This window comes from Gymnoscopelus microlampas (assembly GCF_963454915.1).
Source record: "Gymnoscopelus microlampas genome assembly, chromosome: 11".
In the NCBI taxonomy this organism is placed as follows: Eukaryota; Metazoa; Chordata; class Actinopteri; order Myctophiformes; family Myctophidae; genus Gymnoscopelus; species Gymnoscopelus microlampas.
In genome coordinates, this window is record NC_139948.1 from 26,374,840 (window position 1) to 26,518,600 (window position 143,761).

General features: G+C 41.4%; 11 protein-coding genes across 12 annotated transcripts in view; 6 read left to right on the forward strand and 5 right to left on the reverse strand.

Moving 5' to 3' along the window:
- Positions 1-4,253: 4,253 nt before the first annotated feature.
- Positions 4,254-15,321, reverse strand: tmem150b (transmembrane protein 150B; the record flags this gene model as incomplete). Its single annotated transcript, XM_084070688.1, has 7 exons — positions 4,254-4,528; positions 11,251-11,418; positions 11,778-11,955; positions 12,412-12,539; positions 13,151-13,218; positions 14,408-14,467; positions 15,257-15,321. The coding sequence occupies 7 exons, from the start codon at positions 15,319-15,321 to the stop codon at positions 4,254-4,256; spliced, it is 942 nt and encodes a 313-aa protein (XP_083926814.1).
- Positions 15,322-17,681: 2,360 nt separating this feature from the next.
- Positions 17,682-31,070, reverse strand: adsl (adenylosuccinate lyase). The gene is made up of 12 exons (XM_084071576.1): positions 30,680-31,070; positions 26,166-26,369; positions 25,727-25,771; positions 24,938-25,017; positions 23,998-24,169; positions 23,208-23,254; positions 22,963-23,053; positions 22,532-22,601; positions 21,871-22,018; positions 20,669-20,849; positions 19,084-19,260; positions 17,682-17,870 (listed from the first exon to the last, which is right to left on the reverse strand). Exons 1-12 carry the CDS (start codon positions 30,824-30,826, stop codon positions 17,784-17,786), a joined length of 1,449 nt encoding a protein of 482 aa, XP_083927702.1. The 5' UTR covers positions 30,827-31,070; the 3' UTR covers positions 17,682-17,783.
- A 2,095-nt stretch (positions 31,071-33,165) lies between these two features.
- Positions 33,166-41,963, forward strand: LOC311056241 (GTPase IMAP family member 8). Its single transcript, XM_084072712.1, has 6 exons — positions 33,166-33,502; positions 34,515-35,061; positions 36,251-36,354; positions 37,733-37,864; positions 38,354-38,956; positions 39,259-41,963. The coding sequence occupies exons 1-6, from the start codon at positions 33,475-33,477 to the stop codon at positions 39,330-39,332; spliced, it is 1,488 nt and encodes a 495-aa protein (XP_083928838.1). The 5' UTR covers positions 33,166-33,474; the 3' UTR covers positions 39,333-41,963.
- A 2,514-nt stretch (positions 41,964-44,477) lies between these two features.
- atf4b (activating transcription factor 4b) lies at positions 44,478-47,747 on the reverse strand. Its single transcript, XM_084072714.1, has 3 exons — positions 47,559-47,747; positions 46,258-46,728; positions 44,478-46,033 (listed from the first exon to the last, which is right to left on the reverse strand). The coding sequence occupies exons 2-3, from the start codon at positions 46,622-46,624 to the stop codon at positions 44,988-44,990; spliced, it is 1,413 nt and encodes a 470-aa protein (XP_083928840.1). The 5' UTR covers positions 46,625-46,728; positions 47,559-47,747; the 3' UTR covers positions 44,478-44,987.
- Positions 47,748-48,391: 644 nt separating this feature from the next.
- On the reverse strand, positions 48,392-62,205 carry LOC311055178 (uncharacterized protein). The gene is made up of 9 exons (XM_084071272.1): positions 62,082-62,205; positions 58,767-58,880; positions 58,354-58,548; positions 57,898-58,008; positions 53,703-53,897; positions 52,717-52,839; positions 52,390-52,429; positions 52,183-52,237; positions 48,392-49,292 (listed from the first exon to the last, which is right to left on the reverse strand). The coding sequence occupies exons 1-9, from the start codon at positions 62,085-62,087 to the stop codon at positions 48,569-48,571; spliced, it is 1,563 nt and encodes a 520-aa protein (XP_083927398.1). The 5' UTR covers positions 62,088-62,205; the 3' UTR covers positions 48,392-48,568.
- Positions 62,206-64,520: 2,315 nt separating this feature from the next.
- Positions 64,521-72,734, forward strand: napsa (napsin A aspartic peptidase). Its single transcript, XM_084071281.1, has 9 exons — positions 64,521-64,704; positions 65,554-65,737; positions 66,303-66,426; positions 67,224-67,342; positions 67,934-68,133; positions 70,285-70,407; positions 70,554-70,698; positions 70,850-70,948; positions 71,624-72,734. Exons 1-9 carry the CDS (start codon positions 64,637-64,639, stop codon positions 71,783-71,785), a joined length of 1,224 nt encoding a protein of 407 aa, XP_083927407.1. The 5' UTR covers positions 64,521-64,636; the 3' UTR covers positions 71,786-72,734.
- Positions 72,361-79,855, reverse strand: mief1 (mitochondrial elongation factor 1). The gene is made up of 5 exons (XM_084071280.1): positions 79,719-79,855; positions 79,306-79,474; positions 79,028-79,208; positions 77,574-77,845; positions 72,361-77,161 (listed from the first exon to the last, which is right to left on the reverse strand). The coding sequence occupies exons 2-5, from the start codon at positions 79,450-79,452 to the stop codon at positions 76,322-76,324; spliced, it is 1,440 nt and encodes a 479-aa protein (XP_083927406.1). The 5' UTR covers positions 79,453-79,474; positions 79,719-79,855; the 3' UTR covers positions 72,361-76,321.
- Positions 79,856-95,424: 15,569 nt separating this feature from the next.
- Positions 95,425-97,611, forward strand: mpst (mercaptopyruvate sulfurtransferase). Its single transcript, XM_084073037.1, has 2 exons — positions 95,425-96,250; positions 96,665-97,611. The coding sequence occupies exons 1-2, from the start codon at positions 95,662-95,664 to the stop codon at positions 96,961-96,963; spliced, it is 888 nt and encodes a 295-aa protein (XP_083929163.1). The 5' UTR covers positions 95,425-95,661; the 3' UTR covers positions 96,964-97,611.
- Positions 97,612-99,263: 1,652 nt separating this feature from the next.
- On the forward strand, positions 99,264-108,911 carry LOC311055689 (SUMO-conjugating enzyme UBC9-like). The gene is made up of 7 exons (XM_084071956.1): positions 99,264-99,621; positions 100,007-100,091; positions 100,268-100,351; positions 102,098-102,170; positions 102,826-102,935; positions 105,824-105,903; positions 106,123-108,911. The coding sequence occupies exons 2-7, from the start codon at positions 100,026-100,028 to the stop codon at positions 106,184-106,186; spliced, it is 477 nt and encodes a 158-aa protein (XP_083928082.1). The 5' UTR covers positions 99,264-99,621; positions 100,007-100,025; the 3' UTR covers positions 106,187-108,911.
- Positions 108,912-120,097: 11,186 nt separating this feature from the next.
- Positions 120,098-128,337, forward strand: il2rb (interleukin 2 receptor, beta). Of its 2 annotated transcripts, none has more exons than XM_084071603.1 (10): positions 120,098-120,112; positions 122,009-122,106; positions 122,706-122,838; positions 123,049-123,139; positions 123,613-123,706; positions 124,117-124,262; positions 124,520-124,700; positions 125,268-125,373; positions 125,659-125,728; positions 126,633-128,337. In XM_084071603.1, exons 2-10 carry the CDS (start codon positions 122,013-122,015, stop codon positions 127,512-127,514), a joined length of 1,797 nt encoding a protein of 598 aa, XP_083927729.1. In that variant the 5' UTR covers positions 120,098-120,112; positions 122,009-122,012; the 3' UTR covers positions 127,515-128,337. The 2 variants fall into 2 exon arrangements, with proteins under 2 accessions (XP_083927729.1, XP_083927728.1); XM_084071602.1 differs by lacking the exon at positions 120,098-120,112 and adding an exon at positions 120,168-120,397.
- A 10,148-nt stretch (positions 128,338-138,485) lies between these two features.
- LOC311056144 (complement C1q tumor necrosis factor-related protein 1-like) overlaps positions 138,486-143,761 on the forward strand; it is a 12,253-nt gene continuing 6,977 nt past the window's right edge. Inside the window, exons 1-2 of the mRNA XM_084072561.1 lie at positions 138,486-138,542; positions 143,441-143,659. Coding sequence (XP_083928687.1) covers positions 138,500-138,542; positions 143,441-143,659 — 262 coding nt within the window. The 5' untranslated portion in view covers positions 138,486-138,499. The remainder of the gene's footprint in view (positions 138,543-143,440; positions 143,660-143,761) is intronic.

The following is a 143,761-nucleotide window of genomic DNA, read 5'->3' on the forward strand; positions in this document are numbered from 1 at the left end:
ATTTCAAAAATGTGACCTCGGGAATTTCTACTCTGACAAGGATTTTCCAAAGCACCAAAGCATAGCAAGCCTCCGGGGATTGACAAAAGCACAAGACATAGTTGCCAACTTCTAAAAACAGAATTATTAAAACCAGGGAAACATCAGCAATGACAGCCATTTCTACAGAGACACTGGGTTCTCACCATCTCCACATTTCTACAGCCCTATATATAGTTCTGTAACAGCAGGGTACATGAGAATGCATTCTGCACAGTACAATCCCATTGTTAATTTTAAAATAATTAAAAACCTGAAACTCTATACTTTGATAGAATCATTACTTCAGATCGTTTGTTCAGTAACAAGGGTCTCCCTTTCAGTTTTGTAGTGTTCTAGTTCCAATTTTGTCTGCAATTTCACTTGTTTAATGCATGAGTTCTCTGTCTTGATTGGATAAAATGTGTATACTGAGCTGGAGAGACCGGTGAGACCCCTGTTACTGAACAAACAATCTATAGCATGACTACTATCGGATATAGAGCTATTTAACACTGATTCTAACGGATAATATCACTTACACCCCTTAACATTAACACTGGGGCTTTTGATGCCATTGATGCAAATGATGCGGTCGTTTTTACTACAGTTCTTCTGTGTTGTGAGGGAATCTGTTTCCCTTGTGTTCAAACAGAGTAATCCTATCTGGGAGACACATGATGACTGGAGCCTGTTTGGCGCAAATGACTGTTTGCTAAATGTTTTAAGAAAACAGTGGCAAATTGCGATGGAATGAACATGAGATCTAGCGAGATAAAGAAGAGACTTTTTGGCCGTTTCATCAGCTCTTTCTGTCATTAGATATAATGTGTGTGTGCGTGTGTGTGTGTGTGTGTGTGTGTGTGTGTGTGTGTGTGTGTGTGTGTGTGTGTGTGTGTGTGTGTGTGTGAGTGTGTGTGTGTGTGTGTGTGTGTGTGTGTGTGTGTGTGTGTGTGTGTGTGTGTGTGTGTGTGTGTGTGTGTGTGTGTGTGTGTGTGTGTGTGTGTGTGTGTACACAGTAGATGTTACAGTCTTAGCCAGGATGAAGTGTGGAATTCAGCTTCTGTTTGGATGCTTGTCACAACAAAGCCTCACTGACGAGTGAAGAAAGAGGAATTCATGAGAAAGGGAAGAGGGGAGAGAGAGAGAGAGAGAGAGAGAGAGAGAGAGAGAGAGTGTGTGTGTGTGTGTGTGTGTGTGTGTGTGTGTGTGTGTGTGTGTGTGTGTGTGTGTGTGTGTGTGTGTGTGTGTGTGTGTGTGTGTGTGTGTGTGTGTGTGTGTGTGTGTGTGTGTGTGTGTGTGTGTGTGTGTGTGTAGGGAGATAGAGAGCGAAAGAGAGAGCGGGAGAGAAAGGGATAGTGTCAAAGATGAATCAATGCATTTTTTATGGAGAATTTGTAACTGGTTTTCTCACAGAGGGGTCTTACTGACCACGCATGCCATTTATAACATTTAACAGTTTTCCATCACAGTAAAAAAATGTTAAATGTTATAAAGGCTAGAGTGTGAAAATGGAGCCATGTTTACACTCTCTCAGAGTTAAATTGATAGATTTGTCTGTGCGTAATAGATTAATAATAGATTAGTGATACAATAGTTCAGATGGGGTTTGTCAGCAGATATTTACACTGGAATTCTTTACATATTTTCCTGCAATTGTTTAAACATTGTGGCACACATTTTGTTGTCCCCTATGGTAAACTCCACCCATCTGCCTCTCCATGTAGGCCGCAACAAATGCCACAAATCAATTGTAAATCATTTTTATCCTGGTGTGTGAGAAGAGGAGAGTAAATCCTGATTTATTCTGAGCCGATAGTGCCAAAAACAGCCGATCTATGAGCTCACACGTTGTGACACGACCACATGTTGTGATCTTGTAGATCTGCTATTTTTGACATGGGACACCATTGTAAGACAGAGCATCAATTAAGCATAATTCGCTGCTGTCGGGAAGAAACCAGCCAACTCCATTTTGACGCTTTTTCATTTTTTTCCATAAATCGGTGCTATTGAACACCCTTTATATCTGTGTGTTGGTAAAAAAAAATATTGAACCAATGAAAAGTATACTCCATTGGATCCTTAAACTTTCTGCTAAACCAGCTAACTCCACCAAAGGGTGGAGGAGTTAGCTGGTTTTGCTGACTCCAGGCTCCACCCCCTTTTGACCTCCAACCTCATTGTGAGCTTGGAGGTCCATTCAGCTGTTCTTATCAGTGATGAACAAAACCTCCTAACTCCACTTTTTGTTTAGTTTTTTTAATTTCCTGAAAATTGTACATTTTGGAGTTAGCTGGTTTCTGCCCGACAGCAGAGATATTAAGACCTGTGCTAAAGGCAGCATCAGGTCAACAAGATATTGGATTTATTGAAGCAGACGAACATTGGTGATGGAGGAGGAAATATACCGGAAAAGCCAGAGTGTTAATTTCACTCAGAGAGTGTAAAGGTTTACCCTTATGGGTTGACTTTACACTCTCAGCGTTGAATTAACACTCAGGATTTCGCTGAGTATAATCACCCTTTGTCTCCTTGACACTTTCCACTCATATGCCTTGTGCGTCAGTGTGTGTGTGTGTGTGTGTGTGTGTGTGTGTGTGTGTGTGTGTGTGTGTGTGTGTGTGTGTGTGTGTGTGTGTGTGTGTGTGTGTGTGTGTGTGTGTGTGTGTGCGTTTATGTGTTTCTGTCTTTGTGGGCATACAGTATCTGTATCTGTGTCTGTGTCATTGACCGTATTTCTGCACATGCACACAAGTAGGACGAGGAGCCATTTCACTGTCCATGTGATATTCACTCGCTACCAGCTAATTTCTCCTCCACCCTCAGCACCCCCCCCCCCTGCCTTGTGTGATTCAACAATAGTCTATTCTGTGGCGTCCCGTGCGAGAGGAGACACACCCAAAGCCAAGGCCATGGTGCTATGGGAGATTGTTGGTTGGAGGCCAAGTCAGAGGGACAGTGCCTCGATTCTCGTCTGGGAGTGCGGATCGGACTTTGACAAGAGGGCAGAGGTGGTCCTATCTGTCATGTAGTCATTCAATGTATATGACTGCGTGCACAATACATTTCCAAGTGTTAATACCTCTGACAGTGTAAAAATGAACTGACCATGCATGCCCTTTAACATTTAGCAGTTTTACATCACAGTACAATCTGGACCCTTTTTACACACACTAAATTATCACTGAAGATTTTACTGTGTTTGCATGCTTGTATCTGTGAATGGGCGCCATATCTCTGTGGGGTCATACAGTATCTACCCATGTATCTATAGCATGATAGCATGGGGCATATTTGTCTTCACTGCATCTAATTGCGTTGTATGTCTGGCTTTTCTGGTGCCATGTCATTATGTCCCGTTGGTCCGACTGGCCCCATTATAACTAACCCTATCCCTAACCCTAACCGCACTAACCTAATTGGTCGGAATAATGGGATGTCAGAATTATGAACGGACCTCATTGGGTCTGTCTGTTGATCACAGATCATAGATTCCTTTAAGACACTGTCTTCTTCACCTCAGATTGAGCCGTCCGGGCCATCCAAAAAGTCCCCACCTTACACACACACACACACACACACACACACACACACACACACACACACACACACACACACACACACACACACACACACACACACACACACACACACACACACACACACACACACACACACACACACACACACACACACAGTGACAATACAAGCCCTGATCGAGGCTTGGCCATAAACAGAGGGTCACTCTATCGGGCCCTTATTCTCCAACGTGACAGTCTGTTCCTGGGTGCCGCAGCTGCACCCCCCACACACACACTCCTCAGATCAAGTCCTGTCTCTCTTCATTGTCTGATAACACAAACACGACACACCATCTGAGGGGTCCGCGTCTGCACCAGCCAGACTAATTATATCATTATTCCTTGTCTGATTGTGCCCCGTGCAGCTGAACGAGGGAGGCACGCCTTTGTGTGGCGGTGGAATGTGGTGCGCTTGGCATTTTTCATCGAAAGGGCAGCTTTCTGGAGCTGCCAAGGAGAAGAGAGAGGGGGGTGAGATCATGGCTGGCGTTGCCCACTCTTTCCCCCCTCATGTCTCTACTGTATCTGCCACTCTATTTATCTCTCTTTCTCTCATTGTCTGTCTGTCTGCAGGTCTCTCTCCGTCCCTGTCTCAGTAATACATGCTCTCTCTTCTGTCTGCTTCTGTCGTTCTCTATCTCCATTTCCATCTCATGCTCTCTCTTTCCCTCCATCTCTCGTCACTCCCCTCTTCCCCCTATTCTGCTGCTGCGCTTTCTCAGCGCTCAAGTCCCCAGTCCTCTGTCTACCAAGAAGTCGTAAGGTTTGCCCCTTCACTTTCTCTTGCAGATAATGTGGCCTTTTCGACAGGGACTTGGACAGGATTTTGGGTGACTTAAGATAAGAGTCGCACGGCTGCGGCGCGGCTGCAGGACCGAGGGGCAGAAGGTTGGCACTCTGCTCCCTGATAGTGGACCCTGGGGCGACTGCTCAACAGTGTGATAGGGAAGCAAGTCTATTGTTCCCCGTCAAGAGCTGTTTGGGGATAAGAGAGGCTGGAGCACAGGCAGGTGTTTAGAGAGATTACAGCGAGCCTAGAAAGCACGTCTGCTATGGCCTCTTTTTGAATCAAAGTCAAGAGCAACAAGGCAGCCACTACATACACCTCGTTCTCCTGTGCCACAATAGTAGAGCAGTAGAATTTTTTTTGTGAAGCTGACTGTGACTAATTGCTAAACTCCCTTGTGCCAGTGCTGCACAACTGCCGTTCGTGGCAACAACACTCGACCGCTGAAGTTTTTCATGCAAATTTTTAGAGCCAAGTCGCCAAGGAAAGCTTGAAAAGAACTAAAGAACACACAGAAGTCCTGTAGTAAGCCCAGGCCCCCCACCACCACCACCACCACCACCACCTTTTTGAGGTCCATATTCAAGAGGGAGAGCTTTTACTAGAGGGTATTGTGGTCTCAGTTCTGTGTATTTGGCACTCTGATCTGAAGAATTCAAGCCCCCCAAGGTGAATGTGATTATTTTTCAGACATTGTCCAGAGACAGTGTCGTACTATACTGTCTTGTCACAAAATGTCATTGTGGGGGGATCCGGGAGACATGAGGTAAAATACTGAAGCACACCCGGGTTCAATTTGTGGTGCCTCCAGCTTAGCTGGGTGCTCCTACACACACAATTGATATTGTTTTCCTGTGTACATGTACTGTAGTAGGGTGAAGGTCTGCACCTGATTTCAACAAAAGTGCTTCATGCTCATGGCCGGAGGTTTCGTGACGTTTGAGGGGACATACATACATACAAACCCTGTTCTAGGCCGTAATTATACTGTTGTCAAAGGTTACTTACTGTGGAAAGAAAATAAATATTGTGTCATGAATATTTATATACACGTACACACACACAAGTAATATATATATATATATATATATACTGTAGGCTATATATATATACACATACATACAATCCCATAGACACGCGCACGCACGCACGCACGCACGCACGCACGCACACACACACACAAGACAAGTTCTTCAGCCATGATCCCGACAAGTTAAATATGAATATTTCAGTTAATTGCAATATTATATCATCAAAGAAACGTCATTCAATACTATGCGGTCAATAGATTAAATAAAAATGTCATACTTTGTGCTCAGATGACACAGTGCATAGCCTACCTACCACCACGGAGGGTTCGATTCCAGCGCGGTGCATATGGCTTTGTCGAGCATCTATACAAACACAATTGGCCCGTGTTCGGGGAAGGAGGCCAGGCGGGGAGGGTGATATTTGAATACTATATTATGCTCATTTAAATAAATTAAACTAAATTCACAACTTGTGCTACTTCAAGATTTACAACCCTGATAGTATTCTTCAGCATATCATATTTCCATTTCACATTCCTAATTTTCTTTGTGTGCTGTTCAAAATAAATAATAAAACATCGACATGATCTTATACTGCATTGCAAGTGCTAAAGTCATTTCTGCCATTTCTATGTAGACTTGCTATGGGTTGCTGCCGGCGCCTGGCATCTGCCTCAAGCTTCGATTGAGTGTCCTAGTAGCTGGCAGGAATGGTAGTCAAGCTGCACCGGCACAAAATCCCAGCTTTCCTTCCAGACCTTCAGGGGCCTCCCAGCCTTTGCACATTGCTATTGGCAGTTATATGAGTTTTATTACTTTATCAGGAGGCTTTTATTCTCCCCTAATGAAAACAGCGGGGGCCCAGGGGTCTTTTGGCGCCAAAGAGTTCCTTCCACATTCCTCTATAACAGAGTTTGTGTAATTTGAGAGTATTGTGCTATTTCATCGGACTTACTCAACATTTTGCGTCAAAATGATTTCATTGATTTCAAATGTTGTAAACCACTTGAGGTGTTCTTGATCTGGCACGCCAGACACGCTAATTGGCTGAAAGCCGTGTTATAAATCCATCACATGGTAACCTACACCATGCAGGTCTGCGCTGTAGCCTATCCTCAATTACCATATCAAGAGACATCAAGTTCATGTCACTGCGCTGATGCTGTTTTAAGGGGCCCTAAGACACAACTTTGTCTATCCAACCACACATACTAGACAATATGTTGGCTGTCTGCAACACAGCACTAGTAGCAAACAGCACTTGAGAAAATTCCCATAGAATTCCAAGCTGTCCGTTTGATCCCTGTGCCCCCCCCCCAACACACACACTGCTGATCACCCAGCGTGGAGTATGTGAAAGAATGCTGTTAGTAGGACTGAGGGGGACAAGGAGGGCCCCAGTTCTCCCTTCACAATCCCCATGTGGGTACTGTTTATGGATACCAGAGATTTTTATTAACATCAATAAAAGATATACACAATTAGGAAACAAAAAAACTGTAAAAACAAATGGGTATCACTGATGCCCACAAACACAGACTTTACATGAGAATATATAGGCTATAAATGTTGGTGCCAAGAGTTGGACCACTCCCATTGTTAACATTGGTATAAGGGCCCCATTATTTAGCCACCTCTCAAAGTACCCCCGCCAAATTGTCCTGAATGCAGATTATCTGTCTCTAAACTAAGAGCATCTTCCAAAAACTCCCCTGGCAAGGGTATCAGACAGTGCTACATTTTCCCATCGGTATGGCAATTATCAGCTCATGTTGCTCAATATCTCCCCTGCTGGTCATATCAGTAAGCGTGGCTATAAGGGAATTATTAGATTCGTGCTTCTAAGGCACATTTTTGCACAATGGCCATCAAGACTTTTTGAAAAACATACTGCGAAATAATTTTATGTAACAGTAGGCTACGCTATTATATTATTGAAATGATGGGAATTTTTGCTCCTACTGACGCAGCCAACCAGTTCTCCATCCTCCCTTCCTCTCCATTGTATTTGCCAGCTGACAGGTGGAGAGAGACAGAGACAAAGAGCAGACTTTTCCTAGTATTCGCTCACTATGTGCTAATCATGGGCTCACTTCACACTAGTGAGGATATCCCACGTACACATATTGAGTAGTCTAATGTATGTAAATATACATCAAGACAGTACATTCAAGACAGTATGACTGGAATATGTGTTGCCTTGAAAACAAGTAGCCTACTGTACAAAAAGTGGTAAAACAATGTTTTTGAAAGGGAGGTGTTCTACATGATAGTACAGTGGAAAGCAAGGAAGCATAAGGTACAGAGAGGAGACAGATCATATAATACAGGACATTTGAGCACATGACAGTAGTTTTTTGCTAATGTGGTATACTTGCACTAGCCATCAGCATAGGCTTTACAAATGAACACTATACCAAAACCATACAGATATATTCTATGAATAGATCATGTCCAATTCATATTATATTACAATGTACTGTACATTATATATAACTTGATCAAAACCAACCATGGAACATCTCTGTGGATGTATTGCTAGTTAAATTGTGCCACCATGTGTTAGTATCAGGTAATGCAGGCAGTGCACATTGTAAACATTGGCCTTTATAGATGCCCTTACACCCATGACAGGGTTGCAGCAGCTTTACATACATACATTACTAAGTTTGTGTGTAGAGTCCTTAATAAGTTCTTGGTCATTATTAGTTATCGTCGTTTCAAACGAGCAATTTATTAAATTGCGTTGCTCCCCACAAACGTAAAGAATGTCTAAGCTAGTGAAGCTTCAGAAATAAGTAAATATTTCATAACAAGCATCTGTATAGCTGTGTCCAATAATAAAACAGTGTAAACTCAGAAGTCAAAGTAGCATCATCAGCTATAAGGAACCTCCAACCAAAAATAACAGTTTCAACACACCACAGTGGCGTATTGAACTTAGCTGCCCCTTCACTGTTCATTTGTTTTGTATATGCATGTACATATACTGTAAATGTATGTGTGCAGATAATTGAATTCATTATTAATTTATATAAGTTATGAACGTTTAACTAGATAGTCATATTCAGAGCTGAAGTATAAGTAGAATGTGCAGAGATAAAGCATCGTTCAAAATAGCACCAAATTTATCTATATCAGGTCATGGTTCAGTATTTTGCTAATAATAACATTTGTGAGAATAAAATATAATGAATGCAAGTGTCATCATTCTTTGTGAAGGTGAGGGGATTTGTGAGGGCTGGAAATTGGAATCAGTGTTGCCATGTCCGCTTATTATAAGCGGCTTGTTTTTCTGTAAAGTTGCTTGTAAATATTGGTAGAGTTGCGGGTTGCGTTTTTTGGGGGCTTGTAGTTGCTTATTTGGGCTTGCTTCCTAAATGTTGTTTAAAACCAGTGTTTCGGAACCCCCCCAAATTGATATATATTTGTCCGCGGCACCCCCATCTGAAAATATTTTGTGCCAGGGACCCCCGTACCAGATTTGTGTTTTGAAAATAGCATATCTACAAGCTCGCATCACGACGTTTTGTGAGCTTGTAGATCGGCTATTTTCAAATAGCCAATGTACAGGTTTAAAGTGCGGCCTAGTGACCTTGTTTGGGCTTGTTTTCATAGACCTGGTTGCTTATTTCTCTCGGAAACTCTGGCAGCACTGGCTGAAATGCAAGTGGCACTGCAAAATGTGACAAATGAGCACAACCACACAGAAATGCTAACTATCCTAATTCGTGCCCCACACGGTCCAGAATTGTGGTGGTCTTCACATGGGACTGCAGTCACGTCATAAAAACAAAAAAAAACGAATTGTTTGTAGTAAAGTGTTTGAGCAAGAAATAATGTATGTGGACATATAGAGACTTAAGACTTAAATCAGGTCTTGTGACTTGACTTTTGAATGACTTGAGTGCTGAGTTAGACCTGTAATGATCGAAGGACTTGAAAACATATCCGGTCCAATTATGCCACCTAACACTCTTTACTGTGGTCAGTTAACATAGCTGTGTGTGTATACTGTCTTTTTGTTAGCTAGCTAGTTCAATGATAGTGAAGCTTTTCCCACAAAAGAACTTCTTCTTCTTCTTTTACCAGCATAAAATGTCCACTTTAAGATATTAGTTGAATATGTTTATTAGTGTTGACAAGGAGTAGAGACTGCACACTCCACAAAGTACTATTATCAAACAACATTTTGATCCAAGTTGCGATGATCCCCAACATCTAGTACTGTATGTCAGTGGGTGTAAATATATAGTAGCAACTTACTAAGCTCTACATACTGCAACTAGTTGTTTTTTTATGTTCGATGCAGAAATCTCAAGAATATGGTTACGTTAGAACTAGGCTTACTTGCAATTTATGCATGACTGGTGCACCTGACACCCGTAAAAAGCTAGAGCTGCTGTGACCATTACGGGGACAGATAAAGAATGTGAGATGTTCTTAATATCCTGGAGGGTCCTATGTCCGTTGTCATTTCACATACAGTGTGTCTTTTGACAGATGACATTATTTCCAACATTGTTCCTCAGACATATCAATAAATGAGACTCGCTCCCCGTACAGGTGTGCTCTGCGGATAGTCTCCATTTTCTGAAGAGAAATGACAAGCCATTAATGTCTATTGTACATATTCATTTAATTGTTCACATAGTAGTCAGACCTAAGTTAAATTTCAACATTCAAACTTGAGTAATCATGTCAGTATCTCTAAAGGGGATGTAGTTGCATCAAGGTATAATTCATAGAATACCGATGACATCGTTTGCCATATACTGGAGGTGCTATTGCTACTTTGACTGGAACAGGGACAGCTAGGCACAAGAACACTGCTACTGCATGTTACTGTATTATAGGTCTGTGTGGTTCTCTAAATAAAGGGGAAATGGTACATCATATTATTTTCCAGTTAGTTATGGCTTTCATAAGCACTAAAGCATTAGTCAAACTTGCACATAGTCAGTGTAATCTTGCTGACACCTACATGAAAAACTCCAGACTACCCCACTGATGGGGTATTTCCACCAATAAAGCCTCAAGACAGACAGTAAGGGCCTCTGGTTTAAGGACAGTAAACTACCACATTTGGCCTATAGCTCTGTGTTTTCTCTGAGTTATGTAGGCGCTAACAAAATCTCCCGTCAGTGTCCCAAGTTTGATTGACAGCCAAATCTAACTACCGTACAATTATGTCCTCTTCCCCTTTATTTGGAGAACCACAAAGGACACACAGACCAATAAAAAAATGGTGAAATACATTGTAATAAAAGCCAGTGTTCTGTGGTGGGTTTTCCTTTTCATTAGGCCACCAAACAGCGTCTGTACCATACCGCTGCTAACAATTGTGCTGTTGACAAACTAGAGGCCAAGATGTTTAGCACCCAATGTAAAGTAATGTTACTGGGCATCTCTCATGTGTTAATGAAAATATGTTCTGCACACATTTACACACAAGCTCAGCAAAAGGTGAAAAGTACAAACACCAATAAATAATTTAAAAAGTTTCAAAAATTACTAATTCATCTTTTTGGAAATGTTCAGTCATGGAAAACGTAACATTGTGTGTGTGTGTCTGTGTCTGTGTCTGTGTGTGTGTGTGTGTGTGTGTGTGTGTGTGTGTGTGTGTGTGTGTGTGTGTGTGTGTGTGTGTGTGTGTGTGTGCGTGCGTGCACATACCAATGCACATGCCGTTGGTATGTTCATGAATCTGTGTTTGGATGTATACAGTATGTTGTATATACTGTATGTGCAGTTGTGTGAGCATGTGTATAATATATGCATACATGTGTTCAGCTCCATGCAGAAATCTAACCATTCATTTCCACTGTACGCTGGCCTGGTGTTCTGCTGAGGGCGTCTTTCTGCACTGTGAGGTGGTGACAGTCGATGTGTCTGAACTCAGCAGCAAACAGGCCAAACAGAAAGAAGAACAGCATGACCAGGGCCCACTCACACACTGCAGCCCCGCTCTTGTAGCCTGTGTTGTGAAGAACAGCCACTGAAGGAAAGGGCAGTCAAGGACCACAATGTAAAGGAGTATTTACTGTATATCGTCCCTCTAGTGAAGAAAAGTAGTACGTATCTCTAAAAGCGAGAGCAAGAATAACACTTCTAACGCTATTAGCATCCTGCATACAGGTAAGCCACGAAAGGCTTAAAAAACACAAATAAAGCAAGCTAATAACTGTGGAAGCTACCTTTTTAGAAGTTACTAAATAAAAAAATATACTAAACGTTTTTCACACTGATAAAATGTAGGAGGTGGTATATCCACTATAAACTAAATAAATGCGGCTCCTTCTTAGAACTGGATGATGATGATGCTGCTATGATAAAAAAGCAGTGTAGGAAGGATACTGATGATGACCAGAATGGTACATAGGGTGCAGCAGATGGCCCTGAGAGGCCCCACCCAGCGTTTGTCCTTTGATGCCTCGGTCCGGTAGGTCAGCCACAGCTGCACCCAGAAGTAGGCCAGGCCTACGAAGAAGGCCAGGGTCGCTCCTAAAAGGTGGGCTCCCATTACGACTGATTGCTGCAGGGAAAGAGATTGGATGGGTGGAAGAACAGAGCAGGAATGTGAAATGAAAGTAGCTCATTTGAATGTGCTGAAGCAAAGAGAGAATGGCGGTAAATGAACGAGATGTAGAATGGAGAAAGTGAGATGAATGCACGAAACAAGAGCACCGCATACGGGTACATAATACACCCATCAATGATGGGAGAAACGACCCCTGACCTTGGGTTCAGAATGGTGAAACAGACTTGTGCAGGTACCAAACCAATGTGAAGTTTTATTGCATTTGTACAGCAAATGAAAGCAATAGAGAGATAAGAATAGTTACAAGGACCTTGACTTTTGACATTGACACTGGGCTGTGTTTAATACACATTGGTTACAGGAGACAGGTGGAAAAGGTGAATGAGGAAACGGAGAAGGCAGTGTGAGACGGGAGGATGAAAGGCTAGAGTATAGTCAATGAGGAGTTACCTGAAAGTTTCCAATGATGGAGATTCCTAAGGCGGAGATGAAGCCCAGAACGATGCTGGTGATGTTGGCTTTCCCATGGCAACCATAGTCTCTGACCTGTTGGAACCTGATCACCACAATCCACAAAGCTGAAGGAGAGAGAGACAGAGAGCAAAAGAGAGGCTCTTGAAAGGAAGAATCATTTCAGTACAATTGTAGTATAATAGTGCTGTAATATGAATGTAAAAACGGTTTACGCTGTTTTCCAAAGTTCCATCTTGAACTTTTGTTTTGTCAAACTAAGTTCTGAAACGTAGTTTTTTGTTTTGTTAAGTTACTCTTCAAATAGGGTATGCATAATAAGCCCCAGCTTCAGCATACACCTTTTCGGTGCCACCACTGTATTTGTAAACTGAACTGTAGTATCTGTTAATGTTATGGTAAAGCACCAAAATAAACTATTCATTCATTCATTCAAGAAGGCATGAACACCAAAACATCATACAGTCAAATACTTTGGGAGCTACTTTGCAATGTGCAGGCATTATTTTCCTTTTCAATTATATTTATTTTGTCCTGGACCTGCCCTAGATTTTTATGTGTTCTACTTGTTTTGTTACATTCTTTTCCAAGCTCATATCACCTCACTGAGACAGACCACTTGTTGAGGAAAAGCTTTATGAAAGAAGACATAAAATATACAGCATAAGCATGATAGAAAAAGCATAAAAATATATTAAAGTGTGTCCTCTGCCATTACCTAAAGCAGCACAGATGTTGCAGATCTGGGAAAAGAGACAGCTCTGTGGGTTGAAAGTACCACATTGGCTAGAGGGAGAAAGAAATGTCATGATTAATAATGTTGAATAACAAACCTGCTTAACCCATTAAAACTGGGAAAGCATCTGTGTCATTTTAGATTTATTGGGCTATTCAAAAATAGCAGATATACTAGCTCATAGCACGTCACTTCATCACTTTCAATCTACAAGCTGTGAGCTTACGTACGATCCGTCTCACAACTGAATGCTGATACCTGTATACCTGTTTCAAAAATCCCCAAATCACTTAATATAATATAATATAATATAAAACTGTGTTAAAGAGAGAGAGGGCAGTCTGTCAGGGAGGTATTTCTGCATCGTTCATGACAGTTATGTTTGATACAGTCATTCTCACCCTCTTTGGATGAATTAGTACATTTCCAGCATTTTATTTTTATTTTTTGAACAGTTCTTTATAGTAACCACTTAAACTCTCAACACTTAGTACTCTTGACCGTTGGCTCTGTACATGGTCTGCTCTTTTTTTCCCTCTACACCATACCTCTTCACCAAAAATTGCTGATCTACAAGCTCACAACGCTTTACAGTGTGGTGCGTTGTGAGCTTGTAGATCGGCTATTTTCGGCAAATGTTTCTCTCAGAACAGGGATGCTAGGGTTCAAGTGAACTGATTATATATAGATATTTTTATCAAATGGTATTTTTGAATGTCTTCATGACCCAGGGGGCATGGCTTTTCGGCGTGGCTTTGACGTGATGATTTTGGTACTCTGTGAGGCTTAAAGGGATAGTTCACCCCCAAAATGAGTGTTTTTTCTATTGATTACACACCCCATGTAGACTTGAATTCATGGAGATTATTTTGTTTTTGTTGCATTCCTAAGCCAATAATTTGATGATCGGCGGCGGCTCCGGTAGGAGACTCAAAGTGTCAACTTTGAGTCTCCTATTGGAAACATTAGCATCTTTCCGCCGGTCATCAAATTATTGGCTTAGGAATGCGACAAAAACAAATGTAATTGTGTGTAATTGATAGAAAAGAAGTCTTTTTTGGGTGAACTATCCCTTTAAGGTGAGCAGATGGGTCAAATCAGGTCATCTGAAGTGTTGCATGCTGTCAGTTCTCCATTTGCTCTTCTGCATTGGCTAGCATGTGCGTTTCAGTGGTTTAGTGTGTAATTTCTCAGGACAGCATTAAGCTCTTGTACATGTCACAAGGAACTGACACCAACCTGATATAAGGGAACCCTTCTGTTAGATTCACTGAACCATTCGACACAGCTATTCCATATCTAAAAGGAAGAAATAATAATGGTTAATATCATAGTTGAAGTGAAACAGTAAATGACTTGTCATTGTTGCCTTCCTATTTATATTCATCATGTGAACTACTCTGTTGCCCTTGAGTTCATTTAGCCTACATCATGACAATAAAGGTTCCATCATAATATCAAGTAGGGAGAGAATCTTGAATCTTTATAAGGAGGTAATGACTGTGTGGGATACCACAGTGTATCCTTAATCTTGACATATATCCTATTACAAATATCTAACCGCATGGGATTTGTAATTGGGTGACTTTCATTTTCACTATACACTGGACCCCAATTCAATTCAATTGACACTGTGTGATGGCTCTACGTGTATAGTATCCGTGTCTTCGCTGTCTAACTTGGCTGATTGGCTGTCAGTCTTGAAAAGCCAGCCAATCAGCTGTAAAGCCTGGGTACCGAGGCTACACCACACCTGGAAATTGAAACGGATTGGATAATGTGATTTATTTTAAGAGCATGGCCAGCAAGCAACGTTTTGGTTTGTTTTCTGTATCATTTCTGGAGATAACTACACCATTTTGCTTTATTCCGATACAAGACTTTAGACAGACAGGAAGCTGAGGGTAGAGAGAGGGAATGACACACAGGTTTTGACGCCCTATCCGATAAGCTAACGGCACGCCCCTTGCATGAGAAATATAATCATGAGAATATTTCACATCAGCTCTGCACAAATTATATGACATAGCAAATATTTACATTATAACATTATATGATTACAAGATAGCCAGGAAGCCAGGTACTCACACAGTCCATATACCCACTGTCCCAAAGACAGCAAAGCAGATGGGAAGCAACACCCACAGCCACATTGCCTAGTTCAGCTCCTGGCTCGTAAACCTGGGGGGAGACGGACACTAAACCCACTACTCAACAGCGATGGAACGATTTCACCTGCAGAACCACACACACTGCATGTCCAACTAGACATACTATAAATTATGTTTTCTGTCAACTCTCAATAAAATATATACAGCTCTTAACGATCAAATAAGGTAGATATACAAAATAGAGAGATGGAATGAGAGGAAATTGGGTTTTGTGAATGAACTACTAAGTTACTTGTGACATAACATGTGACAACAACACAGTACATTCTATAATAAACTCCAGGGAGAGCGAGAATTCAGACTTAACGGCAAAGACAGAGATTGTGATTTTAAAAATAATAATAAATCAAAAATGAGGCAGAGACTGAGATGGTGATACAGAGGCAGATAGAGAGAGTAAAAAGAGGAATAGAGTAAGACAATTTACTCACCGAGTTCTGAGGTGTGTGTGCTACAGGTAGTAGGGTGAGAGAATCAAGTTTGCTTCAAGCTGACAAGCCTCTTCTCTCTTAACCTTCCTTCTCACTGGTGAACATTACCACAATGACACTAGTAGAAGAGCATAATTTGGCAGCAGAGAACATTGCACTTTGACCTTATGCTGCATGGTAGGTTTGAAAGGAGCAACAGCTTACTGACTGTAAACAAAAACCAAGAGCTCAGAATCTCAATTCAGTCACTGTTTTGAGGGGGTTTTCTAGGTCCATTGGTAAACCATTGTTACGGTAATGTCACATAGCTTTTTTTTTGGCGGGATAGACCTTGAGCTGGGTTTTTGTTTTTTTAACAACCTCTTGCACAAGTTCCTACCAATCAAGGACAAACACTGGGTTTCCTCTCCACTACACGTACCATTGTGTTTACCATTACACTCTCAACTACAACAATAACAATCTAAACTGTGTCTCACGATATAATTTTAGATGTGAATCCCCATTTAGAAAAAGGGACTTGTGATGGCCACACCAGCAGTCACACAAAGTCGGTAAAACATGGTGGACAATTGTCTTTTTTGGTTTATTAATTTAGTTTAAATATTTTTTCTGCACTACATATTACAAACATAAAGGACTACACACAACCCGTTAAATGACATACTGTTTATTGCAAGTTTGATGTGAAAGGTACTGACTGGAGGTTAAGTTATCTTTTGTTAGGGTCAAGTTGTTTAATGAGGAGTTATTTAATTTGTATTTGGGTTTTGTTTGGATGAGTGCTGGAGTTTAGATGGCTGGCCAAAGAATAGACCAAGTGCTTCACATATGATTTTAAGTAGTTGATTGAGTAATTGGACTGCACCATGTCCCCAGTGCATATGGGGATTATAATTGTTTTTGAAGAAATGTATTTTGATATTTCGCTTTCATTGCACTGTAATTCAGTTAATATGAGTTAGCGCTGTAGTGGATTATGTTGAAGTTATTTGTAGTCTGTTTAAATGTTTAAATTCTTCTTCTACTCTGTTCCAAGAGTGGACTGATCACCCACTATTTATGTTCCCTTCATGTCTTCATGCCTAGAATTAATGTCCATCATATTTTTATAGGAACAATAAGACATTTTAAAGAAACTACATAAGTCTCCTGGTGTCTCTCTTGCCGACCAACTCGGTCCCTGACAGGACAATATAATTCAAATTTAAGTGGCAGTCTGGCTCACTCTTTCTTTGCTGTGTGTCCACAGATGACGGTTGGATTAATCATAAATGCAAAGCCATAAATGATTGGTTTAATGATTCTTTTACACCTTTCATTATCAGCTTTATACAATGACATATCTGTCATGTCATAAAAACTGCCAGAGCCATAATGACCTTTGCACAGGGCTAAACAATAGAGACATTGAGATCGGCATTATTAATTAGCATAGAAGTCTTTTTTTTACCCCCTTGTTCTCCCCAATTTAGTCGTTATGCCAATTCATTCCTCCCCACACACATTTCTATGTTGTACCCTACTGACTCACCTGCTAGTGAGGAGCCCCCACCGGGGGAACGTAGGGCCTTCGTCCTACTCCTCCCGCCCCAACACTCCCTGCTGAAAGGTGCCACCTCAGCCCGTAGGAATACATGCTATGACAAATAGCATGTATTTGGCTCACACAATTGGCCCACACAATTGGCCCCGAACACAGGCCAATTGTGTTCGCATAGACGCCAGACAATGCCCGATGCACCACGGTGGATTCGAACCCACAACCTTGATGGTGGTGGGCAGGCACTTTACCACTGCACCACCCGAGCACCTTGAGAATGATCTTTTTCATTACTTATTTAATCCATTTTTGTAGGTATTCATGTTCAAATTCCTGCAGATACAAAAATACAGACATGGATAGTAAAATCAAATTCATGACAGCAGTTGTTCTTTATTGAGGTACAGTGCAGCATTCACCATGGCCACACACCAGGGTGAAGTCTCTTAGCTTGTGTGAATGAGTGTGTTTTAGAGCTCCAGCACAATCTTGACATCCATCTTAGCCTTGTAGGGTTCCAGCAGGGGGCGCACTTCCTCAGACAGGAATCTGGAAACCTGGAGGTGGAGAGTAGGCATTAGGGATGGAGAGGGGGAACCAGACCAGAAGTACAGTAGTAGTAGCAGTAGTAGTAGCAGTAGTAGTAGAAGCAGTAATATACAGTACCTATAGAAAATCATCATAACCCTTTGAAATAGTTATCTTTGTCGTTCAGCCTGAAATCAAAACTTTTTCCAGCTTTTTTCTTTTTTTCAAACATTAAACATCAACATCAAACTAATGAGATAAAAGTCATCTGTGATTATTATTTGTATTATTATTTTTATTTAACCTTCTGTGTTGTTTTCAAGTTGTGTATGTGTTTGTATCTTGTTTTTGTTGAAAATGTATTAATTTAAACAATTATATTTGTTAAAGAGGTATCCTCTGTACGGGCACCTCCTAAATATCCATACATGGATGATAAACGAAACAGCTATGCTCTAGGGTCGTCCTTATATGGCGAACGTGTAGGATGACAGTGACACCTACCAGCTTATAAGGTTGAGTTGAGGCAGGAAAGATCAGATCAGATATATTCCGGTTCAGTAACTAATAAGTATAACTAACTAAGAAAGAGTGAAGGCCTTACAAACCATTTACTCTCCTACCTGATCTCATCTTACCGGCCTGAATCACTAGGGCCCCCACGAGAGGTATCGTTCTAATCGACGACGCTCAGGGCAACCTGCTACCAGCAATCTAACTACAAGAACTATCCTTATAATTAGTTCATCTTAACAATATTGCTCATATGATAATAAAAACAATTGATAACAAAAAAAAAGACATCTGTGATTTAATACTTTGTAGAGACACATTTCGATATAATTACAGCCATCTATCTGTTTGGATATGTCTCTAGCTTTGCACATTTGGGATTGGGAAATATTTGCCCATTCTTCCTTGAAGAATTGTTCCGAGTTCAGTCAAATTCCGTGGTGAGTGGCGATGGACTGCTCTCTTCAAGTACAGTACAACATATCGGCAACTCAAGGACATTCACCTTCCTATCCTTAAGCCACTGTGTTGTTCTTTTGGCGGTATGTTAGGATCGTTATTGTGATGGAAGGTGAATGACCTGGCCAGCTGTCTAGCAGAGGGACACAAATTAGGTTGAAGAGAAACATCCCCACAACATAATGTTGCCGCCACCCTGCTCTGGCCTGGTTACGACCCTGACTCCCACCATGAGGACATGACGTGTAGTGTGTATGTTCTATGGTATACCTGCTGGGGGGCACGGCCCACAAAGGTTTTGGGGTCCAGAACGGTATCCAGCTGTCCCAGGATGGGGGTGAAGTAGGGGTCCGCTTGGACCCTGGCCAGTAGGTCATTATCCCCTCCTTCCTGTTTAACCACAGCTGCTGCCTGCTGAGACAGTACCCTGATCTTCTCATGACAATCCTGATGGAGAGAGATAGAGAGAGAGAGAGGTAGAGAGATAGGTGAATGTGTGAAGAAACCATAATCACTCACTCAAGCCTGATTTATACTTAGTCAGTCAGCGCATGAAATAGCCAATGTACAAGCTCACAACGCATCGCATTATGACGTTGCTCGGCGGTGCCTCTCGTGGCTCAAGTCACCTTCAGTCGACGCGCCTCCGTCGGTGAAACCGAATACACCTTTTTCAATCTACCTGGTTTTCCAATCATACTGTGACGTATATATCTCCCTGCTCTTAAAAATGTTTGTCTTCTATTGTGCCGAGCAGGGAGTAATGTATAGCAGAACCTGAACGCCAAGATCAAATATAATATTCACTCTTGTATTTACATCTTATGAATATTTATTCGTGAGTTGTCTGACTGAAATTGCATTTACATTTGCTAGCTTGCTGTGCTGCTGTTTAGAACAGTATACTTAAAGGCAATTGCAGTAAGGATTTTTCTTTTTCTACACCCATGTCAGGGGTAAACAAAGGAATGTGGATAAGACCATTCAAACAGCCTGTAGTCTTTTCTATTGGACTAAAACGATTTTACAATTTGGTCATCCTTAGCCTTGATCCAGCACTTAGGCTTAGGCTTATATAGTATAGTCACAAAAAACTATACCTAAGCTCTGATCAGACTGGTAACATCGTTTTCACCTTCCTAAATTCTGTGATTTTGGTATTGTGTAGATCAACGTATATCTGTGATTATTATGTATTGCAAGTCCCTGCAGGAGTCATAGTTATTTGGAAAATACTTGCGAACTACCTCACAAATTGCCTCACAAATCTTTTAGTTATGTATCGACTGTTCAAATGTACTGAAGCGCAGCTAACCCGAACAAAAATGAGGGTCAGGTCTCCTCGCGTGTGCTCCAGTGGTTACTTTGACATCTTAGCAATGCATGGTTTATCAAATCAAACGAGTCGTAGCAGCAGCCAGCCTGACCGTGGGTTGCGTAGTGGAAGTTGTCGCCTGAAAAATAATTCATTTTGAGGTATTATAAGGTAACAGGTAAACATTGGCATTAAATGTGAAAATTTCGTCACGGACATTGTAATGTCTGGGCAGGGCTCTTGTCCTAGACCATGGGTCTTCCAACAGCTGGTCCGGGACCCCTAGTGAGTCCTCAGAGTTACTACTAACTGTGTAGTAACTCTAACTGTAACTTTTTTTCCACAAAAAAACATTTTAATGTCTCAAAATACCCATGAACATGAATCCAACATATTATGAAATGTTTAATAAACAAAATTGCTGCTTTGTCTCTGCTTTGTCTCTCTCTCTCTCTCTCTCTCTCTCTCTCTCTCTCTCTGCTAAGGGGTCCTTGACCTCACCTTAAAAAACTTTGAAGACCCCTGTCCTAGCGAGTTTACCTGTCGGTTTCCTCCAGCCTTCACCATGGCCATGATGATGTTCTCAGTGGCCATGAAGGGCAGCTCATGGCGGATGTGTCTCTCGATCACCTTGGGATAGACCACCAGCCCCTCTGTGATGTTCTGCAGCGTGCTGAGGATGATGTCCGCTGTCAGGAAGGACTCAGGCAGGGAAATCCTCCTATTGGTGGAAGGAAAGACAGAGGATCCAACATGAGAACATTTGTACTGAAAGGGAAAGTGTGAAGTGAATAGAATAGAATTTAAGTCAATTTAAGTGCATTTAAGTGCACTGAATTGAATGAGGCAGCGAACATTCAGGGACATATACTGTACTATAAATGGTAAAACATGGTAAATGGTGCATTTATATAGCAAAGGGAACGGAAGAGGCAACCATGCAAGGCAAGGTCCAGCAATAACATAAAAGCAGTATAACACATTTATAAATGAGTCATACAGGTAAAAGGTAAAGCATAAACTGATAAGCCAAGTCTCAATGCCTGAAATGTGGGAATATAGTGCAGTTACTAGGCTTGGGTTTGTCTAGCCTGGTAAACCCTCCCTCCGGAAATCTAATTTCTAAATCAAATGGAAATGAGATTTCCGGAGGGAGGGTTTACCAGGCTAGGGTTTGTCAGCAGAGTAGGCAAATTATCCTGATTTGATAAGCTTGTTCTATCAAATATTTTTTCTCCAAATCAGAAGTGTCTTCCACATGTTTTAATTTTGAAACTGAACACATTTCTGTTGGTATTGTGCACAGAGAAACAATTTTTTTTTTACCAACCCTAGCAGTTCAGCTGATTCAGCTGATGCTGAATCAACAACGGTTAGGAAGAAAATTACTATTGACTGAGCATGACTCAGAGAGACAAAACTCAAACTCTCAAAATTAAACTCTGACCATAAGCTCACTGAGTCAGAAAACTTCAACCTGACATTTCTCTGGGAGAATAGGATAAGGTTTCTGGCACATAGCAGTGAGTGGACACTTGGTGGAGTATGTATCCTAGTAATAATCAGAATACACCATTCCTCAGTTTGCTAAATAGATGTCAGATTATGGCTATAAATAATGCACAAATCATAATTTGTGTGTGTGTGTGTGTGTGTGTGTGTGTGTGTGTGTGTGTGTGTGTGTGTGTGTGTGTGTGTGTGTGTGTGTGTGTGTGTGTGTGTGTGTGTGTGTGTGTGGTGACCTGTTGGCGCTGTCATCCAGCGTTCTCTCCAACCACTGGACTGAGGCCGTCTGCAATGGGTCAGCCAACAGTGCCACCAGGTGGCGAGCCAAACTACAGCAGCGTTCTGCACGCATAGGGTTCCTCTTGTAGGGCATGGCACTGGATCCTGTAGCAAATAATGATGATTCATTTTAACAGTACACTGTCTAGCTTTGGGAAGGGGCTGTTCCCTTTTGAGGAAGGTACAATTAAATTCCCTTGATCCAGTGGTGTGTTCTACCGTGTTACGCAGTATACCGTGCAGATTTTTTGGGGAAAAAGCGTATACAGTCTACTAACCATTTCATCCTTTGAAAACGCACTAGCGTATACCCACGACCACTCGCATTTCGTGCAGGGAATGATTATCGTATACCTCCGAAAAAAAACCTAGACCACACCACTGCCTTGATCATCATACGAAGATGTGCACATTTTTTAACTGAGTGACCCTTTTGCGAAGGTACTCCACACCAATAAACTTGGTAGTTTACTTCTTTATTTCATATGATCACAAAGCTGAACGTTCAAACCCTTGGCCATCATTATAAATAAGTCTAGACAAATTTTCCAAGGCAATTGAATGTGGGGAGACCATTTGCTCAGATGTGTTAGAGGAGAGAGTGAATGATGAACATACCAATCTGCTCTTTCTCGAAGGGCTCCTCAATTTCTTTCAAGTTTGCCAGCAAGCGGATGTCAGTACAGATCTAAGGCAGAGAAAGAGATGAAAGAGAATAAGTTAAGAGACGCAATGAAACAATTCAATCCACCAAACCAGTAATGTTCAGTTGCTGTTCAGTGTTCACTAAATACAGATGATCTCAGTTAGACTATATCTAACCGAGATATACACATATAAATTACACACAAATATAGCATATCATCCAATCTAAATATCAAAGTCCAAAACAAATTTATCAAACAGAACTTGCATATATACAGTATATTCATTTTATCATTATTATTATTGTAGTTATTATTTTTCATTATATTTTTTGCCATTGCCGTTTGCTAAATGACCACTAGGTTGCAGTGTTTGCCCACTGATGTCCAGGTTCCGTAGCTCACCTTATGGACAGTAGCTCCCAAGCTGGCCAGAGTGGACAGAGAATCAACGTCCACCTTGCGACTGTACGTCTGTCCTGTCACCAGGTACGATCTGAGACGGACCGGATCAGAATCATTAGTTTTATGTGCATGTGTGTCTCATGTCACAGGGCCTATTGTATTATCTGTTGTTTTTGAAGTTTTTCTTTTAAATTGAAATAAACAATGGATTGTAAGATCTCGCTCTTCTCTTTGTGAAAACTCACTTTTTGAAGCCGGCCATCTCTGTCACCAATCTGTCAAGTTCTTCAACCTGAACAGAACATTGATGGAAAGTGAGGATGAGAGGATGTACATACTGCAGGGTTCTTCAACAGGGGGTCCTCAGAGTTACTATAGGGGGGCCATCAAATCTTGGTGTGATAGGATTCTTTTTTACATTAATCACCTGAACCCTAGCATCCCTATTCTGAGGGGAACATTAGCCGAGAGGAGTTAGAGGAGTTGTGAGCTTGTAGATCGGCTATTTTCAGCAATGTTTTTTATTGGGGGGGGGGGGGGGGGGGGGGGGGGGGGGGAGGTGGTTAACCGTCAAGTCAAACAAGTCTATGAAGCTATATGAAAAGGTTTAATCTGCAGCACAATTTTATACAATTTGTGGTGGTCCCTGCTTCATCTCTCCCTCAGCTAAGGGGTCCTTGGCCTGAAAAACGTTGAAGATCCCTGACATACTGTATGACACCTACAGTAGCAAAAGCATTGTTGGCACAAAATTACTGCACATTTTGAATAACAGCTGCAAACCAGTGTTGCCTGGCTGGTCTCTCTATCTAAATAACACAAACATGTCAGGGCAGGTTGTTGACAGGATATTGCATCAACCACACATTTATGTGCGTTGATTGTGGCCGGAAACCTGTGTGACATCTTTCCCCTTCTCTGACCTCAATTTCCTTTCTCTCTACACTCTACTGACTAAATGAACATAACATCTAAACAGAATGCCTCAAAATGTTCATCATCATCATCATCTTCGCTGTAGTCTTGAGTGCTCACCTTGTCATGGTCCCCCTGGAAGAGCTGCAGGAAGCTGGCTTGTGTGCCAGTGGTGCCCTTGACCCCCCGGAAACGCAGGTCATCGCGGGCCCTTTGAAGGTTCCTCATGTCCATGGCCAGGTCCTGTAGCCAAAGGCAGGCTCGCTTCCCCACAGTGGTCAACTGAGCTGGCCTGGCGGGAGAGAAAGAGGGAAGTATTGCAATACCTGATTTCTACTTGGTTGCGCCTTGTGTCTTCCCCCAATATAGCTGATCTACAAACTCACTATTTTGGTTGCGTGTCACAGCATAAATCAGACATAAGGAAGAGGATAGGAAGAATAGAACTGAAGCACAAGATGAGGAGTAAGCTAGACAGCTAGACAGACCAAAGGAGACAGAGCTGAGATGAAAGGATTACCGGCACGTGAGAAGGGCAACAAGACATACTGCATGTTAAATGAATTATCAGGAAACTCACTGACTGAGTATTAGAGAAAATGCAACTATGTTGGCCAAAGCTGGCCAATGCTGGGCAATGCTCCACGCGTCCTAGACTCTTCTCCCTCCTGGCTCCCTAGCTGGGGAATGACCTACCCCTGCAGACTCACTCCTTATTTTCCGCCGCAGTCTGAAAACTCACCTTTTCAGACTCTACCTCACCACTCTAGTACTCCTTATTCATTGTATCACTTCTGTCGCCTATTTATTTATTTATTTATAGACGGTAGTTATACTATCCAGATGTATAGAATGTTGGTTACTTATTCAAACACTGCATGTTATGTTATTTAGACATATACCGTTTGCTTGACCACAAATGATAAAAGTGTGATTGATGACATTGTTTGTTATATAGGGTTCATGCCATTTACAACAACTGTGCCAGTCACTGTGCCAGTCACTCTGGATAAGAGTGTCTGCTAAATGCCTACATTGTAAATGATATGTTCAAACTCACTGGTAGTGGGTGAATCCAAGGGTCGGGAGATCTGCATATTTCTCTGCAAAGTTTGCCAGTCTATCAATCACTCTGGCCAGCTATGGGAATAAAAAAAATTCATATGTCGTCTTGAAGAGTCTGACAATCATGTTATCAAGATTTTAATTAATCCTATCATGAGCTCCACTAGGTTCTCGTCCATGATATGGAAACATTGGCGAAACAGCCTCTACAGACTGTGAGCAGCTGTAGAAGGACTGTCTTATTGTTTTATATGTTTTATGTTTTGTTTTGTTTTATATCGTTGCTTTTATCTGAGTTTTAGCAATGAGCAACTGTCTTATGTATTGTTTTATGGACTCTGAGTCTGAAATAAAGATTGAATTGAATTGAATTGAATAAGAAAGCATCATTATAGTATTATTGTAGGTCAGAAGCTAAAATAATACCATCACAAGGGATCTGTTGGCTATTTATATTCTTCAGCCCCAGGAATCTGCTCTGATGCTGCTTGCATGCAGGTATGCTAGACATCAGATTTGTAAAAACCTTTCTAAATAGATTTCACTTAATTATATCCACTCTGTAGCCAGAGAACAGCTGAGGACTGTTGGCTGGGAGGAAGTAAAAAAAAAAGGCCATTATGTTTCAATTTCCAGTGATATTTACATCCAGTGTGTGTGTGTGTGTGTGTGTGTGTGTGTGTGTGTGTGTGTGTGTGTGTGTGTGTGTGTGTGTGTGTGTGTGTGTGTGTGTGTGTGTGTGTGTGTGTGTGTGTGTGTGTGTGTTGAGCCAGCTGAGCCTCACCTTAGGCAACAGAATGTCAAATCCGTCACGCAGCATAATCAGATCCTGAAGAAAAATTGTAAAGACATTTAGAACTGTATATGACAATACATGAAAAGTTAATCACTTGAACCCTCGCATCCCTAGTCAGGGTGAGTAGACGCATCCCTAGTCAGGGTGAGTAGCCGAAAATAGCCGATCTACAAGCTCTCAATATGAGACGTTGTGAGCTTGTAGATCTGCTTTTTCGGTGAAAATAATTTGTGGAGGGAACAAACAAAAAAGTACAAAGCAGACTCCAGTCAAGTTTACTAAGTATAGAGGGTTTAAGCAAAAATAATAAGCAAAATCAAGATGAGGATATGAAAGTAAAGGACCATACCAGCATCAAATATATATCATCGGTAATAATATTAGTAATAAACCCTACTCTAGAATGCACATAATTAATCATCATTACAGTGTTGTCTCCAACGTAGCAGGAGGTGGCTCCCAGGTGGATGATAGGAGCTGCAGTGGGGCAGCAGTGAGCGAAGGTGTGCACGTGGGCCATGACGTCATGCCTCAGCTTCCGTTCCTCCTCGGCCGCCATGGCAAAGTCAATGTCTTCTGCATGGCTCTCCATCTCCACTATCTGATCATCGCTGATGGGCAGACCCAGAGCCTGGGGGGAGTAGGAAAACGAGGAAAGGCTAAAGTGAATATAGACTTTTTTCATTGAAATGTATCTATTTGAATAGAAATGATTAACTTTCAATGCATTATTATATATCACTTGAGCCCTAGCATCCCTATTCTGGGCATGTCATAATAGGTGAACATTTGGTGACAATAGCAGATCTACAAGCTCACGATGCATTGTGAGCTTGTAGATTGGCTATAAATGGACAGGGCTAAGTACAGACCCCTGAGGGACCCCGGTCAACAAAGTATATAGGTTTAAGTGGTTAAAGTCGTCGCAACTGTTGGTGGAGTTTGCACAGAAATGCATGCAAGTTTGTTGGTGGCCAAATTCTATGGAGACTCCATACAGCTCAGTGAAACACAAATAAGCTGCTGAATCAGGATACACAGGAAAGGTACAACAGCAAAGTAATACAATATTCACAGGCTAAATAACTTATGAGACTAAATATTTTTAAGAGAACGAATGCTAATCAATAATTTGCTTTGCCAACACGTATCTGGCGCACTTCACTGCCACACAGACAGAAGGCAAAACTCCCCTAACCTGATGATGACATTCCATCATTTACAATCATCTGAGTCTCGTGACGACCACATTGTGATATCATAGTGCTCATAGAGCATAGTGCTCTCTATTTGGACAGTGCATTCATGTGACTGACTGGCTTGTACAATTAGTTAGTTGAGGAATTTGGTGCAGACTCTCCCTCTTTCTCTTTGTGTGACAAGGCCACACGGTTCAAGGCCCAGTGCCTTTGACCGCTACTATGTTATAGGTCAGGAGATCGGCTAGCCTGTGCCAGAGCTGTTGAGATAGAAAGAGTTGCATCAGTGAGGGGTCAGAAACACTACAGGTCATGTGCTTCATGTATCATGCGTGCTTCATCAACACCAATTATGAGGATTCAAGTTTGGAAATAGAATTATACAGTACATACATACAGTGGTATACACTGATTGGAACAATTAGTTGCCTGAAGGCAAGCATTACGTCCGCATTCTTCTAGTTCTTGTTGTTGTCTCTGATTACACCTAAACAAATTTCCAATCAACTGTCAGTTGGTTTTGGCATTGGCAATAAGTCATTGAATACTGAATATTATATGAATATTCTTTGTTGACATGACCCGTGATTTAAGTAAAATAATTAGCCCAATGGAGTGAACAGAGATGATGCAACTCTATCTCGATGGCTCTGGCGTGTGAAAAACAAATAATGCCCTCAATTCAAGAAACGCTGACATGGAAACCATGGTTTGTTTGTGTTTTTTTGCATACACAATTCCCTAATACATTTTATATGGCCATGGCTAGATATATTTGTAGTATAACTGTACATGTGTGTTTGTACATTAACACACCGCTCGGTCGATGAACCCCAAAAGCTGTGCATTACCCCGATAACGTGCTACACTTAGAACATACATACTGTACGAGCAAGGCAGCTGAGCAGACAGGGTGTGTGTAAAGTAAAATATGGATTCTCTGGAGGTCAGTTTCCTATTACTGTGACATTCTCTTCATGCTATTTTAAACACACAAACCCTCCCCTAGTGGTAGCAGTATGATATTATAGCTCAGCTAACTCCCTAAAGCAGGGGTATTCAACAGGGGGTCCTCAGAGTTATTACAGGGGGGCCACCAAATCTTTGTGTGATTGGAACTTTGTTTTTACATTAAACAATTGAACCCTAGCATCCCTATTCTGAGGGGAACATTAGCCGAAATGAGCAGATCTACAAGCTCACCATGCCTCGTTGTGAGCTTGTAGATCAGCTATTTTCGGGAAAGAGGGGGGAAAAGAGCAGACCAAGTACAGAGCCAAAGGCCAGTATTGAGGGTTTAAGTGGTTAAATGTCTGAAAATACATATTAACATGAATCCAACACTGATGATAGTGCTGTCAAACAAGTCTATGAAGCTATCTACACTGCTCAAAATAATTAAGGGAACACTTTGATCCCTTAATTCTTTTGAGCAGTTTTTGTTAGCAGTACACAGTTCATGAAAACTCAAAATAATTAAGGGATAAAAGTGTTCCCTACATTTCTTTGAGCAGTATATTTTATACAATATGTAGTGGGGGTCCCTGCTTCATCTCTCTCAGCTAAGGGGTCCTTGGCCTGAGAAAAGTTGAATACCCCTGCCTTAAAGAACATCTGGAGGTACCAGAACAGTTATTTTCAGTGCACGGAGGGACTCTTTGTTCTGATCTCAGCAGATTAGATTACTAAAGTGCTGACTGTGAGATGAATAAAGGGAGATGAGAAGTTAAAGATATCAGTCCTGCCAAGTAGCAATGCTGTAGTAGTATCCATCCGGAGTATAAGGCCTGTGTGTGTGTGTGTGTGTGTGTGTGTGTGTGTGTGTGTGTGTGTGTGTGTGTGTGTGTGTGTGTGTGTGTGTGTGTGTGTGTGTGTGTGTGTGTGTGTGTGTGTATGTGTGCGTGCGTGCGTGTGCGTGCGCGTGCGCGTGTGCGTGTGCGTGTGCGTGTCAAGTCATATGAGGTGATGCATGTGAGAAAGGGTCTGATGTTAATTAGCCACAACCTTCTGCCCTCTCTTAATGTGAGGGGTGTGGAGATTGCTTGTCACTTGGTCAAATGCAGGACTATTTATGCTTGCCAAAGTATGAGCGGAACATACAGAATTAATGTAGGCTACGACAGTTGAAACGTGGACATGGATGGTCAACAACCTAAACCTCATAAACAAACAAAAAAACGTTGATATTGTTTGCCGGTCCAAATTTAGTTTTGTGGACGGCCATTGTGTGACTCAAGCTTAGGCCTGATTCATTTCACTGTACAATTTGTATCTTGAGATAAAAACTAAAATCTATCAATCTTCCCCAAAGCTGACTTGCAGGCTGGGTTATGATGGAGCAATACGTTATCTTTTCTGAACTCTGGGTATATGGGACACTGAACATAAATGACAGTTTCTAGTAAGCATTGTCAAATAGAAGCTATTCTTCTCAATTTTAGTTTTCTATCTGTTGATAACAACTGGAAAATCAATGTCCAGCCAAAACTACCTTAAATTGATATCAATATAATATGTAACACTTGAATTCAACAGGGGGGTAACAATAGCCTTTATTTCAAGTTCTCCCAGAGTAGGCCCTATTGCTTAAATTGATATGTAGGCTACTGCAGTGGTTCTCAAACTTTTTCATGTCAAGGACCCCCAAATTGACACTTATTAGTCGGCGGACCCCCATTTCAAAAGATATGCCATTGACCCCCATAGAGAATATTCTTTACGGCTCTAGCAGTGATTCTCAACCATTTTAATTTCAAGGACCCCCAGTTTGACATGCATTAGGCTACGGACCCCCATTTAAAGACATTTCTATCTCTGGGACCTCAATTCATATTGTAAAATCAATGTTAATTTAACTCTGAGAGTGTACAAATGGAAACAAATGGACCCGTTAGGGTCCATTTGGTTCCATTTGTACACTCTCAGAGTTACAGACCCATAAGGGTCCATTTGGTTCCTATAAATCATTTAGCTGGGGACCCCCTGGTATCCCCTCAAGTACCCCTGGGGATCCCCGGACCCCACTTTGAGAACCAATGGGCTACTGTATGTCACCACCAGGACTGTACAAATTGAAGGGAGCATGATGTGATGCTACTATGACTGTGATTGATCAATATTCCCAGCCTGGAATTCCCTCCCTGGGCACTGGGCACAGCAGCCTTGCTTTGATCTGGTATTTCTCAGGGCACTGATTGAACAGAGTATTCTGGTAGTCTTCTATTAGAAAGCATTCAAGGACTATATTTTTCACGAGGTCCCTCTTTTAAAACTATATTTAGTTCGGGGAACTTGATATCAGGGCTCTCTCTCAAGGTCACATATTTTAACTAATGTCTTGACTAACACATGACAAAACGTGCGCGTCGTAATAAAAACAATGATTCAAATAATTGTAGTGGAGTAAAAAAGTACAATATTTGTCTCTGAGATGTAGTGGAGTAAAAGTAAAAGTACTGAAATTTGGAAATACTCCAGTAAAGTAAAAATCAGGCATGCAAATACCCCCTAGGTGAAAAAGGTGACAACATGTTGTTGTTTTTTCGGGTCAGGTGCATAGACTGTGTCACACAATTGGCCTATTTGGATTTAAAACGGCTATTGTAGCTGAAAAGCTACAAGTTTGCATGTCTGAAAAATACAGTACAGTACTAGAGTAAATGTACTTAGTTACTTTCCACCACTGCAACTGATCAAATTAGTATCCATGGCTGCATGTGCTGCAGACAGTAGTGAGTCAAACCTTCTCAGCTTTGGCCAGATAGATCCACAGCTTCCTCCAGGCTGTGAACTTCTTCTTGTCACTGAAGTTGTAGGCCATCTCCTTACTGGCATATCTGGACACCAGTGGGGAGCGGTACTTCATGAATTCATCATCGGACCCCTCCATGGTTTATGGTGGTCGGGAGAACAGAAGATTCTGCCACACACTGCTCTGATCTGACTGCTACAGGTCGATCACAACCACTAGCCTTAGCCTGTCCAGTACATGGGGTCCAGTAGCCGTGCAATTTCACACGGGACTTCCTATTTCTTTGGTGTTTCGCATAGGTGGGCGTGGTTACGTGCCTATCCCTAACCCTAATCCTAACCTTAAACTCAGTAAAACTATGCCTAAATCTAACCCTAACCCTAAACGTTACCTCTCAAACACTAGGTCTAACCCTAACCTTAACCTCACAGGAACTATGCCTAAACCTAACCTTAAAACCACGCCCACCTGGTCGAAACACCGGGAAAAGAGAGAGTCCGTATTTTCACATGGACCTACACTAGCTATTTACGACACTTCTGGTCGGTGTACGGCATGAGCAGCGTTGCCATGTCCGCTCTTTATAAGCGACTTTGGGCTTATTTTTCTGTAAAGTTGCTTGTAAATATTTGTAGTTGTGGGTTGCGTTTTTTTGGGCTTCCTGTCTAATGTTGCTCTCATGTCAAGGACCTCAAAATGTATGTGTATTTTTTCGCGGCCCCTTATCTGAAAATATTTTGTGCTACAGCCGAGAGACTCCCATATAAGATTTGTGTAAATGTTCCAAGATATTTCACCTTTTTTCTCCAAGATCTTTTTGAAAATAGCCGATCTACAAGCTCGCAACGCGTCGCTGTCGGCTATTTTCAAATGCTTATTTCCCTCACAAAATCTGGCAACGCTGGGCATGAGGTATTGCGTTGCTTTGTACTGTCATACGGCAGAAGGTCAATATATGACATAAATCTGCTGGTAAAGGGTTATTAATTATACCGCCCTCTAATTTTTATCGATTCCAACTGGCCACGTTTGTAATTTCTACTCGCTCGGGATAGCAGATTATGCATGCATGCAGATTATGCATGCATGCTTAGTTTATGGGAATTATTTTGCATTTTCACTCGTAGCTCTGATTCATAAGGATAATGAATCAGAGCTAAGTAAATAGTTGTAAATCTATAGACTTGATCGTCCCCAGGCAGCAACAGACAGTGGTGGAAAAAGTACTTACATTTTGTACTTAAAAAAAAAAAGTATCAATACCACTCTGTTACAAGTAAAAGTCCTGTATTCAAAATGTACTTGTGTAGTTAGTTAGTAGTAGTTAGTACTAAAGTATGGCCGAAATGTATATAGGGCTGAAGTGGGTATTGTATGTTTTGTAATAATAATAATCAAAATCTACAAAGTAACTAGTAACTAATTGTTTTCAAATAATTGTAGTGAATAAAAGTACAATATTTGAATCTGAGATGTAGTGGAGTAGAAGTAAAAGTATTGAAAATTGTACATACTCCAGTAAAGTAAAAAATACCTCAAAATTGTACCTAAGTACAGTACTTGAGTAAAAGTACTTAGTTACTTTCCACCATGCACTGGCAGCAGATGCACGATGACCACCAGATCTATGAATGTACCTTGCATTATGGCATGCACCATTAAACCGCCAGTGAGACATTTATGATCTGTGGTACCGAGAGTGGGGTGGATCCGGATCGTTTGTTTGTGTGCGAGCCACAATACGACCAAAGATGCATCATGCAGAGAAATGATTCATCTGAAGGTGACAGTGCGTTGAATTTAGGACAGTTCTGTAATTAGAACCTCCCCCTCTGCTTTTCTATTTCGTGGCATCTCGTGTGTCTTATGTAACAACGCAGACAATTGCTGCCTCTGTCTGTGTTATTTCATTATTTATAAATATTCATTCAATATACATGTAGCATCATCCCCTCCCTCCTCCTTGCGTGCCTGAAGGGCATCATATAAATAGGAATGTGTGTCTGTGAGCATGCAGCAGCATCTAGGGAAGAGTTGCAGCTGTAAACACCGTACTCCATCCCTCTCTCTCATTCCCCCTCGCGCTCTCTCTCTCTCCCCTCCCTCTGTCTCCCCCTCTCCATCTCTCTGTCTCCCTCTGTCTCACTGTCTCCGTCTCTCTGTCTGTCTTTCTTTCTCTCTCTGTGGATTTGTCCATCTCTCTGTCCTGTGACGGCGGTGTGCTTTCTACAGGGCTGTATGGTATGTATGCACATGTGTGTGTGCGTGTATGTGTGTGTGTGTGAGTGAGTGAGAGTGTGTGGGAGGACTTGCCTCCTCCCGTTTTCCCTCAAAATGACGAGACACCTTTCCAGAGAATCTGCAGGGGTGGTATTGACTTCCCGTCTCCTGCATTGCACAATCTCTCCTCTCTGCATGGACTGACAAAATAAGGAAGACATTCAAAAACGGGGGGTATTGCTGGACGGGAGGGGCAGAAGACAGAGAGGGAAGAACAGAGAGAGAGACACACACAGCGTGTGTGACTGTGTGGTGTTGGTGGTGGTGTGGGAGGGGTAGATATTAGGATGGAGAGGGGGAGAGGTTGAGTGGCATAGGAGGTACACAGTGTAGGAGAGACACAGGGAGAGAGAGGGAGCCAGCCTTTCACACACCGCTCGGGAGTCACTGCCTCCTGGCAGCCCATTCTCTGAACAAGGAAACACGAAAAAGAAAGCACTGTGGATCCCAGAAGGAGACGGAGGAGGGGGGCTGAGGAGGGGGAGACCAGAGGTTCTACACACAAGATGGCTGCTTTGTCCTCTGCTGAGTCTGGTAAGTGTTTAAAAAAAAAAAAAAATTACCCTTTTTTGTATGCCTCAACACAGGTCCTCAACCCTCCTCATCCTATCCTATGTAACATCTGGCATTAAGCACTTTGGAGCCATTTAACTTTTCATCAAACATCCACAGTCCATGGAACTGTTGCTTGAGTCCACTTCCTGTGTTTAGCAGCTCACATGGATGGTCACAACTGCACAGAGTCTCTGACACAAAAGCTTTCAACCTGTATTTTATATTCTTGTTTGCCAGCCTCTCACTCCTGTTTTCAAATGACATGTTCCGTCTTAGTTCCATCCAAAATGTGTGTTCTGTTCTTTTGACATCCACTTACAGCACATCATATTCTGTCACCATGCTATCCTCTGGCGGGGGACCAAGGTTCCTCCTCTCTCTCACCTGTTTTTTTATAAAGCACAAAAAGGATGAAAGGACAGGTTGGGCAGAAGGTAAAGGGCAGAGGAGGCAAGCCAAATTGATATGGTGGAGGTGATGAAAGGAAGCGCACAAGACGACAGAAAGAGTAGAGAGTAGAAAGATATGATTGATATCTCTAAATCACTATGAATTATCATGTCTCAGAGTCCAAGATTATCCTTAGATGAAGAACATTTAGAACATTTTGAGATTTATAAACATTTAACTTTTGTTTTTGAACTTAAAGGTGAGGTTGCATCATGGCCAACAGACATATATTGCCATGTCAATTTACACAGGAACATTGAAGCTTGTCTTATTTGTAAATATGAACACATATCATCGCTTCCTTTATGAAAAAAGGTTTCCGGCTGCACTGCACCACTGAAGCAGTTTTGGGATTCAATGCCTTTGCTGGCTTTGGCATTGTTGTTGTTTGGAACCATAGATTATGTAATCACTTCTGATCACTAGCTCACAGGCACATAATATCCAACCCTCCTGTCAGTGCAGTAGATTAGTACAACAAACCACCAAACTAAAGCATAACAATAAGGAGCATTCAACCACTCACATTGTTTTCCAACAGGGGAACTTGGGGTCCGTCACCCGCCCGAGCGCAGACTTCTGCTGCTTGGGGGGCCACGCGCCGGGAAGACCTCCACAGCTAACACCATCCTGGGGGACGAAGTCTTTGAGCCGGGAACGGAGACCACTCACAGCAACGTGGGCCAGACAGAGATATATGGCAGACGGGTGACTGTGGTCGATACGCCACCTTGGACTATCCCCAGTGACCCAGAGAATGATTGCAACACGGATGAGAACGATAACGCTGCAGCTGACCCCCCGCAGCCGCCGCCAAGCTTTGATAGCGAGGGGCCTTGTATGGGAGCCATCCTTTGCCCTCCTGGACCCCATGCCCTCCTGTTGGTGGTGTCGGTTACCCAGCCCTTCACAGAGATACAGAAAAAGGCGGCGGAGGACCAGCTGGCGGCCCTGGGCGGAGGCACCTGGAGATACTCCATGGTGCTCTTCACTGGAGTTGACAAGCTGCCCCAGGGGACCTTTATCGAGGAGCACATATCGAACACAGGGGAGGCCCTGCAGTGGTTGGTGGAGAGGTGTGGAAGCAGGTATGCAGGGATGTTATTAGAACCTTTTTATGGGTGCTCAAGCACTACATTTCATGTTAGCACATCTTAAAATAAAACCAAAAGTAATGCATTTAATATTTTAAAATATTATATAATAAAAACAAAGTCCCCCACTTATGTATGACAGTATAAGATAAGATGTGTATTGTCACTGTATGGAACATACAACAAAACTTTGTTTAGTGCATTCTCTTAAAACAAATAGCAGCATCAATAAAGAAATACAGATAGAGCAACATTATGCCATAAACTGTTAGTCTGTCATAGTCAAGTCATCATAGTCAGTCAAATAAAAACATCCATAGTTCATGCAATAAATCTTAAGAAAAAAACAGAGACCACGGAGAACCATCCACTAGGTACAATATTGCACTTGCCCAATAGCGTGTGTGTGTGTGTGTGTGTGTGTGTGTGTGTGTGTGTGTGTGTGTGTGTGTGTGTGTGTGTGTGCGTGTGTGTGTGTGTGTGTGTGTGTGTGTGTGTGTGTGTGTGTGTGTGTGTGTGTACATGTATGTGTACATGTATGTGTATTTGGAGGAGAATGAGGTTATGAGTCCATCCATGCTGTTGGTTCTGGGAAGAAGCTGTTGATTTCCAGTCACTTAGTCCTGACGAATATATATGAAGAGAATGGGATTTCCGGAATGAATCATTTCCCATCAGTGCAGTTGTGTTTTGAGACACTTTCATTTTCTAACTCTCCTTAATAGGGCATCGGGGCCCAAGGGCTCAGGAGGTATTACATTTATTAATGTACAGTATGTTATAATAATATAATGTATCAATTGTTATCCAGTGGCTTTGGGGCAGTGACCCCATAAAGTTCTGATCCTAGAATCGCCCCGGTGCTGGTTATATTGACTTTATCTCTCTGTCATACTGTCATACTGTTCAGAATAACTTAAGCACAACAAATGTAATAGTATCCTACAGGCAGATCCACCTCACCTCCACACTGCATGTAGTATGCCTAAGAAATTTGTGTTTTGAGTACCAGTAGGCAGTATTAAACCGTGGAATCTGGTTCACTCAGGGCAAAATAACGGCCTCTTCATTCCTGTGCAAATCCAGCCAATGTTGGCACTAACACTGCTGAGATGAATAATGTGTGTGCTCCAATTAGCCTGAGTCTACCTTTCATCACTATCTTTCTATCCCATATGTCCAGGTACCATGCCTTTGATAACACAAGCAAAGAAAAGAATGAGGAGGACAACATGCAGGTGCCAGAACTTATGGAGAAGGTGGAGGAGTTGATAACTGACAACCAAGGTTTGCTAATGATGATAATATTAATCCTAATCCTACTTACAGTATTCTTAATATGTTTGTAGAATCTTTATACCTTACATACAGTGTGTATATACACACATATGTACATAACAGGAAAACTTCTGTACGTACACGTGTTAGGTTGCTAGGTTGTTCCAAACATCTCTGAGAACTTGCTACAGTTCTTCTTCTTCTGTCTATTCAATTCAATTTTATTATAGTGCCAAATCACAAGCTTCTGTCTCATGATCCTATCATCCTATCCTACTTCCTGCTACTATAATTGACAAGGCCTCCAAAGTAGGTTCGGGGTTGGTCAGCACAGGATCAGTCCACTTGCCTCCAAACTTGCCACAGACTATTGATCAGAACTCTGGCTAATACTTAGGCTTCTTTCCCCACCTTGATCAGTGATCAGACTCTCAGCTTGACTACATTTGCAGAAACACTGCCCCAAACCCACAATGAAACTCCACAATGCTTCAACGTTGCCTGCAGACACTCATCCTTGTACTGCGCTCCAGCACTTCAGTGAATAAACTGCCAAATATTTCAAATAGAGCAGAGCATCTGCTGCCACTTGAGTTTTCTTGCATAGGTGAGTTGCTTGGCTTTGTTTCCACATCAGAGGCATTGCATTTGGCTACAAGTCTACCTCTGACCAGACCTCCCTGGACTGTAAATGAGTGTAGTGTCCCACTGTTCTCTGCCAGTTCTGAGCTGATGGTGCTGCTGGACAGTGAAGGGAAGTCATGATGTGTCTTTCGACTACTGCACTCAGTTTCCTTGGCCGACCACTGTGTTTCCAGTCCTCAACCCTCCCTGTTTCTTTGTGCTTCTGCAGAAGAGCACACCTGTAAACACCTGTCTGCCTCGAAATGTCTGCCTGTGAGAGACCTTGCTGATGCAGAGTGACCTTGTGTCTTGTATGATTCCCCCTGCACAGCTCTTTCTGTTTCAGTTAATGCTTTTGTTTCAATCTATATTATGTTGTTGATCATTAGTAGCCTGGTAAACCCTCCCTCCGGAAATCTCATTTCCATTTGATTTCAAATCAAATGGAAATGAGATTTCCGGAGGGAGGGTTTACCAGGCTAGATCATTAGTACCTTTGGTATAATTGTTTAATCATGCACTGGGCTATTATGTCTACAAAACCTTACATTAGTTTATCTGCAATTTGGCCTGTTACTTTGTTACTCTCTTTCCTCAAGAACTTAAAGTACATATCTCATTGGAATATTTCATTATTTGTAAGATAAATGCAACCCGTGGTAATCTTATTACCAAAAGTATATATTTTCATGTACACCAAATTAAGTAAATTGCATAACCATCTCATCAATAATGATATGATAAATAACATGCTGTGTCTTAGGGTGGTACTTTGAGGTGAACGAGCTGATTCTGCTGGAGGAGGAGCAGGCCAGGAAGGCTCTTGAGGAGGAACGGATGAGGATGGAGGAGCACGTTAGACAAAGGGAGCAGATGATTGGAGGACCTCCGAGAGGTGAGGAGCAGTACTGTCTGTGTGCGTGCATCTGCATATGCATGTGGTGCATAGCTGGCCTATTCTGCTCATGGGAAAATGAGACATATAGAGAGATAAGCCCTGCTGTCTGTCTCACCTATGCATCTCCCTTTCTGTCCGTCTCTCACATCTTCCCCTTTCTCTCCTTTTTCTGTTATTTCTTTCCGCCTCATTCCTTCCATCACCCACACCACTCCACCTGTCTCTCCTGTGTGTGTGTGTGTGTGTGTGTGTGTGTGTGTGTGTGTGTGTGTGTGTGTGTGTGTGTGTGTGTGTGTGTGTGTGTGTGTGTGTGTGTGTGTGTGTGTGTGTGTGTGTGTGTGTGCGTGCGTGCGTGCGTGCGTGCGTGCGTGCGTGCGTGTTTGTGTGCGTGCGTGCGTGTTTGTGTGTGTGTGTCTGTCTCTCTCTCTCTCTCTCTCTCTCTCTCTCTCTCTCTCTCTCTCTCTCTCTCTCTCTCTCTCCCCCCAGAGCTCAGGGTGTTGCTGCTTGGCTGGAAGGGCGTAGGTAAGAGCTCAGTGGGGAACTCCATCCTGGGTAATCGTGTCTTCGAGGCAGGCCAGGAGACAGAGCTGTGTCTGAGGAGGCAGGCCCTGGTGTCGGGGCGCAGGGTCACCATCGTCGACACCCCGGGCTGGGACTGGTTCTCTGTCCGGCGGACCCCGAAGCGCATCCGCCATGAGACACAGCGCGGCGCAGCCCTTCTACGCCCGGGGCCACACACCCTCCTGCTGGTCCTCCCTGTGGTCTCGTCGCTCACCACCAGGAAGCGACGCACCCTGCAGGCTCACTTGGAGGCGCTGTTTGGTGAGAAGTCGTGCCAACACACCATGGTGCTGTTCAGCTGCGGCGATTGGCTGGGCCACACGCCCATCGAGGAGCACATTCAGAGAGGGGGGCGGGAGCTGCACAGACTGCTGGCGTACTGCGGGAACTATTACCATGTGCTGGACAGTAAGGTGCCCGGGAAGGACAGCAGGGGCATCTCAGACCTGCTGGACAAGATCGAGGAGATGATCAGGGAGAACGTAGAGAATGGGGACGAGGCCATCCTCCCCATACAGGACGAATGGCGTAAGTCTCACCGCTCGTTAGTTACAGTTAAGATGTGCTGTGCTTTACACTTTCCCTGTGAGTAGCCTTTAGAGCTAAAATGCTTGCATTTTTCTTTTTTATTATTGGAGGAAGTACAAGAGCTAGTACATATGCTACAACAGATCCACTTTATATTTTGCTTTACTTAACTAATAATGCCATCTAAATGCATAGTAAGGATTACCATTTAGATTATAGTGTATAATATGGTGTCATTTACATATAATGACATACACTGTGGCTAGTGCACCTGGTTTAATGTAATTGTGTGTGTTCGACAGTGACTGATGAGAGCTCTCAGTCCTCTGACAACACTGAACCAGAGGATGACTGTAGAGGATGCCAGCTCCAGTGATCCGACGGCTATGAAGGGAAAAGCGGAATTCTGCATTTGCACCCTGCCTTGAGACTTCACCAGACCCAAAACATTACCTCATATAATGAAACCTCATCTAGATCCTCTCCTCAACTCAACGTCCGAAGGATTTTAAGGGAAACTGAGACTAAATCAGCAACAGGGGTTTTGGAACTGTGGTCCTGTGATGATGTGATGATGGCTCTGCCTTAGATTTTGAAAGAAAGTCCCAAATCTCACATCACAAAGACAGCTTGGATTCAGATTATCCTCTGATGTTATGTGGTTTGTGCTTGGATTGAGAGCGCACTCTGATGTGATGACTGGTGTGTGTTGTGAGGGCAAACGCTGCCCACATACCATGAGTTCCATTTCAGATATTTGGGTTCTGCTTTCACAGGGTCTAGGTGACAATATCATTCTGTCTGTGTCACAGGCAATGACTGCTACTAAAGACACCCCACTTCAACGCCTCAGAATAAGAGAGTGGATTCATTCAGAGTCATTGTAATTCTACGTTCTGAGAGGACTATTACGCTGGTGTTCTTTTTTGTGTGTGTATGTGTGCGCAATGAGCGTGACGCTGCTGTAATGTTGTCTGCTGGGGAATGATGCGATGCATCGCTTTTGTTTTCACTTTGTATTACAATCTACTGATGAGGTAGATGAGGGAGAAGACAACTTCATCACAGGCAGTCAGCAGTGGGGGTATGAGTCATATCCACAGACCAGTCTGTGACATTAAGTAAGAGAGACTGCACGAGTCAGAGCTCCTTCTAACCCAGGTTACATGTTGACACTGTAGTGCTTTTTAAGGTGGCCATTTTGTGTTGTTCCCAGCTAAATGTTCCTCATTCAAATGGGGGGTGGGGTGATAAACATGCTCAAGCAAAAGCAACATATTGAGAAATAACAGCTCACATACTGTAAACCCATCCAACAGAAACAAAATATCTGCAATATATAGAAACCCAGTAATCTGGATTTGAGGTGAGTAAGTGAACCTTGGGTCCTTTGTGCACACCAGCGTTATTAACGTTTGCCATGTGAAAAGAATATAATTCTTGAATCAGAAGACATTCAGCATCTGGTAATAATATTATGATCTCTCCTCCTGTTGTATATTCTCTGTGGGTGATATTAAGCAAAAGTGTATGAAGCCGAAATGAAGATTTCTTTTCATCATCATTTCAATAGTCCTGCTCTGGGAATTGGGATGAAATCCAACTCTTTGGGGCTGATTCTGGCATATTTACTGAAATACTCATTAGTGCAAACTGCAGACATGAGTCACTTATTAACAGAAACCTTTTCAACTACCTCTAGGGTTTGCTTTGGTCTGCTTTGACTGCAAGATGGTCAATGTTTGTTCTTCTGGGGTATTCCATGGACTCTGGCGTGCCACATCAGATCAATCTCTCCTAAGTGATTTAACGGAATCATTTTGAAATAGTAAATATTTAATCATTTTGATCCATGTCTGGCACGCTGTGAATAACAGCATTTATTTGGGACGGATGCTTTGCACACAGTAAAGTCCTCAGTATTCATTTCACTCTGAGAGTGTACAAATGGAACCAAACAGACCTGTAAAATGAACACTCAGGATTTTACAGTGCAGTCTCACATCCCTCTCTCCATATTCTGTCACAACCAGCTCAGTCTGGTTCTGCATCGCTCTGCTTTCTGGTCATGCACCCGTGTTTGTTAGTCAATAGGGAAGATTCAGCAACATGACTCAGCATAAGAGAGAAGGAACTGGGGGTAAGGCCTCATGACTGTGTAGCATCCTTTACATCAAGTGGTCCCGTGCTACTGAAACAGTAGATACATACTTACAAACGTACTTAATTACCTGCTTACCGTAAACATTTTTCTACACCATTGACACATCTGCTCCTGACATCGGTAGAGGAAAAAAAAGAGAGAGGGAGAGAGAGCGAGAAATAACCTCAGCTCCCAGAGGCCTGTTTAGACTGAGAGTGCATGTGCCTAAACGAGTGCCTAATAAAGCTTTTGGTAACATCACTCCCTGTTTAGAACCTTGCCGAAGCAAGCCACCGTGAGTTCCTGGTGTGGCATTATTATATCACCTCTACCTTTACAACTGTGCTATAAAAAACTACCGGTAATCATAAAAGAAAAAGAAAAGTAGTGTGGATAAAGAAAAGCCATGTACTGTTATAAAGGTTGGTATTATAGTATAGAAATGAATGTACTATGTGACCAGTAGCACTGCCATGTGTTAAAGGAGAGAAAAACACACATTTTCTACAAAAAGAGGCAAAAAAGAGGCATATAAAAGAAACCACTGCTTCCTCAATGCTTTCCTGCCACAATGCTTCATCTAGTGATGTAGTCTACCACAGCACTTAGTATAGAAAGCATGCCTTCAGAGTGTGGTGTGAGGATATATTTCAAATATTTATTTGGAGTCTTGAGTTAAACTTAAAGTTCCGCTCCACTTGTGAATACATTGTATAAAGCGATGGATATTTACAGTGTAGGATATGTTACATTGTACCATCAAAACAATTTGCACTGTGTAACATCCACCAGTTTACTTTAGCCAAAGTGAAGTGACTTACTGTATGTGATCCTATGTGGTGCGCGCATCATTAGTGCAACAACTTTGTTTCATTCAGACAATAAAATATATGGATATATCGTTGTCTATTTTTGTTGTTTATTGTTTTGTTTCTTTGTTTTGTTTTTTTCGTTTGGTTGTACCAATTGAGAGAGACTTCAATATGACCTCAGAGAACAGTGGTCTTCAACAGGAGGTCCTCAGAGTTACTACAGGGGATCTGCCAAATCTTTGTGTGATGGGGAACATTAGCGGAAAATAGCCGATCTACAAGCTTACAACGCCTCGCGCTGCCAGGCGTTGGGAGCTTGTGGCTCAGCTATTTTTGGAGAGTTGGTGTATGGAAAAAGAGCAGACCAAGTACGGAGCCAACGATCATGTTGAGTAAATATAGAGGGTTTAAAAGGTTAACTGTCTGAAAATACACATTAACGTGAATCCAACATATTAATATAAAAGATAATGCATGTCAAACAAGTCTATGAAGCTATCTATGAAATCTCTGAAAATGTTTAACCTGCAGCACAATTTTATTCAATATGTTGTGGGGGTCCCTGCTTCATCTCCCTATCAGCTAAGGGGTATTTGGTCTGAAAGACCCCTGCCTTAGAAGATGCAACTAATACATTGCATGTTTCTGGCTGGATAGTGTTTGTAGCTGGAGACATGAGTTGCATACTCTGGCCTCAGTTTCTTGTCTCAGTTTCTTGTCTCTCTAATATTCTATCAAAAGAAGTCAAAACAGCCTGGTATTTATATAAGAAGAGGACATCACATGGTCTAAGCAAAGGACAATCTACAGTAGAATGAGTTGTTTTACAAATTCACCACAAGAGGGCACTGTATGCTCACTTAACCCTTAAATTTGTAATCCTAGAGATGCATGCACACATTTTAGAAATGGGGCTGACCACAGGCACAGATAGATCATTATACTTGTTTGTTCTGAAACACATTGTCTCAGAGACAACTGAATTCTACCATCCAACAATGTGGCAAGGACATTTGTATACATTAAAGTGAGTTTACGCTCCTTTTAAGATTCATTATTATGAACAGTATACATTGTAATAAGTAGCTAGGTATTAAGTTACAAGACTTACATAACATTAATTACAAAAACGGGGCCTTTGCCAAAATACGAATAATATATAATATACTTTGTTCTCAAATTGTATTAATATATTTAGAGTATAAAAGTAAGAAATAAATATTCTACACAACAAAATGTGTCAAAAACAAAAATAGGATGTTGCTGTGTAGAGTGTTAGAATTAGATGCCATTTAAAATGTGTGTTAATCTTTAGAAAACCGGGGTAATTATTTTCAAAGATCTTTCCATTTTAAGTAGCTCTGCAGCATTCTTGTTTTGGCCCACATCCACAAGTAGATTTTGCCAAAGCTGTCTGGTCAAAAGCCAGAGCCAATGACAGTGTGTACCTTTAGGGCTACTCATACTTTTAAAGCACAGAGTTGCTTTTGACTAGTCTAGTGATGCCTATGTCAGCACTCTCTCTCTCCCTTTCTTGCACTCCCATTCACTTACTGTCCTGAATACATGTGCATTTCATCTCACAAACAGGCAATTCAATTTCCCTACTGTCAGAATGAAATGAACTGAGGCAAAAAAAAATAAAAAAGCACATAACGTATGCTGCCGTTTTCATCCTAAAATTGGCAGTTTGGATAGGAAGTGGTGTGTGTAGTTTCACATGACAGTCATTTGATGCAACACTCGTGTGTCTGCAGCATGCTGCTGGTCAGGCTGGCCCTATTACCCTCACCTAGTTTGCCCTCTAAAAGAGTCTCCACAGAAACGAGACATTAGGTTCAACAGTTTCATTGTAATGCATCACGGGACTGGAGATCCGGGGCTATTCTGTGGGCGAAACTGTGCTGCATTCTGAGTAAATTAACCACTTAAGCTCTATTTTGTACTTTTTACATTTTTGAAAATGTATGGTCAATGACACGCCGAAAACAGGGATGCCAGGTTGAAACTTAGTGATTAATGCCCAAAAACTGAAAGGTCAAAAAACTTGTCGTCTCAGTTCCGCTTGCTTTGAGCCATTACTGAATTCCCGATGTGGACCAAACTACCTACACATTCTGATCTAAATAGTCCTAGATTTCAATACAATACGCAATTACCAAGTACTGCAGTTTACCTTTTCAATGTGTTTTTCCAGAGGATTAGGACAAATTGAGAAGGGATCAATCTTGTGTATTTATGTGGACACATGCTGTGTGCACATTGCACAAGTGACTGAAAACAATAGAAGTTGGTCCAATAACCGGGTTCATGACCATAATGTTACTGATAGTGCATAATACCAAGCAGAACATTTTTTTTGTTTGTTACAATAACATATCCCCAATACCACACCCGTGCAATTATGCTGCTGCTACTACCACCACTCGTCAGTTAACCCTGACAAAAGCATCTTGTTTGCCGAAACGTTTATTGGGTCCCAGTAATATTTGAGCTACAAGTGTGCATAAACTCATTTGTCTATTATGCAATTTCTCCGATCATAATAATGACTGACAAGAAATAATCTGGGTTTAAGATTTAAGCTTTATTAGAGATCAAGACATTAATGATAATGACCAGATATCATACTGAATACACAAGTACATTTTCAAAATGTACAAGACAATCTACTATTAATGAACAATCTACATTAATTAAATACAAAGTTACCAAGGTCCAAGGTTGTAATAAACTGATACATACAGTACTATACAAGTACAGATACTGAGTGGAAAATACTTGTAGGTTTTCATACGGAAAAACTACTCTAAACAAGTACACAAAAAACTGAATATTTCTAAAATACCGTATACAGTATACAAATCTTAAGGAAGAGAGTCGGGCATGGTCAAATATCTTTGCTGGGTTTTGGGCATCTCAGACATGCATCACAATATAAGAATATACACTGAATCCTATCGTGTAATTATTTCGGTGAGCACCATTTCAGCCCTCTCTCATCATTCCACACTTTTTTGGTACCACCGCACCCAACGTGTCCAACAATCTCACCTCTTGTTCTCTGGCCTGACCACTAGAGGTCAGCGCACAGGCCTTTCTTTATCCTTGTCAGGCGAACCTCATCCATCAGCTCTTTGAGGTACTGTATTTCCCTGGCCATGGATTCAGCTTTCTCTGTTAGTTCAATATTCTTCTTCTCCAATTCTCCGTACTCTACGCTCAGCATTTCGTGTTCGACCCTCTTCTTCTGCCGGTATCTAGTGGCTGCTGTCTTATTTTGCTCCATCTTCTTTAATTTCTTTTCCTTAACAGGCCTCGTAGCCACCCTTTCTTCTCTCATTGCTGTAGCTGCTGCCGCTGTTACTGCACCCCTGGGGCACTTGACTTTGATACTTGAGGTGCTGGGAGAGGGTGGACTAAGTCTGGATTTGGGGTCGGGGTAGGGTCTGCTTCTATGGGATCTCGTTGGGCAGGGGGCTGGGGGAGAGTAGCAGACGACCTCCGGTACAGTGGTCACAGTGGTGGTGGTAGTAGAGATGCCAGTCTCACTTTTAGGGGCTAGCACAAGAACAATTCGGGTGGGGGACAGTGACAGGACGATCCTGGGGACATGGGGGACTATGGTGGCGACGATGGGCTTTACTTCACACTCCGAGACGTCTACCTCACTCCCCAGGTCGAGAGTGTATGTGGGGGAGGGAAGCGGGTGGACAGGGGAGGGAGATGTTGAGGAGGAAGGAGCAGGGGATACGGGCTCAGATTTTATTTCCAGCTCCTCCTGGGGCTCTGGGACAGACAGAGGGGAGGAATCTTCCTGTCCATCCAGAAGGGACACAGAGTCAACTGTTGAGAGGACAGAGAGACAAGCAGAAGGAGACTCAATGGAAGGGGTCTGAGGACTTGGGACAGAGGGTGTGGCAAGGTCTGTAGGCGTAGCAGCTTCGAGAGCAGGGAGGGGCAGGGAGTCGAGGTCCATGGGACAGTCGAGGGAGTCAAGGAGGCCTTCTGGAGAGCTGGGAGAATCTTCATGTGGACTGCAGGGACCAATGAGTGTGTCCAGGTCGAACTCACTCAGGTCCATCCTCTCAGTCATCCAGTCTAGGTCACAAAATGCAGCCTCTGTGGATGAAAGCAATAAGATTAGTCAAGTTTCCAATTATGGTGGCTGTTACTTGTATGATACTTGTTGGCAATTAAGTGGTAATATGCGCTTTGGTGTAAAAGCTAACCTTTGTGTGGTTTCATTAGGGTATTGGCATTACGAAGTGTGAGATTGCTTTGTGATTGTCAAGTATGTTTGTATCTATGCAAAAGTAAAGGAGTCCATTCTTCATGGTTATCACCTTTGCCGTTATCATCCGTGCCGGCCTGGGAGCGCCCCAGCTGGTCAGGATGGGCCAGCCATGCGAAGGACAGCATGTCCGACTCAGGTCCCGCCTTGTCCCCGTGAAGGAGTGGGGTCGGCGGCGAGGGAGAAGGGGAGTAGAAGGGAGGAGGAGATGAGGAAGAAGAGGTCAACGAGGAGGAGAGGGACGAAGCGGGCGAATCGCCCCCCTCTGAAGCAGATGCTCCACCTCCTGGGCGTTGCTCTTCCTGTTCAGGGTGGAGAAGAAGGGAGCCCATGGGGTCAGCCATGGGAGAGGAAGGTCCATAAAGAAGGGCCTCCATGTCGTCCAGGCCAAACTGTGAGCTTGTCATCATCATGGTCATAGTGGCTGTTGTTGGTCACAAACGGGGATTGTGACAACACAGGGAATGTGTCGGATTCTTTTATGCTGTCGCCTACAGCAGATTTCAGGGTTTCCACGAAGGACCTATATGGGATAAAGCAGTACAGAGGATATGAGTCTTCTTGTAGGGTGTAACACAGTTTTACAGATTTTAATACAATAGTAGGCCTACTAATTTCCTATTGATTTGTGTAATAACACAGGTGTGTGGAAATTAAGTTGTATCCCCCCCCCTGAAAAAGCAGGCACTTGCCATGTTTGAGCACAACACTGCCCCCATCACTGCATTACACCTGCTTTACACAATGTGCTTTAACCCCGCCTCGAGTCTTATGACTCTGACGTCAATGCCTGTCTGTTTCCGTAGCAACCGGGCTGGGGGAAAGTCCCTACGCCCCCCCCAGCTCCCTTCCCCTCCTCCCCATAACAACTGTCAACCGAGGTCGCAGTTTTCTTCCCAAACCCGCCTACACCAAGCCGCCATTTTGACCAATTGTGGAAGCGAACCATTTTCTAACTGCCACGTTGGCACCTGGTTACACTTTGTATTGATATTTTGGTAAAAAAAATAATAATAATAATTTAAACAAATGGACACGAATATATTATAGCCTATCTTTGTTGAGGGTGACAATGTGACATGTAACACCTCGTGCTCATGTCGAATGTCATTTAAACCCAACATTAAATAATTGCTATCCGCCTATTAAACCTAATACAACATCACATACAACATACACTTAAATAAAGTGTATGTTAAATACACTTTATTTAAGTCAAATAAACACTTAAATTAATCGTTTAATGAAAAGGTGACTTTGGAGCAGGTTGTTCAGTGTGGCCCGGGCCTCTATGATGGATGCTAGGCCATAATATGGATGCTATGGAAAATAACCGTTAAAATGTGTACTCACGTCATTTTGATAAAGAGTTAAGAGGCTCAGTGCACTGGGTGGATGCACTGGTTAGTTGGCTGCTGCTGGGACGCGGCACACGTTTACACTGCCATTTCTTTCGGCCTGAATAGCCCGCTCTTTAATATAAGATGATATCCGTGTGTAAAATCCTCAGGATGGGAAATGGCGTTGAGATGTTGGTGCGTTGTAATTATAGAGCTCGCGCGAGTGTTGCCAGTTTTTGCGATCGAAATAAGCAACCAGATCTATGAAAACAAGCCCAAAATAAGCCACATGAGCAATTTAAATCTATATTCATCAGCTATTTTGAAAATAAATATTTTCGAAACATTCTTCTAACAACACAAATTTGGTATGGGACTCAGTCGCTGGCACAAAACATTTTCAGATGGGGGTTAAGGACAAATATATCAAGGGACAAATACATGGGTCCTTGACATGAAAATATGTGACATGATTATTATAATTTTTTTAAACAAGCCCAAATAAGCAACTACACTTTAGAAACAAGCCCAAACACTACCAATATTTACAAGCAACTTTACAGAAAAGAAGCCCAAAGTCGCTTATAATAAGCCGACATGGCAACAGTGGAGCTCGGCGCGTGTCCTTCCGCAACCTCACCGCCGCCGGGGTATCGTATTACTCCGCCGATGTTTGCATTCCGTGCAAAAGTAGTGACGGCGTCTGCATTTATTGCAGCATCATCGTGATACAAGAAATTAGATGGTTGTGCAACGATGTTTTTGTAATCTTAGTTATGAAAGCATCCCCCCCCCCCCCCATGTGTTTGATCTTAGTTCAATGTGGTCATTGATAATAGAAATATCTTACAAACAAGTAGTATTTATTACAAATCAAAATAATTGATAAACAAAATATATATACATGTTTTAAATACAATACATGCTTTAAATCTATACAAAACAGTTGAATGTATATATATTTTTTTGTGTGTGATCACTTTTCTATATTTTTCTTTCACATGAATGAACAGAGATCAACTCCTAGACTATACTGAATTTCTCCCACATTTTGTTCTGTTCATCCAGCACACCCTGCAGATCTTGAGCCAGCAAGCGAACTCTGCTCATAAACTTGTTCTCAGACGACTGCTTCAGCCTCTGACCGTCTTTTTCCGTAAAGTACAGGTCCATTTCTTTAGCAAAGCTCTGAAGCAGCCGCTCAGATGACATGCCTCCTATGTGAGTTGTAGCACTGTACAGAGTCTGTGATAGTTTTGCCATTCTCAGTGCCTCAGGCTGAGCTCCTGCCCTTTGTAACCTGGACAGGTCATGCCTCCTCAATTCATCCATCCCAGAATGGATCAACGCCACACAACTCTCCACATCAGCAGCACAAGCCCTGTAGTCCTGCACTATCTTTTCCACCTTCTCCCTGTCCACACACTTCTTGCGGGCAATAGCTGCTTTGGCGCCCATGCCCCCCGCTGAAGCCACCATGCCAGCACCCACAGCTGTAGCAACCAGAGAAGCCCCCATGGTCACGGGAGCCAGGGCGATGCCCACCACGGCAGCGACACCACCCAAGGCACCAGTTGTGCCCCCAGCAATGCCCATGGTCTTGGTCTTCTTCTGCAGCTTCTCCAGGCTGTCGGAGATGCTGTTGAGTCCGGAGATGTGGCCCCGCAGGGTGCCGTTACGCTGAATCAGGAGGAGGTTATAGAGACGTACAGCTTTCTTCACATTCATGGCTCTCCGATTGAATTGCCTGTATAGGATAAAATGATAGAACAGATTGAGGGAAAGGTCATCATTCTATGAAACTGCACTCATGGTTAAGCCTGAGATATTCTTAGTTGCAGATAGCAGATCTACAAGCTCACAATGCGGCACAGTGCACAACTAACTATAAATATACACTCATGGTATATGGTATGAGTCATGGTATGATACGTTTATTTTGACAAAAAGCTAATGTGATAACATTTGGAGCCAGGAATACAGAGAGGTCTCATAATCATTCTGATCAAACAATCAACAATAGGCTATATAATATAATATTATATAATATAACAAACAATATAAACTTTAACAACTCTGGTGAGTTAACTCAAAGACAAGATTGACTCCGGAGACAATTATACAAGGTGGTAAAGACGATTTATTATAATCGGCACTGATGTTTCCAGGTCACATCAAACATGAACGTTTGATGAGCGTTGAAGAAAAGATTCCAACACAAGTTGCATCTTAAAAGGATAATTATTTCACTTTCAAACATGAAAGTGAAATAATAATCCCTTTAACTACGAGTTATAGATCTCTGCCCACACAGCATGTGCACGTCACAGACTACATCCTGCTTCTGTAGAACAGGACGTGAACCGAGTATGAACCTTTGAAGTCCTTTTCAGGAGTTTGTACACATATTGGTAATTTGTAAATACCAATCATTTATTTATTTGATAGTTATTAAGTATTTAATAACAATTCATTCTCAACCCTTAAATTCAAATAATTATTTCAGTGGACTTGATATAATTGTTTTTTTTTGATGGCCTTGCTGTCCTGGCATTTGACCTTTGTGCCCTCAAACCATTTACAAGACCAAAGGCCAAGCGCTGTGCCTTGCCTCTAAAGAGATGAAATTCCAGGCCTGGTTCATATTGAGGTCAAGATATGTTATGTAGTTACATGCATGTGCATAATTAAGTTGCCTAAAAGCCAGAAAGGAAAGTTACGGTACAACATTTTAAGTCTGTAAATCTGGACGGTCTCATGAGGCCTGATTAACAGATTTCTGTGAGGTACACAGGGGCTTGCAAGGTGAAAGGCTGGCTCAAGGCAGCCAGGCTGCTGTCCTTGGGGACTGTATTCCCACTGAGTATATATATTTTATATGATATATTCTATTAAACCTTAATGATTGTTTGATGAGATTGTGAATTCTGCAGGTTTCTGCTTCCAACTTAATTTCACATACAGTACATCATTTGGTGCTCCCCCCCAGATCTATCGACCTTTATGCTGATGGGATCCAGGTGGGACAACATGTATCCTCTTTTTAATGTGGTGGCTGTCTGTGGGCTCTCCCGGCTCGCTCTCCAAGTATGTACATTAATAGTGGTACTAGTCTGATAAAAAAAGTAAGCATGTATGAAAACATAGAGGTCTGTTCCTATACGTGAGTAAAGGTTTGTTTCTACAATGAGTGTTGTCTTCTAGCATTAATAAGTACTTAGGGTAGAATCTACCCTAGATTTAGAGGGTAAATTCTACACATAAACTGTAGTGTAAACTATAATATTATGCAATCAATTGATTTTTTTTATTGATTAATACAATTTCTTGTGTGTTTTTATTTAATTTCTTTTTTATTTCCTTTGGCTTTGTCTGCCTTTTTATTTCGATAGTATACAGTAGACTGATTCGGGATTCGAACCCACAAACCCATGTTTTATATCATAATTAAACGTGCTACATTAAACACCTCAATCATACCACTGTGACCCAGGTATCTTTAAGTACATGCCACTAATGTAAACACATCTGAATTTGCAGTTGGAAAGTTACAGTTACGGTTTTCACAACTTTGTGTAAGTAGAAGAGACAAAGCGAAAGGACCTGTAAGTGACCCTGTGTACTCTGACATTGAGGTCAGATTAGGTTCCTTAAACTGCTTTCATTAATAGAAAAGCTTGGAAAAACAGTAGAACCCCAGACATAACCAACTGTTGACCATCATTTTCTCCTCCCATGATTATCAAGCTTGAGTATAAACGTATGTGTCGTCTTTAATAAATCAGAAATCACTACTGTGTCGCGAATCACTTAGTTCTAATCCTTGGCGCGCCAAAAGCTTCTGCTGCATCACGATTCCTACATCAGCACAGTAGACTGAGAGGAAGATATATAATGGCTGTCAGGAAGATGTCCAAATTAAAACTGGTTCAATATTTATAAAACCTACATACAAAAGTAACCACTTTCACTTTAAAACAATTTAAGCAGAAATGGCAAAAATAGCAGATCTACAAGCTCACAACACGTCACATTGCGAAGCGCTGTGAGCTTGTAGATCTTTTTGCTACTTTTGTTTGACACTGTACTATGGCAGTGGTTCTCAAACTTTTTAAATTCAAGGACCCCCATAACTCTAAATGGAACCAAACGGACCCTTACTGGTCTATTTGGTTCTGTTTGCATACTCGCTGTTGTAACCTGTTATCTGACATAATGCAATGTTTATTGATCTGCAGCGATGTCTCCTGCTGTAACAGAGAATAATATTTACTCTTAAAGTTCCTCATAGCAGGAAGCCTCGCTGTGGCTGACAGTAGCTGAGGGGTTATGTCCTAACACCATTCTGCAGATCTAGCACTTACTTAACCTTTTGCCCTGTATGTCATCTAAAAGTGCGTACATGCTGAATATTGCGACATACTAAACTGTGAAACTAACCTAAGCTAAGCACATATTATATTGTTATTTCCTGTGCACCATCTACCTTGTGCACCATCTCTCATCACCTCAAGTGCAAAGAAGCGTTGTGCACTTCAACATTAAAAGTTGAAATATGGAGATACAAAGTCTCTGTCCAATATATATACCTACACAGTATACAGGTTGCATTTGTTCGCTGGACAGTCAGCTCTTACCTAGTTTCATCTTCTATATTGAGGCCATACAGTGATGGAGCCATGTTATTCGAGTCTACAAGAATACAAAAAGAGATGGAGTTAGATTGTGTGCAATGCACACAATGGTTCTGTTTTGGGTCACCAAGGCCACCAGCACAACCCAAAACAAAATCCAACACAAAGCCAAACACAGAAGCACCACAAAACATGTTAAACCATACTTACATTCCATTGTCTTCAGCCATCTCAACAGATTGTCTATGTCCTGGGAAGAAGAGGTTTTTATTGTCAGAAAGGGGTGGTAAAATCAGCGTAGCTTCAGTCAATGCGTTTACAGTTTAAAGTATGTACGTTTTGGTTAGTAGTTTCTCACAGATTACATGTGAAATAATTGGAATGATCCGTGTTCCAGCGAGGTAAGAAATATTATAACATTTTAAACTAAACCAAAAAGTATTGTGTAGTATTCTTCGTTGGTAAAAGCAAAGGAGGGCAAAGTGAAGTAAATCAATACAGTATAATTTAATGTCTTTGGTTACATTACGGCCATACCTCCTCCTGGTGTACAGGAAAGTCACCGTTGCGGTAGCGTGGTACAGTTTGTGGTGGGGTCCGGGCTACTGTTGGCCTTCCCAGTCCCATGTACTGCTTGTACGTGCTGTTTGATGGTATGATCTGAAATTAGATTAAATGACACTTTATTAACCACTTTAATCCTGGCGTCCCAATTATGTGCATATCATTATAGGTGAAATGTTTAATTCGAAACATTTCAAGCATTTTTCAAAAATAGCAGATCAAGAGCTCACAACGCATTGTGAGGTTGTTTATGAAGCTATTTTTGAAATAATTAGTGGTGGTTAAGTGGCGGATTATCTCTGTGGGAGGGGTGTTTCAACCAGAGTCTCCAACCAAACATGTACAGTACTGTTCAGCCAAAAGAGAACCCCCCCACCTTTCCATGGGAGATATCAGGACTTCTGGTCTTCAGGCAGAGATTCGCTTCACCCATCTTTGACCTCCCCCTGCCTGGAAATCCAATCCAGACGAGCCCCCAACCCCCTGGATTTGAGCCCGGGCTTCCCACATCGCATGGGAATCCCCCTTGGCCTTGGTTTCTGGTCTTCAGCAGGGCTACTCTGCTACGCATGCACTTATGTGAGTATGCATGTTTCCATATATGTCGGCCTACTTGTATAAGCCATAAACTGTAAAATATATGGACAAAGGGAGCCCCATTGGTTTCTACAAACCGTTTTAAAGCCACTTTTTCGGTGAATTGAAATCCGCCATCTTTGAACTTCCGGTCCCGAAATGAAACCGGAAACGACTGGCTGCAACCGCAGCGAGGGCGGGTCTTCACTTGGTGGGCTCAATGGCTTCAATTCCAGCGCTGATTCCTTGGCCCTTGGTATAAGCCTATGAGTGTACCCGAGTGTGTGTGTGTGTGTGTGTGTGTGTGTGTGTGTGTGTGTGTGTGTGTGTGTGTGTGTGTGTGTGTGTGTGTGTGTGTGTGTGTGTGTGTGTCTCTCTCTCACCCTATCATCATTCTCATCTGGTAACACTTCCAGGTATGGGGAATACTCTATCTCAGAGTACAGGGCCTGGCTGTCATAGGTGCCGGAGGAATACGATACAGCTGGCCTCTTAATGGGGCGTGGTGGAGGTGGAGGGGTGAACTGTGGTGGAGGTGGCTGTTGAGGCCGCTGTGGTGCTTCGTTTTCTCCTGCATACTGTTGTGGATAAGAGACAAATTATTTAATGATTCACATGATTACCTGTAATGCTCATTAGATTAGTCATTCCCAAAAAAAGTCATTATTCAAAGAAATATCACAGCATTAAATGCCAAATGAACAGACTAGGACAGTTTCCACAGCCAGGCCATCAGGCAGCTGAACAGGCATTGAGCCCTGTCACCATGTCAAGTCATATGTGATGTCCTTATTTGCAAGGGTCTGAGATACTGCCTTTATTTTATCTTTATGTTTACCTTAGCATCCCTATTTTGGGGCAAACATTTGGTTAAAATAGCACATCGATAAGGTTTGAGTGATTGAATACTTTCTTTAAAAGATTGTTAACAGTACAGGTAGTACAGTCAAAGGTTATGCTAAAAGGATAACACAAAAAGCCCCAGGGGGCTTATTCCCATTGTGGTCCATTGTACACAATTCATCAGTAATACATATAATACATACAATACAATTCAATACAATACAAACACTAAACATATTGGAATAAAACTGTAACCTAAAAGGCATTATTTTAGATTAGGTTTGAGTTTGGGTTAACCTGACTCCGCCAGATGGGCGGTATTGAGTTCACAGGGAAGTAGGCTGTAAAACAAATGTGTGAAGCAAGCTTCTTCCATCTGGCAGAGTCAGGTTAAGTTTGGGTAGGGATTCCATTCAACAGACCCTTTATGTATTTTGGTAGGTCATTCCACGTTTTGGAATGACCTGGATATCCCTATATATGGACATTTTGGTCGGCTCGGCTGTTCTGGACAAGCACATATCCGAGCGACTCAAGGCGGGCACCGCACTCCCTCAAGTTCATTGTGTGAAATGTACCCAGAGACAATGCTGCACTTATTCTGGAATTGTACCCACACTAACAAGTTTTGGAAGGATGTATCTCTGTATATCATTGTTGATCATGTTGACTCTTACTTTAGTCTTTACTGGCAAAATGTACTGTTTGGCTTTCATAATAATAGTAATAATAAGAAACATTTGGTATTCATAATTAATTTGATCATTATTCTAGCTACTCACTCTTTAATGTTTTCGGTTAGTAAATCCCCCTGGCTCTGATGATGTTATTTATATAGATGTATTGATAACTTCTTTGTTCTTTGTTTGTGTATGTTGTTTGTTTTGTACTGTATTTCATGAGATTATAAATAAAGATTTGTAAAAAAATAAATAAGTCCTTGCCGATGCGCGTGCCAAGTTTGAAGTCGATCAGTCCCATATATGCATATAGAGGTCGGATCTTTGGCTCTGGACAACCGGATCTCCATATATGCCTATATATGGGCGTATCGGGTTTGTTTATGGTTATGTCTGAGTCACAGTGACATGCCTAAGATGGGCGTATCGCGTTTGTTTATGGTTATGTCTGAGTCACAGTGACATGCCTATGTATGTATGGGCGTATCGGGTTTGTTTATGGTTATGTCTGAGTTATAGTGACGTGGCCGTGGTCCCTCTCATTGGCCAATTTTAATATAGGATAATACAAAATAAATAAATAAAAATGCAATATAGCATATTGTACTCTTGAATATTTTCAACTAAAAAAAAGGGTTGTGTCATCAATATGTCTTACAGTTTAACTGTAATTTCCCTCCCTTTGTATTCCCTCACCTCACCATGGCAACAAGAAGCAACCTTCCTATCTAAACATCTGTATTGTCAGTGACAATACAGAGAGTTAAAAGAAATACACGTAAGCCATCACAACTGTTCACCAGAGTGGAACACTTCCTTGTATATATTTATACATCTATTTACAGACACAAATCTATGCTTCCCATGAATTACTTTAGTCATTACAGTAAGTAATTAGTCATTCAAAAGGGTGGGGTCTCAAGTATAGACTAGCAAGCCTACGTTATCTTCTATGACACTGACATGACACCTTGGCACCTTTTCAAAAACGGGGATTGCCAATGTGGATTCTTATTTCAGTAGCTTCTGGCCTAGAGGGCAAGCTTCCAACTAAAACAGGGCCGTCTACTTCGAGGCATGTCAATTGCTATTGTGTATTTATTATCTATATCTAGAGCCTAAAATGAACTCTCCACCAAACAGACTATAGATCAGTCGGTTGGAAGGTGTGAAAAGAGACCTGAAAGCCGACACCGACAGATGGCTACTATGGCGCCATAGCCTATGGTTGATGTGCCCCGTCTTGTGCTATGCCTAATTCTCAACGAATCGTGATTCAAATGTTCCTATTTAGTGAGAGTGTCAATTAATTGTGTCAATTGTGTTTATATAAGATCTATTCAAAGACAATGATTTGCGAATGCCATTCGCTCCAAACCACATGCACTTCAGTTTTATTAATCCATTGCACAGGGAATCAAGAACGGATTACAATAATTTAACATTCTCTATAATCAGTAACATGTGGGTGATACTTATGCGTATCAAATATTGCTTATGATGCAAACGTCGGGATAAGTCCGGTACCAACACTTCTGAATTAAGTGATTGCGAATGTGATTGTCATTACAATCCACAAAGGTGTGAATGTTAATTCCTTGTGTCAATAAGTTGTGTTTTTATCAGCAGTTGCCAGTTAAGCTTATCAAAGACAAATATAAAAATATGACAGCTGACAGCTGTATGACTGAGACGAGCCAAGAGTTCACGAAATTGTGCGTGATTGTTGCTGATATAGCCTAATTCATATATTTTTATGTTATTTAATTCTTTTACACCAGGAATGCTCTGATCAGTGCTGATGCTTCACACATACAGTGACAGGCTGTACACATCACACTGGGCAGTTTCCCAGTACAACACACTAGAGTCTATTGCCTGGCTGTAAGCACTTCACTACCCACAATGACTGCTACTGTCTGTATTGACTGCTACTGTATGTCAACTTTAACTATTGTTTTCCAAGTTTTCCAAATTTTCCAAATTGCTCCACACCAGTGGAGCAATTGTGAGGAGCCATTGGTGAAACTTTCCCTATGCTCAAATTCTCGCCACGCAGTCAGGGACGCAGACAGTCTAGGGATCTTCCTCTGTATTATTAGCCATTACTAGCAAAGCACCAAAGTAAATCCAATAAAGTTGTTAGTGTAGCCTTGGAAACCAACGTTCCTGAGTCATATGGCCCATGGGTTGGGAGCCTATCTCATGTTTCCTGAGAGTGGGGCAGCTTGATGTATAAGTGCAACCAATAAAGTTAGTCAAAGAAAATGTATAAGATATAAACAAAATGATCACAATATATAACATTAAATTCCATTACACCCGGAATCCTGCTATCAAGAGTTCCATTGAGATAAATGCTGGTCTGGATGGAACTGTTGGGACAGGTGAGGTGATTGACAGTTGGGGTGGGTGGAGGACTCCTAGTTTGGGTACTAAGTCTCTCTCTGGAACCCTAGCAATAATAATTAATAATTCCACTCCTTTGGGGATTTTTGTGTCACAGCTTGCTTAACTAGTAGTTGCATCATGTTAAATTCAATGTTAAGTATCTATTTGTTTTGTTCTGTTGAACCTGACATGGTTTGGTAGCTCATATCACTCAATCACTTTACTGACTGATGTTCCAGGCCAGTAATGACAGCTCACCTGTATGAAGAAATGATGGTCCCTCCCCTTTCACCCACCCTCCTACTATTAGGAGCAGTGGGCACTATCAATACAGCGCCCAGGGAACAGTTCTTGCTCAGACAGGGACACGTCCGACACATAGACTGGGTGGTCCAGGGGGTGAACCAGGGCCCTTCTGATGCTCTACAGATTCAGCTATGGCCGCCCAATGCAGATCAAAGAGTATCCACTTTTAAAGCTAATGACCAAAGTAAAATGCCCATCTCTGTGCCAAACTTTATGCATATAAAGTTTATATGAACCACAAAGCTTCTTGAAGGAAATCGTAACACACAAAAGACGTTTCAACTAGCCAGCGTAATGAAGGAAATGGTGCTATGGCCTGCTGTGCAGTCTGGTACAGTGAAAATGCAGCATGACTTACCTGAGGTTTTAGTCCTCTCTTAGACCCTGAGGAGGCAAGGTAGCTCGAGGGGGGAGGGGGTCGTGGAGGTGGAAGAGGGGATGGTGTTCTCTCACCATCTATATTTGTAGTCTGGACAACAAATAAACAGAAAAAAAGCTAATGTACTATTCCCACATATCACTGCTGTGTTTGAGATTCAGTGTTTGAAATGAATTTCCCACACTTAAAGATTTAGAATTTGATTTTAAAATATTTGAATAATTTTATGCCAAATAGAACATGTACAAAAATAGCTACATGAAAAGTATCTCAACGTTTCAAAAATAATTGATTGTGCCTTTGAAAATTTGAATATTTTGCAAGCTATGAGCGTTGCTTACTGCTTGACTTTCATGGCAGCAATTATTTTGTAAGATTATGTAGGCCCTATTAGCATTTCATTTCATCATCTTTCATTTTACTAACATTTCCTACCTCCAAAATGTGTACAGTTGTTGAGCTGTAATTGTGGCTTCCATTAACAGTTGTTGTGGAACCACAGGAAGACAGCTGCCTGTTTATAGGTGGACTGGGAGGGGGGCAAACAGGACGAGGACATGATTTGGACCTGGGAAGAGGTGTAGGCTTCATGGTGTCAGTCAATGACTGGCTTCTTTCAACAGGATCAGTCTGAAGGTAAAAGAAAAGTATTGGCATTATTTATGGAACACATGAATGTAATAGAATTATTTTTGACAGGTTGACATCCTGTCAACCTGTCAGATTTGACATATTAGTCAAAACATCAAGGGAGAAATTCTCAACTCAACTTTATCATCACAGGTTTAATCTGTTATACTCTACTTTTAAACCTCTATATATGAATACCCCCCCCCCCCCCCCCTTACCTTTAGGGAGTCTATGTCTTCATAGACAGACTCTGTTGGTGTGGAGGAAGGGAGGTCAGAGGAGCCAGTAGGAAAGGACTTCTCCAGAAGGTTTGTCCTAGGAGGTACGGGTGGCTGTGGGGCCAGTTATGACAAAAATGTTGCAGTTGTTCTGGTTAATACACAGTCAAATACAGGGTTAATATAACTCTGAAAGTGTGAAAATCGACCCGGTCCATTCAGTTTCAGTGTTGAACAAACACTCAGGATTTTACAGGGTACTAATTTAATGCAGAGAGATAGTTCAGTTCTTTCTATTCAAAGGATATCAGTAAAGGTCAAGAGGAATATCCCCCACGAAAAACTACTGAGTGTAAAATCAGTGTTAGGGTGACTCTCCACCAAACAGACTACTTTAACACTACTACTTCTGCCGCAGATGTCGGGAAAAGATTGGGTCTGGCCCTGTTCATTCAGAAAACGTATCCGCACACAGAATTTCTCCCATGGACATCTATTGTATTATCACGCAATGTTCATAGGAGCATTACCCAGTAGGCGGATTCTATTTTTGTGTTTTCACACGTTTTTCTGTTCCGTATAGGTCATCATTTGGATGTAGGCTACGTACGTCTGTAAAGATTTTTCCTGTTCATTATCAGGTCATCGCATGCAGTGCAATGTCTTTGATAAAAAGGATCAGGTGTGAAAAGCAACATTCCTTTGCTCTCCGGGAAACCATATTTCTTGTATGAATGGTTGTGTTGATGTGGGAGGGCCTTATGTTCCCTCCATGTTCCCTGGGGTTAGGTATAGGGTTAGGCTTAACATGGGGCTGAGGGAACATAGGGTTGAGGGAACATACACACTCCCGTGGAGAAAGGAATACAATCTTTCCCTTTCAATGTCCCACTTCAAAAGCATGGCTTTATCATTTTACTGATTCCTAGAGAAACGAGTCAAACGACACAAGAAAATAAATATACAGGCGCTGTTGTAAAGCAATACAGGTGCAGCTAATGAACTTAATAATGGGTGTGATTCAGTGTCCCAGTGTGCAAGCATGGACAATACTGTTGACTAACACACCAATTATAAATTGTATAGCTGTAGCTGTGTGTCATAAATCACAGTGCTTAGCCTCGCCCTTTAGCAGACTTAACCTTTAGATGGAAGCAAATCCATTAAATTGAAAATTGTCTAGGGTTTAGTTCCCTTTAATACAGTGCCCAATTTTAATTAATACAATTCTAAGAAATAAATGAATAGCATTGCAACAAAAGAAATAAAAAAAGTTGGATGACAACTCATCAACATGGTAAGGGAGGGACTCCCTACCCCAGCACTGAGGTGCTGAGACACATACTGTATATCTGGTCAGGGTAACAAATATGTAGAAGCCTGAAAACGTTAGAAGCTGAAACTGGACAGAACAGGTTTGTGGTGTTGTGGTCAGGTACAGTACATGGCCACAAACCACAAACCTGTTCTGTCAAGATTCCATTATTGCTGCCAGCCTGCCAATACTGTTTGCTTTTTTCATATTGGCAGTAACCATTGACTGTATGGAAAGTATTGCTGTTGGAGGCTCAAGAAACAACACTGAACCTTTTTTGCTGCATTCTAAACTAAAGTACACTGAACCTCATGTGACCGAAAACCCATAAAAGACAAACAATGACCTCAGTATAACCTTTAAAAGTTAGTTTCTGAAAGGAAACATACAGGAAGCACCTGTATGAAGTGAGGGTCATCTGAGGCACAGACCATTGTTTTGGACCTCAACATCCTTTACATGTATGATTCATTGTGACAGTGTGGTACAGTAGATATGGATCTTGTATTGTGTTTATGTACTGTAATATATATTGTTTGCATTTGTGTTAAACTATGCCAAATGACCCTACCTTATTTAACCTGGTGAGGAACCAGGTTAAATAAGTAATCATTGCTATAGAGTGTTTGTTCAGGGGGTCTACCCATCTTCTTCAGCTCTTTAATAAAGATAAAATACCAATTTTATTCAATCAGGAGTGAGAACCACTCAAAGATCAATTATCATCTTTAATTTTACAAGGCCGATCGATGCCTGTTGGGAACGATGCACATTCCCCTGTGCATCAACATGCACCGCAGTACCCGTTGTAACCGTTGTAAGGGTATCCATTCCGGGTCAGCCATGACCACATAATGGAGTCCAGGCCAGTCTATGACATCAGTACTATAACGTCATATTTTTGACATCACGCACCTCCATACCTGTATATGAAGATTTGCGGATTAACAATAGAAAAATTCTCTTGGTATAGATATGCAGGCCGAATTTGAAGTTGATCGGTTGATACATTTTTTTGTATCATCACTTCCAATTTCACTTGTTTATCCTGTATGTGTTCTCTCTCCTGATTGGATAAAATTGGTATCCTGACCTGAACATTTATTTTCTGTTTCTAAAGAGCTGGAGACAGGGAGACCCCTCTTGGCATGTCATAATAGGCAAAAGATGGGTAACATTCAGTGACAATAGTTGATCTACAAGCTCGCAACATGATGTACTGTGTGAGCTTGTAGATTGGCTATTTTTGTCAAGGATATTCGGTGTAGAAGGGAAAAGGGAAAAAGGACTGTACAGACCCCTGGTCTGTTTATAGTGGTTAATACTTACAGTATTTTAAGAAAGAAATATCACTTCACTACCTTGAAATATATTACAAGTCCACACTGAGCTCGTAACTGATTTCTGTCTCACTCGAGGAAAGCCTTAAGATAAGACAAATAGTTTAATTCTTCCTCTTAAATTGCCTTTTTTGTATTATAGGACATCTGTATTTTGATGGAGCTCACATGTTATTCACTCAGCAGGTAGACTATTTGCTTGTGTGTAGAACTACAAGACATGCTGAATGGTGCTTTTGCGTCACTGGTTTGTCCAGTTGAATGTTTTTCTTTGGCCTGTTCTATTGTTTCTCAGGTATTCAGATTACGCAAGCCTGTGTGTTGCAGGTACATTTGCAAAGTCTGAAGGGTTTCAGTGAAAATGTCATGAAATCAGCTTTGCACATTTTATTTTTAATTAACAGAAACAAAGTGTCAAAATTAGTGGCCACTTTTGAATGTATTGTGAGTACATGGAATACATAATACTAATAATCTAAACATCAGTCTCTAGAATAGAATGATGGGACAGTGTTTCCGTCTGTGTGTACAGATAAAACTCTTTGATCCCATTGTGTGGGAAACTAAATGTTTACAGTAATACATATACACTACCAGAAAGTATTGGTCCCATAAGATTTCAAAATAAATTCTCATGCAATGAAACATGTTTAGTCTTACCGCCATTATGTTCCAGAGGTCCTTCTCCTTCTTCTCTGAATGACTATTCCTTTCGTTGATTGTTTACTTGAACCCACATTTATGCTGCATCAATGCACTTATAAAGTCTCATCGTTCTCAAAACATAGATCCCATCGGTGTTTGTAGCTGTCTCTCTGAGCCACACGTTTATGAAGCCATGCAGGTGTGTGTCTGTCCTGGTTGCTCTATGACGTAGAGAAGGGGGAAAAAACTGTCAGGGTGAATCACCTGTCTTCTACAACTGAATTGAAGACAGGTGAGGCAGGAAGACAATAGAAATTCCAAGAAGGATGTACATGTGCATGAAGTGTTACATCTAAATGATTTGCTGTATCCACGTGTTCAACTTTATTTATTATAAGATTATTCAATTTCTTATGAATGCTATTCATTTGTATTTTTAACATATTTATTTATGTATTAACTATCAGTATGTTGAACCTACCTTGAAATACCTCTCTAAGTCATCTGTCAAACAAAAGGAGAAAAATCAATAGCATTGGGTCAAAGTGTGATTTATAACAATGATTTAACAATGATTTATAACAATGAAAGTGTCTTTACATTATGTCAGGGAATTGAGATATAATTTGTACCGATAGCCAGTTCAACAGGTCAAGTGAGTTTCAGTTGGTTATTTGTGATGGCACATGTTATGTCATTAAAGGGCCTGTCTCAGAATTGTTTGCATTTGTAAGCTTCCAAATTGGCCTACTTTTGGAGTGCATGAGTGATAATGGATTATAATGATGTACAATTTGGACTTGTGGGAAATCACTCAACGGTCCTGCTGCCTCCTGTTTAGAAAGATCACATTAATGCAGGAGGCAGCAGGACGGTGCGTAATTGAAAACGAGTGCTTCCAAACTCTGACACATATTGACAGAAAGTAGCTCATAGTCATAACATGTCTATGGTGGATTTTTATGAAACAAAGACTTTGCAGATAGAAAGAGGATAATCTAAGCTTTCCATACAGCTGCATTATTGGTGAATTTAACGTTGTTTAATACTATCAGATCAGACTTTTCTGTTTGGATGTATGGACTGTCTAGGGTTGGTATTGCAACTTTAGATGCCAGATATTAAAAATAGGATCTAAGAGTTGTTTGCGGAGTAACCATGACCATCATGGTCATGATTCAACACATGCATTGCTTGCAGGCATAATTCCAGGCATAAAATTATTAATATAAGGATTTGCTGAAATGGCTATGGTTATAGATAGAGTAAATGAATGGAAAATTCTCTTCCGGCTCCAGTGCCGGTGAAATAGACGGTGGTCAATGTTGCACTCTACTTCCCCCACAGCTTCCTCATGTCCTGACGGCTGCACCCCACGACTGACACAGCCCTGGGTAGGCAACCAGGCCTGGCAGAGATCTTTTTTTCTAATAAATAGAATATAAAATAAAATGTACTTACATTGCCTGTTTTACTGTGAAATGATTTTGGCATTTATGCTGTCAACATGTTTACTGATTAAAAAGCTCTGTGCCTGCCTAAATGTGTAGGCTATTCTTATTGTTGACAAGATTAGGTGGAGAGGGATATTGTATAAATACATTGGTAATTCAAGGCATTTTAAGGCCAGGGACAATGCTCATGCTTATGGTTATTTGAAACCAACTCAACTGATGACAAGCCTGCCCACCCTATAGCTACAGATATTATTAAGCTCAGTATTTACAATGGTTAAATAGTTGGGCTGTCTATCCATTCTGATAGGCTTATCTAAAGCTATTTTATCAGTTCTGCTTTCAGCCATTCACACAAAGAGAGCGTGACCCAGGTCACTTATGCCACAAGAATGAAAAATAGTTTACTACAACTCGTGACCTGACGGTTAGGTCACCTGACCAGTGAGACAATGGGCATTGCCATTGGGGACTGAACAAGTGCACCGGTGGGTTGATCTGAGGTGATGAACATTCCGTCCATCCAACCAGATCATCTCAATTAATGTTGCCATGTCTGCTTATTATAAGCGACTTTGGGCTTGTTTCTAAAGTGTAGTTGCTTATTTGGGCTTGTTTCTTAATGTTGTTTAAACCAGTGGTATTTGTCCACGGACCCCCCTATCTGAAAATATGTTGTGCCAGGGCGGGGTCCCCCATACAAGATTTGTGTTGTTAAAATGTTTTAAAAATGTTTTTTTTTTTTTTTGTTTTTTTAATTACCTCTCTCTTTTGTTTTTCTTTTTTTGAAAATAGCAGATCTACAAGCTCACTTGATCTTGTAGATTGGCTATTTTCAAATAGCCGTCGTTACCTAGTCGCTTCTTTTGGGCTTGTTTTCATAGACCTAGTAGTTGCTTATTTCTCTCGCACAATTTGGCAACACTGGTCTCAATCTCGTTCCGTCGCCAATCACCGAAAGTCAGCGGACAAAGCCGAGTTAAAGCGGAAACTACCGAAGGGCATCACGGATGTACAGAGGCTGCAGCTTGGTGCGTCGCTTTGAAACAGAGGCTAGGTTTGCACGACATAGTGAAAGAAATCTATAATTAGTTGTCTTTACGAAGAAGTAGGGAAATGGCACGACTGGACATGCTTTGTGTCGTTGTTGTGCTGCTGATAGCACACTGTACTGCAATTATAAGGTAAATATTGCCGTTGGGACAGATGGTTCCTTAACTTTCTGTGTTTGCTACATAAACATAAACACATGCATCCATAATGTTGGTATTTTGGATTCACGTGTTTTCACATTCAATGCTGAAATGTTTAACGTTGCATATTATAACACCAGGGCAAATTACTTACGCTTTTGTTGATTTAAATGTTTTATAGTCTACTAAGTCTAGTCTACTATCTGAACATTGTGTGCCATAAAGAATTAAGCGCATCTTCTCAGTGCACTACCGTGTCGCTTGCCAAGAGGAACAAGCTAACAACGCAACTTGTTGTATGTTCTTCATATGTTCATATGTTCTTTTTGACGAGCGACACTCGTCAGCACGATTACAGCATGGTTGGTTGGTTTTATTAGCCCTGAAACATGACTGTCATGTGAACCATGGCTAGGTTGGTTCTAAAACACTGTTTCCCAAACGGTGGGTCGGGACCCATGTGGGTTGCGCTTGCGGACCAATTTGTATGGTCGCGAGTAATGTCTCCTGTTTTCAATTTCCTACATTTAAAAAATATAGATACAAAAATAAAATAACTTTTCATCAATTAAAAACAATCCCCTAACAGTATTTAATAAATGCAATGAAAAAAATCTAATTTCCATAAATACATTAAAATAAAAGTAGTGAAAATAGCAGATCTACAAGCTCACAACACATTGCAATGTGAGCTTGTAGATCGGCTATTTTCTCTAGTTTGGGGTCCAGGGGAAACATCAAATTTCTCTTTTGGGTTTCGAGCTAAAATGTTTGAGAACCACTGTTCTAAAACGTTAGACCGCTAAGGTTAAACTATCATTGCTATGCATGTTTCTCCAGAGTTCCCCTCCATAAGACGAGGAGCGTGCGCCGCCTAATGAGCGACAATGGAATGTCTCTTGAGCAACTCCAGGAACTTGCAGCTTCCTCTTCCTCTTCCTCTGCCTCACGACCTGAGTACACTGCTGGCCCCCTCAATACTGCCCCCAACCTGCCTGTTGAGAGACTCACCAACTTTTTGGATGTAGGTGTTGGTAGTCAAGAATTGAATTCACTAGGACTAGGAATAGGATACCATTTCACTGAGTGATCTATGTATGCATTAGCCGCAAGCAACTCTTAGATTCTATTTTGAATATCTGGAATGTAGAGTTGCAATACCAACCCTTGACAGCCCATACATCCAAACAGAAACGTCCTATCTGATGGTATTAAACAACGTTAAACTCGCCAACATTGCAGCTGTACGGAAAGCTTGAATTATCCTCTTTCTTTTTTGTTTTTGTTTAATAAAAATCCACCATAGACATGTTATGAGCTACTTTCTGCCAATAAATTCTGTGCAGGTGATTTAGGTAATTAAAGCTTTCCGTACAGCTGCAATGTTGGTGAGTTTAATGTTGTTTAATGCAATCAGATAGGACTTTTCTGTTTGGATGTCAAGGGTTGGTCTTGCAACTTTAGATTCCAGATATTAAAAATAGAATCTGAGTTGCTTGCGGCTACTATTCAGCCTTTGTGTTTCACAGGTGAAATTAATTGGCTGCTCTCACATGTTTAATGGTTTATGTTAATTCCTGTCCACTCAGGCCCAGTACTATGGTGTGATAAGCATTGGCAGCCCTCCCCAGGACTTTACTGTGCTTTTTGACACCGGCTCTTCCAACCTGTGGGTCCCCTCCATCCACTGCTCCTTCCTGGATCTGGCCTGTTGTGAGTTTGTGCATGTGTGTATATATGTGTGACCTATGAATGGTCATGTGAGGGTGTTAAACTGGCTCGAACTGCTTTATTTGACACTTGTCTTGTCTATATGTGTGATCATGTGAGGGTGTTAAACTCGTTCTGTTGTTATTTGACACTTTGAGTGTGACACAACTGCTTCCTGAAATAAGATGCATCAATCTTACTTCAGGAAGCAGTTGTGTCACAGCCATTTTTAGTTTATTTTTATTCTACTTATTTTTACTCTTATTGCTTTACAAAATTATGTTCAGTTTTGTCAGTGGGATATTGTTGTAGTCTTTTGCTGCTGTTCTTGGCTCTGTCGCTTAATTTCCATGAAACATAGTAACAAAACATGTAGGACAAGAATACAATAGAAGGATAGTTCTTTGTCACTCGCTCTGTACATATTGGTCAATGTGTGGTTTTACTTCCATGGACTAACCATGTACTCTTAGATAATCAACAAATGTTGAATGCTTTTTAAGGCACAGCTGCAGTCATTCATATGATATTAAAGGCACAGAATGCTAACCCTGTATAGGTACATGTAGCATAGTCAACATTTATAGGCATTGTTATTGTTGCATGATATAGTACATGGTGTTGACATCTGCTACAAAATTACTGTAACCAGTTGACTATAAACCATCTTTGCTGGTGTCTGGCACAATCTTTCGATAATGTTCCAGTTACATTATTAGCATAGCCTGGCATTTGCAAGCTATAAAATAGTCCACTTTATATTGAATTCTTACCCTCTCTGTACTCTGTTCTCTGTTCAGGGCTTCACCGTCGTTACAACTCCAAGAAGTCCAGCACCTACGTGCAAAACGGCACAAAGTTCTCAATTCGATATGGTCGAGGGAGCTTGTCTGGGTTCATTAGTGAGGACACTGTCTCTGTGAGTTAGTTAGTCACTCACTCACTCACTCACTCACTCACTCACTCTCTCTTATTTACTTAATACTTAAAGGTAGGGTAAGTGATTTACTTTGGTTAATATAAGTGTTAAATAGCTCTATATTCTGATGATACTCATTGCCATAGAGTGTTTGTTCAGTGAAATGAGTCTCCCATGTCTCTCCAGCTCTTTATTAAACAGAAAATGCATTTTAGGTGCTCGTTCCTGATTGGCTTAAATTTGATAAACCTGAAAATGTACTATATTCTGTTAAAAAAGAGCTGGAGAGACCCTGTGACCGAACAAACGCTCTGTAGCAATGATTACTATCAGAATATATAGCACATAACAGAAAAAAAAGCATACCAAAAATATCACTTACCCTACCTTTAAATTAATGGGCAATTGTTTGCACAAATGCCACTATCTTGGTGGGAAAATTTACCATAGTACATCTTCAGTGTATACTCAACATCCACCACAGTGCATAGCATCATAACATTCCTTACCAATTCCTCATTGTGTTTCATCTATGTGTTTTTGTTATTTAAAAACTTTGTCTAATCATCTTTCATTTCTCTCCCTCCTCAGATTGCAGGTCTGCCGGTACCCAAACAGCAGTTTGGTGAGGCAGTGAAACAGCCTGGCATTACGTTTGCCGTAGCCCGCTTCGATGGCGTTTTGGGAATGGGTTACCCTAGCATATCTGTTGCTAACGTTACACCAGTGTTTGACACGGCCATGTCTGACAAACTGCTGCCACAGAACATCTTCTCCTTTTACATAAGCAGGTAGGCAAGATGATTGATTGAAATTTGTATTAGGCAAAAGAATGTAAAACAACACAGTTACATTTATAATACTTGATGATGATGGTGGTGATGATAATTATCATTATTGACCAGAAGTGGGAAATGGGTACCATGTTAATATGGTCAATAATAAGATGAAGAAAGAATTGTGTTGTGCTTTTCATAGCGAGGCTCCAAGTACCATTAACAAAGAATAGGGAGGACAAATATGTCCTGCAAACATCCAGCTATAATTATTATTACGAACATTCAGGGCATACTTAGGAAACATTCAGGGCATAGTTGCCAGCAATAGCCTGTATATGGAGATCCCCATAGATGGAGATAATAGACCTGCAAAGTCGTCATAGAGACCCAAACGTGCCATATGTACGGAGTCTGACTTCAGCGAACCCTTCCCCGAAACTCCATGTATAGACATAGCCATCACGTCCAGGGCTGACGTCTTGATCCCATATTTGGCCATAACTAACATCGGCAGCTCCATATATGGAGACGTCTGACACTATCTGACATCATCATAGTGTAGCATAGCATTATAAGAAGAGGCTCGAAACCTCTCAGAGGGGCACGTTCCAGAGCGATTCCGAGAGACATCTTAACTCTCTCCCGAGTACCAGGAGATTGGCTGGCCTTACAACCCAGTTAATCACAGATTGCATATTCAGGACGACTAGCTGGCCTTACAACCCAGCTAGGCCTTCAAAGTGGCTCTTGAGTCCGGTTCTAAAGAACCAGTCGATTATCATTGTTATAATTATATTGCGCTGCTCACTACTTTAACACCTTTATCTTATGATGGACTCATTGTAAAAATGATATGCTATTCTCAGCAAACCAGCTATGCTTATTAGTTCATAAAAACAAGCTAATTGATCAATTATCAGTGGCATGTTTTGAAAATAATCAGTTTTGTCTTCAACATAAGTCTACTAAATTATGTACTTTTCTTTTTTTACTGGAAGGAAAACCCCCTTGAGATCATCTTGTTTTTGAGGGGGTCCTAATCATGTACCGTAAAAAAATATATATATATTATTGGAAGGTTTTCGAGGGGGTCCTTAAACCCCTAAATGAACGACTGGAAAATGCAGTTTTTCAGCCATCAATCTACTGATTCCTTAGCAAGGTGTATTATTTGCTTCCTTGAAGTGTTTTGGCCTCTTTCTTTTTTCAAACAAAAGTATGGGATTGTGTCAACTAAACATGCATGACCACTGAATGGTATTCTTGCAGTGTTATGAATAACTGTGGTGTTGATTTGGCTAACTCATTCTCAGGGTAGATAAAATGGTGCCTACTGTGTTAGTTTGAACGTTGGCAAGGAGACTCAAGTTTGTGGTATTTGTAATCTAACTTCATGCTAGCTTCTTTTGTTCATTTCAATGGTACACTAAACCCCTGTCATCTGACCAGCGAGACATTTAGTCTGTTATTATGCTTTGTTATTAATAGCACCTTTATTCAGCCTATTTTTTTTAATTCTCCTAAGAAACTACTTTATATTGGCTATGGAGTTTTTGTACCCTTTTTATACAACAAATATTTTGTTGAGCAAACTTGGGTTGCAGTAGATATCTATTGGGTCGTGGAATCATGAAACGAGTTGCATGGCATGCCTAATTAGACTAATTAATTACCCAGTAATTTGTTTTTAAACTTGGACTCACAAGTTGCAGAACCAATCCAAGAAGTCTCCCCAATCCAAAATCCAGCCATGCCTTTGGACCGTGACATGATCGGTTTCCATAGGTTTGTTTCAGCAACTGCTGTAACTTGGATATTGATGTCCCCAGACGGATCTGTAGCCAGAGATCTGCAATCGTATGGCAACGGGAAGATTGAACTGAACTACGTTTTTAAGTTGATATTAATGTGTTTATACTTATGTACTTTTAAGAGTAGGCTTTGGTGTGCCTTGAAAAACCTGAAGATCTCATTATGGGTCAAAAATGCATCTTGTTTGTCCTGAGTGCATGGAGAAATAGAATTCTACTTTACTTTTTTCCCCTCCTGTTTCCAGCCAGGCATCTCTGAGCACCCGTTTCCTGAAAAACATAAACTCTAGGAAGAAAAAATGTAATCTGTGCTCCTCTACACTTTCCTCTCTCTATCCCTCTTGTTCATAAGGGACCCAGCAGCAGCAGTAGGAGGAGAGCTGATGCTGGGGGGAAGTGATCCACAGTACTACACTGGAGAGCTGCACTATGTCAATGTCACACGCAAGGCCTACTGGCAGATTGAGACCAGCAGGTGGGAGCACTGAATCTTGGTCATGTCAGTCCAATAACCCCATTGTAAAGGGGAACTGGACCAATGTCATTTCTGTTGATGTCCTTTCAATTACTTTTTTGGTGCGTCGTGATTGCTGTTAATTATTGCATCTCTGCCCTCGCCAGTATCGAGGTGGGCAACCAGCTGACTTTGTGCAAAGCCGGTTGCCAGGCGATTGTTGACACGGGAACATCTCTGATGGTTGGCCCTGTAGAGGAGATCAGAGCACTGCACAAAGCCATCGGAGCTCTGCCTCTTTTAATGGGAGAGGTAGGAACATCATGTCAATACACTAACCTTATTCAGTAGGAGGCATCTAGGGGACATGGTGAAAGCCATACTGTAGGTTCAATCCCTGTTGCAGCGAGTGGGAAACTATTTAATGAGTGTATGTATGTTTTTGTTTTCCCCCTCATCTCAGTACCTGATTGACTGTAAGAAGATCCCAACTCTTCCTGTTATCGCCTTCAACATCGGAGGCAAGATGTTTAACCTGACTGGAGAGGACTATGTCATGAAGGTACAGTAGATGCAACTCCTCCTGGTTAACAGTGCTACCAGAGCTGATACCAAAGCATTAAAGCTTTGTTTGAAATGACAGAATTAATGTCAAATTAAACTCTGCTTTACTCTGCCTATCGATGCATTTTCATTGCATTGTGCCCCCCGCCCCCCCATTTCCAATTCTAATTTAGGCATTTTAGCAGATGCTCGTAATCCAGAGCGATTTACAGTAAGCAAGGTAAACACGAGGTAATACATCAAATGCATGAAATTTGTAATCTAGGATCATGGGTAAACGAGAACCTATCATCAGTCTAAACGGTATAATATAAAAAGAAAAAGGGAAAAAAATCTGTACATTGAAACTAATACACACAATACGATGCCAGGTCTACAAATGAACCTGGCATCTGTCTACATAACATGCTATCTAAATTACATTGTAGCCTTTGCATAAATCGTCAAAGGCTAGGGCAAGTATTACGGCAAGTGCTACGGGTGGAGTCCCCCCCCCCCCCCCCCCCCCCCCCAACTGAAGGGGGGCCAAGGATACCAGTCAAAGTATATAGGGTTCAAGTGGTTAAATGATTTCCAGTGGCAAAACAAATGAATATGACCTCAGGACAATGTGTGACTGTTAAAACTAGTGTAGTCTGTTGGGATTCAATCTCACTCTGTTCTGTTATTGCAGGAGTCCCAGATGGGTGCATCCCTCTGTCTGTCAGGCTTCATGGCCATGGATATCCCACCTCCTGCTGGCCCCCTGTGGATCCTGGGAGACGTGTTCATTGGGAAGTACTACACAGTGTTTGACAGAGAAGCAGACCGCGTGGGCTTTGCCCCTGCAAAGTAGGGATTGGAAACCCCAGAGTTGGGTGTTTCTGCGGTGTAAAGAACAAGATGCATCCACTTCTAATTTTCTTGTGGTAATTTGATAAACCATGCGCCAGCTCAATTTCCTTCTAAAGTAGTCCACCTTGTTTTTAATTCAGCTGCCTACAGTCTTAACAGCATTATTAGATTATTCTCTGGAGTGCTCCAGACTGTAGTTGGATGTCCTGCAGATTTCCAATGAATCGTTTGAAATTGAGGAGTATAATATGGACATAAGCTATTGGCTTTATTGATACTTTTTTGTTAACTGTGTTCTGTATGAGACGGTACAAATGCATCAGTCAATCATTGCATCAATCAGTCAAACCCAAATGGACATGCACAGATTTGCTTCTGGTGAGAGAGCAGAGGCATGAAGACTACTAGAAGATGGGTTGTTCTGACAAAATGAACAATGGCTGCAGATGTATTTCACCAAAGAACAAACGTTAAAGGGACACCTTCACCCAGTTCCTCGCTTTTGACTGCTATATGCTTGCAAATGTCCGATGACAGCACTGAATGGATGAAGACTTTGTTGGGGGGGGGGGGGGGGCTACAATTTAGGTTTTGGAGAAAAAAGAACTTGGAAAATGTGTGCTTGTGTATGATTTAAATATTAACTTGTTTAGTGATAGATGTGTTGTTTTGCTTGATGATCTCACACTGTATCGCTGTATCAGAAACCCACTTCCAGTTTGTAGTAATTGGCAAAATTCATTAGACACATTCAATATGTCGTCTTCGTGCAGCTTTATTTTTAACATGTCAATGTGAATTTCCATAACTACCCTCTGAAGCGTGGTACATTTAATAAACCTTTTGGTTGTTAGAAAGTAAGCGGACAAAATACTTACAACCTAATGAAGGCCGAATGTCTACTGGGGGGGTGGTTTTATTTTCTACTTCAAATAAAAATGTTACCTTGTGATGTTACCTTGTGATAAAAGTGCAAGTTCTTGATTTCTCAGTTTTTTAAAGATTTATTTTTGGGCTTTTATGCCTTTATTGACAGGACAGGCTGACAGGAAATGGGGAGAGAGAGAGAGAGAGAGAGATAGGGAGTGACATGCAGCAAAGGTTGTTGGGATTGGGACTCGAACCTGTGCTACACTGAGCCTAGGTGCCTGGACCGCTACGCCAGTGGTCCAGGGCAGTTATTTTCTAACCTAGCACCTGTTCAAAGATGTGGTATTTATTTTAGCCATTCACTGTGGACTTACTAAAACTGAAAACTTTCTTGTCTGCTAAAACTGAAAACGTTCTTGTCTGCTATCATGAAGGAAGCATACATTCTTTATCTGGTTCATGCAAAACGTACAGGATGTCTTTTAGACTTCCTGGGTGTATAGGTGACAAATTAGACTTCAGACCACAGAGAACATGAGCTGTAACATTTATTTGAATATACAAAGTGCTGTGTGAACCATCAATTCCAGAGATTAAAATCTCACTAAAGCATTTACAAATGAAAAACGGCATGCAAGTAAGCACATGGCTAGGCTAAATACCACAATGTAGAGGTAGTGGTCTACTTTGGGTTTATTTTTCTTTAGTATAAAGGGCATATTAGCAGGTGGCACAGTGACTCCTATTACTACAGCACAGAAATTAATTTGGTGTGAAGCCTGATCTATACTTTGTAGTGTGCTCTGTGTTGCACACAGAAATGGCAGATCTACAAGCTCACATTGTGAGCTCACAGATCTGCTTGTGTAGTCTCAGGCTTAAGACAGTTCTGCAAGCAAAGGAAGACTAGCTGCACAAATATCTAGTCGTATTAAGACCCACTGTGGATTGATTGAGAATACTTATATATCAGTACATCCAGAACAAAGCACTTAATCAAGCACACCTCCATGTGGTATTTCACATGGAGTATTGTTTCATTGCAAACATAAATATATATTTTTTGTTACAAATGTACAATAAATACAAAAATACTAACCTGTGTTTCCATTGTATTCTTTTTTTTTTTGGACTGCTTTAATGCTCTAGTCGAGTAAGAACTATGCTGACCTGTGTTATACAAGACAATCTGACCTCCTTCAGGCTACGCTCACTTCTGTATTCTAAGGTCATGGAGAGTATTTCCTGTTGAATAACTGCTGAGCAATAGTGAGCTCTGCAGTTTTGCCTCAGTGAGAATATGAATAGACTGGGCCAGATGTTTCAAGTCATTGTGACAAATAATCCGGAACTCATATTCACAGACCAGACCAGGGATCACAGGGTGTTGTTACTTAGATTAGATAACGTGCATCATAGACCAGATTGATCTTGGTCAGATCATGATCTAGTCTAGTGATGCATTATCCATGAAGTGATCCAGATGTGGAAATCCAGACAGCTACAATCAGCAGGCTGGTATTGATCATTGCCATAGATCACAACACTAGTGATCTGCGACAAATATTTTATAGGCACCGTATAAGCCCACAGTAGTGTCCTTCTGACCATGCTCTGTGGACTTGAGCTGAAACGAGCACATGTACTGTGGGCACATACGCACACAACAAAGCACCAGCAGGCTACATGCTCACCAGAGTGCTGAATGAATTCAGACCAGGGAGACCAATTGACCATCACTGGGCGGCCATTTTGCTCTCACACCATTCACAGGAGGTGGGAAACATCATCCCGTCCAGTATGACATAAGAGCAAAATGGCCGCTGTGTGAATTATGATCAATTGCTGATTTAAGACTATGTGAGGTGAGCTGAACAAAACAAAAGAGAAACCCCACAGTAAAAACCTGAGTTAAATATGTGAAAGGAACTTGATAAATAGCAAACACACATATGTTCTCCAACTAATAATACTCCACTTGATGTGTTAATGTGACCCTATTCCCAACCAACCCAAACATACAGCAATATAGTCTCAACACATCACTGAGCTCAGCTAAAAGTATCGATTTGGTTGGACTTTTATTTGGAATTATTTGGACAATAAAATCTTCACCGCCTCCATCCCCGACAAAATCATGCCATGGCGGCTTATTTAGATATGACGAAACATTAAAAATGAATATAAGTCAGTAAGGTAATGGCAGTTCCAGGGAGAATCAATGGCTATGCTTGTCAACAACAAGTGACTAAAAGTATCTAGAGGAACATTTTTGTAGATAAGACTTTTGAAATCATATCTGTTCTGGTTGTAATGTTAAAAATGTTACTGTGGAGGAATTTGTTTCCATAAGCCAACCAAATAGAAGCTTTGTACGGTATCAATCTCATAGCTTTAACACTCAAACGTTCACTTCCTGGCAGGCATGTATAATTTAAACGTTCTATGAAAGTTTGGGGCAGATATATTCAACTATTTCATTATATGGGACCAGAGGTTAGACACTGAAATAGACATCACAGACAACTCCTGTGTGTATATTCACCTGATTGATTTCCTTGTCATCAGGCGACAACAAGCAAGTTGTACATTACAGACATAAAAATTAACTCTTCTCTGAATTTAATGTCAATTAATTAAACCTATTAATTGTTCGGCTACCCTGGAGAGCCACAAAGCACACTTCTTGAACACAGTGATATAACCTTTTAAGTTTTGTTACACAAATTGAACAAGTTCCATAATAAGAAGCCATTATCAAAATGCTTACTGAGCAGAGTAAGCTTTTCTTTTCTTGTGAAAATCAGATGATGAAATAATATGGCTTGTCTTATAAATAGCATTTCTTTTCATCACAAGAATGAAAAGTCCTTCATATTTAATTTATTTGCTTTCGGGGGCAGTTTACACACACACTCATTACATTTTATCCACCATTGACATTCGGGCCGATGGAGAACAGACCTCGAAACCCAGTAGAAGACCCCACCTCAAAACCATATGGGGTATGCACCATCATAACCACCATGCCGTTGTACTGCATTACACATCTGCCAGCTACAATGCATGCAATAAGCAGAGGATTGCCCAGCAACATAAATAAGAAATACCCAATTTTTTATTCAAGCATAAATTAGCATTGCATGTCATTTTCTCACATCATTCCTTTCACTGTTCATCCATCAACCAATGTGGTATTCAGCAGTCTATCCCACTCCACTAGTGCTTAAGAAGCAGATACACTGCTATTCCCATTATTAGAATGGTTTTTGTGAGGACCATGAGGTGCTATGGGCATTTAGGTTCATCTTATTTGAGGTTGAAGGGATACTTAGAGGATCGTGTTGAGCATTTATGGATTGCTCGCCAAGACTAACAGACAGCTGTTGTTCTAAGACACGCTAAGTGCCAGTTACTGGATGCGTTACACTTTCTCACATGATGGGAATAAAAAAATTAAAAAGTTCAGTCGATCCAGTAGACATGGGTTAGGATTCCATGCAGATGTTGCTGTCACAGGAACCTCATTATGACACAGAGACCGGCGCGCCCACTACAACAGTAGCAGCCATTATGTGCGGCAGAAAACTGTGTGGTGACTTGAATGCACTTATTTTAACTATGGAGATTCACCTCACACACACAGAGTCCCATTATTAGAGGGTCCTCAGGGTGTGGCTTGGTCCAGCGAAGCAGTCCTTAGCAGCCCCTCTGGGTCTGAGAGTGCACAGTAGAGGGTGTACCCCAGCTCATCCACTTCCTGTTCCGTGAGCTCACAGAAAAGGTTGACTTTGGGGTTGAGGGCACAGGGCAGCCTCCCAGCCTCTAGGTGTCCTACTAGTGCACGCAATAGCTGGAGGAAGCGGTCAGCCAGTGCCTCATTTGTCCAGTCCCCTTCCTTTTCACTCAGCAGCAAAATGGTGTTAGTGAGCTGGCTGGCGTTGAGCCGGTGGAGAGCAGGGTTGAGCTTGCACACGGCCTTGGCCAGCTTCAGGCATGTGCAGCGGCAGCCGCCATCCTCCTGGTCCAAGGCCCTGAGTCGCGCCGTCTCCGTCACACGGAAGCTCTGCCGCCACAGGTTCTCGTGCCGCTCGGCGGCCAACCGGTGAGGTTTGGCGATCAGCGAGGTTCCGTCCTCCATCACAAGCAGTGGTAGAAAGTCCACATACAGCTTCCGGTCCGTCTCGTACTGGACCTCCAGGGTAAGCGTTTCCGAGGGAACCACAGGCCGGATGATGTAGTCCAGGACGCTCCCAATCGCTGGCCAGTTGATGGAGCCGGCCACAAGCTTATCAAACACCTCCAGGACAGACTTGGGGGATAGGTAGCCTCCGACCATGCAGCGGTCCCAGTAGCTGCTGCCACGGGGGAAGTACTCTAGGTTCTCCCGGCGCACCAGCCAGAAACCCGGGACGTTCATGATGGTGTCCTCCCCGGGGATGGACGACCACAGGTTCTTCTCCAGGATCATAGGCACCATCAGCTGGGCATGGTCTGCAGTCACCACCTGGGAGAGATGGTAGAAGAGAGAAAAGGAAGGGAGAGGAGAATGGTTTACAGTGGATCATAGAGGCAAAAAGGGGGAAATGACTGAATAAATTGGAGGATAAATTAAAGTGAGGTGTATATTTGAATTCAGTTCACATACTACAGCAGGGTCTTATATTAACGGCTGCCCGAATGCCCGGGGCATTCAGGCAACAAAAAAAACCTGCATGCAATTAAAACCTGTCTAGACCTGCCCTATTGTGAAAGTACCAATTGAGTGTGATGTTTTGTTTTCGCACAATTTACTATTTGATCACGTCCCTGAACGATGACATCTTTAAAATGAAAAATCTGTAATGAAAGACCCGTTTGATATAACTGCCCAAGCTACAAGAGCAACATTGACCATTCCATTTTCATTCATTCCATACCTGCAGGTCATCATACAGGCTGCCACTCAAGTACATCTCCCTGAGGGGCATGTCGGGCAGTTTGGCATGGAGAAAGATCCTGAGCTCAGCGCAGATATCTATGGCGGCCCTCCTGGCTGTGGCCTGCTCCTCGGAGGGGATGTTCACTTTCTCCTGGTAAAACCCCCACAGGTTCTCCTGCAGTGACAGACGCATCCGGGCCCGCAGCATGTCTGTGTGAGTTGCACCGCTGCCTCCCATACCTGCTCGGCCTGCCGCCCGCCTCATACAGTCTGGTACAGGAGTATTCAGAAGAACAAAGACTGAGCCTCATGTCTCTTGTGGAGGCGACCCTCTTAAAAGGCACATGAAAGCCTAGTCTGATTTTGTATGTTTTCCAATTCAGGTTAAAAACTATCAAAAACATTGCGGGTTAGTAAGCAATGCAGCTGCAGCTAATAAAATGTATAACGGGTGTGTTAGATTTAGGTGTGCCCAGAACCATGGACAAGCATAAACAGTAGTAAACAGTAGGCACATCTAAATATAACACACTCATTAATTTAATTAGCTGCCGCTGTGTTGCTTACCAAACGGTGTACTATTATGCAAAACCTGCCATGTTTTACCCTGCTGTAGTTTTTAACCTGCAATGGAAAACCGACTAGGGTTTCTTTCGCCTTTTACATGGTAACATTTAATGCCCTTTCTTTTTACCATTTTTCTCTAATGGATTATGAGAGGCAAGGACCAGAGTGGCAAGGAGAGGACTGTCAGAATCTGACATATCTAATATAATGTGTTCCTACAAATGCACATTTTACGGGATTATGGGTAACAGTAATAATCTGAAAAAGAGTCAATTAACTAAGAAGACAAAAGACCTTCTAGTGTCAACTAATTGAATTCAACAGCTCCATTATGTGGGGCTACAAGGATCGCCTATGACTACAGTAACTACAAATGCTACAGAGTCAACACCCACTGTAGAGGAAGAGCAATAATCCGTGAAACAGGCTGTCTGCCAACAGATTAAAAAACAAAATGGGACAAATAGTTATATGACAAAGCAGTTAATGATATGCAAAGAATTCAACTATAATGTACGTACAAACACTGGGAAAGCTACAAACGTGTGCTTGTTTCATTTAGGATTAAGTTCAATATCATATCCATTGCACAATGAGATGAAATAATAGAAGAATGTATGACTATGGCTGGACTCACAGCTTCTGTCCTATTGGTTGGTGAGCGCTCAAGGTTCACCAATGTTGAACCCGAGCGTCGCTTCACCAGCGCTTCACACTTGCACGCTTCAGCTACCTACAACATGCCGCAACAAGACACTCCACCTCTTTTTTCTCAGAAAAACAAAGTGAACAAGGAGGTCTGAAGCATCTGACACAGATGTGTGAGTCCACCCTAAGTCACCTGAAACTATTAAAACTTGTAATGAGGTTAACTGTCGTCCTTACTTGGTTCGAAGGCGTGTGAGGAGGTGGGCAGAGACTGTAGCGACCTGCTAACTGTAGATTTCATGTCATGGCTCAACACCCGTGGTGATGAACCCATCCAGCTAGGCTCCTCCCAGCTACGTCTACCTAGCGGCTCCATCTTGGTGGGGCTGGTGGGAGCACTAAAGCCCCGGTCATACATCTACACACAGTGAAATATCATGTGTTCATTTAACTCTTTAACTCTCTTTAAGTTCTCAAACACATTCTTATCTACAGATGCCTTTCTCTCCACTTACTCTTTTAACTGCTAGTGTTGCGATGCCAAGCATGGCTGCTCCTCCAACCCCAAGCACCAGCTTGGCATTGGAGAGCATGAAGTCAATAGCTGTGCCGATCCCATTGTCGTCTTTCTTCCCTTTACGATCTCCATTCACCCCTGCCATCCTTTGTCTTAAGACAGAGAAGCTTAACAGGCAGACAGAGAGAACAAGAGGAAAGGAAAGGACAGGCATGACTTTGCTTGTGTTGGCTTTTTTTTACAAAGGACCTTTTTACCCAAGTCACACTGTTGTGACAGCACTTTGCCACTTCAATTCAGCACTAAATGCAAGATACTACACTTAAATACATTGTTTACTAATTCAATCATGTTACTACAAGTGACCAGTGACTACTGTTTTGATTATATACACAATCTATTTAAACCTACCAAATGCTGCTACATCAGCCCACCCAGTCGGCTGTTGAGGAAAAACTGGCCCCTCTTCAGCGCGTCCTCCTTGTCTCCGGGCGCTGTCAGGGCCTGGCAGCGGCGGAACTCGCGGGCCACAGCACGGCGGTAATAGTTGCGGTCGGTGTACTGAAGGTGGCGCCCTGCACGGAGCAATGCTCTGTACAGCTCCAGCACCGCACTGTGTGACCAACCGCCCATCAGGGATCACTCATAAGGAGGTGGGGGGCACCCTGGCACCTGCGTGGCGGCAAGAAAGAGGTTTAAGGCATATTTACCATATAATAATGACTAACTACTCTGATCATAGACTGATGATGGATGGATGAGTCACACTCTCTGCTGTTCTCTGCCCAGTCCCCACTATAGTAGACTTATGTACTAAATTATATCAACAACTATCAGATAAGGGTCCCTGAGACAAAAATCTAATAAAATGGGGGTCTATGGCCTATAACAGTACCGGTATGTATCAATATGAGGGTCCTTGATATGAAAATATGTAAGAATCACTGGTCTACAGAATCAGTGTGCCTGCTTGGGCATGAAAGGTGGTTCCATGGTTGCTAATGCTAACAAAGTTCATCATAATATATTATCATATAGAATGATCTATCGATCTTGGGGTTGAGTTGCTATAGATTAATGGATGGATAAAGACAGGACAGAATGTCCCACAGTACCTTTTTTTGTTTTACAGTCAGAAGCTATGCAATGAAGGAACACGTATACAGTACTAACAGCCATTCTATTACAACTAACATACACGTAGATCATTGTTGATATCCGCCTTTATTTCTATATGAAAAACTCTATCAGTCCTGTCTCATCTGATGGCCAAAAGTCAACCATCATCAATATAATTGCATGCATTTCGGTGATTCGGCCGTTGCTATGCTTGATCAAATATACATGGAAGGTTTAACCACCAAGAGCTCATCACCTACTCTATAGAAAGCCTTTGTTGACCTGTTACATTCCTATATTTAGGGTTATACACCCCTGCAATATCAGGGATGAGATCATAACAACATTACATCACCACTGGCTGGACAGTTTCAGCTCGTCTGATGCTAATGCAGGCAATCGAGCTATAGTTAGCTTTCAGTTGCATTATTGGCTCTCCACTTTCCTACATCATGACTATGACTACCGTATGAGGACTAATAGCACACTGCTGACATATAAAAGCTTGGGAAAATTGTCTTTAGAAAATGGCTGTCTGACTGGAAAGTCAAAAAGCTGTTAAACTAGCTTGTTAGCCTAGCATTCTGGCTAGCATCAGGAGTTGAACGTTACTCAGTCAGCTTCACATATAGCACTCCAACAGTCAATAAAACATGGGAAAAGTGACGGACGTTAAAACACGTTTCCATCTACAGAAATGCAGTTCTAACTTACGATTTATAAACTCTAGCACAGGTTTGTCCTTAAGATAGAGGAACAGCAACACTCACGCCGGGGTCAGATTAGACATCGATAACCCGGAAGCAAACGGTTGTACATTTGCGAACCGCATCCGGTTTACAAAACTGACTAGTGCATTCATTTTATTTTTCATTTAATGGTTAATTGGTTAACCAAATGACAACCACAACAATACGTATTATTTAAAAAGATTATTTTCAAGTGTAACTGCCCACCAAGTTATTTTACAACACATTTTTAAATGAGCTGAATAATTCAGGCTGATTGTGGCAAGTATGCTCATCATGTGAAACTGGTTAACAGGAATTATGGCCTGGTATTCCTCATAGCCAGAGTGATAAATTCTCTCTTTCTTTCTCTCTCTCTGGAAACATACTTTTACATTGACAAAGTAATTGTGAAATAAAAAACAAACAACTAAAGGTGTGCTCAGGTAGAGGCAAATCTCCACCAGGTCAAGCCATGAACAAGTAGCATTTGATTACCAGTTGTAGTTACATTATCTCTACTGTCTCCCTCTTACTCCCTCTCACACATTCATTGTCTACCTCTCTCCATCTTTCTCTCTACCAATATCAAATATCTCCACTATGCAACTAAAAAGTAAAATGTTATATACATTGTTGGTTAATAATGGATAAATGTTTCATCGTTACTTCAACATTTAAAACAAAATGATTCATACATTGTGGGTGGTTGGTAATGAATATGGTATTGAAAATATCTGAAGGGGTCCTTGGGACCAAAAAGGCTTGGGACTCCTGCTGTACAGCACATCCTAATCTAAAGTCTGCAAATACTTTGAGTGCACTCAACCCCGGGTATGGACTAGTGCATGAATAAGCAGATCAAAATCTCACCTTTTCACATTGAATCAAAAGGTTGTTATAATAATAGTATTACAGTAGCAATTGCATATAGACCATAGCCCCAATAGCACTAGATAGCTAAACAATGATATGCCAGCCCTCAATATAATTCAAACAAAACATAACATATTGTTAAATTCTGTTTAAGTGCTCATTTATTTTGTTTCTATTTTTGGAAATAATTTTCACTGACAAGGGTTAAAGTTGTAATGGCTTATGTGAAAAGAACAATTAACTGGGAAAGGAAAGCCCTCTTCATGTTAATGAAAAAATACATCTAAAGGTAATGGAACATTTCTAGCCCAAGTAGTTTGTTCTTCCTTGTTGTTGCACGTTTTATCCAAGACACAAATTAAGATTTTGCATCATTTGTATGACGTTCTGCATACTTGTGCATAGTAGTGTATATTTGTATGTCTTCTTAAATGTCATCATGATTTGAGTGCACGGGGATCTCATTTTAAATAAGCCACGTGCTTTCATGAGCCATCCAGTTTAGAAGACTGTGTATTTTAAATTGTACTTCCATGTACTGTTTCCATGTCTTTCTAAATAAAGTATTCAATCAACCAATCAATCAATCATGACCCCTGTGATAGATATTCTTATTTCTTCTATGGTATACCATATGGATTCTGTGGGATCCCCTGGAGCTCAAGAGCAATTCAAAACATGTATTTCCAAGGTGCATTCCCAGAGACAAAATGTTGAGTGACTGAACATTATAGTCACTATTTGACCCAACCCTAAACCTAAAGGAGGAGTTAGACAGGACATACTGTATAAATATGTGTCAACAGTTAATATCCTTAAAGAACCTCTTGATGGCCGTCTTCCCTGATGCAGAGAAACGCAAAAAAGCTTGGTGACTTGTGTCATTGTCCTGTCTTTGATACAGGCTTGCAGAATTCAATTCGCCCAAAAGCACTTCCAGAAGACAGAGAGAGAGCAACAGAGAGAGAGAGGAAGAGAGAGAAAGAAAGAGAGACAGAAAGGGAAGAGGTAGCCCCTGATGTAATCAGTGTCTATGCAGAGACAGGGAATTGAATTCCTTAATTGGAATCACTTGGTCCATATTACAGCCAAACCCTTATTTTTGCAGTGCAACCAAACTTTTTTTTTACATTGACTGTCCCTCCATCTTACAGACAGTGTTGGAGCATTTGTGGAGCTGAGGTAAGCTGATGATTTTTATTGATTAACTTATAAGTTATGTAAAGAATTTAGAATTAATACAAAACTATTTAGAAAAGTTTAGTGTGTGCATCATCCCGGATCGTACTTCACAGAGACCTCTTTGAAGATGAATGAAAGGATTCCAAAGTTTGTTAACGTGAGATAAAGTTAGTTTCTAAGCGTGTACTTCAAGACTAAACTAGACAAAATAAATTACCAAGGAAATAAGTAAAAATAACCATAACAAAAAGTCTATACGTCACATTATCCGATTTGATTCGTGTTGATGTTAAACAAACTTGAATGACTCATAACTTTAGTATGTGATACATTCTTGATCGGATGACTTCCTTCAGGTCTGGATTTCCCATTGCCTGGTATTTAGCATACTGTTAGAGGAATTGCACACCACTCTTGTTTAAAGAACAAAACACATGTATACACATAGATACTTACAGGTATCACAGTGTACAGTGTGCACATACATGGATATAATATTTATAAGTAGGACCATTGCACACAGCACATTCAAGCACCTCAAAGTGTTCTATGATTAATGTACTATGCTATTTTTATTTACCTTCTACTTACTACTATTGTTATTCTTACTTATCTATTATATATTCATTATTGTTGTTATTGCTGCTACCATGTTGAGGAACAGAAACCAAAGCATTTTACAAGTGTGTACTCATGAGATGTGACAATAACAATCTTGGATCTTGAGAATATCATACAATAGTTATTTCTCTCTTAAGACCTTCTAGCTTAAACTTACACCATAAGACTCACATACCTCTCTTTATAGTGTTAAGTCTGAAAGGGTCCTTGGCATGTCCTCTAAAAAGGTACTTTGTGAGTACTGGCCGATGAAGTGTTGCCATTGTCTCACTACAGTAGGTTACAACTTAAGAGTCAGGTTCTTTCTTGAAGCTGGGTTGGCTTAGTACAAAATACCTATCCTAATTTATTTGGGCATTTTCAAACAATGCATGTTGTTTAAACTAATGTGTGTTGTTGTTTCTTTGTGGATAGAGACTTTAATCCTAATTTATGTTATGTGTTTCACTTGAAAACCACTTTTATTGTTCACTCCAATACTGTATATAGGTCTCTTTTTGCACTCACAGACATTCTGTGTCTCCTTTACTTTTATGGCTATATTTCCAGTAACTGAGCTGCAATCTAATTTTGCCTAGGTCACAATCCCAGACAATCACAAGATCAGGAACAGCGGTGAACTTGAATCCACCCACTGAAAGAATACAAACTGGCAGCATTGTGCACAGGGCCTGTGCTGATGGGGCAAATCAGCCATAATTTAATTTTCCTACGTAGTCATACAGCAAGGTTTATACCCATGACAACTGCCAATACAAACACCAGGGTATTCTTTTTCTGGGCTGGGGGTTAAGGGGGGCGAGGTTGGGAGGGGGTAATTCTCTTAATTGAGGTGGAGTAACTGATTTCTCGTGCAAGCAGGAGATTGTCATAAGTCATCACTAGCGTCAATAGCTGTCGAGTGGAGGGGCTATTGTCTTGCTGAGAATCTACAGACCTTCAATGGATTCCATACATGTCAGTCAAACTAACGCACAAAGAAGCTCTGTGCAATTCCTTGCTTGCATTAATAGACGGAATGAATCACTTACTCATAATGTGGAAAAGTTTTTTAAAAAATCAGTCAGACAAATCGCATGAAACAGATTGATTGAGAATGAATGGCAGCATGCAGATTTGATTTTGCCATCCAGGCTGTGAACTCGTCACTACCTGCAAACATTCAACTTTATCTTATGACTGTAACTGGTCCTCACTAACGCACAATATACAATGGCACCATTTCCATCTACTCGCAGTGTCTAAGAGGTGGGCTGGTGGACTGTTTCAGAAACCTGCCAACCTGCCTATCATTGGTGGTAATTTAAAACAATTAATTCAAGAACAATGACTTCTATTTCAGCATGCTAAAAAAGAAGAGCTATAGTGTCCATTAGCTTTGAATCTCCACCGATGATGTCATTGGTAGGCAGGTTTCACAGGGGATACAGGACGAGTAGTCAGAAATGGTACCACTACCATCTTATAATTGATCCACCATTTCAATCTGATCAGTGGACCAGCAGCATAGGTGGAGTGGGAAAGTGCATTCCACATCTTAAATAGATTGTCTAGCAGCGCAAGTCGAGTTGACTGTCTGAACTAGCTTGCAGATCACAGTCACTTCATAATGATAAAATGGTGTGTGTGTGTGTGTGTGTGTGTGTGTGTGTGTGTGTGTGTGTGTGTGTGTGTGTGTGTGTGTGTGTGTGTGTGTGTGTGTGTGCGTGCGCGCGCCCGTGTCCAAGGTTTGAACAATTTAGGATTCAAGATTTACATCCCATTATACAAGAGTAATTATAATATTGTGTAATATAAGTGAGTAACTTTTTTTTTTCTCTTTATCCTCAGCATAGCACTAAAATAACAATAGTAATAATAATAAATAATAAACATAGTACTAAAATACAATAACTACAATAACAATTTAAGAAAGCACAATGTAAGAATGATAATGAGCATATGAAGGCTGGTGGTAAAAATATTAAACCTCAAACTGTCTCCACCCCCCTGCCACCTCTCTATTTCTATTTCTCTGCCTCTCTCTCTCTTCCCTACCCCTTGATTAATAGGATGGCCCTTCAAGATTACCCTATTCCAGATCTGGATGTCACCATGCAGGAGGCAGGCCGTGTTCTCCAGCTCACTCTGAATCCTGATGTTTACCCCCAGTTCAAAAACACACTGGGTCAACAGAGGGATGTCCTACAGGAGGTGCAGCAGAAATTGACAGTCTCAGCCTCAGGGAAGGAGAACTGGGTGACCGAACAATTCAAGACCCGGCTCCTGTCATGTACTGACCCCCTGCCAACCTCCACAGCCCTCCCTGCTGTCTTGCCTCCGTCCAGGGCAAGGAAAGCATGTACTCAACTGGAGCGGGCTGCCACTCTGCTCTGGGCAGTGGCAAAGCTGTACAGTGAGCCCTCGCTGGTGGAGGGCAATGTGGCAACTGAGCGCACACAGCAGTCTGAGGTGTTCGCTGCCAGCCGCATTCCTGGCAAAAAGCATGATGAGATTAAGGTATGTTTTTTGTTGTTGTGTGTTTTTTTTTGGGGGGGGGGGGGGGGGAGGGTAGCTCAGTTGTCCAGTTGTTCCGCAGCTGCACATCGATTGGAGTATATATACAGTACCTTTATTAGAAGGATAAACCACTTGAGATGCGTTAGCTCATTTTCGAGGGGGTCCTGAGTAATTCCATCAAAGACAGCAAATCTAAATCTTTTAATCTGTTTTTGTACTTTTAAAGTATTGTATTCATATGTTGCAAATAACATTTTCTTGTTCATAAAACACCTTTCTAGGTGTACCCAGACAGCCTCCACGCCATCATCATCTGTGCTGGAGGGGTGTTCCCTATCGACATACTTTGGCGTCCCAGCACTGGAGGGGCGATGTACGCTCTACCATTCCTCGATATCTACAGCCAGGTGGCCTGTGTGATCAATCAACCGAAAGAGCTGAATGTGAGCAAACCCTCAGCCATCTGCAATCTTTCTGCTCTGGAGCGCAAGGCCTGGGCTGCACTCAGGGATGAGATCTTGGCGCAAGGAGGGGTCGCTGCAGCATCGCTGGGGCTGATGGAGAGCGCTGTGGTGGCCCTTTCCCTCGAGGACTGTAACTCACCAACCGAACTGGCTGATTCCCTGAACGCTGTCAGGCTGGGAGGAGGAGACAGGCCCTGTCTGAGATACTATGACAAGGTACAGGATGGGACCTGGATGGATGTTCTCTCCCTGTTTCTTTCTCACAAACACACAGATGCAGAATCAAAATCAGATTAAGAGTCATATAGTCATAGTCATAGTCATAGTCATAGTCATAGTCACAGTCATAGTCATAGTCATAGTCATAGTCACAGTCACAGTCACAGTCATAGTCATAGTCATAGTCATAGTCATAGTCATAGTCATAGTCATAGTCATGGTCATGGTCATGGTCAGGGTCAAAGTCAGAGTCAGAGTCAGTCAGACTCAGAAATACTTTTACTGTTGCCAGCCGGTATGTTTGGACATATTGTACGAATGGGCAGAATCTGAAAAGTACTAAACTGTTTTTTTTCTATTCTTATGACAGGTTGTGAATCTGGTGGTGTTTAAGGACAGCACAGCAGGCATGGTGTTTGAGCACAGTGCCGTGGATGGAATGGTGGCTGGGCTCGTCTCCGAGTGCATTTACCATCTCTCTGAGACTGTTAACCTGAACCACATCCAATCTGAGACAGGGAACAACAGTGGGTCTGTTATTATAAATAACTGTAATGTTATTTCCCCGTCTCCTCTAGCATTCCCCTTGCAAGGCATTAACAACCCCAATCCAAGCCCTCCCTTTAAAGCGACCTATCCAATCATCACCTTCGAGGTTTCTTCTTACCCTGATGTCTTTTCCACAATCCGTGGCCAGAGAGGCCTCTATGATGCCTGGATCAACTTCTCCTTGCAGCAGTCCCTGAGGCAGATTCTCGGGGACTCTGCCAACAGTCACATTCTTATCACGCCCACCCATATGCGGCACTACAAACATGGGCGCTGTGATCCAACCTATTCTCTCACCATGCGTTCCCGCCAGCTGGTAGGTGCTTTGGCATCCTCCATGGGCCCAGATAATATGCCCCACTATACTACTGACCTCCTACACTTGTTTCATGTTGCCTTCCTGGAGCATAAGAACATCATCAAAGCCACTAAAAGTGGACAGGGAGTTGGTCCTCACCTTGCTGCCCTACGCCGGTCCATCCCCTCTGACAACCCACTGAAGAAGTTCCTGGAGCCCTTTGGCTGCCCTTCTGTTTACCTCACAGGTAAAGATATGATGGAAGGTGTTGACTGTGCTGTGGGGAATGTCTATGCTCAAGACCAGCTGGCTGTAACCTATCTAGGGAGGAAAGACAAGGTGCGCATGGTGCTTAATGCAAAAGGCAGCTTTGCCATGGTACTAGAGAAGCTTCAAGAAAGCCTGAAGACAAACCTGAAGCTAGTGATGCTCCTTGCTGTTAGGTACGCCATTGCATGCCAGATGGGGGCCCTCGAGTGTCTACTCCAACAAGGCCAAGCAGGGCAAATGAACAGAGACGAAGAACATCTTCCAGGAGGCCTAAGGCCCAAAGCAACAGTCAATACTGATACTGCCTCCTCCATGAACCCAGATTATACTATGGTGATCCATGGTGGGGCTGGAGAGGAGATGATGTTGAATACCAAAGTGTTAGGCGTTATTGAATTTGCCCTTCAGACAGCATTGACCCTTGGAGCACAAGTACTTCAGCAAGGTGGCAGCAGCCTGGATGCAGTCCAGAGATCAGTGGAAGCCTTGGAGGACTGTTTCCTTTTCAACGCTGGCAAAGGCTCTGTATTCAACAAAGATGGCAAAAATGAGATGGAGGCAACCATAGTCGATGGCAATGGCATGAATTCTGGATCTGTGGCCTGCCTTCAGAGTGTCAAGAACCCTGTAAAAGCAGCCAGACAGGTCATGGAGAAAAGCACACACTCACTCATTGTAGGAGATGGGGCTGAAGAGTTTTTGCACAGCTTAGAGGAGAAGGAGAAACCTATGGGACCTGAGTATTTCTATACCGATGTGCGTCGCAGAGAGTTAACTGTAAAGCTCAGTGGTGGCAATACTTCAAAAAACAACCATCCTCAGACAGTTGGAGCTGTGGCCTTGGATCGCTACGGCAAATTGGCTGCTGCAACATCTACAGGTGGGGTAGTTGGGAAGCTGAAAGGGCGAGTTGGAGATACAGCAGTGGTTGGGGCAGGAATATTTGCTGATGACAAGCTAGCCATTACCTGCTCTGGAGATGGAGATGTGTTTTTGAGGCACACAGTTGCACAGAAGGTGGCTAGTCTATATCATCACAAAGGTTATGGTCTTAGGGAGGCATGCAAAGAAGTAATGACTGAAAACCTGAAAGGAAGCTGTGCAGGAATCATTGCTGTGGATGCTAAAGGTGACGCCGTGATCGAAACCAATGCTGGTGTGATGTTTGTAGCCTCCATGATTGATGGCATTTCACGAGTGGAAGTCCTGAGACCCATGACAAACTTCTCTGATGTGATCTGGGAGAATGATGAGCTGGTGGCTTACCTACACGCCAACCCTTGGACACCAGGAGCAACCATTCTGACTAGAAAGACCCTTAATGGGCCAAGCAGCATCTTCCAGTTGGCGATACCTGATTTTGTGGCCATGCTCCAGGGAGCAAGAGTTGTCTCAAACCTGCTATGTGAGCGACTGGGAGTACAGCGCTGTGCACTGGTTTACAATCCGACCCCTAACCAGCCAGCCCAGATCAGAGTGCTCCCACTTCATGGCCTTGAACCTAGTTGGCATCCCCATCTGGCTGGAGAAGAGGAATTTAAGGCGTATGATCCTGGCTACTGCAGCTCAAAGAGTGGACCTCGCTGGGATGATGACATACTGGACCAGGTTCAGGCCAAGATCATAAACAAACTGCCAACTCCAAATGCACCGTCTTGCTACGACTTCTCAGGAGACCCTTCCAATGATGGCCTGTTCGCTCGAATTGTACGTGGAGAAGAGCCACAGTGGCGAGTGTGGGAGGACAATGAGCATGTCGCGTTCCTTACTCCATACCCTAACACACCTGGCCTGACTGTCTTGGTTCCTCGCAACCCACTACCCAGTGACATCTTCAGACTGGAACAAGCTGATTACATAGCACTGATCGTTGCTGCTCGTAAGGTGTCCCAACTACTGGAGGAGGGGATGAGGGCTCGAGGTGTTGCTATGATCTTTGAGGGATTTGAAATTGATTATGCTCATGTTAAACTGATCCCTCTGGTACCTTCTCCAGATGGAACCAAGCCTACTCCATTGCAAACAGAATACATTGAAAATTACCCTGGACATGTGTCATCTCTTGATGGCCCTGCAGCCTGCCCTGAAGCCCTCAAGGAGATCCACTCAAAGATTACCCAATGCAGACCTCCTCGATCATGGGAAGACCCTCAGACCCATTCCACGCTTGCCATCAAAAGCCAGTGGTACCGCAACCTGTTCCAGATTCAAAATACACTCTTCCACTGCACAGTGGAATATTTCCACAACAATTGCCAGTACTCGTACGCTCTGACCCCACTCACCACTGACACCATCTCCTCCCCGATGGGCTTGGGATCTGACTCAGAGCCTGTTTTTGTCAACGTGCTGGGCCAGGATGTGTACCTAGCTGACTCCATGCAGTTTGTGCTAGAGTACTTCCTTCGCTTCCAGGAGAACCTGCCAGGGACCTACTACGTATCTCCAAGTTTCAGAGGGGAAGACCCTGACGCCACCCACCTGAACCAGTTCTACCACGTTGAGTGTGAGCTGCTGGGTGACATGAACAATGCCATGCAAATTGCAGAGGGATACGTGGCTCATCTTACCGCCGTCATGCTGAAGAAACACTCTGATATCATTCTCAGCACTGCTGGAACCCTGACACATGTCACAGACATGCTAAGTAAGCTGAATGGGAAGACACCCTTACCAAGAGTCACTCTGGACCAGGCTATTCCTATGATGCCATCTGCTGACTGCTTAGAATGGGTGCAAGAAGGCCAACCCCAGTTTGGCAGGAAGCTTACCCGTAAAGGTGAGCGTGTCCTGATCGAGAAGTACAGCGGCGCAGTTTGGCTGACAGAGATGGACCACCTGGCAGTTCCATTCTACCAGGCATATGTGGAAGGCACAGGACGGTGCAAGGCCAAAGCAGCTGACCTGCTGCTGGGACTGGGAGAGACTGTGGGTCTTGGTGAACGCCATTCCTCTCCTCAGATGGTGCAGGAGGCCCTCAGGCATCATGCAGTACCAGAAGAGTCTTACAAGTGGTACATCAACATGCGCCAAGTAATACCACTCCTTACCAGCGGGTGGGGCATGGGGACAGAGCGCTACCTGTGCTGGCTGCTTCAGCATGATGACATCAGAGACATTCATATCATACCCAGGATGAAGGACAGGAAGTATATGCCCTGAGCAGCAATACTGTGGGGAACTGTCCCTGGAGACTTGTGATTGGTATAAGTGAAGGACATCCCAGATTTGCAGAGTAAGAGGAAACAAATGCCTGATTTATGTTCCATCATACAATGGTGTCGCGCACTGAACATAGCAGATCTACAAGCTCCCAGCGTATCGTATCCGCAAAACGTTGTGAGCTTGTAGATCGGCTATTTTCGGCATGTGACACCATCGTGCGACAAAGTATAAATCTGGTGATGACTACTGTGGGTATACGTGATTGACAGAAGAGGTGGATGACTCAGTGTTTGAATGGTAAAACTGTAATCTAATGTAGTTACTGCAGTACACAGTAGTACACAATAATATGGTAAGACTTATGTGTGACGTGATACCAAAATCAGTTGCTGTTTGTAAAACAAAAGTACACATATTGGGAACAAACATGATAATGAGTATATTTCCTAAAAATGACTAATTCTTTGACAGTTTATAATATATGTATCATTCAAGCAATTTCTTTGTTGTATCTACATAAATATGATATGGTTTGATGTGTTTTCATTGTACTCTCTCTGAGTAAATCTGTTTTGTTTTTTTTCATATTCCATTTGATAATGTATCACTTATATAGTTACATATATTAATGAATATACTCACACAGTAAATACATATAAACTACCGACATCTCAAGTGTGGCTAAGAAACTATTTGTAGGTAAACAAAATTAATCTCAATGTCTGTATCATAATCTTCCTCACAGGGTAATATCAAAATCAAATGGAGGTTTAAACATGTAATTGCTTATTGAAAATGTAATTTGTTATACATGTACTTTTTCATACATTGATTCCAATCCATGGTATTAGTTTACTACAGTATGTTTTAAATGCAACCTTTGATAACTATTGACATCCTCATCCCTGAGTATTGATTTTTTATACATTTTACTGGCCAAATCATTGTCACTGCAACAATCGTTGCAATGGGATAAGAGCACAGACCATCTGTTTGTAAACAACTTTGTAAATAGTTTGTGGAACTTTTCCATTGTATCATACTAATTAAATTGTTGCTAAAGAATACACGTCTCATTCTTAAAACGTCTTTTAAAACAAGTTACATCTAGAAGGTTGTTTGAGCATATTTAATTACATGAGGACAAACATTTAATGTCACAGACAAAGGTAACCACTTTCAACCTGCCGTCCCAATTTTGGGCATATTGTTATATGAAATTTGACCAAATAATCTACCAAAAATCCAAACATTTAAAAAGCAAGACTAGCAGATCTACAAAGAAATGTAAAGAAAGACAGAAATTGATGAATAAATAAATAAAATAAATTCCAAAAACCTGACAATGTGTCACGATGCAACGCAACAGCATGCATCGCTAATTTTGAAAGCATAAAATTGGGGACTTAAGTGGTTAATCTGACAGTGGTGACATTGATTTTGTTGCTTAAGATCAGGTTTTAGAAAGAGAGGCTATTCATAAAATCACATGCTCGTATGCACGTGAAATGAACACCAGACAGAGCATCATAGGAAAACACTTGAATATGATTGTCGGAGAATTTTGACATGATAAACTCTACATTACATTACATTACGGTCATTTAGCAGACGCTTTTATCCAAAGCGACTTACAATAAGTGTATTCAACATAGGTAGGGAACGAAAACTACTAATCACCAGAAGTTTTAAGTACATTTCCTGCAAAAACAAGCAACCAAGAGTATACCTAGCGCTAAGGTAAAAGTGCAATATATCAGCTACCTACTTTCTTAAACAGATGAGACAAAAAATGGCAAAATCAAATGAGCACGAGCTAAAACAAATAAGTGTATCGACTAAACAAGATCCAATAAAACAATACAAAAATAAAACAAGAGTTCGTACAACTAGTTAACAACAAGTAGGCCAGGCAAAGAGGAAGGATAGTGTTTCCTGAAGAGGTGGGTTTTCAGCCTGCGGCGAAAGATGGGCAGTGACTCTGCTGTCCTGACATCAGTGGGAAGTTCATTCCACCACTGTGGGGCCAGAACAGAAAAAAGTCGTGACCGTGTCGATCGACCAGAAGGACCGTTGAGTGGCGAGGGAGTCAGTCTACTGAAAAGTCACTTTTGAGGAGGCTATGATATTCATTATTGATCTTTTTGAGGTAGCAGGGCTGTTTATATGACTGCAACTAACAATTTATGAAAATAAATAAGTGATGAATTTAATTTGAAAATGATTAAATGAAATATCCATAATTTACAGCTGCTCATACAAAATGATTGCTGGTAAAATGTATCATACTAGAGGTTAATTATAACTTTATAACTTTAACTTCATTCATTCCATGGTCCTTTGCTTACAAAAGGGTTAGGGTTAGGAAATGTGATTGTTTGCATTTCTTACAGAGATTCTCAAAATGGATATGTGGTGTTTTTGGAACGAAACCATCACCTGTGAAGTTTATTATGGGTAGGGCCATGATGGATGGCCCACGACATGAAACCAGGTAAAAAATATACTGTATAGTTAAGTTAGCCGCAAAATGGCAATTCAGGGGTTCAAGGCTCTAGAGTCTAGACTGCTGGCCTCATCGTCATAAATGAATGAGTCTGTCTGATCGTCATACAATGAAACCATATCTTACAGGAGTCAGAAACAAACTGCCATACTATAGGTGACAGTAGGTCTACAGTCTAGATCAGACAGACTCATTCATTTATGACCAGTTGAGGCCAGCAGTTTTTTCCCCCAGGCTAGAAAACATTTGCCTTCATTTCACAGACAACCAAGAGGGTCTCCAGAGGTAAAGATTTCAGAGGTAGAGATCTCATTAGGTATAGGTCCAAATTAAATTAATTACGCTGTAGACGTTTGTAATTTTCTTTCATTGAGCTGGTTAGTTACCTCATACAGTATAATGAACTCACAAGCCAGTCAGCACCCCTGATAAAACATGGAGTCTAATAACAACTAGCATGGACACATGGATGGAGATACATTCAGTCCAAGTTAATGAAAAATATTAGTAGAGAGCAGGCCAGAGGCATACAGTGTCTTGCAGATTCATGTTCAGTGTGCATGAGGCCTGGCCATTAGAGAAAATGTATTCAAGGGAAGGCTACACCCTGCTGGTGCTAGTGAGTAGTATAGAAGACAGTTAACTTTACGTTTATGTTATTTCATTTAAATGCATATGAGTTATTTGACGATAAAAATGTACACTGGCTTTATTTAATACAACAACAACAACGACAATAATAATAATGAGTCCTAGCAATGAATTTGGATTCAGGTAAATCGGTTTTACTTCAGAATCAATCAGGTTTATTGTCACATCAAATAAAGTGGGTGAAATTCGCTTTCATACATCGTTCCCATAGTAACGAAATTTCCATAGAAAGAAGAGGGGGAGGAAGAAGAGGGGGGAGGGCAAGTGGGAGATCAAACAAGAGAACAACAAAAAATAAAACTATGACGAAGGTGCTATTTTTTATCTCAGGTACTAGTGTAAATATGTAGATAACTTCAACTATTTAACTGAAAAAAAGTATGGTATTTTGTATTTTCCAACTGAAAATGATGTATTATTTCATTATAATATAATTAATTATTATTATTGATAGGAATTTAGATTTCCAATCTGGAGCTCTGCAGGGTTGCTGGCTCCGCTGTCACCCCACAGTGTGCCCTGGGCCACTGATGGGGGCCCCTCAGCTTCAGTCAGCTCTTTAGACTTTATACAAGTCATATACTATTGCAGGGGAGCCCTTAATATGAATGTAAAACTTTGGACGAAAATGTTTCAGGGAAGGTGGAGTGATAACTAGTTACAAGGTATTCCAAATGTAATCTAACACACTAAATCTAAATAACAGTCAGTTTCTCCCCTCTCAGGCTGGGAATGAGGGCATGAGGCTACAACAAAGATTACAACTGGTATCATGTGTTTTGCAGATCCGGGGTTAGATCCCGCCTACTTCAAAACGTCAGCGCTATTATTCCAACCGAGATGTAATCTTATTTCTTTAAATACTTTTTGAATGCGTAGTTTGGTATGCAAATGTTTTATTTAATCTAATTCTTAACGACATGGTGGTAAGACTAGGCTACACTACTCGTTTCGGCATTTGCATAATATGTGGGGGAACAATAACACTGCAGCACAAACCGGAAACTGTAGGCGAACTGTAACTCGCGGATTTCTCTGAATAGAAACCAGGCTTTCCGCAGGCGAGATAATCATTACAACATACACTGTGTACTGTACAGTATACAGTCAATGAACTTTTAGTATGACTTGGCTCGTCCAGAGTGGTGTCGGGCACCGTGGTCTCTGCTGGGAGTGAAACTTCACAAGATCAGAAAAGAGAACAGTCATGGCGGCGCAAACCCGTGCACTCGTTTCAGGCAAGTGGGTTGCTGATGCGATCAAAAACAATCTTACCGGACCTAAACTCCGAATTCTCGACACTTCTTGGTATCTTCCAAAACTGAAACGGGACGCTAAGGCTGAATTTGTGCAAAAGCACATACCGGGCTCTTCATTCTTTGATATTGATGCATGCTCTGATAAGAACTCTCCGTTTGATCATATGCTCCCAACTGCAAATCACTTTGCGGAATATGTTGGAGATCTGGGTATCGGGAACGATACGCATGTAGTTGTGTATGATACCAGCGACTTTGGGTCATACAGTGCGCCCCGCGTATGGTGGATGTTTCGACTTTTTGGACATGATTTGGTTTCAGTTTTGGACGGTGGCATGAAGAACTGGCTGGCTGACGGCCATCCGCTGACGTCAGAATACACTAAGCCGGGGCGCATAGAGTTCAAGGCCAGCATCAACCAGCCCTGGGTCAAGACATATGAACATATCTTGGCAAACATCCAAACCAAACAGGTCCAAGTTGTGGATGCCAGGTCTGCTGGCAGATTCAGGGGAACTGAGCCAGAGCCTAGAGATGGTAATTAAAAGCAACTAAATAGGGGGGCGGGGGGGGGTTTAATATAAACCACTCAATTTATGACATTTCCATCAGTGTTAATTTTGACAGCAAATTCTGATCTAGTCTTAGTCTTAACACACCATTTAATGTTAGTCTTAGTCGACTAAATATCAAAATCTTAGTCATCTTAGTCAATATCAATCTTTAGTCAACAAAATTAAATGAACACTGTCAGTATTGATTTTGACAGCTAATTCTGATTTAGTCTTAGTCTTTTGAATAACACATCATTTAGTTTTAGTCCTATTTAGTCATCTGAAATTGTTTAGTCTCTTAGTCTTAGTCAACAAAATTAACACTGATTTCCATATTTACTATCTCTGCTTCACACTCCATTTCTCTCTGTCTCTGTCTCTGTCTGTCTGTCACCAGACACTCTACCAGGTCATTTCCCCGGTGCTATAAGCATGCCCTTCACCACATTCATGGATACATCTGGGAAGGAGCTGGGACTAGAGGACCTCTCCAGACTATTTAAGGAGGCAGGCGTTGACCTTGAGCGGCCATTCTGGACCAGCTGTGGTTCGGGCGTTACAGCATGTCATGTTGTCCTAGCTGCTCACCTGCTCGGATATCCCGGAGTGTGTGTTTATGACGGATCCTGGGCTGAGTGGTTTAAACGGGCGTCTCCAGAGCTTGTCATCTCAGAGGGCAAGGCAAAGCAGGTGTGAATGGAAGAGGAGAGAGGCAGAATACTGCTGTAGACAGGGATGCCATGTTGACCTGGAAGGCAAAACATGTTTGTTGCAGATGCCCAGTGTGGGATTCAGAGATTTAAAGAATTGTCACATGCTCACACAGTACATGTTTCTGCAGTGCAATGCAGACTACACCAGACAGTGCTACAAGTAGAATGTTAAAATATAATGGGTAATAAAACAAAATAATGATAATACAATTATTAAGGTACTACTAGTAGTAACAAATAATAGGTACTGCTAGTAGTAATATAGTGGTGAAAGGTAAAGAAATTAACATACAAATTGCACAATATTTCACACAAAAATAAGACTCATTGTTACATAGTAGTGAACTAAAACACTTAAGTATTTTGTATTGTTTCAGCTGCCACAAAGATTTACTGGATTTCTTTCTTCATTCACGCATTCAACCATTTTACTTTACAGAACACCACATTTGAGACAAAAAGTCTCACAGAACAAGCCCAATATGTCATGGACTCTTGATTGTCTGCACCTTGGCTACTAAAAGTGCCTGTTTCTATATGACATTAGAGGATGATTAAAAAAGTTACAAAAAATATGTCTACTCGAGGTGTTATGTTTCATCATTCTCATAGTAAATGTAATTCCGCTCATCTTTTCAATAAATGCAGTATGAAAATTCCATAGAGGTCAACCAGTGTCATGTATAATACATTAACCAGAAAAGTAGATGTTTAGCTTGTTGTGAGGGCAGTAGCAAGCAAATTCAGTGAGTTGGCATAAAAGGCACAAATACAATTAAAAATGTTGTAGCCGTTATTTGAAGGGGTTTTAAACTGATCGGAGACCAGTTTGCCACTGAATTCAGTTCTGTGGTGCTTATACATTTACACCCAATTGTATGCATAGTGGCTCAACTATTTATCCAATGACACTGTGGCCGCATTCAAACAATGTGTGTCACTGATATACTTCAGAATTCAGACATATTTTAGTGTGGGATCCACAGGCCCAAATGCTAAAGAAAATGGGTTGAACCTAACATGTTTTATTTGTGTTTTTTCTATTAATTTGGTCATTAAGGTCCACTGAATGAGAGGCATGCTCTGACGGAAACATTGCGGAAAAAACATTATGGCCATTTTTGTATTAAGTCTTTATTTTTTGACCGTGTGATGTGAACTAGGTATTTTTTCTGTAAGTCCTCAATAGGTTGTGTAGGCTGTCAATAAATGCATCCCAGATACACAGAACACGTGTGAACAACACTAAGTTAAGTTAAATACACTCACAAAACCTTTCCAAATGATTTATAGTATTTTTTGTACAAACAATACACCTGTTTTTGTGCATTTTTTTCATTACTTTAATAGTAATCAACTTTGCCATGGTAGACAATCCGTGTACGTAGCGTTCAGTTGATTTTCAAAATAAAATCCCAAAATCAAAAATCGGAAATTGTCCGTTCAGTTTATATCCGTTCTTAAGTCCCAAAATCGACAGCCAATGTGTCATTCTATTGAGCAATCTTTATAGTCGTTCCACTAAAAAATATATTTAAAAAAAATGGTGTTACTTGCTGCAGCCAAACAGGGATATGTTTGTGTAACAATACACTACTGTTGAAAAGCCTTGACATGTATTCTACTTGTATTGACTGACAGCAGAACATTTTAGGGTGCTGACGCAGAGCAAATCAAAACCAGTTTAATCCGGTTCCAATGCCAGTTTTAGGGGGTCTGGCAACATGCCTGATTTTCAACTGTAAATATTATTTTATTTTAGGAATGGCGATACCGTGATGGTGATACGTTCAACTGATATTTGTATAACTGATATATCACAGGCAAGGAGTAAAGACATAGACACTTATTTCAAAAATGGATAATAAAGGGATCCATTTTGAATGTGTCTTCGCTGAAATTTGCACCAATTTGCTGTGCGTACCGTACACATCACCTCAAATCATCCTTCATACGCGAGGACGTTCTATTTATAGTAGTTATGTCCACCGTGGAGGGTTATTTTATATTCATCACTTTCATTGTATTATTTGGTTACCTATCAGTTACAGTTCAATCACAGTGACTGTAACGACAACGCCGTGTAATATATATTACAGTAAAATGGGGAATGTCGAGGTTATGCCGTAGTATTGTCACCTTTTTGGGGTGTCATCAAAGAAGTAAGACACATAAACGGTAAGAAATGGCTTTAAATGGCTGAAGCGCCACATCAAAGATGGCTGTCAACACTTGACACGCATAAAGCTGTCCTAGAAATGCCTGAAGGTCCTGAGGAAATAAACAAATTGGGGTCCTTTCGTTCGATATGCTAACAGGCAAAGCGGTATTGGACTCGCATTGTTTTTACAAAGTGCGGTAAATTGTAATAAATGAAATCAAATATCTATACATTTTAGCCTTTAAATAAATGTTAATAACACCGTATTTTTAATTGTTCGTTCAATCACGCCACAATTGGCCCTGTAGGTTTGTTTTGATCATCAAACGGGTGTTTTTTTGTTGGGTTGTCCGCTGTTAGCATTAGCAAATAACGTTAGCGAGACAAACAAGCTAGCGTTAGCTGATCTATAAGCCACCCCATACTCCACTCCGACCCGTTTTAACATTACCCACCAGTGTTTGACACATTTAATTCACGGTGAGTATATTTAAATAGAATTGTTGTGTACATTATTGAACGTCAGCAGTTAACTTGATTGTTTTTTTCGCAAACTTTTACCGTTAAAGTGTGCTTCATGAATAAAGCAGTGGGTTTACATAACGTTGCCGCCCAAGACAACACTATTTTAATTGTACTTCTGTTGCCCAGATGAACAAACTTACGTTATTATGGCCCGGTCGAAATGTGTCCGTGTTTTTTTTGTTTTGTTGAATTGATGTTAATCAAACTGTTTACCATCACATCAGAGTAAATTAATGACACAGCGATCAACAGGTGGTCTTCATACGTCTTCTAAACCACATAATTCTGTGTACATTCTATTTGAAATAACTGTTTTGATTTTGTTTTGTTTTTCCACAAGGAGGCGTTGATGAGCAGCAATGTCTGGCATCGCTCTTAGCAGACTGTCTCAAGAACGCAAAGCCTGGAGGAAAGACCACCCATTTGTAAGTAGATGCTATGATATAATGTAACTTCACTTATGCCAGCCCAGAATGGAAATATTGTCATTGCAGAACACACTAAACAATAGACAAGCTATTAGCATAATGCGTTCATATGTCACTGTCACACAGAGCACATTAACAATCCAATGTGCCTTTATCTGTCCACATAAATGCAGGGGTTTGTTGCTGTACCGACCAAGAATCCTGATGGCACCATGAATCTAATGAACTGGGAGTGTGCCATCCCAGGAAAGAAAGGAGTAAGTCTAAGGGCCAGTCCACACCAATGCAACGTCTTGCAACTCCTTGCTACAAAACAGTTTTAAAGCCAGTCCTCACCAGTGCAACTCCTTGCAACTGTCATTTGGGATAATTGTTGCAAGGAGTTGCTTCGCAAATCATTGGTGTGGACTGGCCCTACAGGTGACATTGCATACTTGTCCTTAATATCTAATCCAGTGATTTAAATGGATCAGGGCCCACTTTGAAATCTTAAAAGCGTTTCGCGGCTATGTGACCACTTGATATGGCAGGTTAATTACCTATGAATCGATTGTAGTCCGGCTTGGATCAATGGAACTAAAGTAGTATACTTTTAAGTTCCTATTTATGGCACCCCTCGGGTCCTCTGTAACACGCGGCGAGTTTGAACCCGATTTGTCAGACATTTATCGAGATAGTTTGTGCTTGATCAGTAAATGGAAATGATTGATTGAGATGGTGATCCAAGAGTTGACTGAGTTAGTTTCTAATTTTATATTTAGGCTCAATATCACTTTCCAAGGCACTGGTGGAATGGTTGAAAATCCTTTTTAATAGTCATGTATACGGTTATTGATAAATAATTATTTTCACGTTGTTGTAGCAATGCTAATGGAAACTAATGGTATCAGCTAGCCAGTATCTGTTACCCCCTATTTCTGGTGCCCCTGTGCAGACCACACATATCTTCAAACTCAGCGTTCATTATGATCTCATCTACGCACCTTTACAGGTTTTGTGAATGTATTTTGCACAGATGTGACGGATGCGTTGACAAAATTTGTCCACAGGCCCAGACATATAAACACCGGGCAAAGTACTGAAAACTGCTTCTTAGGTATTTCTCACTACAATAAGCCTGGACCACATTTTGCCCAGACACACGCAGACTCACAAGGTGAAAATAATACCATGCCATGCTGGTGCGGCTGTAACAAACATGTTACTGTAAGGATGTGCAAGTTAGGCAGCCTGATTGACATTTCAAAATGTTTGCCTCCTTTTTATATTATTTGACAGTTTGGCCAATGTTTGACCATTTTTTAAAGTATAGTTTGTTGATCACCTTTGATGCAGTAATGGTCTTTTTCTTTTCTTTCTATTTGAGGTATTAAAAAGGTCTTAAAAGTCCTTAAATTGTCACTTCACTGTCAATCTGGGGACCCCCCCAAAATAATGTGGGGACCCCCCTGGGGGTACCGACCCACAGGTTCAGAACTACTGGTGTAGACATTCAGGCCAGTGGTTGAGTGAGAAAGAGTGTGTCACACACCTGTTTGATAGTGATGGCAGGCCTCCAGTCTTTGTCTTCCTCCAAGATAGACAGACACACAGTGCCTGATGGATACACGTTGGGGTGGAATATTGGTGGCTCGAACTTGCCTGGGAAGAAGTCAGAAAAAGAAAAACATTACAAAAATCTAGTTTTGATTGCTTACAGCATTATTTGCAAAGTGAGCTTAACCTTATCTTTCAGTCACTATAAAATAAAGATGATCTATACAGCCTGTAAAAACATTAAACTTGGCTAATAAAAGGGTAACCGCCTTCCATACCGACATCTCGCCACTCAGACTAGTGGCTTGTGGCACTCAGACTAGTGGCTTGTGTATATTTCATGCTTGCACTACAATTCTAAGTTCAAAGCTGTCACTCATTCACTCCTATACTGTTTGTAAGTCGTAGCCCACTCACATACTGCTGTGACTGTCCATGAATTTAATTATGATTAATTTGTTCAACAGACCCTGTGGGAGGGAGGCCTGTACAAACTCAGAATGCTGTTCAAAGATGACTACCCCTCTTCGCCACCTAAATGTGAGTTCTGCTAAATAATAGGAAGCAAAGTTATTCTTTTTTTGTCATGTCCTTGAGATTTTACTTTGTGTTGTACAAAAACTGACAGAATTACCCTTCCTGAAGTTACCGCTGGTTCTGTAGCTTGAGCCGGACTCAATATCAGTAATCCTGACGAGTGGTGGAATTTGTAACCTTGACATCTGGTGAAACTTTGTTGCAGTTAGTTTCTTACCTCAGTGACATTCCACTATACTGTATATCACCGGAAAAAAGCACATTGTTTCATGAGCATGAAGCTTGAAGATATTCATTGTTTGCAGAGTAGATAATATATTGAGAAATTTTCAGTAAGTCAAAGTCTTATGATTTACATGTCCTTTTATTGGTTACATGTTGCCTTTCCGACATGTCGCCTTTCCGTCGTTAACGAACCCTATACCTAACCCTAACCCTAACCTTAACCGCACGCGGAAGCCACTAGTCTGAGTGGCGAGATGTCGGTATGGAAGGCGGTTACCCTTTTATTAGCCAAGTTTAATGTTTTTACAGGCTGTATAGATCATCTTTATTTTATAGTGACTGAAAGATAAGGTTAAGCTCACTTTGCAAATAATGCTGTAAGCAATCAAAACTAGATTTTTGTAATGTTTTTCTTTTTCTGACTTCTTCCCAGGCAAGTTCGAGCCACCAATATTCCACCCCAACGTGTATCCATCAGGCACTGTGTGTCTGTCTATCTTGGAGGAAGACAAAGACTGGAGGCCTGCCATCACTATCAAACAGGTGTGTGACACACTCTTTCTCACTCAACCACTGGCCTGAATGTCTACACCAGTAGTTCTGAACCTGTGGGTCGGTACCCCCAGGGGGGTCCCCACATTATTTTGGGGGGGTCCCCAGATTGACAGTGAAGTGACAATTTAAGGACTTTTAAGACCTTTTTAATACCTCAAATAGAAAGAAAAGAAAAAGACCATTACTGCATCAAAGGTGATCAACAAACTATACTTTAAAAAATGGTCAAACATTGGCCAAACTGTCAAATAATATAAAAAGGAGGCAAACATTTTGAAAATAGCTTGTAGATCTGCTATTTTCACTATTTACCGAGTCAACTAAATGTAATGCCTCAACACCTACATTCCAAGTGCTTGTCAGGGTGGGGGGTCCCCAGTTCAAATATGATTATTTTGGTGGGGTCGTGGCCTGAAAGCACCGTATGCTTGTAGAATGGGACAAACCCATTTCCAACTAGAGTGCATATTCGGTGTACTGTAGACGCTATTCCTGTAATGAAGAGCCGTGCACGGGACTGTTTTCTTAGCCCTACTTCTGCCTGCCATTTCTGACCATTCCGAGCCGTGCCCGCAATGTCACCCGCACCAAAATGTGTGCCAAAGTGCCATTTAGTCTTGCATAATCTCACAATATTTCCATTGGGACCCAAAAACATTGAAAACACAATGAAAGAGAGACAGAGAATGCGAGACATTACAGCACCATGGACAGCGACACTTGGACTGCCCATTCCGGCCCACAACACTCTTCAAAAACACTTTACTCCAGCAACATTTCGTTGCTTTTGGGTGAAAACCTTGTATCCAACTTTTATGTTCTTGTAAATTAATGCTTTACTTTGTCGTACAACACTGTCACACAATAGCAAAAATAGCCGATGTACAAGCTCACAACCCATCCCGATGAGACTCCTTTTGAACTTTGAGCTATTGAACCAATGAAATGTGTTAACAGGAGCTTGTGACTAATAGCTATCTATTGGAACACAGGTAATTCCCTCAAAAGTCACAGTTTTGGACACACAAGGTGTCCACCTGACAGCGACGATTTGCTTTGCCCGCCGGACCCAGTCCCAATTCCACTCTGTTGTCTAAAAGAACACAAAACTGCAGGGCTGTGTTCTGATAGGGGTGTGTTCTTTATTGTATTCAGGATGTCAGAAATATGTATTTTCATTAACATAAATCCGAGTATCAGCAGGGGGCGTTAAGTGCGACATCTTACATTCATAGCAATACTGATATCACGCAAACTTATCTAATTACAGTATTTGTAGAAAACCTATACTTTTACAACTATGCATTTAACTGCCAATGGTCCTCACTTACCTTTGTTGTGTTAGTGTTAGTGTTGAGGACTTACAGACTTAGAAAAGACTGGAAATGCAGTATTATTGTTTATTTCCTAAACAACGGATGTCATACTCACAGTTTTCAGTAAAAGAAAATTGCATTTGACGATATTACCGTTACATTTTTTACTTTAAAAATGACAAACTTCAAAGACACTATAATACAGCGCCATTTAAAAAAACATCCAGTTGCAAGACCACAGCCACTGAGTGGTGCACTTGAGTTGCATTACACAACATAAAAGCGAGTCAAGGCTTTTAAAACCACATGGACCATATAGGAAACCTCTTCTGGGCATAATAAGTAACCCTTGTGCAATATAGGCAAACATTTGGGGAAATTATGTGAACATTTAGGAAAAGTAAAAAATCTCTCTGGAAAATCTCGCTATTTGACGTACTACATTATTAATGGATATTATTTTAGTAATGGATTTTGCAGTTACAATTGAATCCATGAGGTTGCACTGTCTCTATATTGTAGACTACCTTCCCTGGGCACTCCCATCTCTTCCAAATTCTTTACTCAGAGAAAAATGTAGAGAATCTTGTGATCGATCTCTTTCGAGCAAAATGTATATAGTCTGCTCTGATCACTCTGGGGTATCTTTCTATATGACACCCAAGGTGATCTTTTAAATTGCTTTAGTTTAAGCAGTTGCCTAATATCACTTACCTTGACAGAAAGAAAAGGAAGTCTAGCTCTATTTTTAAATTCCCAACCACAAGTCCAGATCAACCATTCTGCCCTGCTTTTGCTTGTCAAGCAAAATGTATGTTTGAAACAAACTCTGCTTTCATCGCGTGTCAAGCTAATGTATGTTTGAAACAGAAACTCTGCTTGCATCACAAGTGATGTAAGTGCCTGAAATGGGTATGAGGTCTGTGCATTTCTCTGCCAACAACACATGTCTCCTACTGTACGCCTTATACACTACTCCTTGGAAAGTCAGAATACACAAGGGACAAATATGTAAAGTTCATAATAACGATAATATGAAAAGAGACTTTACGCTTCACAGAAACTAAAGAACCAGGCGTACAAATGAAATGTGGAAGGGGGAGGTATGTGACAGAATAGAAAGAGATGGAGAAGAGGGGGAGATATTTGCACCAGTAATGTATTGGTCCATTATCTTTTCTAACGGTGTCCCCTTCAGATGATGTAGATGTACGTTTTTCTTTTTCACAATGGTCTCTATCCTATTCCATGCCTTAGCAGTAGTAGCATTGTCTGTTGCAGATGTATTCCTCCGGGCGTTTGGCAGGGATTTTGAGTTATGGAATTTACTTGCTATAATTCAGTGGTTTTACGTACATTGTAATGCTTAGCAACAGTAATCACTCTAGCAGTGTCCTGTGTTGTATTACATTAAGAATACTTTGCAAGAAGGTATCACCAAAACAAAGGTGACAAACTGAAAGGTTGTCATCTTATCTTGTGGTCAAATGTATGTGTAGGAGAATCTGATAAGGGAGTCCGTTACCGTAAGTGTCATGTGGCTGCAATGTGCATTTTCAGATCCTGCTGGGTATCCAGGAGCTGCTGAATGAGCCCAACATCCAAGACCCAGCACAAGCAGAGGCTTACACAATTTACTGGTCAGTGTCTGTCGTATTATGAAACGGTGTCATTGTGGCTTTAATTGTTGCATTCGGTGAAAATGCATTTTATGCATGAGTAATTGCTATAGAAGTAATGGTTTGTTCTTTCTGTGAATCTGAAAAAATAAGCTAGCTTCTGAAAGGGATCATAAAGATTACACAACCTTACTTAATAACATTTAGCAGATTCTAAACTGCACTTGTTTTTTGTTTCAGTCAGAACAGGATGGACTATGAGAAGAGGGTCAGGGCACAGGCCAAGAAGTTTGCCCCCACATAAAGAGGAGAGCTGACCTTAAACCCGCCTGAACAGATATGGGTAATGAGCAGAAGGCAGGCAGCACCTAAAGGACCACTCCAATAAGAATCCACCATTTTCATTGTGCTATTTTACCATTATACAGGAGTTACGTAAATCTGTTTCAAGGATGGACAATTTATGAGGTCTTGTTGTTACCCATGTTCTAGAATCACAAATGTATGCATTCAAAATCCTAAATGTTTATGATTCTAGAAGTCTATCAGCGTGGTTACTGCTATTATAACTCTTGTATAATGCATAGCTCTGGCTTAACCGTGAGTCTTAACATGCTCACTCATGCCTCCATTTATGTGACATGCTGTAACCATAGAAATAAGAGACCAAATCACAACCTCTTATTTGTATGGGCCAAGTCAGCTTTCACATAACCAGATACTGACCATTGTGGATAAGCCCCTTCTTGGCTTCTGAAAAGTTGTTTGCTTTTTTTGGCACCTGGCAGGAATGGTGGTGCTAGCACCATGTAGGGTTTTGTAAGTGTGCTTATGAGCAGTGTCGGCAAACCTTCTCCCTTTTGACGTTATGCAGATTATCCCATTCATCAGTTCATAATCTCAATAGACATAGCTCACGTGGATTTATTTTCCAGTTCAGTTACATGATTCTGACCTTTTCATTGCTGCGTACAAAGTGGAAATCCAATTCCATGTTTTATTTTCATATTTAGATAGAAACTATAAGATACAGTATGTCACACAGATGATCAAAAAAATCTAACTTAACCAGGCACATTTAATCAAGCCTCTGAACCCCTGAACTGTATTTTATGTTGGCATATGGGAATGAATGGGGGAAAAAAACAAAAAAAAACAGACAAACTGTTACGTTTGTCTTGGCTGTGGCTCTTAAGTTTGCTCTTAGGTTATTCTTTACCAGATACCTTTTCTCTTCTACTACCAGATCAATTTTTCTCCTTTAAAAATATCTGCTTTGCTGGGTACATTTTGAAAGTGGCTCATGGAGCCCACCAGCTACTTGCCCATGAATGAAAACAAAGTTCATGTCCTGCCTTGTTTATATGTTCGATATAAACAGGTCCCATACCTCACTCATTCACACCGATCATATGCGATGCGCAATGCTAAGGAGCATTATTGTACCATTGTGTAAACTGCAGTTTAAAGACATTCTGATAAGATTTTGTTCAGTATCCTGACTGTAAACATTGATCAGAAGGACCCAGGTGATGCAATGTCTTCCCAAGATATTCTAAGTGACTGAAGAGAAGGGAAAAGATCAGTTCAGAGCAGCACTTAAATACCTTAAGGACCATACCAACCTTTTTTGAGGTGTTCATTCTTTGTTACTGTTACTTTGATTAGATTTCATTCGTCAAAACGGTTTGATCTTTTTCTGTTAGCGCTATTTCAATTTTATTAAAGTGTCAAATCACAATAAGTTGTTGGTGCCTATATCTGCCTATATCTTAAAGAGCTCAAAAACACTACAAATGTATCACACTTCATCAAAATGCTATTCTGATGCTGGTGTTCTCACTTAGAGATTATAATTTAGGTCCATTGTGTCATAATCTATAAATAATTCCCATATGCATGTATTCATGGTGGGTATGCCTATGGCACAATGGACTTACATTATGAAATCTAAGTGAACACCAACATCAGAAGAGCATTTTGATGAACCGTAAAAGAACAGTTCTGAACAGGCTGATATAATGGAAAATGAAAATGATGAAATATATCAGTTATAAGGAATTAAATCCTATCAAATTAATTGTGACAAAGGATCCACATATCAAAAAGTCTGGTATGGTCCTCTAAATAACGTGGTAGCAATGTTATTGGGACCATACACTCTGCACAATATCGTCCATATTGGCATCCCAGACATGTATAAATAGTAGTAAAAGCATTCATTGTAACTGTCTTGGGTCGTTCAGTGTGACATGGTCAAGGGTGGATATTACCAGTTCCCTTAGAAGAATTGCCAACCCATGTTGTCCTTTCTGCCAAACCAAGACTGGGTCCAAATCTTGCTCCTTTTTTGTTTTCATTTTCTTGCATTCGCACAATGTAGACTCTCACAGTCTGATGAGGATGATTAGCAACATTTGACTCCCCCCCCCCCCCCCCCCCCTCCTTTGCATACTGTACCATGTAATGAGCATTTACTAAGTTGGCCAAAGTCAGCAAGCATCTTTAGCTCTGTAACTACAATGGAACAAAAATAATCTGGGTGCCACAAAGTGTTTGAAAGTCTTTTGTCTTTCACAGTTACAGTATATTAATTTGAGAGGTAGGCAAAATTGTTACAAATGTCAACAAAAAAACGTTTTACAAAATTTGGCTCACAAACCAGAATTTAGTTTTTTTTTACCTAATGATGTACATAGCATAGCCTTTCACCTCTTTCATTCAGCAGCGTTTACAAATGAAATGATACACAGGCCTTTAAGCTCTTATTAAATGTCAGCAATTGCACATGGCAATGAAACAAATTGGCTGAAGGATCCTCATTGGAATGGCCCCTTGACCAGCAAGGCAGAGTCAAATGCGCACCTCTGAAGACATGAGTGCATGTACATAATATAAATACTGAAAATTGGTGAAGTTATGTTTTATATTGTTTTAGCCAGTTGACATTTGTGTGTGGTATTAAAAGCAATGAACACAATAAATGTAATAAAGTTGTGAAATAAAGTTGAATAAAAGAATTAAATTGCGTTGGATTTATGTGGATTCTGTAGGCCTACTTGTTTAATTTGTCTGGTAAAGTTGCTGTCTGGTGTGTTGTAGGGCTGTAGGATTAATATAGTGTACTGTATAGTAACTAACTGTTCCATAGAAAAGAGCCGGTCATTGTCTAAAAAACAAAACAATGTGACTACTGACTAAGGACTTTCTCCAGTTGCCTACGATAGTTAGGCTACTAGGTAGACAGAGGTTCGAGCGTATCCCGTTGGGTCTGCATGAATGAATCATTAATCCCATTTGTCTAACAGTGGGGTCGAGTTTCAGCATGGACAACGGGTTCAAACCTTTAACTCTATGGTTCAAACAGGCTCGTTATCCTGCCAGGTAAGTGCATCTGGACCGAATTTTTGCCAATTAAAGTTAGACTGATAGGCGCATTTGACAGCTTTTTAAGACTCGCTACTATTTTAGAGGAATAACGTTACGTTGTTAGAGATTTCTCAATTTCAGGTGATCGCCACGAACATTGTGTGACCTAAAATGTGGATGAAGTTCTTAATTGGGTTTAATTACCGAAACGTCGGCAATGCATGCAATTGCGGGGTTTCTTCGGTTAGAGAAGATTGCAATCTGGTTATGTTTGGGGCAAGCAAACGCCAATCTTCTGTAACTCTGCAAACATGTTGAAATGTGACATGCCTTAATATAACCATTACTCGTTGTGAAACCTGATGTTCTGTGGTGGTGACGTGCATTCGATAGAATTTTAACACCTTTCCTCTCGCTTCTCTAAGTTGCGGTTGAAGTATGGCTACCCCCCTTTGAAAACCAGAGACAAAAACAACACTGGTTAGTGCCCTAATAGTTATTGCAGGTGGTCTTGGGTTAAAGCCTAAGACAATTTTGTGTTATTTTCAATGGAAGTATTCACATTTTTTACTTAAGTAAAAGTATCAATACTGGAATGTAGAAATACTCTGTTACAAGTAGCCTAAACGTCCAGAATTCAAAATTTACTTGAGTAAAAGCACAAAAGTATTGGCAATTTGGCATCAACATATACTTAATGTACCGAAAGTAAAAGTAATCACTATGGAGACTGTCCCATTTCAAGTTTTCAAAATGTATACAATCTTTTGAAAATAGCAGATTTACAAGCTCACAACATGTGGCAATGCATGTTGTGAGCTTGTAGATCTGCTATTTTCAAATAGCTGAAATATAAAGCTTAAATGGTTAATGTATGTTTTGGTAATAAAAATCTAGATCTACAAAGTAACTAGTAGACTATAGTTTTTCAAATAATTATAATGGAGTAAAAGTACAATATTTTCCTCAGAGATGTAGTGGAGTAGAAGTAAAAGTATTGAAAATTGGAAATACTCTAGTAAGTTACTTCACACCACTGGTTATTTTATTGTTATTTACTGCTAATCTGACACGTCCTGTATGTTGTGCATCTTGTCCTATAGGTGATGAAGGTAGAAAGTCCCATAGTGCCTCCCCTCTCTCTACCTCACTATACCGAACTTGAATCAGGCTTCATTACCCAACACTACAGCTACCACAGCTTGGGCCACTGTCTTCGAAACAACACATTTCCAGGTTACTATCTTATTGTAAGCTTTTAAAGTTTGTGTTTATTACTCAGCCAATGGAAAAAGGATGTTAACCTATGGCTGTCCCAAAGAGCTGCATTGAATAACAGAAATGTGGCAGCTTTGTGGAGTGGAAGAAGTGATGCATAATCTTTGACAAAGGGCGCTCAATGGAGCGCATATCTCCACTAGGCTGTGTTGCATACCCAGGGCTGTGTGAAAAGATAAAGATGCAGGGGGAATTTGCATTGATCTAGAGTAGACATATAAATGATATGGTGCAACTTTTTGAATTTGTGTTTGTTTTTACTGTGAAATAGGTCCCGCCCACTAATTGTTTTGGAAGGCAATTCAAGGCAAACAAATAGGCTATGCCATACTGTGTTTTGAAATCCCATACTGAGTATGGAATATCAAAACCCTTTGATGCTCATTGTCACATGAGTCTGGAGAATTGTTTTGACCTTTTGTAAAAAAATATATTTAAAAAAAATCTACATAAAAATAAGAGTGACATTGACTTGTAATCAGGGGTTGCGTCTATGTAAATTACATCACTTGGTGTAATATGTTTTAAATAATTCCATGTTTTCTTTTTGTTAATTGGGATTTCATTTACTCAAGCATAATAGACATTTCTGTTTATTAAATTGTCAGAGATAACTGAAGAAATGCATAGATTTCTGTCAAATAAATTAACAAACTGATTGCCTTCATTTTTGCACATTGTTAAGACATGGACCAATAGTACTTACTGTCATGTGTAGTCACCCCCCAAAAGCCCAGTCTGAGTACCTTGTTTATTTTGTTTGAATTTTGTAGACTACTAGTATGCATGAATATAACCATATAACATCGAATACAGGTTAAACACTACAACTTTGCTACTACACAGTGTTTTGAGGACCCATCGTAATTTCCCTGGAACCCATTCAGATAACCACCCATGGGTCCCGGGACCAACTGTTTTGAAAACCTAACATCACTGAGTGTATTCCTTGGTGAAAAACAGTGAAATCATTCTCCGTCATACAACACATACGATGAAACAAGCTGCCATTGTTTGCTAAAAAAATAGGCTACAATAAATCTATGGCAAAGTTTAAGTCCTGCCTTTACAGAAAGACATTTGGCCACTTCATGTCATCTTGCCATTTTCACATTTCTTAATTTAATTTTTACTTCATGAAGCCAAGAACCACAATGAAAATAAGCCCATGTCGTTATTGTGTTTTATCCTTCATTGAGGCATCTCCCTTCATGTCATTGAATTTGTCCAATTAACTAACTAAATTATCCTCAGACATATCTACACAGTAAAATCCTCTACAGGCTACCATAAATGCAAACACTACTGATTATGATTGATTTAGATTATGGTAGGCTACCATAAGAATTAGTTACAGGTAAAGCTTTTATCCACACAAGCCTGAAAATGGAAAAACATGGTACATGTACATGATAAAACATGAAAATGCCCTGTAGCTGAAACTGAACCCACTGTTCCTGTTGAATTATTGATGTCTGGTTGTTTTCTATGTGTGTCGTTTGAAGTTGTACATGTCACTTATCTTAATTACCTTTTTGTACTTAACATGTTTGCTTTTAACTGTAAAAGTTTGTTCAAATCACTCTTGGCAAAGAAAAAGCACATTGGAATGCTCTGAATTAGTATCAGGACGTGAGGAAATGATATAATGGCATTATTTTATGCTAGCTTGCTCAATCTCAATGAAAGCTAACAATATAGGTAAAAAGAAAGCCATTGATGAAGTTTGCTCCTCTGCTTAAACATTTACTCATCATAAGCACTATGACATATTAAATAAACCTGTTCATCAGCACTGATAAAAAAAAAATGTATTAGACCTTGAGGCTGGAAAGAAGTCATTAAAGTAGCCACATAAAAATAAATATCTAAACTGAATCTTAAACACAGATTGGTGCAGATACTGTACATGCATACAATAAGGTGTGAAATAAATCCTCCTCCCATCTTTTCATCCTCTACATCCCTTGCACTGTCATCCAATGGCTCTATCTTTCATCTCCAGGTTCCTCTGTTATGTGGAAGTCCCTGGTCAAGGATTCCTACGTTAGGCACTCTGTGCCTGCCCCCTATACAGACCCACAGGTCTGGTACGGCCGCAAAACTAATGAAATGAGTGAGTCATGTCATACACCCCTCAATGTCTCTGTCTCTGTCAGTGTCCTTAACTCAGCAGTTGTCAGTATCTTGTTATTTTGTTACTTCAAGACATATCATTGCCCAGTCCTTGTGATTTTGATGTCTTGCTCTGATGTGTTCCGCCCTCTGTTCTCTTCTACTCTGCTCTGACATGAGGCACTGACATGATGCTTTGTTCCATTTTGTTCTGTTTCGGTTATATATTGTCTCACATGTCATTTTGTTATGTCTTGTCTGTTGTAGTGCAATGGACAGAGAGGAACATTGTGAACCAGAAGCTCAACAAGATGCTGAAAGAAATGGAAAACAAGGGCACCACAAAATGAGGTGCTGCTTCCTACCCCTGACCACAACACTCACACACACACACACACACACACACACACACACACACACACACACACACACACACACACACACACACACACACACACACACACACACACACACACACACACACACACACACACACACACACACACACACACACACACACACACGCATGCACGCACGCAGGCAAGCAAACACATAGACTACTGAAACATCTGTACATATGCATAGTATCACATTTGGAAGTTGCTAAAGAACATATAGTCGCTCATGTACTCTCTCTGACAAACACACCTACACACACAAACACATACACGTGCACTGCAAATACCACAAGGACTGTAGAATTAACCCTCACTCCTAATTCTGTATTAGACTTAAAAATGAAAAATTATGATGGGGTGACAAGTGGTTAGGTCACAAACCACATGTGCACACTGCCCTGACAATAAGCACCCTGTTTGATTCCCAGCCGGGCCGGACCATTTGCTGAACAAATGTCTCTCTCCATCCAATATCACTGTTAAAAGGCAAAACAAATTATTATGACCTTATATGATTGAAAAATACTTACAAGTGCAATTCATTTTATTATATATAACTGAATTGTTTTCATATGACAGATTTTAGTCTTTGTCAGAATATTGGTCTGATGCTTCACAAAGAAATATAGCATAGAGGGAAAGCCTCAGAATGATTAGTTTGTAGTTTGGTTTGACAAAACTAGACTGTGGTCTCTGTGGTTGACTAATTGACATTTGTGTCTTGCCATCATTAAACCGCAACCTTTCATTCACATGGCACCACTCTGTGGTTCAATTACTGTATGCAATGTGTACAGTACTGTATGCTTACTGTATACACGTGCAAGCATGTGAATGCATTATTGAATGTCAAGCCATTTGCATATATTTTAATTGGTCAACATTGATTTACACAAGTTGAAATATTAGTTGAGTACATTGTAATCCCTTAATAGAGAGATTTGTCATCAAATCACCACTGAGGTTGGAAAAAAGCCCAAAGAAAACTATCATCTGACCAAAAGAAAAGCTGAGAGGCAACTTTCAAATATGGGGATTTTTTTCTGTGTTCCTGTGTTGTCTGGTGTGTTGTGTGAAGGCAGAGAAGTGAGGCCAACTGGCAGCATCACTGACGTGGTTTCAACAGAAACCACTGAAACTGTCACTACCTGCAGCCTTCCTTGTCAACTCAGACCTATAATGGCTATCTATAGTAGTAATCTCGTCTGAGCGTTCACTACACTGAGGAGAAGGCGGTGGAAGCAACTGTTTGAAGTAGGAGACATCTGATCTGTCTGACTCAACAATAAAAGATAAACAGTCATCAACCTACTGTATGTATGCTGTGAAGTTCATTCAATGATGATTGACAGATATGCTTTCAGACATAGTGAGACTTTTATTTTTTTTAATCTCTGAGCAGTACCGCCTACAGTGCCAATTTCACAATGTAGGAAAATGTCATGTACTGTATTCTAGGATGATGTTGAAATATCAACCCTCCTCCTTTGTACTTGGTATACAATTGTGAAGTGACGATACATTTGAAGATGAAGGTCCTTTAGATGTTGCTGCACTTGTACCACCATAGTCTCTCATGCATGTTTTAGATAATAGTTCTCAGTGGGAATTTAAGGCTGTGAAATGTTTCTGTTAATATTGTTCACAAAAGTGCATAGTATTTGCATTCCGCTAGGATGCAAATGATGTGCGGCAGAGGTTCAGGGGTAGAGTGGCCGGATGGGAACCGTGAGATTCCCACTTCCCAGTTTGATCCCGCGCTCCCCCAGAGTTAGTGTCGAAGTGTCCTTGAGCAAGACGCTGAACCTCTAATTGCTCCAGATGAGCAGGTTTGTGCCTTGCATGGTTTCCTACGCCATCGGTGTATGAATGTGTGAATGTAATGAGCTGGGTTATGTGGTGTTTGTCGGCGCAGTTAAGAAATAGTCAGTACAATAATTATTTGCCGCTGAGGTTTGTTACCAGTAATAGCTATAATACTTGCCACTGTATCCTTTAAGGTCATCACGATATCCTTTTGAGCAAATTCAGGGCTTTGCGGTTTAACAGTGCATCTTTACAGTGGGTTAGGTCCTATCTGGGGGCAGAGAATACGTGGTAGATATGAATCACACCATATCCTCACCTCTACCACTATCGTTCCTCAAGGGAGAATTTTAGGTCCTCTTTTCTGCTATGTCATATGTTAAAGACATGAAGTCGGCCAGTGATTGTAAACTGTTTCCTTTCGTTGATGAATCAGCTCTCCTAGTCTGTTATCATGATAAAACAGAAGTCAACAAATGACTTGAAGTTATTGGTCAAAATCTGTCTCTCCATCTTGGAGAAAAGGAGTCGATACTCTTTGGGTCTAATGCAAAACTAAAGAAGTCCCCTGGGTTCAGAGTGGTGGTATAGTAGGTGAAGTTACAGCCAAGGACATATATGTGGGAGGTTGTTTTTACCAGGAGTTGAGGATGTGGAGCGCAAGAACCCCCCCCCCCCCTGGCTGAGAAAGAAAAGGAAAAAAACTAGGCACCATGGACACAAACTAAACACAAATCCAAGTTTTAAGCCCTGAAGAATTACTTGGCTGTTCTATTCTAAGAGACGTAGGCTCTATAATAATAATAATAATAGACGTAGGCTTAATAAGACAGGCAACAATGGTATTCTTTCTCTCTCTCCCTCTGTCTCTCTTGTGTAGGCAGCGAAAAGCAAGACATGTTTAGAATATTAACCTTGACTGATAAACAAATCAAAGGCTTACAAATCAGGCTCACGGATTACAGAGAATGTTAATGACAGAAATCTATTTGAAATGAATTGTGGGATGGGGATCATACAGGAACGTTCTTTCTGTATGTCTCTGCTACCCCCCAAACAGATATCACTCAATTTACACACACATGAACTCAAAGGACAACAATGGAAATAAGCTCTCAAGCTTTTTTTGTGTTTTCACAGATATATATAATTATGGTAATGTATATGGATTTTTGTCAATAAAAACGTCAATCTATAAAATCTCCTACAGCATTAAAATCTTGTGTCCCTCCTGGATGCCTCAGGTTTATGCTAGAAATCGTACATTACCTGACTGTAATTGTTTTAGCTTAGTTTGTGTTTATTTATTTTTTAACCGTTTTGGGTTTTAATTATTTTAGTTAAAACTTTAGGTGAATTGTACTCTAGACTTTATTGCGAGGGTTTGCACGCAATCGATAATTCAAGTTTAAATAAAGATTGAATAAAATAAATTACCTGTTTGCTTGACTTCTCAAACAAACAGATGAATCACCAGATTTTAAAAGGAGCCCTGGCTAATAACCCTTATATGCCTTAATACAATATAATTGCCCTCTATAACTAGATATATAGATAATTCTAGACACAGTTAATCTTTTATTCAAGAGGTACAATGCCTGTTGCAAGTTGATGATGAAACAAGCCATAGGCTTTCTTGGGTTTAAAATCCTCTTTGCAGACCTTGTATTGATTTTTTTTTGCAAACTGCTAATAAAGTATTCAATCAATCAATCAAACAAACAAACAATAAACCAATCAATTCAATCAATCATGTCATTTGTCCATGTGTGGTCTAGCCCTGGTCTAGCCCATGGGATGTATGGAATGCATGTGCAAATAAAACATATTTGATATTGATTTGATGCTCATATTAAGTTGTTTTTTTATTTGCACATGCATTCCATACATTCCATAGGGCTGGACCACATATGGACAAATGACATCATCAACTTGTGACTGGGTAAAAGAGGATTTTAAATTAAACATTTTAGTTAGGGACAGGTCAATTTTTAAAGAAGGGTACCCCTGGAGAAAATGTATGTGCCCTGATCTAAAATGCCATGACCCTCCTCTTGACTTAAAAAAAAATCAATGACCCTCCCCAAGTGATAAAAAAAAAAAAGATTAACCCTCCCCGCCTATAGGAGTGTCACGATATATTGTCCCATGATAGCCTATCGTGGTATTAAAATGTGACGATAGGTATTGTCAAGATGTCATACTGTATCGTAATATTTTTTTAAATTATTTTTCTTTTCTTTTCTTTTTTTGCCAGTGAAAGTTATAGGAGTTCTTATCTTACTGTATGGTGTATCATATTCAAGATATTGTGGAGAGAAATTAAACAGACTCCGGTCACTTTCAGTTTAAAACACTGCAGAGGGGAGGTGTTGTGTGTCAGCTGATGCTTGTTGACGCTCGTTAATGTGACATGCATCAAAGCAGTTATGCCTCTGCACTCTCAAATAGGCTGTACTGTATCTGGTATTATAGATTTTTTTTGAGCTGTTGGAAATAACTAGGCTGCACTTGGTTCGTAAAGTCCAGATGACAAAAATATGAGGTTTGTGGAATTTATAGTTATGCAGTGTTATATTATATTATAGTTGTTATATGAGTGTCTATCTGTCCTCTGAAACAATGGGTTTATAGTTAGTGAGAACTTCACTTCTCCCTTAAGCTTGCACAAATGTATTTATGTGTGTGTACAAAACACTTTGTAATTGTTTTTTAAAGTGCTTTATAATTGTTATTTTAAACTAAAGATGATGGCCAATGTTGATGATACATGAGAAAAGAACATTAATAATGTATCATATCGATATCATATGCCCAACATCATGTATGTATCGTGAAATTAGTGTTATCTTGACACCCCTAACCCTCCCCATCAAATACAACAACATGACATTTAAAACTGATAATAAGTCAGACGTTTTGCTTTCCACATTGATTAGAACATTACTGTAGTCAGGCTTGCTAAATGCACAGTGTAGTGTCTGTAGTGGTAGCAGAACGGACAGAACTTACAGAATGTTCTAAACTTACATGTGGGAAAACCATTGAATCCCATAATTATTAACTACAGTGACTACACTACACTGTTGCCTACATCATGGGTTTTCAACTGGTGGTAAGTGGAGGTATTGCATGTGGTCCCTGACCATGCATTTAGTAATGTAGGAAAGTGAAGATTTGCACACGCACAAAGCGCAAAGTATTTAAGGGAGGTTTTAGTACATCAAGGTAAATACAGGCTTTTATTTGATGTATGATGACGCATCAATGTTGTCAGTTACTTGGAAGTTGGATGTCAAGAACTTCCACAGAAATGGGAGTTAGAATTTCAAGGGAAACTGTACCGGTTTACCTGGTTGAGTCATCATTAGTAGGAAACGTGCCCATATCAATCGCACGTGCTTGCTTGTACTTGTGCAATTCGGAAATGGCCCCTGTCTAAAGGCTTATTCATACTCGACGTAAGTAAGCATAAGGAACGGAGGGGGGGAGCAAAAAGGGGAGGGGGGAGGGGGGATGGGGGGTTTGTCCGTCGATTATGTCATCCGACCTGACGTACGTTCACTGCTTCTGGAGGATGAATAACCTCTTGGCCCTAATCACGCATACGAAACGTTTTTTTCTATCGATTACACACCCCATGGAGCCTTAAATTCGTGGAGATTTTCTTTTTTTTGTCGCATTCCTAAGCCAATAATATGACGGTGGCGGCTCCGGTAGGACTCAAAGTGTCAACTTTGAGTCTCCTACTGGAGACGTTAGCATCTTTCCGCTGGTAATATTTTTTTGGGGTGAACTATCCCTTTAAGTTGTGTCAGTTGGAGTTTTTTATTTATTTATCAGAATCACAAAATTATTCCTGTTTCTGTTTTCTGCTTAAAACAAAGATTTTTTTTTCTTTTATTGCAATAGACAATTCATAGCTAAATGCACTGGACTGAATTAAGCCTGATTTGTATTTGGTTGTGCGACATGTCGCACAACTAAGCATAAATCAGTCTTCATTGTTCTCATCTCCGTTCCACTTAACAATACCAAGACCAGCCCCTCCCGCCCCCGCCTGCATCGTTGTGGTCTCCTGGTGGACTTGTTTTCTTGTTGTCGTTCAGGCACAGACTTTTAGCTTTGGGTACCGCAAACTGTGTCAACTACACCTCTTTTTTTTCTCACCTCTACCCTCTTCATTTCCTCCCTGCCCTCCATCTGCCCATCGTTCCACCCTCTCGTCCATTGTTACCATTACTGATGTGTATGTGGTGGGTTTTACTCATCCACTACTACAGCAACTGTGTGTATGTGTGTGCATGCATATTTGTGTGGTATGGTGGGCTTCAGGCTTTCAACCCACTCACTCACACGTAAAATTGCTCACTGACCTTCAAATGCAACACCTGTACAGTAATGTGATACAATTCTCACACACACAAAGAGCAGAATACCTTAGATCGATAGCCAATGAAAAACGAATTTAAAACAAAACAATAATTTATTTAAAAAAAAAGAAAACACTTTTCAACTTTTCTACTGATATACAGTTGTCTAGGTTTCATCTTTTCAGAGATATTGTTAAAGAATATGAATATAAGCCTACATTGACCAAACACAACACACAAGACCAGTAGGCTACTATACAGTACAATGACATGTCATGCCCGAATATGGAGTCCCTGTTATCAGACTTGGAAATTCAGTTTCAGCTTCACCCAGCTGACCACTGCTCAGATGGTCATGATAAGCGCTTGGGGAGGTGCTGTAGGGGGTAAAGTATCTAGCTCAGGGAGACATGGGGCAGGCCAAGAGAACCCGTGACCTTCTGATTACTAGCCAGCCTCACTCAGCTATGCCTGTAAGGATGAAAGAAGTTGGCATGGTGGTGGAGGATTCCATTCTGTGAGATAGCAGCACACATTATGATACAGTATAATCACCACAATGGTCAATGTGTCTCACTCTCCCTCTGCAGGCTATCCATCTTATCTCACTCTCCCTATATTTTTGTTGAAGACTTGTAGCCTCAGCTGTTGCCTTTTTATTGTGCTTAGGCCCTACTGGTGAGTTTACATTTAAGCACATGAGTGTACATCTAATGTTTGATCCTGTTTGATCTCTCTCACACACACACACACTGTACCTTTGTTTTTGTTTTTGTTTTTTGTAGTGAGGCTTCCTGCTCACATCAGGAGCTGCATTTAGAAGTAGCAACGTAAAAATGTCATCGGGCACTTTAAACCAAGAGGGAGCGAAGAGAAGAAGAAGAACAAGGGGTGAGTGTGTTAGAGTTATGTGAGTCACATAGTGAGTGAGAGATAAAGGTTGAGACAGCGGGGAAAAGACAGATAGAGTGAGAGAATGAGAGATGGAGAGAGCATAAGAGTGAAACATACTAACAGCGGAAGGGGGACGCTGGTAGGGGGGGTTTAGAAGAAGACTCATATAGTTCATTGAACAGGAAATTAGACAGACCATGAAGGGATGAGAATGTACAATGACTCAGGAGGTCACCTGTACACACTGACTGGGGTCTACGCTGACAGACCGAATCTAATGAGGTAGAGTTATTCATTTATGCTGTTATTCTTTGTTAGATTTGTGTCCTTGATGCATTTCATAATCCCTTTGTCACTGGGGTACTACCCAAGCCAGTGTTGAACTGACCTATAGCCGCAATGGATTCATTATTTTGTTCTCCTGTCTACATTAATATGTACATCTGTGGAACCCAGTGAGTGCCAATTATTTTGTTTGCTCATAGAATAGTTTGTTCATGTAGTGTTCTTTTCACTTGCCTCCTATTAATGAAGTAGCTCTTCAGATGTTAAAATGTTATATTTTTGTCATGCGCCACATTGACTCCGACACACAGCTCATTATAAGAAGAAACAGTGAAGACAATCATTGTGTGAGTTGAAGAGTATCTCTACCATTGGCTCTTGTCATTATAAAGCTTTGTTTGAGTTAAAGATTATTTTCCCTCTATCTGCTGTTTTGAGTAATAATGTTTAACCTACTAAATTACTACTGCAGTTTTAGAGGAAACGTGTTTAATTTCCCAAGCTGTATCTTTCTCTTCTCGTCTCTTCAGCTTATTCACCCCTTGAAATGACAGCATGTGTGTGTGGGTAGATTACACATATGTGTACTTATGTGTACTCTCCAGAAGTGGTAGACGGTAACCTACTCACATGTACAGTATGCATTACATTTACCGTAACACACAGCACATCATCAGCAGATCACCGCAGCACAGCGCTGCCTTCAGTAAACAGAGTTTTTACTGCTGGCTGCAGCCCACTCACAATCAGACCTCCGCTTTCACCTCAGCTGAGTGTGAATGAATCTCGCTTTGCACCTCTTCAGCATAAGCACAAGAGCGGAGATGGGAGGTGATAGTGGGTTGAATTGGTTTCAACTGAGTCAGAAACCTCTCACACTTTACTGGGTCAATATGAAGAATTAGATATTATTTGCAAGTTTGATTACCCTGTTATACCCAGTTGTTGTGCTTACAAAAGCAGTGGTTCTATCAGGAAAAACCTTGGTACATGGTGCTTATATCAAGGTTTTACCTCTAGGTTTTTGATGTAAATGCCATTGTTGCCACATAACATACTAGTGCTGTTTATACATTTCAGTTCCATCTGTTCCAAGGTTCCAAGTTCAAGGTTCAAGGTGTTCTTGATTGTTACTTTTTTGTTGAGTAAAATATATTTTGTTGTAGCAGCATTACTAATAATAATAATAGTAGTAGTAGTAAATAAATATAAAATAAGAGAAAAAGAATAATCAAGCAAGAGAACAGTTTGACCGTTGCCCTAGCACTTAAGCTGCTTAACGGTGCTGTGTGCAAAGTTCTTCCTCTTTAGGTTATAAACATCTATTATTATTATTATTATTATAAACATCTGTGTATATGCAAAAGCTGGCAGTGCATGTAAAAGCTGAAAAGTGACCTGTGCCAGTGTCCTTGGCATTGTTCAACACACATGCTGTCTCTCTGACACCAGACTTCATTGCTTCTCATTTTATCAGTGCCAGTTTATCGGCCATGTGTTTATTTACATATTTTGATAATTGAATATTTAAGTGCATGATAAAGTATAAAATTGTCACTATGATTGTTCTCATATATGATGTGTTCCGTTCCGTCCTTTTGTTCTTAGGCAGATGGAGGCCGTTGTCATGGAGATACTGTGGTCATTGCATTTCCTAGCGCTTCTGTTGTCGGCACACTCAGTCCACTCTCACAACAACCTCCCAGGTACATAATCTGTATGGATCATGCTGAAACTGTGGGTGAACTGAATCTTGACTTAGTATTGACTCAGTAAGCCTTGATTTGTGCTTATAAGTATAGAAGTATAACTAAGTAAAGGTGTAAGGAAGTGTGTTGGTTTAATTGACATTGATGTAGGCTCTTGATCTTGCTGGTCTACAAGTGGACCACTGACTTCTGAGTCCTTGGGTAGCAAAATCTGATGTGTATGTTTTTTTGCCTTCGTATGTTGTTTGTCTTCAACTTTCTCACTGTCTAAATGCGAGGCTGGCTTTCTAAAAAGTCCCTCCACTCTGATGCGATCAATTTTGTTATGCCATGATCAACATGTTTGTTTGTTTGTTTGTTTGTTTGTTTGAAGTTAATCATGGATATGATATAGGTAGCCTTCCAAATTTAGAGCTTGGTTGCTTGCTTATTATTTATAAAAGCAATGGAAGTTGTTGTCAAATATCTGTATTTTAACCATTTGAAATAAGTGCACACTCTGAATGATTTGTTCTATTCTGCTCTGTTCAAGGACAACTAATGACCTATCTTAATCCATCTGTCTGTCTCTTCTGCCTGCTATTTGTCCTCTCAAGGACTGTCGTGTGTGAACGACTTTGTGAACAACATCAGCTGTACGTGGAACAGCTCTCAGGCAGACCCAGGAGTCGACTGTTGGGTCCTTGGAACAAAGAGTTTCTTTAAATACCCTGATACAATACATATCAAGTAAGGATAGGAAAACTACCCTAGCTGCTACCCTTTACTGCACATATATACTGTAGTTGAAAAAGTGTTCATCTATTTTTTCAGAGGAAAAAAAATATATTGAAAAAGTAACAATAATAATAATAACAATACCAGTTATGCGACGAAGCACAGAAATACATTTTGCATTACAGCTTCAGTTTGCATTTATTTGTTTATTCATTTCTCTAGGAGAAACTGTAAACTAAAAATGCAGGACAGCCTTGGAGACTCAGTTCAAAGCTGCAGTTTTGTCTTTGAGAACTCGTACGAGAGAACATACGTAAGTCACCCATATAACTAATAACTACTTGTAAAAGGTCCCATGCATCTTGATTGGAGACATAGAGGGAGAGAGAGAGGGAGAGGGAGTGTCTATTTCACCCACGCAATAACCCGAACAATGTCGGTCTCGGTCTGGCACTTAATCAGGTTATCTTATGATAACTTGATCATAAGATAACCCAATGAAGGTGTATGCATCACAACCTTGTGATTTCCATTAAATGGTTTATTTGCATTTGAAGACAGAGTGAGAAGGCCCGGACGCTTGGCGTAGCGGTCCGGGCACCTAGGCTCAATGTAGCCTGACAGCGTGTGGTGGGTTCAAGGCCGTTGCTGCATGTCACTCCCCATCTCTCTCCCCATTTCCTGTCAACCTACTGTACTATCAATAAAGGCATGAAAAGCCCAAAAATAGCCCACCCCACTTGAGCTAGTATAGTCTTATCAAGGTGTGTCTTATTATCCCTGCAGGGCTTCTCCTATTATGAGAAGATGCCCAGCATTGAGGTGCAGTGTAACAACCTAACAGTGGACGGACTGACCGACTACATGCCAGTAAAACACAGTGGGTGATCTTCCTCTAGCCTACCTCATCTATGCTGTACTTTTAAATTGTATTTCATTTCATTTTATTTGTTAATTTATTCGTAATTGTAGACAAGGTCATTGTGAGAATGACCATCTTAGCGGTTATATGACAAATCTCCATGAACTACAAAAATAATGATTCTTTATCCTTCACACTATACTACAAAATAAATATTAGCAATTGCAAACACACATCACAACCCCTCCTCTGACATCCTGACGTATGCGTGTGTGTGTGTGTGTGTGTGTGTGTGTGTGTGTGTGTGTGTGTGTGTGTGTGTGTGTGTGTGTGTGTGTGTGTGTGTGTGTGTGTGTGTGTGTGTGTGTGTGTGTGTGTGTGTGTGTGTGTGTGTGTGTGTGTGTGTGTGTGTGTGTGTGTGTCGACAGTTAAGATGCATCCTCCTGGTTCCCCCAACATCAGCTCTGGTGTTAATGAGACCTGGATCGGTTGGGATCCAGGAGACCAACATTCAGACTACTTCAGCCGCTTCCAGTTCGAAATCCAGATTAAACAACATCACCAAACATGGGAGGTGTGTGTGTGTGTGTGTGTGTGTGTGTGTGTGTGTGTGTGTGTGTGTGTGTGTGTGTGTGTGTGTGTGTGTGTGTGTGTGTGTGTGTGTGTGTGTGTGTGTGTGTGTGTGTGTGTGTGTGTGTGTGTGTGCGCGTGTGCGTGTGCGTGTGCGCGTGCTCGTGCGTGTGTGTGTGTGTCATTGAATTTGAGTGTGTCTATATGTCCGTCTCTAACTTGAATAAGCACATATGTACATACCTTCTCTCACATCGGCAGGAGGTCAAGCCTCTGCCCACACAAGAGCAAGTGATGAAGATACCTGTGGAGGGAAGGCAGGCAGGCCTCAACCAGGTCAGGGTGAGAGTCAAGCCTGAACCTATTGGAGATGACATGAACTCCTACTGGAGCAACTGGAGTCCCACAGCATCCTGGGAGACACCAGCCCAGGAACAACAAGGTAACAGTATAGCACAGAGGAGAGGTGGACAGTAACTAAGTACATTTACTTGAGCACTGTGTACGTTAGTGCATTACGCAATCGTTTTGTCTTTTTTTCCTTTTGTACAACCTCATGACTTTCACTCCGTTACATTTCAAATAGAAATATTGTACTTTTGACTACACTACATTTCTAGGAAAGAACTTTTGGGACCCAAACTTACAAAAATATATTATGATGTAAAAAATTGGGGGAAATTTGTTTTTTGCATAGTTCCCATCGTATCATTATTTCCATAAAAAAAAGGGAAGCAGAAGATGGGAAGGGGGGGGGGGGGGCAAGGGGGAAAGGAGATCAAACAAGAGAACAAAAAAAACAAAATAAGTTATCTACATACAGTATTTACACATGGTAGATAACTTGTTCTTTTTTTTTGTTCTCTTGTTTGTATTGAAAGTAACAGATCTACAAGCTCACAATGCATTGCACCACAACGTGTTGTGAGCTTGTACATCTACATTGTATTTTGGGGGGGAAATGCATTGATGGATGTGCTTGCTCTACATCTCTTATGGTGTGTTTTAGTTCTATCTGCAGATCTGATGTCCTGGTTACTGTTTGCTGGACTTTCCGTCTTCATTGTCTTCACTGTGATCCTGATTGTTCTGTGCAAAGCTCGCTCAAACCCAGGGTCAGTATAGCCACGTGTGTGCGTGAGTGCACGTGTGTGTGTGTGTGTGTGTGTGTGTGTGTGTGTGTGTGTGTGTGTGTGTGTGTGTGTGTGTGTGTGTGTGTGTGTGTGTGTGTGTGTGTGTGTGTGTGTGTGTGTGTGTGTGTGTGTGTGTGTGTGTGTGTGTGTGTGTGTTTTCGTATGTAATTGTATGCCTGTGTGTATATAGACATTTCCTGCATTTCCTGTTTGAACAATTGTTTTATGAAATGTTTAAGCCTGTATTTTTCTGATCCGGCCTTGCAGGCTTTGCAAAGGAATGCCAGTCCCAGATCCATCTAAATACTTCCACACGGTCCACAGAGGAAACTTTAAGGTGAATCAGAAATGCCATCATGCAATTTTCTTATGCAGTCTGACCAAAAATGGCCTGATACTGTGTTCTGATTCAGTTTGATCACAACAAACTATGTCGAGCTTCTGTCATGTACGTTTTAACACAATCTGTTCAAAAAACACATTTACCACATTATGGACAATGTCAATACACAGGCAGCATAACATGATCACACTTGGTCTCGAGATGCTTAGTGTCACACACAACTAACGCAAGTACAATACAGCTGGTAGCAACACTACAGAACTTTCTGTATCTCAAGCTTTCTCAACAGTGAGGATACAAAATTTAAAAAATGGAAAATAGTCTGAAAAAAGGGAATGAAAATAACAATACAAAATTAAATAGCATCTCTGCTGACTGTACATCTGTAAAAAAAAAATGTAATCCTCCCTCTCTCTCTCTCACACACACACACACACACACACACACACACACACACACACACACACACACACACACACACACACACACACACACACACACACACACACACACACACACACACACACACACACACACACACACGCACAGGATGATTCATAAAGTGCTACGTGGGTTGGTCTTAATTAGTTTTGTCTACCAGTAAAAGGATTCAGGTTCAACCACAGTTTAAGCAGTGGTAAGCAGTCCTAGCCTCTTGCTGTGGTTTGTCTGTTGCTTCTAATACCCCCCCCCCCAACACTCACACACTATATTCTGCAAATTTGGTGTACATGGAAAACATTTCTATTAATTTGTTTGCTTATATCTATACTTTTTTCTAATTGATTTCAAGAGTTTGCACTTCTTTACAAAATTATGGTCCCTCGGGATTAGCGCGGGCCCAGAAATCTGGCATCAATTGGGCATATTCTTGACATCCATGTCATCTCTCCTATAGGAATGGTTGAATCCACAGACGGCTTTAGAGTGCTACTTCACGGTCCAGTCCTGCGATCGCATCTCCTCAGTGGAGGTGTTTGACCCCGTCTCCACCCCATGCTTCTCCTCCAACTCCGCCACAGCCATGCTCCACCCTCGGCACCTCGGCGACTCCAGCGGCTTGTGTATCAGCGGCTTGTGTATCAGTGGTGGTGGTGGTGGTGGTGTTAACGTGTCCTCCTCCTTCTTCTCCAACGTGGTCCATAACAAGGACTACTTCTTCTCCGTCTACCCCAGCGGCCCGCCCCCTAGCTCGGACCCCTGCCCCGTCTACCCCAGCGGCCCGCCCCCTAGCTCGGACCCCTGCCCCGTCTACTTCACCTACCAGGATGACTTCCTCACTCCCCACAATGCCGTCCACACCCTCCACCTCACCCACTGCTCTTCCCCCGCCCCCTCCTTGTCCTACGAGGTGCTGCGACGCCCCGGGAGCCGGCGCGACGGGGCGCCCCAGAGTCCAGACTCCGGCTTCAGCACGGAAGATCAGGCGGACGAGGAAGAGGAAGAAGCCTATGATGAGGATGGAGCAGAGTTCTCAGATGATCCCCAGGAGTCCGGCCTGCTCATTCTCCCTCTCCACCTCCGCTCACCGCGGGGGGCGCTCTCCTCTCTGTCTCGTCCACCCTCCTCTTCATCTCCTCCTCCATCTCCCATTTCCTCTCCGATCCCCCCCGATCCCCCAAAGCTGGAGACTCCTCTGGTGGTCGGTGGTGGTAGTTACGTGGCCTGGCCTGCAGGTAGCGCTGCGGGTAGTTGTGGTTCTGTGCCAGTGGAGCACGGTAACGGAGGATACCTGACCCTCAAAGACCTCCACAACACTTACAGGAACAAGTCAATCTGAGCCACCGGCTCACTTCAAACTCCTCAGTGTAAATTCTTTGGGATGTGTCATCATAGCTAAAACTTTTCACAAAATGTCTGAAATTTCAAGATCTAGGCCTACTATTTTAGCTTCTTTTAAGAAAACAAATGAAAGTAGACAATTAGGCTTAAGTACTACTGTGGATAGAGTAAAATAAGTAGTATTACCTAACTTATTACTTCATAATATCCTGTGTTTATAAAGTCATACAAATGCTGCTGGGAGGGAGGTGTGGAAAAAACCCTCAGAAGCAAAGTTTCTGTAAGTTTCTGAGTTGAGTAAAAAAATGTTGCTTTAAAAATATATGTTCACCGAGTGCTATAAGCTTGTATATCTGCTATTTTTGAATAGCCAAAGTATAAAATAAGGGGTTACACAGTTAAAGGGGAGAGTTCCCGGTTTTAATGGGTTAAACGTCAGTTTGCAGTACATTGTCTTGTCATGTCATGTCATGAACATTCATGCCTTAAAACCTGTAAATCCCTGTATAGTATTTGTGTACTAAAATACACAAATACAATGCCAAAGTTCTGATCTTCTGTAGATTTTATGTGTTTTTAATCTGACCATACATAGGTGATATTATGGGATGCTATACAGGTTTGGATTTTCATGTACACAGCAGAAATGAACTGATCTATAGAATACAAAAAATGCATTAGAATCACAAGGTTATCTTATTATATAACAAGTATTATTTTGGATGATCTGACAATCATCTCTCTATCTATCTACAATCTGAAAATTAAGAGAATGTACGTATTCTTGAATCAATAATTGATGTTTTACTTCTTTGCTTGGAATTGTTTTTGATTAACTGTAGTTTTTTTTCAAATGTACATACTATCTTTTATGATTAAACTCTTCATCAACCAATATGTGTCAGCTCTACAAAATCTGTGCATTTCAGTCAGGTCAGTACGTATTCGCTGCTATGGTAGCCATTGCAATAGTATATACTGTTCTGTATATAGCACTAGCACATATAGAACAGGGTTTTTTTTTACTTCCCATTGACATCTTGTCAGTGCAAAGACCAAAATAATCATCTGTCAGAAATGGGTCACCTCCTGTGTGGGAGCAAGTGTGGGTACGTGGGTCTACATTTGTGTGTGTGTGTGTGTGTGTGTGTGTGTGTGTGTGTGTGTGTGTGTGTGTGTGTGTGTGTGTGTGTGTGTGTGTGTGTGTGTGTGTGTGTGTGTGTGTGTGTGTGTGTGTGTGTGTGTGTGTGTGTGTGTGTCTGAGTCCCTATGTGCATGCAAGTTTGTAGGTTATGTCCTGTCAGGTGGTTGCGCGTGTGTGTGTGTGTGTGTGTGTGTGTGTGTGTGTGTGTGTGTGTGTGTGTGTGTGTGTGTGTGTGTGTGTGTGTGTGTGTGTGTGTGTGTGTGTGTGTGTGTGTGTGTGTGTGTGTGTGTGTGTGTGTGTGTGTGTGTCTCAGTGAGAGAGAGAGGGTGTATTAGAGTGTGGGTTGACATTTAGCTCTTTCACAATCATTGACTTCCGTTCAACCCACAAGGAATTTACAAGATTTAGCCACGACAGAGTGAAGCGAGGCTAACAGCACATTACCATATGTACAAGTATACAAACAAGTGTCCAGGACAGATTAAAACGGCAGCAATTGGAGGATGCTCTAAAGTTCAGTGATGCTCACCAAAAAAAATCCCCTTTTAGAATAAACTCAGCAGCTCCTTTGAAATTTTACTTTAAAAGGACCTGTGGCAGAAAGAATAACTTGTGGTTCAGTTAGAATAGCTTTGATATCCAAATGATGTCACACAGCTCAGTTCTGCAAACATACAGCATTTGTCATGAAGAGAGGATGGTCACAACATACATTTTTATTAGGTTGATGCTGACACTAAATAGTCCACAAGCCTATTATAAAATGTCCTGGCTATCAAATCATGATATATATTATATAGCCTCATTTCTAAGTGTTAATTGGATTGCCTCAGTGAGTGCCTACTATATATGATATTGTGTTGTAAATGTTGCAGTAGTTCTCTACAACACAACATTTCAATGCATTTCAGGAGAAGTAGTGGTGTTTCAATTAGACTTTGTCCCTTAAGGAAATAAAGACAGGGTCAGATGTAGTGTGTCGATTCCACCAACAGGGGGCAACACAAACCCAACGCAACACAGACAGACAAGGCTCAGCCCTATCCTATGAATATTTCTGTTATACTTTACCAAGAAACAACATCACCATTCACTCAGTTATTTTCATCCCATAAGATTCTTTTGTCCCTCCTCTGCATTGATAAACCCACTAAACTCACCCCTTCTTTTTCTTACTACAGCTGCAACGTGTCAATCAAGCGCTACACCTGGATACACTTGTGCCTTTAAGCCTGTTTGAGGTTTCCCTGTCTGCTTCTGTGTCAAACTGCAAAGCAGCTTGGGAACAGATGAAGAAGATGGAGCGAAGTGTGTGTGTGTGTGTGTGTGTGTGTGTGTGTGTGTGTGTGTGTGTGTGTGTGTGTGTGTGTGTGTGTGTGTGTGTGCGTGCGTGCGTGCGTGCGTGCGTGCGTGCGTGCGTGCGTGCGTGCGTGTCAGTCTGTCTGTCTGTCTGTCTGTCTGTCTGTCTGTCTGTCTGTCTGTCTGTCTGTCTGTCTGTTGAGGGATGCAGTGTAATAGGGAGAGAGGGGGGTTGAAACTGTGAATAAATTAGAAGCAGAGGGAGAGAGACAATGTGAAATACCCTCTCTCTGATTAAAAAAGAGAAAGCACAATGCTTGTTTTGGATCAAACCCACAGAGGGATGGGAGGCTGTCAGGTTGGTTTGACCATATGTCTTATACCCTCCTTATGTGGATAAGAAACAGAGAGCCGGACTTCCCTGTCAGGAAGTGAGCCAGCCTTGTGATTAGAACCAAACATGCATGCAGAGGCTGACAGGGAGATTCACCACATGGTTTCCTCAGAACCATAGGACTAACCAACCAGACCAACCAAAGGGGCCATCTGCGCTTAGCCTGTGACTGGAAAATGCTGGTTGACATTGGCCGACAGCTTGTGTTTCCTCCAGGGATCGCTATCAGCACCCTAAGCCCTGATTTGGTGCTCTGGTCCTCAATTCTCTCAACTAAGTGTATATAAACGAGCTCATGGTACACTGGGAAGACTCAGTGGAAGAGGCTTATGAGCGGAAACAGCTATGCTATGCAGAGTTATCTGCTGAAGCACAGTATTGCGGCTGGAACACTGAAGTCCACCCGGTGGAGGTGGGCTGCAGAGGTTTTCTGGCAACATCTACCACCAGACTGCTTGTATACATGGTAATCTCAGAGGCTAGAGTCAGTGTTTGGCTGTCAAAGCTGCGTCGGAGGCAGCAGAAAGAAGCAGCCATTGGCTCTAGTCGAAGAGGAAAGACCCCTGCTGGGCCCGAAAGTAGCAGGCCAGGAGGTATGCAGTTTAGGCTTGACTCAGGGAATAGGAGGCAATAGGACGCATAGTCCCATGGGAAGTGAACATGAACAAAGCGACTCTCATGAATAAATGGGCATGGGACGCAAGCTCAGGTTTAATCACCCTGTAATCAGTAGAAAGCTCTCTATTGATGATGTGTCCCCAAATGATGACCTAACCCAGGCTCCCTTGTGTCCACCATCATCATCATCATCAAAACAACATCAAGATTACACTCGCTTGTAAGTGCTTGAACAAAGTTAATGTACATCTTATCCTGTGTTTCGTAATCAGAGTTAAATGAACACTCAAGATTTTACGGTGAAACCAAATATCTACCATCCAGGGCTACAGGCAGGGCTACTCTGATCCATATTTAGCCGTATTCTTACTGTGTAGCTGGCTGTACACATATCAGCATCACATCATCACATTCTGTATTATATGCCCATATTAATGGTGACAGATTGTACATACTTATGCCTATACTTATAACTATTGTGAAGGAGGCCGATGCACACCTCAAAGGCTGGCGACAGGTGCGTAAGTCAAAAATGCACAATTTAGGAGGAGATTTCTGATGGTTAAATCAAAGAATAGGACCCGCGCACTGTCAGAAGCTTGCAAAAAAATGTAGCTACAAAGGAGCTATTTTCTTTGCAAGTTCCTGACAGTGTGCCGGTCCTATTCTTTGAGTTAACCATCAGAGATCTCCTCCTAAATTATACTTATATAACTAGAAATGGTTCCTACTTTATGCTAACCCATGTCAGTCCAAGGGCAGAAGGCCAAGCCAGTCTTTAACTCTTCTATTTCATATGCCCATACTACTGGTGATAGATTATACTTAAAATATATTCAAGCCTTTATTTAAATCTACTAATGGACCATATGGTATGCAAACCCAGGCAGTCCAAGTGCAGATGGCCAGGCCAGACTTTAAGTATTCTCTTTTATATATTTATGTATATGTATATGCATTATTTATTATTTATTTATTTGTCATCTTGTTTTTAATTATTGTTAATTTACTACTTTTTTGTATCTCTTTACTTTTTACTGTATCTTTTGACCACTGCTAGTGCTGCTATGACACCTGTATTTCCCTCTGGATCAATAAAGGTCTATGTAACTCTGCTACACCATATTAACGGGGGTGGGGGCAGCTTCTCTATCACAGTACCCAGTGGTACAGAAATGAAGGGTCTGAGGTGATGATTCATTTGAGTACATTTCTTGCTGAAGATGAATTGAGGGTCCAGTTTGATTTGTTCAGTCAAAATACCTTGCACAAAACAAAAAAGTATCTATTTCAGCATGAATTTATTATTTTTTCTGTCAACAGTGCATTCGTCAGCACTCTCCAGTGAGTGTGGAGCAAGCCCAGATAAATACTATGTCTCTCTCCACGGGGCTGTTTTATGAGACTGTAAAAATCAGGGGGTTAAGTTGAGGTCAAGCCATTGAGACACAACCAGGTGTGTAACAGCAAAACGGTTCACCTGTAAGATCATGGGGTGTTGGTTCAAAGGTCATGGGTCATATCCATTAAACGACCTCTGGGGTCAACAACAAAAAAGAGAAGGAAGAAAGAATTCCAGTGTCTGAAAATATAAATGTTGGGCAAGTGAGAGAAAGGCAGCGTTACAGAGAGAGAGAGAGAGAGAGAGAGAGATCGAAGCAGTGTGAAAGAGAGGTTGTTGTGTTTGTGAGACGATGTCTAATGCTCTGCTCTTACAACCTCATAACAGATTACATAGATAATGGAAAGATGCATGATGTAATGCTTAAGTTATACTCCTTCGTGCTATGGTGTGGCATGCCGGAAATAGCCGATCTACAAGCTCACCCGTCACAATCTGCTATTTGCGGCACGCAACACAAGATAGACTCCTTCACCTCTAATTACCATAGTACCTGAATGAAAAGGAATCATTGAGGGATGGTGTCTGAAGTAACAGAGAAAGAATTATTAGCAAGCCAAACTTGGGGAATTCAAGCACAGATTTTGTGCCATGAACAAGATAACGAATTCAAGAGGTTCAAAGGAGGATAACATAAACTCTAGAGCCTTTGCAAAAGAGTTCAAAACACAGCCGATTTACTGAGTGCATAATCTCATAACTATGCTATAAGCAGTTTATGCTAATTTGATATGAGAGTGATGAGTTTCAACATGTCTCTGGAGAGATATCATCTCTGGAGGACACCTCTTCCATGTTGTGTTAATTACAGCTTAGTGAAATAATGAAAATGTAAAACACCATGAACACAGAGCCTCACAGGGGGATACTGTTGCCAACATGTTGTTTGGATCTGAATTGTTTATAGACTCTGTACACTTGCAAATGACTTATCTGATTTATGCAGTTTAGCACAGTAGTTAGGCTATCGAAGAATGCAAATCAAAACAAAACAAAATATCGGAAGTATTAAGGACAACAGTGAAAATCTGTCCCAGAGAATGAATAGGCTTTTGAAGAATTCAAATCAAAACAAAATAAAATATCGGAAGTAGTAAGGACAGCAGTGAAAATCTGTCCCAGAGAGACAAAATACTCAGATACACAAGGGGACATGGGGTGCTTGGGGGTAAAGTTCCTGCCCACCACTGCAGAGGCTAGGGTCTGAATCCTCTGTGGTGTATCCGGCTAGCTTGGACGGGCATTCTGATGAACAAAATTGGCCATGTTTGCGGGAGGGAATCCGGACTGGGACTCCAACCTAAAGTTGCTGCACTAGTGAGTTGGTCAAGGGTGCCTGTCAGCAGTGGTGTAGAACTGTGTTCCTCCATATGCGCTATGTCCTCCCAGTGAAGCTCCTCACTGGGAGATGAAAAGAAGTGGCAGGCGATTCCATATGTATCAGAGGAGGCATGTGGTTTCAATACCAAAGACCGACCAGTAGGCATAGCAGTGACAAGATTACGCAACTGCGTGGGGAAAACAGGGAAAAGTTGGCAAATGATGTATTAAATAAAGATATAATAAATAATGGGACATGTGTCCCTTTAATATCTCATGTATGTGAAGGGAATATAAGTGGAACACTCCTGATATAATTGCATAACAGTCTGTGGAGCCTCACCTCTTGGGAACCCATGGCGGTAATGTTCAACAGCTGTGCTCTTGTTACACGTGTACACAAATCTGAGCTCAGTTTCCTCTCTCACTTTGATAATGGGCCATGGGGTCTCCATTATTCAAACAAATGTTACCGAGGATGTAAGATTGTGAGGTGGGCTTGTTCGGCATCCCCTCTAGGTATATATTCAGTTACTTCAGCATGGGATGAGTTGAGAGCTGTTTTCAAAAAGGAGAGCACGCCCATCCAATCTGGTAAACAGGTGCAGGACCAACAGACCGCACACTGTTAAACTGGCTCCCACTGTGTTCATTGAGATCAACGTTTCGATCCCATAAGGAACTTCATCAGGATCCTGGTGTTTTAACAGTGTGCAGACATACTTTGTTGTCTGATGAGTTGTTTATATTATGTTAGCCTTGTGTGGTTTGGAATCAGTTAACCCATTTAGACCTGAGGCCGATTCTAAAAACGCCTTCTAAATCCTGACCTAAGTTTTCTGAAAACTAACAAATATGTATTCAAAAATTACAAAAACATTATGTTGCTATATACTGTACATATAGCAACAGGAACCCCAAAAGGGGTTCCCGTCATGAAAGGTATAGTTACAAAAAGGGGTCCCCACCCAAAATGTTACATGTGTGTGTCTGTGCATCTATGTGTTCATTCGTCCGTCCGTCCGTCCGTCCGTCCGTCCGTCCGTGTGTGCGCTGGTTTGGGTTGGAGGGGTTATGTAGTAGGCTGCTATTGTCTTTCTTCTTCTCTGCTTTCTGTTCTCTTATTAGGAGATGGTGTTAGGTAGTGGTTGTCTGTTGAAACAATGAGACACTTCTATCTCTCGTTAACTGCCTTCACCTCTTTATGTACTTGTCTCTGTGAGTCTGTGGTGACAGAAGCCGGTGGATTCAGTCAGACCAAGATGTAAGTGACAGAGGACCTATAGGCTCTACAGTATGTGTCACTTAAGGGAAGGGCTGAGAACCAGCCTGGACAGTGTTTTCCTGAAAGGGAAAGTTAGAGCTTGGACTGTGCTTCTATTTGACTTGGTAGGCGTACGACTCTGGTGGAGTTGCTTTTCAGCTGACCTGATTTCTTTTTATATGCAGAGCAGGCAGTCCACCCCTGTAGAGACTGAGAGGTGGTGGCTGGTCATTCAGTTGAATTACCCATAAGCAAGCAAGCAAGCATGAACTGCCTTGGAGAACAAGATGACAACAGGATAGTGTCACACGACATGTTCTGAACTTTATTAAACACACATATATACATAATATATATGATAATATATTAGTGTAAGTCACATTACGCGACCAGAAGATGGGTGATTCATAACAGATAAATAAAGAAGCAGGGTGGGATATTAATAAGCACAAGTAAGAAACATGATGTTCTGTAAGGCATTAATACAGTGGCATTCTGTATCCTTCAGCATATACAGTGTCCTGGTAAAATAGTGCTTATGGTGTCACAAACATATCTATATGTTAGCGCAGATTAGCGTGAATCAGTACAGATAGTAGTGTGTGTATCAAATCGATACGGGGGGTGCAGGTCAAACCTCTAATATATTATTACATAAGGCTATGGACATCTGATAAACAAAATATCTGTTGTCTGAGGAAGAGCTACAAGGCTCAAACATCACCTGGGTGGTATTAAAAAATACAGTTGGATAAACTCAGGCAACAAGTAATAATTAATGTTCCCGCTTCAAGAGTATCAGTGCACATGCCAAGGCTGGCCAGCTCACACTGTAGAAGACTGAGCTCTCAGTTTTAATTATAGCTTTGGGAGACAACAGTAAGAATGCTTATTTATATGGTATACCAGGCTTCTGTAAATATGGTATACCATGGAGTGGCTGTAGCTAAGTGGTTAGATAGGCCATCTGGTAAGCAGGAGGTCACTGGTTCAACTCCCGATCCCGGTCTATATCGAAGTGTTATTGAGTAAGACACTTAACCCCTAACAGCTCCCATCTGAGCGCTCATCATGACCATCCGAACAGCCATCTGCTGGGTGAAGCTAAAACTACATTCCCCCCACAGGATTAACATACTGTGATTCAAGCTGTAGGTCCAAGTTGTATTGTCCCCTTTGTCCTAACAACCTGACTGTATCCAACCTGACTGCTCCCATTTCTCCCTGCAGCACTAGCTCTCCTCATAGCCCACAACATAAGGTGCAGCCTCTCTCTCTCTCTCTCAATTCAATTCAATTCAAAGGAGCTTTATTGGCATGAGAAAACATACGTTTACATTGCCAAAACAAAAGTGAAACAAAACAAAACAATGTGTACAATTAAATATTGTACAGAGCTGGGTTACATTGCAACTTGACAATCTTAAGAAACTATACAACTATACAAATCTATTTCTCTCTCTCTCTCTCTCTCTCTCTCTCTCTCTCTCTCTCTCTCTCTCTCTCTCACTCTGCAAAAAATCCTCAGTGTTAATTTAAAACTGAATTATTCAGAGTAGGCTAACTGAGAGTTACATTAACACTCAGGACACTCGTATACTCTCTGAGCCCCTTTCTTTTACATTCTTCTGTATTCTTCCCTCTTTTCGCTCTCTTCAACATCTCTCACCCAGTCTCACACTTGTGTATCGTTGCAGTCGGGGCGGAAACCTTGTATGTCCAAAACTGTTACTTTTTTATTGTTATTTTAAAAAATTTTAAAGTAGTGAAAAGAGCTGATCTACAAGCTCACAAAGCATCGCATTGCGACACGTTGTGAGCTTGTAGATCTGTTATTTTCACTACGTTGGTGCGACACTCTCGTATGATGAAGTAGGCCATTCATTTACGAGAAAGCATAAAAAGTTGAAAAATGTAGATGCAAGGTTTCTGTCCGACGGCAACGATATCTCTCTTCCACTCTAGCTTGTACACTGTGTTCCCCCTTCATTATCTGACTCTCTTGCTCTACAATACTAAACATGATTGTGAAAGTGGAAAAACACATTTATTTTCCTGGTAAACAGCAAGTCCTCAAATCTCTTCTGAGCAGAACACCTGCTTGTATTTTCCATTACAGTAAGTAAGTAAGTAGTGGGTAATTTACACTACAAATTGCCCATATTTCATTACCTACCCTACATCTCCCTCTCTCTCTCGCCCGCACACACACACACACACACACGCACGCACGCACGCACGCACACACGCACACACGCACACACGCACGCACACACACACACACACACACACACACACACACACACACACACACACACACACACACACACACATCCACATTATTATGGCATCCATCCATTTCTCTCTCTCTTACTCCTTTTCTTCTCTATTAACTCTCTCTCTCTCTCTCTCTCTCTCTCTCTCTCTCTCTCTCTCTCTCTCTCTCTCCCTTGACCCTCTAGTCTCTTTCCTCTCTATCTCTGCAGCTGCAACAGATGGGTGACATGAAGGATGGACGTGAGGAATCCAGCAGAGCGGAAATACATTACTGGAGGGGGCAATGACCATGAGTATGTGTATGTCACAGACCCTCCAACCAGAGCATGACCCCTGTTTGTTGTTTGTAGACCCCCCCCCCTTTCTCTCTCTGTCTCTGTCTCACTCTCTGTCTGTCTGTCTGTCTGTCTGTCTGTCTGTCTGTCTGTCTGTCTGTCTGTCTGCCTGCCTGCCTGCCTGCCTGCCTGCCTGCCTGCCTGTCTGTCTGTCTGTCTGTCTGTCTGTCTGCCTGCCTGCCTGCCTGCCTGCCTGCCTGCCTGCCTGCCTGCCTGCCTGCCTGCCTGCCTGCCTGCCTGCCTGTCTGTCTGTCTGTCTGTCTGTCTGTCTGTCTGTCTGTCTGTCTGTCTGTCTGTCTCTCTCTCTTGTATGAGTGCATTTTGAGGATGTACTTGGAGAGTAAAATCATTTAGAATGCAACTATAACAGAGTTCTCAAAAGTCTCGTCGACAGATGACATGTTCCAGTCCATTCTGAGTGATGATTCCTCTTACAAGGAGCTCTGACATTATGGAATTTCAATGAGTTATGACTTTATCTCCTTTCAATGACCCTTGCATGTCACAGTATTTTCTCTCACAATTAAGCACCAGTAAATGTCATGCTACAGTAGGTTTCAGGGACAAATTGATGGAGCAACGTTTGCTGCCAGCATTTCATTGCTAGGCAGAGTCTGCTGGAAACTGAATGGACTGAGCCAACTGGGTTGTTTGACAATGTTACTTTTGTGCTTGGGAAGTTGAGAGATTTGGGTTTGATCAAATAATTTATTGAGAAAACATTACAGGGTCAAAGGGATAATATTTACGCATGCACCACGAGCACACTTCCACTAATATATAGGCCTATTAGCAGCTACAAAGAGAAAGTGGGAAAGTGGGGGGAGAGCGAGAGAGCGCGAGAGAGAGAGAGAGAGAGAGAGAGAGAGAGAGAGAGAGAGAGAGAGAGAGAGAGAGAGAGAGGCTGACTCAGGAATTGTCTTCCAAACTATGCGCATCAACCGTCTGAAGTGGTTGCAAAGTCGTGAACGAGGTGAGGTTAATTCAATCGTAAATCTCTTTGTTCTTGCACCGATGATGCAAATGCATGAACGACAGTCACACCGGCATTATAATGATTGATAATAATAGCGTTGAAGTTAGTGTTCCATTATACACCGGCCGGTATGAATCAGTGAGCAGAGCAGCTATGCGTTCCAGACGCTATTTAGGCTAATTGTATGACCACTATAATAGTGCATGGTAGCACTCTGAATGCATATTGTTTAGGTTTTGTTTGTTGATGTTTGTTTGTTTTCCCGTTTGTTTTACCCAGTGGTGTAAAGTAACAAGTAGTAGCCCATACATTAACTCAAGTACTGTATACTTAAGTACAATGTTGAGGTATTTTTTTTACTTTACTGGAGTATTTCCAATTCTCTGTAGCCTACTTTCTACTCGAGTCTCCACATACATCTCAAAGTCTAATATTCTACGTTTTACTCCACTACAATTATTTGACAGCTTTAGTTACTAGTTACTTTGTAGATTTAGATTATTATCACATTCACAAAACACACATTAACCACTTCAGCAATATATATTTTTCGGCCATTTGAAATAGCAGATCTACAAGCTCACAATGCTCAGATGTGACACTTGTGAGCTTGTAGATCTGCTATTTTCAAAAGATTTTGTATACATTTTGAACTTGTGAAATTGGACATTCTGCTAATGAGTATGCTACTTTCTACTTTTGGTACATAGCCTACTTTTGTACTTTACTCAAGTACATTTATAATTATGGACTTTCAATTGTAACAGAGTATTTCTATATTCATTGCAGTATTGTTACTTTTAATTAAGTAAAAAATGTGAGTAGCCAACTTTTTAAACCTGTATCCATGCAGGGACAAATAGACCTCAGCTCTCTTGAGCAGACGCCTTTGTTGCACCCGTGTCGCGACACTGGCGTGCAACGAAATATAAATGAAGCCGATTCCGAACTAGTCTGCCTTGCTCAAGGGCACTCATAGATCATGTCAGCTCATTCGTGTGTGAATGAGCGTTATCTCAGTGCTCTGGAAATCCTCACTATGGGGACCCCATTTGAAACAAGCCATTCGGCTTTCATGGGCTTTTCAATCCTATTTAGTTGACCTTGTATTTAAAATGTAGGCTTTCATGTGCTTTTTTCTGCACATTTCTAAATAAAGTATTCAACCAATCAATCAATCAATCAAGCAATCAAGCAATCAATCAAACCTCAAGTTATCTGCACATATTTTCTTCAGAGCGTGTTTTTCAAATGTGAATGTGACATCTGCTTTTTTGTAATCACAATTTTAATGATCATCAATTTGATTTGGCTGTGACTATGGTCTTCAAGAACACTTCACTTATCCTCAAATTAAGCTATGAGTCCAACTATATCCCTTTCTAAATCATGGTAACATAACCCATTTCAACCATATCTTCACGTAATTGATCCTCACTAATTCTACTATAAGCCTACCAATGACATCAACTGTATTAATTAAAACAATATTTAAATGTTTCATTTTAAATTTGTATTGAGACTTCGATTAGTTGAATCAGTAGTGTAAATCCAGAGCAAAAAATCCTACAGGCACAGTTTTCTTTGGAATCGACTCTTCAGAGAGAAGTCAGACCCTTGGCACCACTGCTCTGTGGTGTCTAAACGTTATGCGCTAAGTGGCTTAATTTATGGCATATTTGAAGGGTAATTCTAAGAGTGATTTATTATCCTTTTACACCGCTGATAGATATTCTTGTAATTTTTTGTACTTCTGTGTTTTGTTTTTGGATGACATGGCTGTTTTAGTGAGCCTGTTACGGCGCCTTTATGGGCCCATGGGTTCTGTCATTGTAATAGGGTTAGACAGCTACAGTCCATACGTTTTATGTCCTCTCCTGCCAGAGAGGTAATTGCAAGGTAATTGTAACACCCGGGATTCAGACCCACGCAGGAGACCAAACATCTACTTCTCATCCATGAGCGAATCCACACAGACATTGGAGATATTGGGCTTACTATATATATATATATATACTGTATATATATATATATATATATATATATATATATACACACACACACACACAATGTACAAGCTCACATTGTGTCGTGTTGCAACGCGTTGTGAGCTTGTAGGTCTGCTGTTTTCACTAAATGTTCGCCCCCGAGAATAGGGACTCATGTGGTTAAACGGCTGATGCAGCTGTGATTGGATAGCCAGGCCATAGACATCAGCTTTTTCTATTGCATGAAGAACTCATTCCCCTCAGCTATGTTTCCATCCCACTGGGCTCTTCTCTCCTTTCTTAGGGCTAGTAAATGTTTTATCTGGCTCAGCCACCCAGATTCCTCCACACTTCCTTTTTTCCCATTGTTTGCGGAATTGACTTCAAGGGCATTTGGGCATCTGCATACAGTGCATAGATACTAGATATTTAAAGGATAACATTCCATTCATTGCAATGGAGTGTGAAATTCAACAATCTTTGTTTGATGTGAGACACATCAACCAAAGACTGTCAACACCCTGAAATGTCACCTTATTTGACTTCTGTGGTGTTAACAGATGTTGAAAATGGAGTAGTATGCGTCAGTGGTTCCCAAACTGGCGTCCGGGGACCCCCAGGGGTACTTGAGGAGTTACGGGTCTATAAAACTCAGAGTGTATAAATGGATTAGTACACTCTCTGAGTTAGGATTTTACAGTGTAGATTGGGGTCCCAGAGAACATTTGATGAAATGGGAGTCCGTGGCCTAATGCATATCAAGCTGGGGGTCTGTGAGGGAGCTGAAGAACAACCCCCTCACTAAGGTGAAAAACAGACATACACATTGACTGTTGTGATTGACAAGACATGCTAATACATTAAGTTTATTTGGGTTATTGAGTTACCAGTATGTTATATTGTATGGTTATTGTGGGCATCCTACCTATCATCCTCTCTTTGAGGTCTGCTTCCTGCAGACAGGGGTTTCAGGGGAGGGCACACATAGGAGATGGCAGCTTCAAGACCCAGCTGATGTTCCTCAGGGTGTTAAGCCTGGCAATTAACTTGTCAGGCTGTACCAAGGGGCCAGAGAAGAGAGAGGGGTGGTTAGAGGGGTTATGTTGGGTTTTTGTTTGGTATTTCTTTAGCGGATTAGACATATGTTTTGATTTGTTTTGGCATTGTATTTGTAACTGGTAAATTTGTATTGGCATTGTATTTGTAACTGGTAATTGAGTGTCTGCAGATGTTGCTCTTGAAGGGGGTATGTGCCAGTGGCCTCAGTTATGGAGGTGATGGTGTAGTCTGGGGGTTATATGTACCAGCTGGGGGGAGTGGGTGGTGTTGTGTGCGTAATGAGCTGTTGCCTCTGTCATGAGTGAATGCTTTGGTAAATGGTGTTAATCAGTAAATGGCTCAACTCTGAACCCATCTCTGCCTGGCTTGTCATTCTACACTTAGCTGTACAGCTCAATCATGCTTTCCATCCTGTTTGTAAGGTCCTCCACCACCACAAAACCTTACAGGGTCCTTGAAATTAAAATGTTTGAGAATCTTTGGTATGCGTATAATTTAATCACTTAACGGCATGTGGACTGATAATTATTGTATTTCTCCTGCAGACAGGACTGTCTTTAATATACCATGACCTCATTGACCAAACACCCATATTGTTTTGTTTTTTCTTCCCATTGCTGTGGTTAAGGATACACGAGCAATAAAGAGGGATATTCCCAGATGAGTTCACTCCCTCCTTGTTTTAACTCTTCACATTCACATCCTGTTTCAGCAACACACTTTTGTACACAAAATCTGGAAACGAACCCAGTCTGCTTAAGGTATTGCCTACAATAGAGTTGTACTGTGGAACTTTGTGTGGCTTTCAGAATACCCATAGGAGAAACCTTTGTATATTTTTATTCTATTACCTGCCTCATGATAAACATGAACTGCAAGCTATTTCCTTTTGCCGTCTCAACATTATGCCTTTCAGGTAATATCCTCCATGGCTGCTAAGTTGCTAACAGATGTTGCTCCACTGTAGCAGTGAGTTGGCCACGGGCCAGCATTAGTCACAACAAAGACAAACTAGGTGCACCTGTTACTAGTTAATTCATCCCGGTCTCTGTGCCTGTGTGAGTGAAAAGGCTGGAAAGCGCTGTGGACGGATCGTGTTTGATTGTGGTTATTTACTGTGGTGGTCCTGGGGAAATCCCAGGTCTAAATGAATCCCTGATTAAACCAGCAGTAGTATGTCTCCGTTGAACCACAGCTGACATGGAGAACAGGGTTTAATAGTCATTTGTATTTAGTTTTGGACAGTGGGTTTTTAGGAGTGCCTTGTGGTGCACATACTGTTATTAGGTTGTACTCTGTGTTCAGAATCAAATGAATAAATAAATCATTTCTGTTTGGGCAGCATCAGATACATAGCGATGCGATGCAGCTGTATTGCTCTATGCCCCAGTATACATCTCTGAGATTTTCTGAATGGTAGTGGATCAGTAAAGAAACATTAATACATCAGGTGCCCTGAACCCCCTCCCCAGATTCAACCCTAATATGAACCTCACACAACCATCTATAAACCTAAATATACTAACCGACCGTGCATATAACCATGTGATTGCCCTCAACCAATCAACTTGCGTAGATCATGGACTGTTTCAGAAAAAAGTACCCCCCCCCCCTTCTATGTTGCCTAGAACTGGATAATTGATTGAGATCATGTGATCAGTGACATTAGAAAGGTGTACTTTTGGCTGAGGGGGCGGTGCCCTGAATGAAATAAAAACTTTGGATTTTACTGTATTAAGGCGGCTGTGTGAATTCCTAAGCGTGACAGGTTCAAATCATGTCAGTCTCCCCTGAGGGGCTGTCTGCTTTGCCATTTCCTCTCTTGTTCTGACTGTTTTCTCTTCACAGGTGCAGCCATGTTGGATGATGTAATGCTCCTGCTCCCTGTCCTTCTCTCCCTCCCCTCCCTGGTGGATTCAGTGCCTCCCCCTGGTGCAGCCCCAGCTGTCTGCAGACGCTGCTGTGACCACATGGAGCCAGCAGAGGGCAGCGGAGCCCAGGCACCCTTGGCAGGCCTCAGCGAGATGCCCGAGGTCCGCACCTTCATCAACATGACCATCCTCAAAGGTATTGTATGGTGCTTCCCGTAGTAGGAGCAGAGTGAACACAGTGACATTGAAAAAGTGCTTATACTGTAGGTCCATTCTTAAACCAAAAATGTCTGGTTAC

Bases quoted from the DNA above. Each gene is read 5' to 3' on its own strand.
- adsl (XM_084071576.1), bottom strand. From the start codon at position 30,826: ATGGAGGGGTCCGATGATGAATTCATGAAGTACCGCTCCCCACTGGTG. The intron at 25,772-26,165 runs GTAATGATGATT...ATTTTTCTTCAG, and splicing joins GCTACGTTGGAGACAACACT to GATCTGATTATGCTGCGTGA. The intron at 19,261-20,668 runs GTAAACTCGCTA...TCTCTCCATCAG, and splicing joins AGGCTGGAGGAAACCGACAG to GATTGTCATGAGAAGATCAG.
- LOC311056241 (XM_084072712.1), top strand. From the start codon at position 33,475: ATGGCTGCTTTGTCCTCTGCTGAGTCTG. The intron at 36,355-37,732 runs GTTTGCTAATGA...GCTGTGTCTTAG, and splicing joins GTTGATAACTGACAACCAAG to GGTGGTACTTTGAGGTGAAC. The intron at 38,957-39,258 runs GTAAGTCTCACC...TGTGTTCGACAG, and splicing joins CCCCATACAGGACGAATGGC to TGACTGATGAGAGCTCTCAG.
- atf4b (XM_084072714.1), bottom strand. From the start codon at position 46,624: ATGACCATGATGATGACAAGCTCACAGTTTGGCCTGGACGACATGGAG. The intron at 46,034-46,257 runs GTGATAACCATG...TTTCATCCACAG, and splicing joins CACGGATGATAACGGCAAAG to AGGCTGCATTTTGTGACCTA.
- LOC311055178 (XM_084071272.1), bottom strand. The intron at 52,238-52,389 runs GTAAGTATGGTT...GTATTCTTGTAG, and splicing joins ATGGCTGAAGACAATGGAAT to ACTCGAATAACATGGCTCCA. The intron at 49,293-52,182 runs GTAAGAGCTGAC...TATCCTATACAG, and splicing joins AATATAGAAGATGAAACTAG to GCAATTCAATCGGAGAGCCA.
- napsa (XM_084071281.1), top strand. From the start codon at position 64,637: ATGGCACGACTGGACATGCTTTGTGTCGTTGTTGTGCTGCTGATAGCA. The intron at 66,427-67,223 runs GTGAGTTTGTGC...TTCTCTGTTCAG, and splicing joins CTTCCTGGATCTGGCCTGTT to GGCTTCACCGTCGTTACAAC. The intron at 70,949-71,623 runs GTACAGTAGATG...CTGTTATTGCAG, and splicing joins GAGAGGACTATGTCATGAAG to GAGTCCCAGATGGGTGCATC.
- mief1 (XM_084071280.1), bottom strand. From the start codon at position 79,452: ATGGCAGGGGTGAATGGAGATCGTAAAGGGAAGAAAGACGACAATGGG. The intron at 79,209-79,305 runs GTAAGTGGAGAG...CACTGTGTGTAG, and splicing joins CAACACTAGCAGTTAAAAGA to ATGTATGACCGGGGCTTTAG. The intron at 77,162-77,573 runs GTATGGAATGAA...CATCTCTCCCAG, and splicing joins GCCTGTATGATGACCTGCAG to GTGGTGACTGCAGACCATGC.
- mpst (XM_084073037.1), top strand. From the start codon at position 95,662: ATGGCGGCGCAAACCCGTGCACTCGTTTCAGGCAAGTGGGTTGCTGAT. The intron at 96,251-96,664 runs GTAATTAAAAGC...GTCTGTCACCAG, and splicing joins TGAGCCAGAGCCTAGAGATG to ACACTCTACCAGGTCATTTC.
- LOC311055689 (XM_084071956.1), top strand. From the start codon at position 100,026: ATGTCTGGCATCGCTCTTAGCAGACTGTCTCAAGAACGCAAAGCCTGG. The intron at 100,092-100,267 runs GTAAGTAGATGC...ACATAAATGCAG, and splicing joins GGAGGAAAGACCACCCATTT to GGGTTTGTTGCTGTACCGAC. The intron at 105,904-106,122 runs GTCAGTGTCTGT...TTTTTGTTTCAG, and splicing joins GAGGCTTACACAATTTACTG to TCAGAACAGGATGGACTATG.
- il2rb (XM_084071602.1), top strand. From the start codon at position 120,321: ATGAGAATGTACAATGACTCAGGAGGTCACCTGTACACACTGACTGGG. The intron at 120,398-122,008 runs GTAGAGTTATTC...TTTTGTTCTTAG, and splicing joins GACAGACCGAATCTAATGAG to GCAGATGGAGGCCGTTGTCA. The intron at 124,263-124,519 runs GTGTGTGTGTGT...TCACATCGGCAG, and splicing joins AACATCACCAAACATGGGAG to GAGGTCAAGCCTCTGCCCAC.